Here is a 101,604-nt window from a genome sequence, read left to right as displayed (position 1 = left end):
GCATCCAAACCACGCAGGCGTCCTAAAGCCATTTCTCACTGGACTTAATCCTTACATGTTTCCAGTGTGTAATACAAAATTAGATGCTGTGTTTGTATATTTTCAGTTAGCTTTTCCTTAAATTAACTAGTTTAATATATTAATAGTTCAGATTTAAGCGTAAGTGTCTGTGGGGTTTTCCATGTTTCTTACCAAACTGATTTGTCTCCCTCTGCATCTTACAGGTCCATAGGCCACTCCTGCGTTAAATCTGGACGTCACTCTGACTGTTGTCCGCCCTATCAGTAATTGTTCACTCTAACATTTCCTGGTGACACCAGTGTTAACTGGAGCGAGCACGCCCTGCATCCGCAAGACAAACACCACTCAATCTGTTGACCATATCCACGTTTTTGAAGCTAGGTCACTCAGCCATTGGAGGGCGAATGCATTCAATTGGCTTCACACAATTAGCGCATGTCAACAATGAAGCCAGCGACTCCTTTCCATCCTTTCCATGGTAACAGTGAAAACCTCATGTGAAGAAACTTAATAACCATTCCCAAAAGCTTTCCTCCCAAAGTGCATCGGGTCCTAACCACACCATAACATTAACGTACTTCTTTTGATGTAACTGTTAATACAAAGCGCCGTATGCTGTTTAGACCCCAGGGCTACGATTGAGTTAGATGAACTGCCAACAGTTGTGTCTCCAGTCAGCCCACCACTAAGGAAAGCATTTGCTTTCCCATCAGCATGCAGGTCAGACCGGCCCCTGCAGCCGAGGTTTGGTGGGCAATTGTCCATGATATTTGGCTGCTTGGCTGGACGGACAAACTCAGAGAGAGCTTGTTGTTGTCATGCCGTCGGGTCTCGGGTCTGTGAGTTGGACAGCAATACTAGGGGCCAGCTGCCACCTTCCCACTGAGGTCTTAAGCTGGTTTGAGCTGGTTTTGGCAGAAATTCCCTCCACTGCAAACCCAACCTCAGTTGTTACTCTCAGGTTGTGTTTGATGGAAAAACTTGACATTTTTTCCCTTCCAAGAGCTGGAGCTTGTAACTAAAGTAGCTGTGAAGATGCCAGGCTTTCTGCTGGTGTGTGGTATTGATTTTATTACTTTTGCGGGTCCAATAGCTCAGGGTACATTGAGCAATACCTGCCGTCCATTAGGAGGACTCAACCCCCCAGTGCTATCCACCCTTCACTGACCAATCAGCACCCATGCTTTTAGCAGCACTCCTCTGGGCTGCGCTGGGTAAACAGAGTGTGCCTCAGTGTTTGTCAGTAAAAGTTGCCTAACCATTTATCAGTAGTCAGTTAAGTATCTGGACAGCTGGGATGTATTTAGCCTGAGTATGCATTAGAAATGACAATTTATACGAAAAAAAGGAGTCCTGCTCCGAGCTTAGGGTGCAGTGTGGCCTCCGCAGTCTTTCACTCCCCCAAACCAGAAGCATGGAGGTAGAATGCCCACCCCCCTCCAGCCCCCCGCAATAATTCCCTTGAGTCCTGTCCTCCCCCTTTGCCTCCCAGCTCTAGGGACGTCATTCCCCTGGCTGTGGCAAGAGCGGAGACTGAATCTAGGGGCAAGGCGAGTTCAGATCCTATGGAGAAACACTGGGGACAGAGGGGAGGAGCAAACTAACTGCTCTGCACAGCTTATGTGCCAGCATATTGAATTAATGCTCAGCGCACTGTTGAGCTCCGAGGCTGCAGCTCATCGGACCACTAGATGTACTCTGACTTTTACCTGTGCAGCTGATCCACCGAGGCACGCTGCAGAAACAAGCTGGGAGAAAAGCAACAAGACTTCCGGTAGCCTTTTTGTGTCTGTGTCTCAACTTGGAACTTGTCAGAGAGCGTCAGTCTAAGGTATGTGCATGTTTCCACTGGAACAGAAAAAGTGTAAGTTTGTTAATGTTCATGTGGTTGCTCATACAGTTATCATAGTTGTGAGCGTTTTTGTGAAACCAAAGTCACAGAGTGTGTGCTGCAAAAGAATCAACAGTTTTAAGATGTGTACCACATGTTGCACATGCTGTAGATGTGAAATATGTGAAATATGCATGACATTTTCAGTCTGAATCTAGAATATGCGTTACTATAATGAGCATTTGGAAGTTTTACTTGTTAAACTGTGATTTTGGTCTCTAGTATCTCCAGATTCAAGCCACTGTATCCACGCAGATGCTGTAATACAGCCCACATTGTAATGTTAATGAGCTGTCACATCTAAAACTCATCTCTCCTGGTCTCAAAATCCACACCGCAACGAAAATCAGTGCAAATTTGGACGGCCGTCAGTGTTACTTTACGGTCAGTATAATCAAAGTTTAGGCTCAAAGAATTCGGCTTGGCTTCAAAGCAAACGACTAACTATTCACTACGGCGCAGACATATTTCACGCTCATTTATCATATTGTATTCATGCATATATTTTCGGCAGCATCCCCAGCAATCCAGTAAAATGAAAAGAGACTCTTGCACAGACAATGACTACAAAGAAGATTTTTCACTTTTTCTTTCTATGTCCATTACATGTAATTAGTGCAGTGAGCAACTGGAATGTCCTTATTGTATCACATTCAAGGTCTCCTTATGAATGCAGCTCTTTGAGTGCTCAGATCTGCCCCCTAAGCCCAAACAATACATTTTAATGGGACCCTTACCGTATGGACTTTAACATGTTGGCAGCATTCCTAATATGCACGTCACAGTTTGTTGGATTTAGCTATCCTTTCAAAAGTTCTAACCCCACCTTTGTTGCATCTAGCATGTTATGCAACTGACTTTTCAGTATTTTTCAAGAGAACAAACTAATAAAGATCACAAACAGAGCTAAACCACGGGTTCACAATTCTAGCACATTCCGCTGAAAGTTAAAGAGTGCAAATATCGATGCCAAGATGTAAAGGGGAATCTATCGATGTTATCTTCAGATCTGATTATGTTTGCACTGTGACTTCTTTGGTAAATGCTTTTGCTCTTATATAGCGCTTTTCTACCTACTCAAAGGTACTCAAAGCACTTTTACAGTCAGAGACACATCCACCCATTCGCTCACACAAGCACACACATGGGTTGCACACGCAACTGGGGGTTCAGTGTCTTGCTCAAGGACACTTTGGCATATGGCACACACGGGTGATCGAACCGCTAACCCTTCAGTTCATGGACAACCCACTCTACCTACTGAGCCATGTCATGTCTTCTACCCTACGTGCATTCGGATGAATGAGGCAATGACAGATCTGATGTTTTCTATATGTTGTTCTCTGTGTCAACAGGTGTCAACATGCTGGAACAGGTTCTGTCATTCGGCCGCTCCTTGGTGCGAAGGAAAGTGGTTGACATGAACAGCCTGGAGGACTCCAAGCTCTGCCGCTGCCTGGGAACCGTCGACCTCATTGCCCTGGGGGTGGGCAGCACTCTGGGCGCCGGCGTCTACGTCCTGGCTGGAGAGGTGGCCAAGGGAGACTCTGGCCCTAGCATCGTCATCTCCTTCCTAATCGCTGCCCTCGCCTCCGTCATGGCCGGCCTGTGCTACGCCGAGTTTGGCGCCCGCGTCCCAAAGACCGGCTCTGCCTACCTTTACAGTTACGTGACAGTAGGGGAGATCTGGGCCTTCATCACCGGCTGGAACCTAATCCTCTCTTACGTTATTGGTGAGTTACAGACGGCCGTTGTAATGACGTTTCATTTCAAGAAGGTCCTGGCTCTCCATGGTGTCTACTCTTTGCTTTCTCGCAGGGACCTCCTCAGTCGCCAGAGCGTGGAGTGGCACGTTCGACGAAATGATAGGAGGACACATAGAGAGATTCTGTAAAACCTACTTCAGCATGAACGCTCCTGGTCTGGCTCAGTACCCTGACTTCTTCGCTGTCTGCCTGATTCTGCTACTTTCTGGTAAGGCAGCAAACAAACAGAAAAGAAAAAAGAAAAAAATTCAAACCAATATGTTTACAGAGAGGCTGCGGTGAATGATGGGATATTTGAACCCATGAAAGCCAAAGCTGGCATAATCTAATAACAAGATGGCAGGACATCGTGTGATAAGTGGTTAAGGGAGTAAGGAGCATGTACTCTGGTGGGTTGTGTGGGTCAAATGGGAGTCCGCCTACGTACAAACTCTTCCTTTTTTAAAATGTCCTCATTATCCTGCTGCTCTAAGGGAGCACTCTGCTTCTCTTTCCTAGAGTCACACTGATTTTCTGTAAATACACCAGCTTCTTGGCAACAAGTGCCATCAGCCCTGATAGAAAGCAACATTTGCTCAAGTATTACAATTTTATGCTACTTCATGCTTCAACTCCATTACCTTTTAGAGTGAAACCTTGCCCTTTCTGCTCCGCTACATTTATTCGACAGCTTTATTACTCTTTAGATTAGGATTGCATACAATGGATAATATAACAAGCTTTCAAAAAGCCACACATGGTTAAGGATTATACTGCTAAGCCTTGGCTGAAATCTGGGTCCTATTTCGAGATATCTACAAGTCGTTAAAACGCCACCATGCAGCGATTGTAACTCTGGAACGAAATGTGGTTTAGTTTCAACCAATGTTCGAATGATTCAATATCTCACCAAAATAAATCAAGACAAGAAGACAGATTAGTTTGTATTATTTCTCTGTATCTATATAGCTCCACCTGCAGCAGCTACAACAGTAACACACTGATGCTTGAGTTTTAATGATCTAATGATGTTACATAATATGTCACTTAAATGTTCCAAACAAGCTTTTGCTTTTTTACACTGCTGAATTGTTACTTTTGCTTGGGTAAATGACCTGAATGGTTCCTACATAAATGTAGGGAGTACCCCATATCATTTGCCTGAGGTCAAATTCATGACAGTGCAGCGATTCAAGCTGGACATGTTTTTGTTTCATTCCACTTTTACGAGCTCTCGGGCTAAAACTAAAATTCTTATCATGGGTTACGCATGTCGGCCTGCCAATGCAATGATTCCATTAGATCAGTGCAACCCAGAGACAATACACCAGTGTTTTGGTTGTTTTTGTGAGGATGTCAGATGGAGAACGTTTGTGACGTAAGCCTGTCAAAGCCAAAATTCGTGTAATATGACTTCCTGCTGTTTTTGCGAGAAGAAGCGTATCCAGTGGCAGCTCTTACGTGCAGCATGGGTCAGTCGTCAAAACATGCAATTGATGTCAGCTGGCCTCAGCTCCTCCAAGTATTAGGTTTTACTGATTAAATGTTCATTGAGGTTGCGCTTCCATTTTGGAGAAACTACAGCAAACATCACGTTGCTGCACTGCCCTGACCCGGCCTGTGTTTGTGCTCATCCAGGACTCCTGTCGTTCGGAGTGAAGGAGTCAGCCTGGGTCAATAAAATCTTCACTGCGGTCAACGTGCTCGTGCTCCTGTTCGTCATCGTCTCCGGCTTCGTCAAAGGGGACACGCAAAACTGGCAGATAAGCGAAGAGTCCCTTGTGAATGTCACTGTAGTCAGAAGGTAGGTTGTGTGCCTACGCCAACAGTTAAATCGTAAAGAACGTGCACAGCGTCACAATCTGCTGTTCGTGTTTCAGGAACTTGTCAGCGACGGCCAACGTCAGCAGTGATTACGGAGCCGGAGGATTCATGCCTTATGGTTTCAGCGGGACCTTAGCCGGTGCTGCCACCTGCTTCTACGCTTTCGTTGGTTTCGACTGCATCGCAACAACAGGTGAGTCATTCGATTCAGTGTAGCTTATTTGCATCAGAGCCCAGCGTGACGACGGACTCTATATATTTGCGCCAGGCGAGGAGGTGAGGAACCCTCAGAGGGCCATTCCCATTGGGATCGTGGTTTCGCTGACTGTGTGCTTCCTGGCGTACTTTGGTGTGTCGGCCGCCCTCACCCTGATGATGCCCTACTACCTGCTGGATGAAAAGAGCCCTCTGCCCATGGCCTTTGAATACGTGGGCTGGAGTCCTGCCAAATATGTAGTCGCTGTGGGTTCACTGTGTGCCCTCTCCACCAGGTAAACAACGCAGGATTTGTTTTGTAAAATAATAATAAAAAAAAACAATCCCAGGAGAATAACACATATCAGTATACAGTTTGTAAAATTACCATATGCATGCCTTTATTTCCCAGTTTAATTTGTTATTCGTGTTGATGCTACAAATCGGTGATAGCAGTGGATGAGATATCTCATATCTCTGTCTGTGTCTTGATTGATTGATTCCTGTTGCTTAAGAGGGGTGCGTTGGACACGTAATTCTCTCTGTTTTGAGACACCAGCATGTTCTTGTGATATAAAGTTTAAGATTAAAGGATCCAACTGCGTTATAGGAGACAGCGCATTAAGTTTGGCAGTGTCTCAAAACAATATATAGCTCTGAATTAATTCTGTCTTTCTTCCCTGAAGGTTTTTTATATAACCTCCCCGACAGTTTTCTTTAAACAACCTAATCCCAGGGTTTACATCAGTGTTAATACTGTCATATTGGACTCAAATCAACTACATTTTTTGCAAGTCAGCACCTGTAAAGTAACTGTTCGAACGACACTCCCTTTGGCAATTTTGATCACTATTATGCAAGACATGACAGCTGTGGAGAGGAGTTGATATTAAAAACCTAAAGGAGATTCCTTTCCATACGTCTGTGTTATAGTAAAAGAATATTACCTCAGGAAAGAAAGACACCCACTTGACTGTAACCTGACTCTGAAGCTTTGATGATGTGTCTGTAACTGTGTGTGCTTGTGTCTCTGGGTTTGGGGCTCTTGACTAACGTGTTGCTCTTGCATGTCTCTGCTGTTTCATGCAGTCTGCTGGGCTCCATTTTCCCTATGCCCCGTGTAATCTATGCTATGGCACAGGATGGGGTGCTTTTCAAAGCCTTAGCCCGAATCAATCCTAAGACGAAGACCCCACTTATTGCCACTATGACCTCCGGTGTAGTTGCAGGTGAGAACCGGAGAGCATCCATGTGAGAGCTAATTCTTCTCCACCAATCAACTGTGAAAGGCACAGTCGGGTTGACGTAGATTATTCTGAAATTGGCCAATCATGCTTGGATGACTGAGAACCTTCCTCGACATCACGCTTTCTGCTTTCAATTATTTAGTTTTTTCGGGAGCTTTGTTCCTCCGTATTCACCTTGTTGCTCTTTCACAGTTGTGCAGGTGTCATGTTTTCTTTCCCAGAATGCCCTCAACTTAACCATGAACCCTCTTCTCCCTAGCCTGTTGGGCTCCATGTTCCCTCTGCCGCGCATTCTCTTTGCCATGGCACGAGATGGTATTCTGTTCAAATTTATGTCCAAAGTGAGTAAGCGCCAGTCTCCTGTGGCTGCCACCATGGCAGCGGGTACCACTGCGGGTAAGCTCCCGGACAAGGAATCGCCTGTCATCGGGTTTTATCGTGGACTTGTTTGGGGGTTTTAATCTTTGTGCACATGATCAGGTGGTGGTGGTGGTGGTGGTGGTGGTGACTGCATGATCAACTTGGTGTTTTCAAAAGCATGTGACATCATTACAGGGTATTTTTTTTTTGGTTTGTCTGTGTTCACCACACACGTCCACAAGTCCAACATACCCACCCTATAACAATTCATTTAAAATTTTGATCTTGAAAATTGCTCCCATTGGCACCAGCTGCACATTTTCTCCGTGTCGGAGATGGATTTAGAAAATCAGGTGAGGGGCCATTCAGAGGAGGTCAAGGTGGACGGGTGGGTCGAACACTCAAACCAAAACCTCAATGTTGACTTATTCGATCCCATGTGCACTTTGTGTTTAGTAGCGATTAGCACACACTTCATGCTAAACTGTTGTAAAAGTCAGCGCAAAGCACAGCCGTGTCAGTGCACAACGTCACCAAGCAGATACAGTTTCAGACTCTTGCTTCTGGAAATGTTAAGAATAAGGAAAAACAAGCCACAGTTTTAAAGCTGAGTCACAGTTTTCTCCAGCAACTGCTCCAGCTTTTAGCGACGCCTGTACGCTCCGATTAATGCACTGACAGCTGAACTGAGCTTTGTGGGCTTTTGTGGTGCTCGTGCAGTTTAAATAATGTCTACGTGAAAAGCTTTCCTGCTCGGTATGCGCCTGGTGTTCACTATGCAAGGGTTAAGACTTGCAGGGTCAATGACCTGGTGAAGAGGCTGGCAGATGTGAACCCTGGGAGGCACCCAGCACTCTATCACCACCTCCTATGCGGCGCACCGAACACCTGACAGCACTGGGCAGGGGAGCTTTCTTTGTTGTTTTTGTTCTAAAACAATTTTGAAAAGGAGCGGCCGACATACCGCCGGTCTGCTTTTGAACCGCTCCGCTGAGATCCGCTCCATACCGAAGTCCAATGCTGAGTTACAAGGGAGTTGTAACTCTAATTCAAGTGACTCTCGGTGTGGAGACGGTTACAGTCAAAGACAGTTAAAGTTGTGTGCATATGATTTAATTTGTTGACGTTCATGTGTCCGTGCGCTTTTGTTGGATGAAGCATCTGAAGGAAACAAGGTTTCTGTTCTTGAATGGATCATCTTAAATGTTTGTCTACGTATGTGGGCGAATAACGTGCATTGTAATTGCTGCAGTAATCATCAATGTTGCTGTTTTGCATGTAAGATAAGGCTGTTCCTTTAGAGGTAAAATTGCTAATTGTATGTTTTTTATCCCTATAGCCATCATGGCTTTCCTGTTTGACCTGAAAGCCCTGGTGGACATGATGTCCATCGGAACTCTGCTGGCCTACTCGCTGGTTGCTGTGTGTGTACTCATTCTCAGGTGGGTGCAGTTATAAATAACATTAAACAAAAAATAGAACGTGTGAAGCGCCACCAAAAGCCTCCCCAATAGTGTTTCCAAACGCTATTGCATCACAGTGGAGACGTAGGAGCGGTGAATGTTCCCATTGTGTGAATCTTAAGTGGCCGCTTGAGTAAATGTAGGTGTTTACTTAGATTTCTAAACCTGCTGCACGCTGCGGCTGCTAGCCTCAGTACACACTGACATAGTGTTCTTTCCCTAGTTTGAACTGGATTCAGGGCTTGTTTTGTAAGATGCAACCACAATACGTTGAAATGGGCTATTTCACAACTGAAGCAGATTGGCAGGGGAGCACAACGCTACTAAATCATATTTTTATTAGTCTATAAAAAGAAACAAAAACAGAATTTACCACGGAGAATGTGATGACTCAATCCTACAGGTACCAGCCAGATATCACTCTGGCGCGGCAGGCAGGTAAAGGTGAGAGGGACTACCTGTCATCCGAACACGGTGAGTCGGACTTGACAGAGTCAGAGTCCCACCTCAACATGTTGAAAAGTGGCGGCTCCAGCCTCCAGACCGTCCTGCATCCTCCCGTCTCACCTACTGAGCAATCGTCCAGTGTCGTCAACATGTCAATCTGCGTGCTGGGTAGGCAGGCCGCCTGTGAACGTTATTCTTTAAAGTTTAATCATCCCTTCACTTGAAACAACTACAAGTGTATGCTCTCACAACACAGTGCTTGTAGTGTGCGTGGTCAGCTACCTCACCACGTACCACATTGGCTGCATCCTTGACGTGCAAGTGTGGATCCTGGCGCTGCTGTCCGCGTGTCTCCTCGTCTTCTCCGGCTGCGTCTTCATGGTCTGCAGGCAGCCTCAGACCAGCAAGAAGGTCTCCTTCATGGTACGCGGCATCTCTGGTTTCAACAACAGGCGCTCGCGTCACGCAACGGTGTTTGTCGATCACATTAACGTTCACACTTTGTGTTTCTCTCGTGTGTCACAGGTGCCCCTTCTGCCTTTCCTGCCTATTCTGAGTATATTCGTCAATATTTACCTCATGGTTCAGCTGAGTGGAGACACCTGGATACGTTTCTCTGTGTGGATGGCAGTAGGTGAGTGCCTTTCGACTCCCAAAACCTAAATGCGAAAAAAAGCTGCTACACATTTTAAATCACGTGTGACAAAATAAGGTACATATGAAGCTGAACCACAACAGGACTAGCTTAGCTTAGATTAAAGATGGGACACAGGAGGAGACAGCAGGGTGTGGTGACGTCAAGCTGTCGTCAGACTATGAAGAAATTCATAGATTAACTCTAGTACGACTGCATTATATTCCTATTCTATTCTATTCTTTCTATTTCAACTACTCTTTATTTCTAAAACTGTTTCCTCATCTACATTGATTAGTTGTCACTTTATAGAAAATTAGGACTTAAAAATCACAATATAACAAATGATATAAAAATATAATGAATTCTTATTCAGTAAATTAAGCCTCTTGTAAGTATTTATTGATACTAATGATCAGATTTGCATTTGCATTTTACAACATTTAAATACTGCTTGCATGTAGATGCATGAGTAGGTCCAATAATGTCATCTAAAAGTAGAGCCCATTTTGTATTGGAAAAAATACTTTTCCCTTTTACATAAACATTTTTCATGGTATTTTTACATACAAAAAAAGTCGTTACTTTTATGTTACTAAAAGATCCACTTTCACCTCTGCCTATATGCTAAGCTAAGCTAACTTTCTGCACGCAGGTGTAAGTTAAACATTTAATTCAACGCGCAGGTGGAACCATATAATATGCAAAAGAATAAAGGCAGCAAGCCATATCGCTACTCACGTAAAGCTTCCTCTCCTCAGGCTTTCTGATCTACTTTGGCTACGGCATGTGGCACAGCGTGGAGCGCCAGCGCCAACTCCAGGGCGCTCAGGGCTCAGGCAGCAGCGCCCAGGAAGACGGGAAGGACGGCGTAGGCGCAGAAGGAAAGGACCAGGAGCGTTTCATCTGCCCAGAGAAGACCAGCCAGTTTTAAAGTTTCATCCACAGACTCTGTGAGGCGACAGATGCATAAAAGCACACAGCAGCTATGCCTTGATGCACCTGTACACACAGCTTCACCATGTGTGCTTTGCTCACGTGCGCATTCAGTCTGCGCAGGCAGCGCCGGTATACTGTATGAGCGGCCACGTGATGAGGGCCCGCTCTATATCTGCGATGGGACCACGTCCTGTCGGCCACATTGTGCTTTACGGACAGCGTGGGGTTGAACGGACAGGTAACACACTGGAGGGTGATGTTCATTTCCTTTAACACTGAAGCAGTCAAAGCACGGCTGCAGCTTTTCTGTTTTCTTCATGGACTTGGGTTTGTACTGCATGGCACACATTTCTTCTGTTAATTTTTACATTTTAAGCAGGTTTGCACAGGCGTTTTTTTTTTAATGTGTGTTTCTTATAAGGGTGCTGGAAAAGGACCAAGGTTAAAGATGCATTGTTTATCAACTAATCTAGATATATACTGTATATTTTACATCATTTTTGAGCATTATTTCATATGCATACGTGTGAAACTCACATCTGTATACAAAATCATGAAGATATTTAGACCAACGTGCATGTCATGTAGTTTTGTATTCACTTTGACTCAGCCTAAAGTTAAACGAAGGCCACTGGAAATGTTTTTGCCTTGTGTCGTGTAACAAATCATGTAAATCTTTACTGTAGTTAGTGAAATCTTTGTGGTTTGTGCATCTTGTTTTGACTTTGACTCGTAGACTGTAAATAAAGATGGACACTGAACTGCACCACAAAAGTGAAGCCAAAGTCGGTAGAGCTCCCCCTGGTGTCTGGCTGCAGTTTAGGTCATAAGCTCCACCTCCTACATGTTAGTGGATGGGCTAAATTAAAACACTAAAATACATGTCAATTTTTTATTTTTTTTCTAGGGATGATTTCTGTCAATTTAGGTAGTTAATATAATGTCAATGCATGTTCAAGCGTTAATTTTTCTGCCAAGTTCAGTTTTAGTTAGTTATTTGACGCTAGCAACAGGGAGTAGTCCAACATTTCCTTGTAACTGGTGGAGATGGAGAACAGGATTAATTAAATATCTGGGGGAAGTGTGGGTGAGTAATCGATAACGAGGCTCCTCATGGCTCCACCCTTGCAAATACTTGGGAAAATAGCCTCAGTCTGGCCAAAGCAAGGGAGTCCATATTTATATACAGTCTATGCTCCGACCTGTTACATTCTGTACAGAAAGATTGTGATTTGATACAGGACTCAGAAACTATGTGGTTTCGTTTTTCTCTCTGTCATATTTTCCTGTTTGTTAAATATTCTGTGCTAATTGGAAACAGTTGCAGACATGTTAATATATCATTGAGGTGGGAAGAGATTCTATCAATGTTTCCATTGTCTCCCATGTGCTGGTGTTTCGCTCAATGAGCTCGGGGCTATAACAGAAAACTTGCTTGGTGGCTGATCTGCGCTACCAGTGTTTAATACCATCTGCTGTGGAGGGATGTGTTCAGCGGTCGAAATAAGTGTGGAACAAATACAGGAGCGTTTCTCAGCAGGAGTCTATTCTACTACACTGAACCTCGACACTGACAAGCGTCGAGTCTCCCATCGTGGTTACAGGATATGTAGTGTAGAAATAGAAATAGAAACATAGTGCCACTCGCTGCCTTTCACAAACACAACAAAATAAAATGTGTTTTCCAGTAATGGAGAGTTGTTGATGTTGTTTGATCTGTTGTTACTTCCTCAGATTTTAATTCTTTGATTGTGTTGGTTAATTAGAAGGACATTTAAAAAAAAAACACAAAAAACAAAAATAGGTTTAGTGGAACTCCCTTGTGATACATAATTTATTTAAAATGTTTCTCTCTGGACTACTTCAGTCCAGAGAGAATGCAGTTTCAAAGAAACTGCATTTGTAGTAAATTATTTATTGGCACTGGCGCTGTTCTGGGGCCTTCCTGTCCGTCCATGCAGCAGCAGCAAAGACATTAAAACAGAGCAGCCACAAATGACACAGAATTGACACTGATAGACAGACACAGCAGAAAAAGAGGAGCGGTTTATGAAAGAATAGCAAGACAATGTAAGCCGATCTGACAAGTACTATTGCAGATGACGAAATAAAACAAAATTGAAAATTCAAAGGATTGAAATTCAAGGATTCAAGGATTTTTATTTTTCTTTCACAACGTACTAAAGCATGAGATGGAACGAAATTATGCACCCAGGTCCCGGATTATTCCCCAAAAGTAACAGTATATAGTATACAGGTACTAAATAAAAATAGTATAGACAAAAATAAACAAATAAAAATGGCAACATAGCAGCATGAATTTGTGCAAGTTTGTGCAAAAAAGCATGAGTTTGTGCAATTTACCAGCAGACAGAGGGAAAAGATATTCTGCTCTTGGTAAAGAGACACAATTACTCAGGCTGAAAACTGTTTCAGTATGCACGTAGTCAACTGTTTCAAGATGGATTTGAGGGAGAGAGAAAAAAACATTCCTTTAAAAGAAGAGTAGTTTACTCTCAGGTCCAGCAGAGGGCTCCAGATCACACCTATCTGCTCTTTATATCTGAGGAGAGGGAGTAAACAGAGGAACTCTTGAGTTTTTTCCCTCCTCCTTTCAGTCTGTGAGGAGGATGAAGCTGGGAATCTAAACAGGGCGTCTGGAGCCTGCAGAGTTCCCTCTGAGCCATTCACCAGATCGTCCCCATCAGCACCGTCTTTCGTCCCTCTGACCATGAAGCTCTGGGTTGTTCTTAGCCTGGCACTGCTCTGGACAGAGCTCCAGGATGGTGAGTAAAGTCTACATCTGTCTATTTGTGAGTGACGCAGAAGTAGTGTGAGTATCGTCCCGACGATGTGACCTGCAAGAGGGAGGATTAGGTAACGCGAGGCTGTTTAAATACTGGCTGTGGGCACCACTCACTGAGATGGGCGTACTGTGGGAGGTGCATTTACATTTTAGTATGTCTCATCCACAAACATTCAGTATATCAGAACACTGTGTCACTTTATCGTCTCTCCGAGAGCCAGTGGTCCGCTGTATTTTAAGTGTACGCGTGCAAAGGCGTGCAAAAGATGTGTAAGATTTTCCGAAGGGCTTCTGCAGACCAACTCAAACCAGCTGGGTCTGAGGCATGCAACAGGCGTTTCTAATTATCTGCCCTTTACTGCTGACCTTTCCTCGTCATTAATCCTGCACTGAAGAATAAAACAACACATTATGAAAGTCTACACTCCACGCTGATAAACTCTACTGTGGCTTTGCTGGATTGTGCGGTTCCTGGCTTGGACATTATGTGCCAGTAACAAGGATTTCGCACTTCCTGTTCAAATGTTATCACAGCTGGGAGAAAGAGAAGCAAACCCTGTGCTGTGTCTGTCAGGAGTGGACCAGGTTCAGGGCAGAAACAGAAGTTGGGACTTTGTTATCGTTGTTACTCGCGTCTCTCCTTTCCCTCCTCTGTATCTACGTGCATGCAGGTGTCTGCCAGCAGCTCAAGAGGAGAAAAGACGTAGGTGAGAACCGCATCCGGCCGGGTGGGAAGCGGGTGAAGATGCGCAACCCTAAAGTAAAGGACGTAGGAGTCAAAGGCCAGTCCCTGCTGACCCAGGTGCTGGACAAAGGCCGCTTCCTGCGCCTGGGCCCGACCACGACCCAGAACCCGGGGAGGAGCATGGAGCTGCGCTGCAAAGGCACCAACATCGGATGGTCCTACCCGACCTACCTGGACACCTACAACGACTCCCGCCTCAGGTGATGCAAGGAGGGCACGTCAGCTGTTCCCACGCCCGCAGACGTCGTCGTGAATCTCACACTTTGTGTCTCGCCCGCAGCATCAAGCAAAGTGACAAGTACAGCCAGCTGATCCTGACGTCGCCCTCTGCTGCTGACACTGGGTCCTACAGCTGCTGGGTGATCGTGTGCGATGGGACCGAGTGTGAGAGGGACCACGATCGCACTTACTCCTCATACATCTATTTCACAGGTGATTTGTACAAAAAGCACATTTTGGCAGATGATACAAGTGAATAATGAATAAAGTATAAGTTAATAAACAATTTAAGATAGGAGATCAGAAATATCCACTTAAGTTTTGGGTTGTGCTCTGATCATTTTACGTTAACAATAAATCTAAAGTATGACTAAGTATACTGCAACCATGCAATTAGTTTACTGTCTTTCAGCCCTTTGTTTTAGTTTAGCTTCGCTATTTTGATTGAACAACACTGCATACACTAACTACTTATAGGGGGCGAGCTGACAAACATAGCATGAGCCAAAACGGACCAAAACAAAGCTAAAAGGAGGATGCACATTAAACATGTGGCCAGACACATGGCTTTAAAGTGATCTGTGAACAGTGGAAAACCAGCAGCATGTATTCTGACTTGTCACTGCAGGAACATAACTAAAAAGTTCATTAATGAGTCATGTGAGCATGCTCAATACCAGGACGCTGGAAGCTGCTGACCTAAATGGAAAACATTCCCTTTTACGGTTCTGTTGCCGTCAATGGCCTGAGTAGGTGATGACTCCTTCCTCAGCAAGTGTTGAATTAAATATGGAATCAAAATGTTTTTCCGTAGCATATACTGTGGTACCCCTTTCCACGATGATTCACAGAGTAATTTCTCCAGAACATAACACCTCAGATACTATTAATGGTCAAGACTTTTAGTTTCAACCAAGTCACCAGTGAAAACGTAAACAGACAGAGATGTATTATAATATTTGATATGATTATATTTTAGAATTTCTTGCTATTTAATACCGTTGTGTTTTTGTTAGCTTTGAATGAATCCTTCATAGCTACATCACCATTTGTTCTTACAACAGCTCACAAACCAAACACTGGATCCAGGGACATTTCTAGAATCTACTGGGCCCCTAATGACAAATATAAAAATATTTGCATATCTTCTAGACTTAGTAACAGACAACAGAGCTGGAGACACTGGTCTGCTGGATAAGTTGACTCAGAACTACTGAAAAAAATGTGATGCTAATAGACGTTATTTTATATAACAACGTAGTTAAGGCTAGATTAGCAGCATTCAGTTAAAATATTATTATTATTATTAATATTATTAACTGTTCATCATCAGCTTCATTTGCTTTCTCCTCTTTCACCTTTTCCTTTTTCTTTCTTTCTTTCTTTCTTTCTTTCTTTCTTTCTTTCTTTCTTTCTTTCTTTACGCCAAGAGGAATCATTCTGAATTGTGCACTATTAACTTGCTTGCCAGTACCACTATACACGACATGTGATGGTACTGAATGTGCTGAGTTGTCAGGCAAAAAATTACCTTTGGTGTGTTTTCTTCAGACTGGCAAAGAGAAAATATACAGTAATGACTTCTGCTGCCTCTCTCATCCTGGTAAAAAACAAAACAAAAAAAAAATAAATAAACACCTGTCCCTTGCTTGAGAAAGGGAGAAACTTGCTTGAGAAACAAATAAAAGAAATAATTCATATTTAAACAAGATTACGGAAGAATAACAACCTTTTAGGAAGGTTTCCTGTTAAAATACTGTTAAAGTCGTCATCGCTTTTAAAGATTAAAGTTTGTTAGTCCTCTATTGACCTGGTTGTCCTAAGAAGTTGCCTCCCTACCTGTTGACAACCCGCGCCTCTGGTTGGATCTAGAGAGGGCATTTTGCATTTTTAGCAGTTTATTTGTCAACAAGCTGGGAAAGGGAGGGACATTCATTCATTCCAATCTGCAACTCACCACTAGATGCCACTAAATCCTTGACGCTAGATCTTATTGATATGAGACCATGGTTTAAACCAGGGGTCTTCAGTGTTTTTTTTCAGGCCGAGGACCCCCAAACTGATGAGAGATTAAGTATATATCTACTATATGTGTTATGTATTAAACTCGGCCTGGTGCTATTTAGAAATATACATCATCATTATCATTTTGCATTCAATATTGAGCTATTCAAATAATACACAGGTTCAAATTTTTTTATTATTATTATTTCAGACATGTGCAACAGTAGGGTGGCCAACTGCTGTAAACATATCTGACATAAACAAAGCAGCGTGCGTCTGCGATTCCACCTGGGGGCTGGATAGGCTCTGGGACAATCGCAGGGAACCTGAACAGAGTCGGTGTGTAATATGCGGCCTCGTGATTGGCTCAGCAGCAATAGGGGTGGGGCCTACCGTGTACAGGAGGCTTAGATTGACAGGTCTCATAATAATGTGTGTTTAAAGAAATTTAAGTTTGTGGGGGAAAATAATAATAATAATAATAATGATCAAAAAACATATTAAAATGTCTAATCAACCAAAGATTTTGCCCCTGTTGAAGACCCATGTTTTAGCTCAAAACTGACTACATTTGCACCTTTAAAAAAAACATCTCGTTAAAAATAACACCTCTCGTCCACCCAGACAAAGACAACCTCTTCGTCCCGTCGGCCATCCACGTCGAGATCGTGTACCTGCGCCCGGACAGCCCCGCGGTGGTGCCCTGCCGCGTGACCAATCCGCAGGCCAAGACGTCTCTGCACAGGGAGGTCCCTCCGGAGGAGATCCCGGCGAACAGGACTCTGATGACCTACGACCCCACCAAGGGCTTCGTTCTGCTGAGTCCCCGTTCAGATCTCCAGGGAGTCTTCTACTGCAAGGCCGTGACCAAGGGCAACCCCCAGATCTCCACCAAGTACCAGCTGCTTTACGTGGAGGGTGAGGGAGACATCCTTCACACGACACCTCGGTGCAGGCAGTGAATCAGCATCATTCTTTGCCTTCAGCTGTCAAACATGACCATTTACTTCATTGGTTTTATAGCCGAAAGCGCCAAGAACCACTAAGAGAGGCGTTTCACTGAGTCATCAATCTAGGGGCTGCTCACTGCGCTTCATCAGCTTCCAGGAAAATGGTTGCATTTCAAAAAATGTCAGAAGCCTCCCTCTCCCACTCCCCACTGCGCGGCCTGGTTTGTGTGGACGCTCGCCAGTTAAAACGGAAACTCAGTCTGGATTTTGGAACCGGGAGGAGAGATGAATATATGAAAGGGAAATTGAGTGTGGTTTCGGTGAATTTAAGCAGCTGTGGCATGTTTGAATGGTAGACGGAGAGAAACGTCTGTTTTAAAAGCATCAGGTTTTATCCACTTTTATGCATAAACTGTTTAAAGTATAGTGACTCCTAACGAAGTGAACGTGAATGCCAAGACTTGACTCCGTGTAATTCTGCCTTTCTCTCGTTGGCAGTTCCCAGTGGACCACCGTTCGTGAGCCTCGAGGCCGTTCCAAACTCTGCAAGTGGGGGGGACAACGTCAACGTGACATGCACCGTGCTGGGAGAACCAGAGGTGGACGTGAGCTTCACCTGGTCTTATCCTGGTCAGGTAATACTGGACCGAAACCCAGTTCACTCCAGTTCAATCATATTACGCCAGCAGAGGAATTCACTGTATTTTATTTTAGGTATTTTAACCTGGGAGCTAAGAAGAAAACTAAACTATTCAGTGCAGAACAATGATTGACAGCTGGAATCTAATGCACACAGATATAAATAAATAGAAATATAATGTTGGCCAGCTGCATAGAGTCTAAAGAGTGCCACTTGTCAATAAACTGATCCTTTATTGATCTATTTAAGTATGTTCAGTGCAGAATTGTACAAAAAAAGTGAGTAAGCCTAATACTAATACCTAATAAGTAAAAATAATGAATAAAACATAATAAAGTTAAAAGTATCAAACAAAGAAAATAAAAAAGTAAAATGTAGCCAATTGATAATAAATGTCTTTTATACATGAAACAACAAATAAAATATACAAATAATGTCTAAATTATCCAGTCTTGAAATTTCTTATATCAATTTATGGGGTATTTTAGTATTTGTGAGGTTTATAAAGATCCAATAGTATAGTATGAGTTTTGCTTCCTTTTTAGTAAATCTTTTATAACTCTATGAGTCAGAATGAGACAGAATAAGGAAATAATTCACTGAATCTATTTAATTTTCTAAGATAATTCAAGGATGTTTTGAAAGAATCATTCAAATGCAAATACGGTTAATTCATTCATTCAGTGTAATTACTGAAAAACGTAAATAAATGTATAGTGACAGTGGCGCACTCTGTAAAAGCTGATTATATACTACATGTCATTTAACCTGCATCTGTACATAAACACTTTTAAGATTCAGTCTATTTGAGCATATTTGTCAATTTAATCTTACATACTATTTTTTTTTCCTTATTCTGAACAACGATGTCACAGAATAACGCTCACATTAAGATCTGAGAAAAGAGAAAGGACATTTTTAACTGGAGGGCGACTTCGCTTTGAATAATAAATCGGTTTACTTCCCTGCTGATCGTGACCAGCGTGTTTGTTCTGAGCGCAGGGCCACCACCGCCCGGTTCACATCCAAACCTCCTGGAGGCTGGTTAACAGAGGCATGGGTCACACCACGCGGGTCACACAGAGCGTCATGACCGTGGAGGACATGGAGACCATCGACTTTGGAAACTATGTGTGCAAAGTGAAGAACCCGCAGGGTGAGACCATCGTGACGACACGCGTCGTCTCCAAATAGCCAGTGGAGGTCTGTGCTATGACATAATGGTGATGTGAGACAGACCAGCATGTGTATATATACATAAATGTTTTTTTTAGACTGACTACAATAAAAGATTTGCCAAGTGCTTTGTTGAAATGTTCATTTTGACCTTTGAGTGGAGTTGGAGGGGTTTCAACAATGTAATAAAATTATTTTGGATGACATTTTTAATCAGATCTGAAAGGAGTGCGGCGCGGCAGTCCCCCCGGGACCTTAAAAAGATGTCAGAAGAAGATTGGATTTGAAGCAGGACAATGAGATTAAACACGAATCACAACTATCTCAAGTCCAAAAGAGTGAGCAGAGCTGTTCACTCCCCCAGAGTCACCAGATCTCAAACCTACCAAACATCTCTTAGAAGATTTGATAACACAAAGAAAAAAAAAAGGAAAAAGAAGCCAAAACTGTCTCATAATTTGCTTCATGTGATGCTCCACAAGAGTCAGGGTTTAATATAGACTGCCAAAGTGTGCAAATATAAGACCCAACACCTACATTTATCAAAAACAAAGCTTCACTGTAACTTTCTAATTGTGAAATTATGATTTAAATTACAAGCGCTTTACATGTTCCCGACACCTGATTTTAACAGTTGGGACTAATCAGATTTTTAAATTTTTTTTTTTTTACGATATTCAAAGTGAATCATGCTAGAAAAAAAAAAAAAAAAGCTGCAGCTGTATCAGACTTGCTCTGATTTTACGGGATGTCTTAAGAGGTGAATCTGGTTTAAAACTGAACCGCGTGCCAGGCTGGTGTCCTAATGTTCTCCGTATGTGGAATGTCATCTGCAGGCCCAGAGCTTACTGCGATCCAATGCAACACTTGCTGCAATTTCCATTTTGCTGACTAGTTTCTGGCGGCTGTGATTTTGAAATATACTTTGGATTAGGACGTGAACGCTTGTGGTTTCTAAAACAGCAAACAGATAATGGACAAGAGGGCAGATCCCACTCTAGTCATGAATAAAGTATTTGAAGATGGAGATCACTTTTCCGATTTTGTTTTGGACAATTTCACAGATGAACAGCTTCAGGTTTAATACAAGACTTTATTAAATGCATATTTCAAACACACTTATAATATAATGTACTGATTCCACACGAAATACTTGAAGATGCAGTGTCTCTGACGTTAACAATCAAAGCTGTTTCTGGTCACCTCCGCAAAAGACCCTGACTTTAAAGCTGCATTAGGAGGCTTCGGTGAGGGGAGACGGACTCAAACACATGCTCAAAGACGTGTGTTGATTGGTCCCTTGGTCAAACGAACGAACAAACATGAAAACGACATGAAACGTGTGTTAGAAGCCACAGGTGACCCTTGAACTGTCGATCCAGACCCTTTAAAAGTAACATAACCTTAAGGAAACGCTGAAGTTCCATGAGTGCATATGGAAATCGGCATTTCTCTTTCAGCCAGAAGCATCTGCCGTCCCGATGTACCGACTAGCAGAGGGATGTTAGTGTGAAACGTCTGATGGTTGTGAGAAATGGTGCAGGAATCCAACAGAAGCACTTCCAGATTCCTTAGATATTTGTGTCAAAAATACATATAGTGTCTTCCGTATTCTGATTTCAGACTTTAAAATGTCTCCAAAGTGGTCTCTGGAGACACAAAAAAGCCGCAGACCTGCATGCGTGATTTGTAGCCTGTACTTAACGTCTGTGTCTGTGCTGAGCTTCAGGAAAGACAAGCCTCCGACAACATGTACAAATAACAAAAATAGTGTTTCATCACATAGAAGTCCTGAGATTTCATTTCCCCATCATTTCCCCATTTCATTTCCGACGTGAAAGGCAAACAACAAGCTGGCCTTGCTTAATAAGTGCTTCTGTGCATCATTTTCTTTTCTTTTTTTTTGTTTTTGTTTTTGCAGTCTGTAGCATCTCTACACAGAAAGTGTCAAAGTTCGTCTGATCCTGAAGGAGTTTAATGTCAGACTGTTGTTTTGGTAAATAACCAGGAAACAAACATGGCTCTTAATTCCAGAGGAGAACTCAAACACGGGCGTCTGCTTCCTGGAAGCAGTGGCCCATCGTTATCTGGGCGAGACGGGAGGGCTGGAGAAGACCCCAGAGCTGCGAGGCGACTGCAAGCTGAAGGAGTGGGAGGGGGAGGTGGAGGAGGGGGACGCCTTGCGGGGGCTGCTCAGGTCTCCGTTATGAAGCTTCCACAGCAGCTCCTCGTTCTCCATGGACAAGCGCTTGTTTACCTTGGACTCCTTGTGAAGGGACTCCTGCAGCACGGCCTGCTCTGTGGACAGCTGTCTGTGGTGCGTCAACAACAACACACAAGTTAGACGAGAGCAGGAGAACGGACCTTTATACACATGAAGACCACAACAGTATTGTACTACATGAAAACAATCCACAGTGAAAACAGAACCAAACATCTACAATAAAATATGCAGTTTATACGGCAGTTTTCATTTCAAGAATGCAGAGTTATTTCCTGAACAGCTTTGATCAAACTATACAAAAACAGGAGGAAATTGTGTATTTGTTATTGTTTTATTTCCCTTTCCAGCTGCTGAAGCCTGGTATTCTAGTGAGTTTTCTGGTCTGCAGCTCCAGGGTGACGTGTTATGTCAAAATAAACAGTGACCGTGTTTGTTATAAGAAAGGAGAATGTGACCTAGTTTAAGACTTTGGCTTCAGAGATGAATAGTTTGTAGAAAATAATGGTGGTTTATGGTGCACAGGAAAAGGTTTGACGGTATAATGAAGACAGTAATTTGAAAGCTTAGTCACTATGAGCTCTCTCGGACTCTTACCTTGACAGAGCAGCATGTCTTTCCATGCGGGCTTTGAGGTCTTCATTTTCCTGCGTGACTTTCTGAAGGCTTTCATCCAACTTCAGATTTTTCTCCGTCTTTGACAAAACAATATACAGAGTGATTTATTGATTCTTTGCAGTAATATTGCTTTTTATTATTTTTATCTGTCTCACCAGTTTGTCGATCTCCATCAGCTTCTTCTCCTGCTGGTGGAGCTGTTTGGTTTTGATGTCCAGCACTACTTTGAGACTCTCTAACTCGTGCTCCAGATACTGTGTGTGAGAGTCCTTCTGTGGGGATAAATAAAGTAAAGGAAATTGTTTGTGGTCTTATATTTATATATATATATAAAAATGGGTGCATTAATACATCAAGCCTCAGAACTGTCACGTAGTTGCAAATGTAGAACACACAACAGCCGAGTCATACGTCCCAAACTAAATATTTACCTTATGCACTCACAGGGACACTCACTACAGTTGCATGGACACTAGTACTTAACTAATAACCAGAAAAACAATCCCAAAAAAACACCTCATGTAACAAACTCAGTTAAAAAAGACTGATCCGAAGGAGTTATCATTCATTACAGGATGAAATTAACGCCTAATAAACATGTCAAAATGTTGACGGTCTGTTTGTCTTTGTTTCTGTTTGTCTCACGTAGGGTAAACATCAGCTGACTTGACGAGTTTCTGGGAGCGATGACAGAGTCGCAGAAGTAACATAACAACAAGTCGTTCAAACAAGTATGTGAAACGATGAACAAAGCCAGGCAGCTCTGTTTAAAACCTGGCTCTCACTTGTCTCTGACTTCATCTTCTTCCATTTAATGAACTCAGCGCAGTTGAGGAAACATTTATTCTTCTATTATATTGGATGATCCAAAGCAGAAAGAACCAGTCCACAAATCTCCTCAAAAAAAAAATATTTTGATAATAAAACTAATGTTTTGGAGCATGTAAACAAATACTATATATAATAAAATGAAAAATGAAATTTAGGGTTTATGTAAACAGTTGTTTTAGTGCCATTTGTAATGAGAATAATTTCCATCAGTTGAAGAAATATTGTCCATTTAAATGTAGCCAATAAACCTTGAGCATTAAGGTTTTATACGCAGCAGTTTTTTTTCTGCTTGTTCTGTTATATGTTTTTATGCATTATTATTTTTGTTGTTGTTGTTATTATTGTTATTATGATGATTATTATTATTATAGTAGTAGTATTATGGTGGGAGTCTTAACTACTACCAATATTCTTTTCCACATGTGTTGCTAATACTGCTGTTCTAATTAATGTATCATTAACAAATGGGGAGTAGCAGAATAATGCTAGGTAGTTAGCCTAATTACTCTTCAGTGCCAGGGAACGATGCTGGGTACATGTGGCAACCACTTAATACTAATGAGGAGTGTCAGTCTGAGCAAAGAGCAGCACTCTGGGAAAATTAAAATCTACAGTCTGGGCACAGGAGACAGGCAGAGCTCCCAGCTAATACAGATATATGGTGTAGTAGAGTATAACTCATCATGTTTCACATTTAAGGAAAGTCAAACTGACCAAAAGGAGAACATGGGTTACTTAAGAATCAAGTGAATGTATTGATTTTTGTTCTTTTCCACCTTCAATGCTTGGGGCATCGGAGTCATGAGATGTTTACAAAGTGGAGCTCTGCTATAATAAGTCCACACAAGAGTACCTGACTCTTTTCAGCCAGCGCTTTCCTTCTGTTCTCCTCTGCAGTGAGCTTCTCAATTAGGGCCTTATTCTCTGCAGTCAGCTCTTGAATCTGTCTCTGTGGATGCACACAGCAAAAACAAAGCCACTGAGTAAAGTCTAACACAGTAGCTCATCAGATTGGTATTCTCATGACATGTTGTTGGTGGACATTAGTTAGAAAAAGGAGCTTACGGATAGAGCATCTTCAGCATCTTTTAAGGTTTTGCCCAAACACTGCAGCTCCTCATTGTGAACGTTCCTGAGCTCTGAAACGTTTACATGTTATGTGGCATTAAAACATTTCTGAAAATTGCACCTCAAAAGGTTAAAGCTATTCACAATTTCATACCCATGATGCAAAAAACTACAATGGAACGGGCATTATTAAACTAGGAAATCATCAACTTCAGCTGCAAAGTACAGTTCGCTCACCTTCCAGTGACATCTCATACTGCTGCTTGACACACTGCAGCTGTTCTTCATGGCTGTTTTCTAGTTCCAGCTTCATGGCTTCATGACTGGCTTTAAGCTCAACCATCTAATCAACAGAGCACACGATAAAGTTATTCTTTATTACAAAACATTGCAACATTAGATTAAATAACATCTAAGGGCGTGTACATGTTATCCTTCAAGACTGTCCTTTAAATAAATGTAATAAATATAAAAGCAGATGCTGTGAATCTCCCTGAACAACTCTCAAATAAATTAAATTACATTAAATACAAAGGAATTAAAATGGGGACAAACCTGCTGTTGCATGAGAGTCTTGCATTTGTCAGCTTCCTCCTGGTAGGTGAGGTGAACCTTGTCCCACTCGGCCTGATAAAAAGCCTGCAGCCTCTGCTCCAGCTCAGACAGGTCATTCTGGTGCTGGTCCTGCAGCCTCTGCAGTGCGTCCTCCAGAGACACACGCAGCTCTTCCTTCTCCTTCTCCAGGCGCTCGGATGAGTGGACCGAGCAGACTGGAAATAAAACCAGCAGACAGTAATGTATTTACTATGGTGAAAGTGTGACAGCTGCACGGACTGTAATATTCGTTAAACAAGGACAGGGGAAAAACTTTATTATTAAATGCTTGCATAAGAAACCTGATACGTCCACTAAGGAACCTCCATTTAAATCCTCCCTAAATGTGTGACACCAAACGCTCTCAGAAAAAGGAATGGAAAAACTGACTTTAAAGGGGAGGTGCCTTTTGCACTTGACTGCTGAGGCCAACTACACTGCAGTTATTTATAGGGCAAGTAAGATACAGAAACAACTGAGTTCTTTCATAATAAACTGAAATTGAAAATGGCAACATATGCAACAGATTTCTTCCCGAGCCGATATTGTGTCATTTTTTGTTTCTGCAATTCGTGCCTTTGTTTTGTCAATCCCGCTCACTATTTCTCAACTGCCTCCACTGCAAAGTGTTTGTATCTGGCCAGAAGTGGGTGACAGCTCCACAACCTGTCCCCAGTTCTAGTGGCTGCGCACAAACACTGCTCATATCTATTGTTTGAATAGGGCCAAAGTAACTGTGATAGTGTAGAGGGTAAAAAAAAAAAAACCACACTGTGCAGAACTCGAAAGGTTGCTGCAATGTTAACCAGATTTTCCTCCCAAGGTTTGGTCTCAAATACACAGCATGACAATAAACCACAACTATTTAGAATGTGAATCTATGTTTAACCTCAGCAGTGGATGTAAAATAATCCTGAATCCAGCTGTTGCTCCGTTATGGCTCTTCTCGTTCAGTGCTCTCGTGGAACACTCGAGGTACATGATCTGTTTTCTAATTACAACTCTCTTCAAATTAACAAAAAAGAAGTAAAAGGCCAATGAAGGACTACACTGCATTGCCTTTGCATGAGGATTCACCTTACCCAGAGCGGAATAATGGCAGCCAATTCAGGAACAGGCACCAAGCCAACATAGGGACTATCTATCAGGCTTTGGTATGTACAGCCTGAAAATGAACCCCCGGCTTCTGCAGTCATGTGACTTTCGACTCCAAATCCCCTCACACATACACCTCAGTGTTCGGAAAAAGGAGGGTTCGCGTAATCTAAACTTAGCTGCATTTTGGCTCAATGCGAGGTGATGTTTGGAAGCATCACATCCCCAGCTGGTATCCCACTTTATTTAATAAACGTATGACAAACGGTGTGGCTGTGCTATAATTCTGAAGAGAGACGTACTATTTTCTTTCTGTGTGAGGAGGGAAATCACCGGGGAAGCAAGCATGGCCAAAGAGGAGGAAATAAGTAATAATAATGTCAAATCTGTTTTCCTACATGATTCAAAATGTCCATCTGAGGTCAGTGTGGATCTCACAGCCTCCCTGAAGTCAAGTCAAACACAACAGCGCTCAGCGTATAAGAGCAGTCATGTGGAAGTCCCGAGGCTGTGAGGGAGGGGAGGAGCCGCGGCACTACTGCTACTGAAAGCTGTTGTGAGAGCATGTTTGAACGAGCGTGCACATGCAAGGCTATTTGGTGTGACAGCACTTAGGCTGAACATAAAACATGGGTCATTGTCCACGAGCTTTAACAAGGCCTCAGGTGGTGTGGGAATTCCACCAGTGGAAGCTCCTCCTGTGTGTGGGGTCAGGGGTCAGATTGCCACTCCCTGGGGAATGGACTGACACTGTCCCACTCAGCACTGCTAAACACGCACACACCAACTTGTCAAAAGGGTATCGCATTTTCAGTGTCGTGGCAATTAGCAAGTGGAATAGGAACGATCTAACCATCTCTATGTAGATAATATCTATATAGGCGAAGGTAAGACATCCCCCCCAGACTACAGACATGATATTTAATTCATGAAACAATTTGATACCACTTCTATTAACTAAGAGAAGGTAACCCTGCAGCTACTTTAAGGCACACTTTCTAAACAAACATGCAACACAAGATTAAATTAAAGGATAAAAAAAAAAAGGGTGCTAAATGGTAAAGCATGTAAAAGCAGTGTGTACTTTAGTGATAAGCACTGTAATCACTGCTAGAGTCAGAGCAAGGTGACCGGACTTACCCAGCTCTCCTCTAAGATTGACCAGCTCCTGGGACAGCTCTCTGCACTGCTTCGTGGCTTCATCGCGCTGCAGAAGGAAAAAGTAAACAGTCATGCACATGCCCCGAACAGCACTGCAATATTTTAACACAGCAACAAGCTGAAATCGTCACAGTCAAGATCACAAATGAGCAATGAATGCAATGCCACGATGTCACATAACCGTTTGATGAATCCTGCTTTTCTACGAAGCTATTGTGTTTGAACTAAACAGAAGATAATAATCAGCGAAACGGATTAAAGGGGAACTGACTCATGTTTTCAGTTTCACACAAGCCTTGTGCCAGTCTGTTTCCCTTATTTCTCCCTTTCTGAGTCAGTTTTGCAGTGGAGAGGGCTGCGTTCTAGCTGCAGTGCTCCAGCTAGACCTCACATTGACGCAGAGATGATCCAGAAAACAGTTAATCTGTGAGCTACCTCTCTCTTATCATGCCAAATGACAACAGCTGGACACTACACACCGTAGATCACACAGCCTGCATAATTCAATTTTGCGCGTGAGGAAAAACAGACAAGTAAGACAAGCCAGGCATCACCTCACTGATCAGTTTACATTAGCAAATAGTATTCCACCCTGTCCTGCTGCTCCCCAGACCTGCATCTATTCCTCACTGCAGAATAGAACAATGTAGAAGCCAGTTACCCTCTCTGCAGCACAAGGAGCACTAAGGCATGATTTGCTGCCAGAACAGCCCATGGTCCAGCCTCAGTCTGAGGCTTGGGTTGTCGGAGTCCCCCCAGTAGCAATGGAGACCCAGTGCTCCAGGACAAACAGTGGTCCAGGTGGACACACCACCTCCGCACGCACTTCCTCCCAGACTGCTCTGGCTACATCTAAGGCAGGACTGAAAAAGCCGCTTCACTGGCTGTGGTGAGTGACTGCAGAGTGCATTACCGTAATCCACCTAAAAAAAAAAAACAAAAGGGGCAGGCTACAGTGTGCATGAGAACAGCCTCCTCATCGGGGAGGTGAGGTCACTTTAAGACAGCACTAAAGGCAGCCAGAGTGGAGCAAACAGATAAATTGCACAGAGCTGCTTGACATCAGGCTGATGGAGAAGGACTTGTGCTGTGCAGTGACCTACCCAGGGGATACATGAAGAGGCTTCATTACCACCATCCCCCCACTGCTCATCCAAACCTACATTAAATCATCCCTTCAGCCCCTCTGCACCATTACCTTACAGTCTGCTGTACAGCTACGGGGTGCGTGGGTACAGTCTCTCCATTAGAGGATGATATAATGCAGTGACCGATCACATTTCCAGCTTCTGTGTAAGCAAGTCTTTTTATAATCAATATATGGTAAATGGATACTATTAAAAAAATAGAAACGATAAAAATTTAAATAACCTCTGACTACTGCACTGCAAACAGCACACTACATCGTAACTGAAAACTGGCCGTATGGCAAACTGTTTTGATTTCTACAGTTTCACTTGCTCCAGTTAAATACCGACATGCTTTACTTGTCATGTTTTGTTTTTGAAGACAATCATATTTTTTTTCCTTTGAAAGAAGGCTGATTTTCGTAAAGGATCTTCATCATTAAGTCTGCTCTAAGTTTTGATTAAAAAAAAATATTTAGTAATCTCACTTTTTTTTAATTTTTAAAAGTAGTCACCAAATTTTTCCTCCACCCAACCCTAAAATGAAGAAAAGAACCATTTCATAGTCAGAATACTTTTATTCTAAAAATACTTGAACACAGACTGCCCTGTTTGGCTGTGCACGCTTTAACCATTTTCATTTGATATCAGTTTCCCACCCCTAAGGTCCTACAAATGTCTCCGGTGCGTACAACGATGATGAGGTGTAGAATAACCCTTGATGGTGAACTAAGATCAGTGACTAATTGCAGCAGATCAAGTTACAGTATCCTGGAAATACAGCGTATTTCAGAAAACAAGCAGAGCAAAGCAACATGATGGGGTATTTTTTTTTTTTAGAGAGAATATGGAATGTGTGCACTTGCATTCCTTTACTGAAAAGAAACTCATTTTACAGCATCTTCTCTCTCTTTGAGAGGAGGTATGTCAAAGTAGGTCCAGTGCTTACAAACGCCATCCAAACACATGATAAGAAACAGTCCCTGCCTAGTATTTGGCTGCTGGTCATAACCATATCAAGTCAACAGCTGGGGCATTCTCACACTATGATGGTATGGTCCAACCTCCTATTCTTGGTATGATGAGTGGCCACCAGATTCCATTCCACACAGAGTGCATAACAACTCGCCCCATTAATACACCTGATACTCAGATCAACCATTTAATATTTTAATCTACTATTATCACGTACAACATAAGGGTGAAATAAGCAAGACACGCAATAGTTAAAGTTGAGTCAGTGGGAGGAGGTCTTAACAGCTGCTTTTCTGCCAGAGAGGAACAAGCATGTTTTTAATATTTCTTAGTGCATTCAGTTTCACAACCCTGGCGCCAAAACAGAGGGACGTGAGTCAAACACAAGTGACTAAAGATCACGCACTGAGCCTTAGATACCAGCTGTCACATTACATGGTCTGGAACGAGAAAAGCCTTTAAAAAAAACATCCTGCTTCATATTCGTTTTGTATGACCACATACTGCGAGGTCCAAAATTCTGGGTGGAATTTATTGGAAAGTGACCACACTATTTAAAGAGCAATAAAATGAGATGGATGGCCAAAAAAATAAAATAAAAAATGCTTATCAAAAATAGGTCATCTATCACGGTCTCAGAGCACAGACAGTCTATAAACCCAAAGAGATACCTTTCTAGGTGGGTATAAAATCCTCTTTGGCAGTATAAGGTGGGGTCATCAGGGTCTAAGAAACTCATCCATTCAGCTCGAGGGTTGAAGTCATTAAAGAAAATGGCTCCAATACTAAATATTAATATATTTACATATTTAACATATCACTCAAATTGTTACACTGATGTTTTGTTATGAAATCATCTTTGGGAGATTTCATCCAAACATATCAAAATAAAAGAACCTTCACTAATGGCTTCACACTGTTGGAATGCATGAGCTGAGGCATCTCTCAATACACTATGCATCAAAAACAAATTACTACTGACCTGAAACCTGAAATAAGGTTAAAAGGACAAAGTGTGTTCCCGAGACTTAAGCTTCTTATGGTTTATAGTGGACTGATATGAACTCAATCACAACTGCAACTATCCGGAACGCAGCCGTAAAAGATCAGTGTGGTGTCAAACTCCGGGGTAAAGGGAGTTGCTGAAATTTAGGTCAGAGGCAATAAAACACATGGGTGAGTTTCTGCATCACAGCTGAGAGAAGCAGTGGTTTAATTTTCTGAACAAAGGTCTTAGTAGTCGTGCTTTCAGAGGTACGACAACAGCTTGTGGAACAACTGTGGAGGACATTTCCTACAAAGATGTACTGTACTTTGAAATGTAAACCAGAAATCAGCTGTCTACCATCTGTACAGGTGCCTTGACCAACCAGCAGGAACAAGTATATGATCCCTCACCTCCAAATGTGTCGAGCACTGAAGCCTTGGGGGAAGATTCAACTGTGTCGCTACAGTAGTATTTTTTGTTCTGCCTAGTGGAACTAATATACCTGCAGTATAAGATAAAATGGTGAAAACCCAGTAGCATGTAACAATTCAACAGTACTGTAAATATAATTTAATATTTGGATGCTTTCAAGTATTAATACACAACAAATGGGTGTCATTTTTCCCCCACACAGCTTCACCAGGAGACACAGATTAAAATAGAAAAACTGGATTTACTTTTATAACTCAAACATATTTAGGCGGTATGCATTCTGATGTAATGACACTTGAGTCCAAGCACCACATAACCGTTTCAATTCAACGGTAATTAAATGAGGGAGTATGATGGCTGGGGTTGGCTGGAGGACAGCCGTTTAGTTTAAGTCTATTTGTAAAACACTCTGGAAAGAACAAGATCTTGAGGCATGTAGTGGAAGTCAAAAAAACAAACAGGCTTAAAGACTTAAAAAAACACTGGAGACAATGCTCGTCTTTCCCACAAAAAGAAACATGCAAATCCATGAAAAGTCAACTCAAATATATATATTTTTTTGATAATTTAGAATTTAGAATAAACCCAGGTTTTCACCAGACCTTTGTTTTAACAGGAGATCACGGTGCCTCTTTTAGGAGGCAGCTCATATTTTGACTCAACACCACAGGAATAATTGACTGATTGTCAAACAAAGACAAATCTCTCCTTCACATACACGTCACACGCAGAGTAAGTCTTTTTGTGGAGCCTCTCATACACTTGCATTCATTCCCAATCCTATTGCAGTAAACAGGAAATCAGTTTTCCTTCATTTAACATATAGAATCCAAAGGTGATAATATAAAGATAACTTGACTCTTGTGTAAACACAGATCAATAGAAGATCCATCTCTTACTCACTATTACCATACACAAAAATAAGTAAACAAAGTCCAGGTTGTTGAAATGTAAAATTAAAAATAAATAAATTCAGATTGAAAAAGTAAAATTTTCTTACCTCTGTCAAAGTTTTCTGCAAGACGATGGCAACTGCCTCAAATCCACGGTTACTGCCCGTCAGGAGTCCTTTGAGCTGCTGGATGTATTTTTTCCCACACTCTGTGAAACTCGTTGGTATCCCATCCTGAGGTCCAGTGCTCTGGTTTAGGTGGGATGCCGGCTGTTGAGGGGGCTGCTGACGGGAGCTGGGCTTGGATTTGTTCTTGTCCACTGTGAAAGAACATGAGTTGAGTGTGACAACATTGATCATCAACATACTCCCTTCCATGACCACCGCTAGTGGCCTGATGGCAGCACCACCCAACTCATACACCCCTGTCAGGTTCACAAGCCCCAGAGTCAAAGCCCTAATTTCTGTCCCGTCAGCGGGTGTGATGATCCCCGGTGCTGTTCCTCTGACAACCCAGCCACAGAAATGGATCCATATCCTAATGCACCCTGCAGACACTGGCCACCAAGGACAGCTTATTTTAGCAAGGCCATGCTATTGTAGTTTTGACTTACACAAGCTTCGTAAATATATCACAGATATCCAACAGCCGCCATAAATCCCACTAATGACCAACACATTATTTAATCTGCCACAAAGCTTGGACGCGAGAACACACTCTCACTTTCACAGCAGGGGTGAGTGGGAAAAAAAGGGACATGTGACCGACAATTGAAAAGTGTCTGTATGCATATTTACTTTGAGAAGACGGTGTAGTGCATGTTATGTAACACAGCAGCAACAATATCCTGTGACATAACAGGAATACCAACGTTAATGAGGGAATATATTGTACTACCAGCCACCAGTGGGGATCAACATTCAGCCTTGTATGTTGTTTCAGATGGTAGCTGTTACATAAATAAAGATTATTAAGCAAAAAAAATAAACATGCTTCCTCAAAGCTGAGTGAATTATTCTATTAATCCATTGTTATACTACGCAGATATATATAGTCTCCTCATTCGTTATTGACTTGTCCTTTATGAAGCACAAAAGCTGGACCATAGTCAAGTTAAATTTAGAGGTACTAAACAGAGCAACATCCGAGAACATCATAACATCCTAGAATAACAGCAGCATGTAGCTACGCAATATGTCATAATAATATAACGGATTTCCAAGCAAACTAATGACGTGTATATACTCTTTATTTTTCCCTTTATCACCCTCTGATTTGGCCAACAACAAAAATCATCGTCCCCATCTTCTGTAGACTTCTGCCAAATCTCTGAACACTGGCCTGGAAAAATAATACTGCAGATAACAAACAGTACTGCCTTGTTCGACCAAACACACCATTATGCACACATGATCGTGAAGGCAACAGATTCAAAAGACAAACCTATGAAACATAAAGCACAAATTGTGCACTTGAGAAATCGGGATAATAAAAGCCAGTCCCACCACAGGCTGACTCAAGCTCTCACAGCTCTGTATGCGGATATGCAGTTTACCTTAAAGGCAGTTTCTGTCATTCAGAGCCAAAGTAAACTGTTACAGCGTAAGAGACAGGCACAGCCTTTAAGACAAACAAAGTATTCATTCTGTACTGCTACTGGATCAATGTCAACAAAAGACACATGTGCAGGACAGAAAGATTTCAGCCATTATGTAGTCAGGACACTAAACGTTGACTGTTGCACAAAAATTTTTGCTCATAATAGGCTTCAGTGTGTCACCCAGATGGTACAAAATCAGAAAAACAACTTCAAATCTTAACGACCTCTCATATTAAATTTACTAATTTGATTTTGGCTACATAGATTACTTACAGTACCAGCCAAAAGTCTGAGTCACACACTTATTCAAGTGTTTTCTGGAATGACCCATCGAGTTATAAAGTAAACAGTTAAAAAGCGTTAGAAAATGTGTTAAACCACAATATGCGACAACCATCTGTGTTGGTAACAGCTTTACACACTCTTAGCATTTTCTGAACACATTTAGAGTCCAGATAATAGATAAAAGACAGAGGCAAAGCTTCAATGTATAGGTGTGTCCAAACCTTTGATGGTACTGTAGGATAATATTTCACACGTAAAATAAATAAGATTTTTTTTTTTTTTTAAAACAGGAAGATAGAGATATTAAAGATCCTTATTGACACAGATGGAAAGACATTGTTGAGTTGTGGAGCTTTGTTTTCAATCATTTTGATGATGGTGAACTAACTCAACAAGGTTTTATTACGCCCTCTGCTGGTTGTGCACAAAGACACACCATCTGAACACCAATATGCATCACAAACATGCCTTTATACAGGGGAAAAAAATAACAAAACAAAAAACAATAAGCTCAGCAACAGACTCAGTGAGCTGACTACTTACATTTTTCCTTCATCATATTGTGGTCTTTCCAAAACTAAATATCACATTGCGTGACATAATAAAGCATCTACTATTTTATTCCCCTGTACTGCATTTCTTATTTATAGGTCAGTTTACTTGTAGCAAATTATAGAAAAAACTGTTTGAACATGTCCATAAAAAGATATATGGTCTGATGTGCACATCAAGAAACAGCAATATTGAGAAAAATGCATACGTCTACATATTTAAGTCGCTCAAAATTATTCTGCAGAGACAGTACCTAAAATATCTGAGACATCGCAGATGATTCAGACACTCAAATTCTGAATAAAATTAAATGTCAATTCAGTCTGATTTTCAGGCTATGAAAGAAAATTCTGTGCGGTTAATTCCTTCAGTGTGATTCTAAACGATACTGAAAACAGAAAATAAATATCCACAAATTAGCAAACATATGGTCTGGGAGTTAGCATTTAGCTTAATCTCGTGAAATCTGCACTTTCCAAATTAAATCAGATTTTACAGAAGCACATCATCTCTTTCACTGACGACAGCTCCGTAACAACAAACAATCCACGGCCATTTGTTGATTTGTGATTATGAAATATGTTGCCCTAATTTCATTTCAGACATTTTTCAAGGCTCAAAAAAAAAAAAAAAAATTTTGCACCACATAAAGTCAAACACTCAACACGAGATAGTGAGTGATTTAGAGACTCCACTGCATTGTGTTCTGTTACTCTAAGGAGATATCGCATCACAGCACAAGTGACAGGACCGTTCACAATCAAGCCCTTGTTTTAGTACTTGGTTGACAGAATAACTTACAATATTTCACAACAGAACGAGACTGGGAGCACTTAAAATGAATAAATAAACAAATACTTGTTAGTCATGATAAAAAGATCTCGGATTTGGACAATATTCAAGATTCTGCATTTTTTGTTAAAACATTGCCAATTTAAACATTTAACCCTTGGCAAACGTTACCATATTTGGTCTTTTTTTATTATTATTTATTTTTTTACGTAATGTGGGAACTGCAGAAAGCTACTATTTTCCCATAATACTGTCCACCAATCACAGCTGGGTTCCCATGGTTCAACCTAGAGACCAAGAACCAAAATAACCTTGGTCCATTTGAGTGAAACAGGAGCACTGAATGTCCCACAGACCAAGATAAAGTGTATTTTGACACTTTATCATATAAACGGTAGCCTCAAAAATAATGGAAGCTACTCTGAAATGTTGATATGACAATTATGGTGGTTTTACGTTGTTCATGGATACATATCATAATCTAAAATGCTTCTGCCCAGACTCCTGTTTTAATGACCAAGGTAGGTAAAATGAAAGCTGAACCTCCTGTTTGCCGACTAGTAAATAGCTATACTAAAAATAGATTTCAGAAAGAGCCAACAGCACAGAACCACCTCAAAAGGACAACGCTGATAGTCTCGGCTTAAACGTTACAGCACAGAAACACAAACACCACTACAATGTTACAACAATGTCAACAGCAATATATTAACACTGAAATAAAAGACAGACCTGCGTGGAAAACAACTGTGTTCTTCCTGCATCCTGACAGCAGCTGAATGTTTCGGAGTAAACCCTTGGCTGTTAGACGCACGTGGATGTTTGATAGGGAGAGTTTCGGGGACCACAACATCTCAGCAACAAGCCAGTGTTTTCAGCAAACAACGATTTAAAAATCCAAAAGCAAACGCTCGACGCTGGCTACAAACTGCAAGCCACGGTGCACCTCAGTGTGTCATGCCTCAGGTGACATCAGAACTGATGAGGACTGGCAGAAAATAATTAAATAAAACAATAAAAAGCAGTAGTAACGGTTATTCCACTGAGGCAGCCTTGAAAAAAGTGAGGGCACCCAGTTCGGCATGGCAGGTCTCCCAGCTCTAAAATCTAATTCTCAGTTGCGAAGACCAGAATATGCAGAAAAGGTTAAAGGCTGGCCAGTGATCTGTGGCACAGTCTAAGAGACATGATAGAGAGAGGGACAAAAAAAAAAGTAAAAATCTCTTAATCCTCTTGGTAAAGCCAGGATTCATCTATTCACCAAACACGCGGATCTCCCACAGCAGAGCAAAGCAAGCAGCATCTCTAAGCTTGATGATGGCGGTGCTGTAGCAGAGCCAGGATGCTAGGCAGAGAGGAGAGGGGGTGGGGGAGGGTTGGAGAATAAAAAAAAAAAAAAAAAAAAAAAGGAGTGGGAGGAGCAAAGAGCATAACTGCAGCCAATGGGGATTTAATCTAGCCCTCTACCCTTTCTCTCATTCACCCTCCATCCTAGATACTGCTTGTGGTGTCCTTAACCGTGACTGGGAACCATATTTAATCTAACATTAAATAAAAAGCAGTAAAACTGACCAGACTGTAATGACGCCATAAAAGACAGAAAATATTCATCAGTCAATCCCAGAGAGCAACAATGACTCAAACTGATTATTTTCTCAACTAACCAAGAATTGCAATGATTTCTGAGCGCAATACGTGTTGTGTTCACCTGATGATATGTAACAGTCGTCTAAAGCAGGTTGAAGCAAACATGATTCTTTTTGGTAAAATATGGAAAGTCTAATTCACGCCTGACAAAGATTCACATTTTAGAGAAATGTAAAATCTATTTCCTCATAGGCTATAATTTCCCTGAATACTACAGTACTACACGAAGCACAATAACAACACATTTTTGTGCCGCCCCACAAGCATTCACCCATGTTTAGTTTAAGTCTGGCAAAACAGATAATAAAATCAATAAGATCCATGTCAAAAAAACAAACTGAAAAGAGGAAACTCTTACCAGGTCCACTTGAACTTCGGACAAATCTTGCTGAAGCGCTCCTTTTCAGAGGGCTGAATGTAGAAGCTGATGATCCTTTGTCTGAGGACGCAGCAGGCCTGCAAGCTGTGGTCAATGCTGTTACGAGCAGAAAATCCAGGTGAGAAAAGAGGCTGGAGTTAGTCTGACCCATAATGAAACAGAAATGCTGGCGACTAACTGCAGTGACACACAGACAGCTTTTAAATCAAACCGTGGGGTTTGATCAAGGTTCTACTGGCCAACAAAGATTTCAGTCATTTAATTCAATCAAGGTCAAGGATGACTCATCAAGGACTGTCACCACACAACACAAAGGAACCAGAGTTGTGACTTCTGAGAGTTTACACTTTGGGTCGTGTAGGACATTACCTTATCATAATGTGAGGATTTGATGAAAGATAAATCAATCAATGCCTTATTTATTGAGAGATCAATGGGAGTTCATGAAGGGAAACTTGCTTACTTAATCAAAAAAAGAAATATAAAAATAATGGACATATGAGGTCTGTACTGTTTGAGGATGTGTGTGTGTGTCTCACCTGGTCCAGCGTTTTTCCCAGGGGTTGAGATTAACTTTGCTTTCAGTACAACAGATTTCACTGGGGTTGGTTTATGTGCAGCTCCTCCAAAAACTGGTGGACAGATAGAAACGTTCTGATTACATAGTGCAAGTTATGCCATTAAATTCTGGTTTGTGAAAACACTTGAGATTCACCATTCATTACCACAATACAGCAACTAGCAACAGTTCTAGTGTCATTACCATTGAGCTCACATAGTATTCTATCACAAGTGATGGTAAGAAAGTCAAGCAAAAGAGGATGTAAACGGATCATTTATGGAACAATATGTGAAAACTTGCTTGCACCAAATTAAATAAATATATTTATATAAACATTCATGTAAAAGAACAATGAAAGAAATGTTAATCTGACTATTATAACAATTATCAGAGTAAGAATGCAGCAAATAATCTAACAGAAGCTTATTTATAAACAACGTATAACTGAAAACGTTCAAAAGTAAGTACTTCACCATGGAAACCCCAGCTATGAGTAAACTGACCGTCTCACTCACTTCTCCAAAGCTTTTTATCTTTTCCATTTAATGCAGCTAACAAAGGGATGATACAGAAGCGATAGGATCCAATGAGCAGGCATGTCAAGAGAGTGACATCACAGTTGGATGCTGCACTGCCTTGTGCGAATAAAGAGGTGTTGTTGAAAATATACGCAGGAAATTCAGTCCAAGTGCAGCTTCGAAGTCCAGTGTAACCAGCCATCGGTTTTCAGTTAAAAATGAATGAAACGCTCTTTTAATCCACCTCAGACGGCATCAGTTATAGTGCACGTCTGCCGTCTCTCCTTCAGGCAACACTGTGTGTGAACTAGAGTGGAATGTAACCCGTTGCCGTGACAACAGAAAGAGATGGGGGGGTCCCCCAGTTTGGAAAATAGATCCTCTCAGCCAATCACAGACCTGCATGCTGCTGAAGATTTTAAGCACAACAGGGCTCCTTCGTACAAATAGTATTAGTATGTTCTCGATTGACAATCAGCAACAAAACAGATGATTTTCTGCACCTGACCTGCATTTTAGCTAATTTAATTTTTTCTGAATTTCTATTAGAGCTGTTTAAAATGGAGAAATCTAATAAATGTTGTTTTTCTGCTACATTTTGGCAGATGTGAAGGTATTATTAAACGCAGAGAAAGATTTGCACGGAGGGAGATTTACATCCAAGCCCAGGCCTGAAGTGGGTCAGTCATTTAAACAGCAGCCCCTCCCTTACTGGTCCAGATGTGTCGTTAAAAACCAAGGGTTATGTTTGACAGCTGGCATATAAGTGATTTTAAAACTTAATATAACTACATTAACAGGTCATACACCTTGAGAACATGTAAACATCTTCTATAAGCCTCACCTTGAGTATTCCCTGTGCTGTGACTCAGTTCGCTGTGAACACTGCCTTCATTTAGGCTCCTAGCTGGCCCCAGGGTCTTCCGTGGTAGTCTAGAAGCAGGGGTAGGGGGAGGGCCCATAAGAGGAGGACGAGCAGTGGTCTGAGTAGGTCGAGATCCACACCACTGGGGCTTAGCTGTGGCCGCGCCATGTGTTGGCTCTCCTCTCTGAATACCTGAAATGGACATAGAGCTCTTTATTACAGACAAGTTCACATAGTAGTGGAATAATTCTGTTTTAGGTATGTCTGAGAAGAAGAAATATAATTTAAACAACATTTCACACGACGAAAAACAACTGTCACTGAAACAGAAGTTGGTTAAAACTCACCAATCTTGCTTACAACAGCAAACATTTCGAATGCCATCAACCACAAAGAACAAGTTCACGCTAAATAACGTATCTGTGTGTGGAGTGCCTGGTGTAGCTGGAGCATAACAATGTTACTACTTCTTTCAAAACATTGTTTTCTCACTTTAAAGCCACTGGTTAGCTAAAACCTCCCTTTCCTTCCCCTGCCTTTCCCATTCGTACAGATGGCCTCCCAAGAGAGGAAGAGTCCACCTCTTCCCAGGACTCGTCTTACTATGTAGACCACTAACACAGAGAGAGTTGTCTGCTCATGCCAAAACTCTGGTCATAGACCGGAGGTGATATCTGTATCCAACACTGTTCCTGTTAAACACGGATGAGGTCAAGACAGCGGGCCGAGCAGAGATAGTGCTAAATGTTGTTTTCTGATTGAACAAACTATGTTACAAAGATCTACATAATTATAGTTTACAATTACCTATAAGGAAGTCTAAGGCGAACAATCAAATTGAGCTTCTCCACACAGGATTAAACACTGACACACTATTTTTTTTTTCTTTTACACAACACGTGAGATAAAGGAAATCAGTCGGATTTGAACTGTCCAAGTAGCTTGTAGGACTTACCTACGAACCTATGACATTTATTGGTCAACAATTGCCTTCGTCAACACAGCATCTTTTCTGAAGTCTTCTACAGTTTCACAACATAACAATTTGGCCCAATATCACTCAAAAACATGACATGCATTTAGTCAAACAAAGATGTGTCAAACCTGTAATGCTCCTCTGTTTGGATTGAGTTGGCTCCACAGCTTTGGAGGTCCTGGATTCATCCCTTCCCAGGGTTCCCAGTCTCTGCCTGTCTGACAGAGTGGCTGGTCTGGGACTGGCACCTCGCCTAGGGGATGGTCTCCCTCGAAGTCTAGTCTTCCAGTTATCCAATTCTGCCTGAAAAGAGAGCATGGTGTCACTCACTAAATTACAACCTATACACTTCATTTTTCCACCAAATATCCCTCACAGCTCCAAACAAATATTTCTGTGTCCTGTTTTTCAGCTTTGTTGTGGTTTAAAGAAAATTTACAACCAAATATGATATTAGCAGGGGTTCAGCATATTTATTTATTTCCAGTTGTTGGACATGCATCTACTCACCACCAGGCTGATTTTCTTAACCTCTCTTGAGGAGTTTTCAGTAGATCCATTTGCTTCCTCGGACTGGACAGGCCGTTTATACCGGGAAGAGCTGTTCAGGGTCCCTGGTTTAGTGTGGCTACGGTGGCAGTCAGCTCTGGGAACAGTAAAACTGGCTGAGAATGTGAGAGATCTTTTCTCCTTGGGTGGCCTAGATGGTGAACTCTCAGATGAGCAGCGAGGTCGAGTCTTGCAGAGATGAGGCCTGTCCTGACCTACAGCCGAGTCTGACCTGACCTCAATTTTCTCTGACACACCCTTCTTTGCAGTTGGTTTGCGATCTTTTTGACCACTTCTAACAGGTGTTTTATCCAAGGATGAGAAGCAGGTTGTCTCGCTGCCAGATTGCTGTGCTGATTCTTGGTTTGAGACCACCTGCTTTGTTTCAGAGTTTGCATTACTGCATTGGATTGCTGAGGCACAGTCAGTTGCTACTGGGTATTTTTCAGGTGGGGATGCTCTGATCTTGTCCTGTCCATTCACAATGTTATGCCCACTAGCATTCCTACTCCTCGTTTTGACAGGACTAACCCTGACAGTGGCTGCTCTTTGCACGCCATTATGTTTATTGTTGACATTAACTTGTGTTGGTTTCCGCACTGCTATTTGATGTGTAGCTCGAGTGATGATTTTAGATTTCACACTACTGAAGTCCGGCTTTGGAAATTTCTTAATTTCAATTTTCTTTACTTTGCTACCAGAAGGTGGCACTCTGTTTGCCAGACGCTGTTTAGGAGTAACAGGAGACTGACGCTCTTTAACAGGGTGGAGTTTAGGGCTGCTTGCATTTCCAGTACAAGGAGACTGAGAAAAGGAAGGGGGGCCGGGTATCTGGTTCCCAGTGTTTTGTACCGGAGTGGAAGTATGAATATCTTTATCACTCTCTTGCACAGGGTTAGGGTTTAGGGTTGCAAAGTTCTTGCCTTGTTCTGGTGTAATTGTCCCCAAAAAATAAGGCACGGGATCTCCTTCAGCACTGGGAAACTCTGTCTCTTTTCTGGATTCTGTAGATGTTTCGTAGATAAAAGTCATCAAAAGACTCCCTTCATTCTCACTTGGCAGAGGTACAAGAGAGCTGGGTGTTGCTTTATCATTTTCCTCAGTGAGGAGCTCCCAGTTGTCTGGCTGAGTGAAAGTCATGCCAAGACAAGGATTGCCTGTGTTCTCCTCAGTAGCCCTCTCTGTTGATTTTTCACGAACAATTGGAAGAGCTGATGACAGCAGGTTAGAGTCAGTAGGCAATGCTGGACGACCTGCAGCTGGAGAGAGGGACGATTCATCCAGGGAAGAGACTACCAAGACAGACTGGTCCTCAAGACTGAAACTGTTGTTCCTCATTACCATTTCCCCAGAGCTCAGGAAGCAGCAATCATTCTCAGTGGATCCTCTACAAGAATTCTCATAAGAACTAAGTTGGCTGTCCCTGCCAGCAGAGTCTGGAGAGATCCCTGCACTCCCTTCTTCTTCTGTGAGTTTACTAAAGGTCTGGCACTTCTCTGATCCATGATCTTCGCCGCTCATCAGGTTCAAGTTTTCATTCCAAAAATTCATGCTCCCATTTACAGGTGTGGCAATGAAAGTCTGATTCATGTTTGTGCTCGCCCCCTGTGATAAGGTGCTGTTGCAGAGGTTATTTAAGGGGGAACATTCATTGATGCAGCACTCCAGTGTGTTTACGTCAGTGGAGCTTCTGGCTTCTCCATCACTCGGGTTGGAAATACTGCTTTCAGAGTCAGGTGACATTGACAGGTAGTGACTCTCGGGGGATATAACCAGCTGCAGGGCTCTGTGAGGCTGAGGAGCTGTCCCCTCAACTTGGTCGGTGGACATCATAAATGTTCTATTAGACATTCTGATGGGATTGCACCTACTCGGATAGAGTAAGTACTGAGTAGCCTTGACTCCGGTCAACAGCACTATAATCCATCAAATTTGGTGACCAGGCAGAAGGTCTGTAAAGAGAGGGATAGGTCACATTATATATACACACAACATGCACGCACACACGCATATATATATATAAAACAGCGTCAATTTATGCTGATATTTTCACAGAATACCACAATCCTATTCCAAAAAAAGCAGGCCTGCAAACAAGGGGGATAAAACAGGTGACAGTTCTGAAAAAGTTATGGAAGTTCAGCACCACTGTTGCTGATGCTGTCTCTGCTGAGTCATGGTTTTATGAAAGCCTTAATGCGAGGATGGACCAACAGTTAAGAGCCATGCTTCTACTTTGACATGAGCCAACTGGGATTTGGAATGAGAAGTAAACAGCTATCTTAACTGCGTTGCTGTGCACTGTTTATTTAAGCAGGCTGAACTGCAAAGCTGTCCAGCCACTACTACAACAAAGGCACCACTGTGGTACGTACCACGAGAGGGAAAGATATCAGGTCACCAACAGCTTTAAAACGCCCCATTATGCAGAACCAAGACACCTTACTGCATTGAAGAAAATAGCCAAATTTGGATGTAAATTAACACATAATTAATAATCTAAACATGACTCCAAAGCAAATGACCGATATTGTAAAGTTGTATAGCTCCCACTGTCATAGTCATAATCACCATGAAATAATGGATGAAAACATACATCAACTATTCCCTTTGTTACGTTTATCAGTTCAGTGGTATGTGAAACTCATGCTTCCTGGCAGCAAAACCTTAGCTTATATGTTTAGCTTTCCCTTACCTTCTGCATAGAGTGCTGAACAAGACCCTCCAAGAACAAATGTGTATTTGGTGCTTGGCCAAATGTCACTACATAACTGAGGTGCACAAAACTATAATTAGACTGAGTGACTGTTTTACTGTCAAAATCTGGTATGTTTAACAAAGCCAACCTAATGTATTTTGACACTGTGAGACATGAAAGTCATATCAAATTATAAATAATTAAAAATTAAACTACAACTTAAAGCTTTAAACTTAAATCTTATAACACAGTAAAAGTAAATACAATAAATAAAAAGAGCACGATTGACAGAACCATTCAGGCCTCTGCAGCACCAAGTCAGTACATTTTAAATATTACTTAGAAATACATACAATTCCGTCCCGTAAAAATCTTTCAATGGCAGAACTGATAAGATATAATAAAGCAGCCCCTCCTCTATTAACATGGGCAACAGTCTAAAGCTCAGTGACTCATGTCTGGTTAATAGGTAGAGAAACAACACACCTTACTTCAGATTACAGTCTCTACAATCAAAAATGTGATGCCTGGTTAAAGTGCTCTGCACACTGAACCTTGTAATGTGACTAAGCAAGTATTACATAAGGTTCGATTGTACTAGAAACAAACCACGATGTGACAATGTTTATGGAATAACAAAAACTCTATGATCAAAGTCACAAAACACTGAGCCAACAGACAGGAAAAAAACCCATTAACAAATAAAACCACTGTATGAAAACACAATTGGTTTAAACACTTTGAATGAAAAGGTGTTCAACTGATATATATAAACTAACTTCCAATACCTCTACTGGCGTCCCTCTCTGTCCTGTGTACTTCAGTGAAGGAAAAATAATAACAAAAAAAAATAATACAATCCTGCAATCCTCTTTGTAGCTTACCGTGTCATGGCAGAGATCATTCAGTTTTGCGGGTAGGCACTGCTCAGTTTAGCCTTTAAGAAACAATCTCACTACTGCTTTTCTTCCTAAGCGCTTAATCGAGCCAACTGAGCAGACAGTAGTGTGAGTCGGTCCCCATCCCATCACTACTCCCTCCTCGTGTTCAGAATCAGCCGTGCATCAGTAACATCGCAGCCTGAATGAGGGTGCCCCCTGTGCAGTTGTTCGCTTCTCTTTTCTCCCTCCCCTTCCTGAGGTAACGTGACTTTGCCCTACAGGCCTACTGCAGCAGTGGATCAGCAATCTCGCCAACTAGCTCTCGTGTCAGACAGCATCAGCAGCACACTGCTCTGTCTGTGCAAGCATGTCAAAGTCCAGCTAGGGACTGTGCTCAGTTTAGAGTTCCATTCCCAAGTTTACAAAAGGGAGCTAGCGAGGAAGAAAGCAACATGTTACCTTATCCTTGCCGAGCCCAGTGAAGGGGAGTGGCCAGAGACTGCCATACGGAGTTGGCATTCATTGTTGCTAAGCAGCCAAGGTCCGTCTTTTATGAAGGAATGTATCGGGCGAGATAAATGAAAAGAGCAGAGTGACAGGAGGCCTGGGTGCAGGATAAAGTTGCACCACAACCAATTCCAAGCCAAACTGTACATTAAAACTCACCTACACATTAGAGTGTCAGTATAGCTGGTGTTTTTTCTCCGGTGACGAGATGCCTCATGTTGTACATAAACAGCCTGACACCTGATCCAGACGTACAGGCGTGATGTGACACCAGAGTCTAAGACCCCTAACACCCAAGCTATTTCTGCTTAATCTATACAAGGCCCGTGACCCTTGGAACGACCATCTAATCTTAACTAGAGACAAGATGTAAATCATTGTTAAGAGCAGGTTATAATCTCCTCAGAGTTCTAACAGTTAGTATGATGTCCAAAAAAAATAAAAGTAAAAATTGGTTACTTGTTATGCAATGTAAGCATATAATCGCAGCTTCCAACTAAGACTGTTGAATAAGGATGTGACGTCCCTTTTCAGGAGAATTTAGAAAAGCAGCTTTAAGACTCTGCAGATCATAACCACGGTGATGCACTGAATGCTGCCACCTAAATATTATACACTGTACTGTACAGTCAAAACAAGTAGTGTGCCCGACTAAAACCCCTCTCATGACAGACAGCAAGTAAGCTGCCCGTTGCGTGGTCAATTGAATCCTGTATTTTGAGAGCCATTCGACCTTGTTAAACAACAGTGTAAAATTGATTTTTATAAGGGCCTCAGAGTATTAGCAATAAATGCAATCTGCCTGACATACACACAACTCAGATCATTTATCTTTAGAGGAATAAAATAAAAGTTACTGCCGTCACACTGAATTATATGTTTAAAAGTCAGAGCGAGAGCGATAGGACAATCCTTCTCTATTTGTTAAGGCCCTCGGGCACCTACTCACAAAGCTCCAAGTGGCCTTTCCCAGCCTTAGCATGGGTGACTGGACATATTAGCATCACACAGCGAGCAGTTATGAGTAGCAGAGCCAGGCATCAAAAGCCAAGACACAGTAGTGGCCCACACTACGACAGGGCAGCAGGTCAGACAAGGGGGGGGGGGGGGGGATCCAGTCAGCACAGCAGAGGGATAAGGCTGTCCTCTGTAAAGCACGGGGGCACAACCCACACTAATGAGCCCGGTCAGTACAACAGCACGGAGCTCTGTTTCAATCAGAAACGTGCTTCAAAAAGAAGACATTTCAAGACAAAGCTGTGGCCTTATGCCATCTAGTGAAAAACAGGTGCACGTGTCAGCAGTTCTGGAAATCTGTCCTCGTCGTTTCTCTTTCACACAAAGATGCTACTGATGTCACACTTGAAAAACAAGAACTGAGCGCCTCTATTTACAGAGGAAGGCCCTGGCGTATGGTTGAATGGTTATGCTTTTCGTTAGTGTAGTCCAATACACCGATTTCCTTTCTATGCCGATACTGAGTAAAATTCAGGCTGGTATCGGCAATACAGATCTGAAGTAGAATAATAAAATAGTACAACTGTTAAAATAAACTGTTTAATTATTAAGAACAATTATAAAAATGAAAACTCACATCTTAATTCTGACACTGTGCTCTCCTCTTTTGTCTGCCTCATCATAAATGCCTCACATTCTGTTTTGTGGTTTAACCTGAGCTGTTTCACAAGGTTTGTTGTGTTCCTATATCTCAATAGTTTGGCTGTTTCCTACTGTGTGCCTGTTAATGACAAACATTACCTCGAATGACTGACATGGAGTATCCGATGTTTGACTAGAGAACTGATTTTAGAGCATAAATATCTGGAATTGGAGGTATCGATATTTCAGTATCGACCCACACATCACTAGTTTTCATCCAGCTGCCTGAATTATCCCAGCAGGTCAACCTGAAACACTGTGTTTGGACTGTCAACAGTATACTATTTTGGCAGTTGTTTTATGTGAAATTGCATTAAATTTAGAACACACAAGCCACGTGTGTATATTTTAAAGATGAGGAGTAACACTAATGACTCCTGCTTGGTGTAATTGTGGTACTTCACTCCTCCCTGGCCCTCACATGAAGTCACTTGTACAACATCTTCCGATCAAAACAACTTTGCCCCTTTGCACCTGACTGCTAGATTACCCCCATGCGAGGTCTGCCCCCCTTAGCTCTAAAATTACATCAGGCGTAAACATAGTGTGTGTAGCTACAAATAGCAAGTAAATTGTATCCTTCCAAGTCCTTCTACGGTTTATAGTCTGGTTACGGAGCTCATTTATGAGGTGGTTGTCATATTTAAGCACAAACACAACGGACATACCGCCACTAAAAGCCGCTTTAATTAAATAATTAATTAATTGCCACAGTAGTCGAAAAAATACAAAATAAAGGAATAAAAATAAACAGCCGTTGTAAATATTTTGCTAGCACTGTGTTAGCTAAAAATAACTGCCTGTTATTTTCTGTTGAGAGGAGAAACGTTATACATTTTCTCATGAATTCAACTTAAAGAAACACCGAAAATTACCATTTCCCTGCCACGTAATCGGGATTTAAGTCATACTGTGGAAAACCGCCTCCATGAAACTGAGTTTAACAAAAATAAACAAATAAATAAATTAGCACAGCGCCAAGGAAAACGGCTGGTTACCTGTCACGAGAGCGAGCATCGGCGTCGGGAGCGCGGACAACGTCTTGGTGATCGTGATTAATCAACGTCACCTGCTCGCTTCACTTTTTCACTGCAACGCATGCGGCTCATAATAGTTCACCAATTGTCCAGTAGGAGTGACGAACAAGTGCTGTTTGCTTGAACTTTGACCCCAGCGCGGTGCAGTTGGAGCATGAGTTGTTGCAGGTCACTCCCAGCTGGAGGTGGGTGCAATTAGATATGATCAAATAAAGAATAAGTGAATTTAAAACGCCATCCCTAACAGTGTAGGTGTAAGACTTCCTGACTGTACGTAGAAGAAATATATTGCACTTGAGTGTCAGGTGCTCATGCCAGATACATTAGTGTTCAGGGCCCTTTTATTGACCACATTATGAGTGAGAGCATGTGACGTGGTTATACTGTCAGTGTTATGGTGGTTTGTGAGGTTTGTAATAATGTTGTAAAAAATAAAAAAAAATCTTTCCAGATTATATATATAAAAAATCATTGTTAATATAACCAAGTGCAAGATAAAAAGACATGCCATAATTATTTTCTTGTGTAAAGATGTACCACTTTATACCATCAGTTTTATTCACTTAATTCTGGATGTACAATAATTAAATAATTACATGTTCATAAGCCATGTGATGCCAGAAAGCAAATCTATGTACAATATAAAAAGTGCATCGTGTTAACAGAAAGAAAATATGAGCACGACCTAACATCCAGGGGGAGGTAAATGGAAGCCTCTCATCAAGTCCACAGGCAGGATAAAGAACAAGAATTTCTCCTAAATCAAACTTGACTTAAAATATCTATTACGTCTTAATAATATCAATGAAATGTACAATATTTATTTGTACGACCATACCTAGCACTTTACAAGTTTCTTTTAGAAGGTGTTATTGTTTTATCTGTGATAAAATTATGTGAATCGTTAAATCTGCTTCGGTCAAGGTTTAGTCAAAACGTCTTCAATTATATGGCAGCAAACCAGACAATACAGGTGAGTCCTTCATGATGGATTTTGAAATGCAACATTGATGACACCTTCACTTGCAAGTCCCACATGTCTGTGTTGACATCAAAGGTACAACAGGACAATAACAAATTAAACTTTGCTATCTCTGTGATCAGTTTGAATGGATTCATTACACAGATAGATGCAGGACAGTATCTTGAAATGATACATCAGGCCACTGAGTGTATGAGACAAGATGAATGTACCAGATTAACATATGGCAAGGTTATTGTTCCACATCAGTTTTAAGCCACGTGGCTGCTGTCCATTAGAGTGGGTATGAGGTGGGACTCCCGGTCCAAAAGGCAAATACATGTGCAGACTCTTAAAGGTGGGCTGAGGAAGGAGACAGGAGGAGGAGGAAAGCATGTCTTCCACAGACGTTGAAGCTAAAGGAGTAAGACAAAGAAACTGTATTTCCTTTTGTGTCCATTGGTAAGAGTTGAACAGGCACTTCTCCCCCTCGTCCCTTCTCCTTTATCTCCCTCTTCTCTCATTTTTTGACACAGGAGGGCCAGCTGAGGCCACCGCAAGCAGCAGACACGATGATGTAAATCACCACCTGAGAAGAGACAACAAAGAGGCAAAGTTCACTACTTTTGCAGCATTAAAGGTTCAATCGCACGCAAGAGGAATTTCTTCACTGACAATCCAATCTGAAGGAAAGGAAATAACTTAGCTGAAAAATCTGAGCACTGGTATGGCGAGTAATCTGTGTACAAGGTGATAAATTAACAATTCTCACCAGACACACCACCACGATGACAATGGTCAGCTTGAGATTCTTCATACACATGGCCCGTGCAAGATTACGACTCGTGGTCTTAAATGTGACGGACTGGAGGAAGAGAAAATAACATCGACGGGTTACTGGACTTGCCAGTAGCTCATTTACTCGTAAAAATCGAATTATCGCCTTTATAGGATTCTAGCTGGACAACGCAAGTGCATGTAAACACTTGTAAGTGCCTTATCGGCTGATAAGGAAACACCTAGTGTGGAGGAGGAGGACATGTTCCCGTCGGTTATTCGATTTTCTCCGTTGCATGTAAAGTGGGACAAGGACTGTAGTCAGAAAGCTGAATTTTGAGCATAGCTCGATTAAGTTCTGCATGTAAACGCACTGACTGATAAATATCAAGCACCAGAAAAAAAGAACTTACTGAATCGACCAGATTTTCTGCTTTGTCAATCAGCAACTCAAGCTTCTCCCCTCTCTGAGCTACCAGGTCTGGAGAAAGAACACAAAGAGAGCCAAAGTTAACTTGGAAGGCACAAAAGGTCTAGTGTGATGAGATTCATAATAAAAGGCCGTTGAAATCGGACAGTTGAGGCCGCGGTCCTCCAGTTTGAATCACTTTTTTACAAAATAAATGAACATTGCATAATTTCTTGGCAAGAACATTTGTCCTCCGGCTTCATGAGCAACAAATGCCAGCACTACATGGGCACAACATAAAAAGGAGGTCACCGATGAGTGTGACAAGAATAACCAGCTCGAGTCAAGTTGCAGTTTATGTATGCACGACTGTATCTTTCATGCAGTGAGGATTTTGAATTAATATAATAAAAGTATTTTGCAGAATGTTAGGATGCCTCAGTCAAGTTATCTTTTGACTTTACTATATCATGCTGAGACATTTGTGTGAAATATTGTCATAATTAGTGCATCAATTCCTCCGTTATGGACAAAACATGCACAATGGCAGTTACAGTTACAATTACATCTGATTCCATTATCATCTCCAAGTCCTATATTAAAAAGAATTTCATGAAGCATCACAGCACAAAGATAAAATACAAACGATGCTCACCTATGTTGCGAACCATTATGCCCTTCAGGTCATCCACTTGCATCTGAGTCTCAGTGACACGATCTGATCCCCGTGGATCTGAGTGGTGTTTCTACAGGGAGAAAAAAAAAAAAAAAAAAGATATAATGAGGTCAGCCCAAACTAAAGAACCGTTTGGTTGACTTATCCCCGGATTCACCTCTCCCAACAACAGTGTGAGAAATCTAATCATCTTTAATATTCATAGTTCCATTAGAGCCGCTGGAATTAATATCAAACATGTTTGAATAATATTTGTTTTCATTGAATTGTTATTTCACTGTTAAATCAGCAAGTTGCTGCACACTCTTTTGTTTACATCCGCTTTCCACGGATCACCTGAGGTGGTGCGTTCCGTACTTCCTGATCTGGAAAGATGATTTAAAAAAACATCCTGTAGTACGTGCTGTATTGTTTTTCTCAAACCCTCTTATTTGTGCGTATGATGCAGCCTGATTTCAAATTTAGGATTCTGAAAGGGCTGAATGTGCACTTTTGTTTTCGATGACCACACAAATAAAAATAAAACCACAATAAAACCATACAGTGCTCACATGACAGTGTTCCTGAGTACGTTCAGTATCCTGTCACACTCACCATTTGAGCTGCCAGTGTGGAGGAGAACTCACTGTTCATGGCGTAGGGTAGGGCCGTTTGTGCTCGTGACCCGTATGTTGTCTGGAAGCGCTTCTTGACTTCGCTGAGGAAGCTGAATGCACGTGACCTCTCAAAGTCCTTTAGCAGACAAGAGTTAAACACAAAAACAAACACACATATAAACACAAAAAAGAAACACGTTGAGTAAACGGCGCATTTTTGAGTGTACAATTTTACTAAACGTAGCCAAACGTACAGTATGTAAAAAACATTAACTGGCTGAACCTGTTCCTGCTTTTATCTTTAAGCGTACAGCACTGACAGCAGTAGGACCAGTTAGGGTAGAAAGACACTGCATATGTGTCCATTTATCAATTTGCTTGGAAGATTAAAAAATATACCACTCTACCGTGTAATGTGCTGTCAATGAACCAGAGGGTTAACAGTTCTATCCCAGGGAATGTGAGACGCTGAACCCCCAAAATGCTCCCATAAATGAACGTCTGTGGCTTGTGTGAGTAATTTGACTGTAAAGCGTTTTGAGCACCAATAAGTAGAAAGGCGCTACAAAAAAAACAAGGGCCTTTACCAATGTCATCTCTTTAGACTTTGAACATTTAAAGGCTGCATCCCAAGAAAAGAAAGAAAATGTATACATATCTAAGCTTACTTACATCATCAGTGATGCACAGGTATATGATTCGGTCATGGCAGATGTAATGAAACAAGTAGCTGCAAGAAAAAGCAAAAATGGGTTAGACATTAGTTGAGTCATGTTTTAATCACAACTCAGTCACACCACATATTCTGATATGATACAGGGAAAACACACAACAACATGAGGATGGGTGAGACACACTGAAGTCCAGCCCTACCTGCCGTGGCTGTAGGTCAGTTTGTTATTCTCTGAGGGGATTTTGGCTAAAATCTGCTCAGTAACTTCGAGGAAATTGCCACCACACCAGGCATGCTTGGCCAGAATAGTGGTTCCACGGGCGACCACAGCAAACAGGATTGCCATGGCAACAGCTGTTGTTTCGGCTCTATTGTATTATTCGGCGACAGCACAAGAACAAGAGCAGGGAGATGTTACTGGTAGCACCGGGAAAAAGAAGGGATTGCTTCACACACAATGATGGTGAAACGCTTTAAGGGTTGCGTTACAAATACAGAAGACGCAAATGAAAAACAGAAAACTAGGCATGCAACTGAGTAAATCAAATAATTGTGCGTTGTGACACACAAAGCCAATTACTTCGGCTGACACGAGAAATGAAAACGAAAGCCTAAAGAAAGTAGTGATTGGGAAACAACATGCTAGCTAATGTTGTTGACCAATGTACCCAGCAGCTGTAGGGGTGTAGTTATTGTTTAGCGCAATGCCGATTATGGCTTCAAGCTACCGAGTTATCCCATTCAACGGTGATAAAAAAACAACAAATGCAATACCTCGATGTGTCAGCGATGTTTAGAATGGCTCATGTAGCGCGAATTCACACATCTAAAGAGGTCTCGGTCGCTAGCAAGCTAGCTAATCCCTTTCGACTGACTTCTGCTCCGCAAATCCTCCTGACCGGATGCGAATCGCCTCGCTGCTGGATGATGTAGTTCTAACGAACGCACTGCTCGTTGTACTCAATAGTACAGTTAAGCTGATGGAACTACATTTTTTTAACTACCTACTACGTAGGGTCGTCGTCACATGTTTTCATACGTACGTGTCCTTACGTGCTTGCGTCGACCCTGCGACGGGCTGTACGACAAAAAAAAAGTGAGCTTTGCACTCGGCTTTGTCTCACAGGTATGGAAGTATTTGTGTGCCATCTTCTGTTTGAATATGAATTTCTACTAAGTACTCTAATACTGACTTTTAATAAAAAATAAAAAAAACATTTTTTACAAGAGTTTACATTTTTTTTCTTACAAGAGATCACACAAAGAATACCTACACAATATTAGAAAGGTGGTCATAATCTTACGACTAATTGGGCAACATGCAACAGAAAACCTATGTCAACAAAAATGTCTCAGGCCCTGTTTTTTCCAAATTCTCCTGTCCTTCTTTTATTTTATTATAAAAGTTTTTATTATAATATACTTTTATTAATGTTGACTGGCTGATAGCAGCGCTGTTACCGCCTCTCTCTTGCCTGTCAGGCATCGGCGAGGACTAAAAAAAGACCCCTCAGTCAATCTGTTGACGGACATGGTGGAGTGTGAAGCATGGCTGGGGAGAGCGAAAAGAAACCCGTATTAGAAATGGTAAGAGGATAAAAAATGGTTTAGTTTTGATAGTGTGCTCAGCTCAACAGCTTAGTTCACCTCCGAAAATATTAAACTGAAGAAGTCAAAGCTGCGTTTTTGACCGCATGTAATCTCACGTGGAGTAACTTAGCAGCTAGCCACGAGAAAACAGTTACTCCCCTCACATTAAAAGGGCTCTAAAATCAGTCTTTTTTAATTTTTAATGCTGCTTTCTGTCTTTGTACACGTATACTGGGTTGTATTTTGCAGAGATACTATTAGATATTTTTACCGTACTACTTCACATCCGCTGCTTTCTCAGTCCACGTTTAGCTCTATTTCTCCACTGGGCGGCAGTAGTTTAACAGCCACTGCTCTCACTCAGTGTCCCCAATAAGTGTGAATATGTACAGTGCTTGTCAATCCTTCTCTGTATGGTGTTAATGTGCAAATAATCTGAGTGATAATTAATAATAGATGTTGTTGCTGATGCACAATAGTTGCATTTGAGTATGACAGATTCTGTCATTTTCTGCCCAGTCTTGCCTGTTGATCTGCTCTATAATATATCTATAATATTTTAATAAGGGTTTTGTTTTGTGTCTCAGGTCCAGGCGGATGGGGCCGACGAAGGCTGCGTGACATTTGTGCTTCACGATGAAGACCATACACTAGGAAACTCCCTGAGATACATGATCATGAAGAAGTCAGTGTTTTGTTTTTGTCTTTAAACACAGTGTGTCACGAGTTTGACCTCTTTTCCTGTTTGTATTTAACCCTCAACCCACTACCACCACCAAAGCTACGTGACACTTTTCAAGTACAAGGAATATGACGGAAGCTTTACTAGTGTCATTTGTTTATCTGAATCCAGGTGCCAGGGACTCTCCCAATGTAACTCATAGAGATCATAGATACAGTTTATGATGATCACATCACAAAGGCTCCTCTTTGATCCCTGTGTTTAGTTTTTTTTCTGCCACGTCGTCCGACGTGAGTTCACAGTGCACTTTAACACGGTTCCACCCTTTTTAAGCAACACATTCATGATAATAATAATCACAAATCTTACCTTCCCTTTCCTGTTTTTTTTTTTTGTTTTTTTTTGTCAGTGTGGATGTGGAGTTTTGTGGCTACACCATCACCCATCCATCAGAGAGCAAGATCAACTTCCGCATTCAGACCCGAGGTCAGAGACTACACTTTAACACCCATCGTCTTATCTACTTTTTTATCCCTCTTACAGTTTGTTAATGTTTGCATGCATACAATTAAGTAGTTAACTGTCAGCCCACACGGATATTTGGAACATTTTGTAGAACATAGATTAAAGAGAACGTCCGCATCTGGTCCATTTTGTTTCTAAAAAAAATAATAATAATAAAAAAAAAAAGACGGGACACTGTGTGAAATGTACATAAAGGGAGGCCTATTGTTTTAACAACCATGTTTGAGAAGTAAGATTTAAAAGATAGTTGATGGAAGTGAAATGCTTTCCATTTTCCATGAAATACGATTTCAGCTGCTCAACAGTTGGGGGCCTTCTTTGTGTTTTTTTTAAAATTATTATTATTATTATTACTTTTTTTTTGTTTCATAATGCGCCAAATGCTTCCAGTGTTTGACAGGTCTTAACTGCGGACAGGCTGATTTTATTTTATTTGCATTTTAAATTCGATGCCAGTAATTGGTTTCAGGAGAGGGCAACAAAAAAAAAAATAGACTGGAAAAAACAAAAAAAAACATCTCATGGAAGCTCTCAATTAAATTTGGCAACGGGTCAGTGATAGAAGTGGATGTGAAAAGTAGTTTTTTAGGGAATGAATGGTTAATATGAAACAGTAGGTCGGTGGTTCACCACAATTGGAAAGTTATTTTTTCTCAATGTCAAATTGTCAATAATATGGGAATTCTTATCACCCGTCGTACATAATAAAGTCTCGTTAAAACATTCAGAGAACCTGAAGAATCTCTGTATGCAAGAGAAATGGCTGAAAAAAAAAAACTATATGGTGGAAATGATTCCACCAGTTAATTCTGTTCCATGCAAAGAAAGAATCATATATAAATAAGATCCAGAACGCCAGCTGCCTTGTGTAGCAGGAACTTTCCTGTGGTCTGACCCATCAAAATGTTCTGATATTCTTTTAAGAAACCACACACCCCCTTGACTAAATAGGAGACGGACCACCAGGCTTGTCATCAGAACTAATACCCGTGATGAAACAGAGATGCACTAGTGCAAGGCGCTGTTAACGTGGAACGATGTGCACAGGTTTTTGAAGAGCCATATGCAGCCTTCTAGACCATGGCTTGTTTATTTCATCAAGACTGCACCAAACCACATTCTGCACGCATCGCTACACCATGGCTCTGTGGTCAGAGAATCCGGGGGCATTTGGCGCTTTCTAAAGAGAAATATACAGCAACAACAGAGGCCCCCAACCATTGAGCAACTGAGATTAAGCAAGAATGGAAGACATTTCACTTTCAAAGCTACGTCTCTTCAGTTTCCAACATTTCCACAGAGTTGTTAAATACACAGCACTACACAGAGGAAAAGTTAAACATTTGATTTGTTTTCTCCAATACGTTGTCTTTGTATAGAGTTAAAATTATTATGGACACATAGTTGTAAAAAAAAAAAAATAATAATAATAATATTGAAAGGTTGAGGGTCATGATGATCAGGTCCCATGTGAGTTCCTAAAAACATGGCAAAGTAAATTTATTATCTTTCAAACCACACCTGGATCCCTTATGAGTCGGACCCCTCCCCTCAATCAGCTGCAGTGAACTCTAATATGTCAAAGAGGAACATCATGAGAACTGTCAACAAGAACCACCGGATCTCTGCAGAGATAGCTGTTACCTAACTGGCCTCTTCTGAACATGCCCCCCGGGGGGATCAGTAAAGAACTCTGATTGTTATTTTTGAACACTGTTGTGAGGGCCCTTTATTGTAGTGGTCACGGCCAAAGAGAAACTCTTGCAACACTCAAGCCTGACTTTTGATCTGACGAGACAAAACTGGAGCTGTTCAGACTCATGACGGGTGTCTCTTTTGTTTGGTACGTTAAGGGAGGCCATCAGCCCTAAAGGCGCAGCTCCCATAGTTAATCATGGTGGGAGCATATGGCCATGTGCCCGTTCTGTCCTGGTTGCTGATGTTGTAATTTCAAAGGATATTCTGAAGAAATCTGCTTCCAGTTGGATGTTAAAGCAGGACAGTGACCCCGGAGCACTGGAATCAAGGTCCTGGAGGGGCCCTTTCAAAATCCGGATCTTAGTCCTTTTGATAACGTATGTTGGGAACCCAAGTTTAAGATCCGTGCTTGAAGCCTGGACCCTGACCATGTAATTTGCATCAGATGGAACAATTTGCCAAGGAGGAATGGGTCTAAGATCCTTTCGGAAGCATCTGCCAGCCTTCTAAGAACCACCTACAGTATGAGGTCCCTGTCAGTTGTGTGTCAGATTGATTATACTTAATGGTTAATGGTCTTGGCCTTGTCATTTTTGTTTTTTTTTCTCCTTAAATTCACCCATCAGTAAATTAGCTTCAGCAAATGTACCTGGTAATATGCCTTTGATCTATTATAAGTAATTGTAGTAACACCTTTGGCTCTGGTCATTTCCTTGGAAAAGGTTGTTTCATTTTAAATAATTTCCATCATTTCCTTCTGTGTTTGTTTGGAGACTCCACTGGAATAATTTAGCATGAGTCACGGTCCCATCCTTACACCGGCCATTTATGGAGTCCCTCGTTTCTTCACCTCCCTAAAAGCCCATTACCTACGAACTCTACTCTTTTTGGAAGCCTTTACTTTTGATAGACATTCGCCAGTAAAAACGTAGAGACTAGTTGATTCCTTGCGCCCATGGGAAAGTCCTGAGAGCAAAGAGACTAACACTAACAAGAAATAAAATGATTTAAAAATGATTTTCCATCTGCACTGTCCATTAAATGGCATGCTGTTGCAACACTGTAAATTTCTCCACTGTGGGATAGATCTGGTCTGGTGTGGGTTTGTCTCCCACCGTGTCCGTGGTTGCGAAGGGCCAGTGGACTGTGTGCGAATGGATGGGTCAGACAGCGGGAACATAATTTCCCCTCTGGATCAATATAGCATAAATTGTTATTATTATTATTATTATTATTATTATTAGACCACTTCAACATCTCTTGTGTGCACTTGGTTTTAAACTGTATGCGGTTGCAACGCTGCAAATTGCAGAAATTTCCACCGGATTCTGCCAAAATTTCACCCAACATCACTCATACAAATGTCTGTATCTCCAGACCCTCCTCAGTTAGCCTCTCTGATTCGGAGATACGGACATTTGTATCACTCGTGTTTGGCGAAATTTTGTCAAAAGTTTCCATTGGTGAAAGTGAAGCAGGAAGTAGAAACAAAAAAGATGGCATTGTTGCAGAGCGAGCCAGACCGACAAGCGCACGATATAAACGTCTCACACTGGTGGAGGGTCCTTGCATAGCCCTGCGAGGTAGTATAAATTACCCATAAGACGGAGAAACATTTTTGGGGCTGTGTTGCACAAGTAAACACGCTGATTGGAGTCTGGTGCATTCACTTAGCTCAGTCAGTTACGCAAGAAAGGCCGGGACTTTGATAAACACACATGCTCATACGCACCAGCTTATTAGGTACGCATAGGTAATATGAAGTAAAACTCTCGCGTCGTAGTTAAACAGCTGTGGAATGAATCTCACGCTCAGCTTTCAGGAGATGTATTGATTCAAGTCGTTGCACCGTTGTGTCGTTAGTGATCTGCATTCTGTTATTCTGACATTCGTTTGGATTATTTTTAATGAGGGCTAGACTACTAGACTGCTAACACCTCCAAAATGACCGTACAGTTCAATTAACACCTCTCTGCCCGGCAACAGCAAGTGAAAGTTCAGTTCCCTGATGAAGGTGGGGTTTGTTTCACAACCGTTTGATGACGGCGCCTTAATTCGGCCATGTGTACCTCATAAAGTGGCGGCCCAGAGAGCTATAACTGTGCCTTGTTCCAAAAATAAGTCGCCCGCCGACAGACAACATCAACCCCCTGTCACATGAAAGGATTTTTGAAAACAACTTGTTTGTGCTGTTGAGTAAAGTCAGGATTCCTGGAGGAGCTTTCCGTGTGGCTTAATCGCAGCGAGAGACAATCATCTTAAAGGCACCGGGGAAAACCCCTGGTTGCTCCTGGGGGTTTTAAGCATCTGGCTGAGTTTCTATATTTATTCGTCTTGTTATTGATGAGGGCCGCAGTGGGCGGACGTCACCCGTGTTAATTCATTAGAGAGCGCCAGGAGGACCGAAACGAACAATTCTTTTCATTCACTTGGTGTTGATTTTGTTGGTTAATCAATTTGAGCGCCAAAACTAGATAATCCTGCACAGTGAAGCATTAAAATGTTTATTTTTAACAAAAAAAGGCAAAAAATATTCCATTTATAATGATAAAAGCTGATATAAATCTCTTTTTCTTCTTTCTTTTTTCTTGGTATGTGTCTGCAGCTGCACCACACAGGGGTCTGCATTAATTTTCAGTATCTTCTTGACCTGTTGTATCTTCAGCTGCAGCGTTTACCACATCCAGTTTATTAAAAACGTCTTTCCAGAGGAGAACATAAAAGCAGATGTTTGCTGTGCTGCTAAAGTGAAAAATTAAATTTTGGATAAACCCTCTCAGCAGGCATTGTATTGACGACCTTTAGCGGGGGAAACCAGTATCAAACATAAATAAACGTTTACGGACGTTGCAAGTGTGTTCAAACCTGACAACTCCACGTTCTCACCCACATGAGGAGACGATGCTCCAAAGAGCCTCCTCTTGTGATGTCAGGAATGTTTTAGCTTACGCACTCGTTAAGTGCCCCCATAAATCTCCAGTGGGGTAGGGGTCAGATGACTGTGGAGGAAAGTCCATGACAGTCAGCAGTCCTTTGTCTTCCTTGGCCCTGAAGTAGTCCTTTATGGCTTTTTGTTTTGTGTTTGAGCTCTTTGTCCTGCAGACGTAAGAAAGCCCTCTCCGCAAAGACGCAAACCAGATGGTGAGTTTCGAAGTCGCTGTCATGTGCTCATGCATCGACTGCAAGAATGCGCAACATATGGGCAAAGTGAGAGAAAAAAATGATCCAGTGTTGTTATTGTGGTTCCACTGGTTCTGAGCAGCATCTCCCCTTCGATGCTCTGTTAACACCACCGGTGGCCGGATGGATCACTGACAGTCCGTGCATTAAATGTGGAAGCTCTTGTAATCACTGTTGGCGGTGCTGGTTTTCACGGGAAGTATCCGCTGTGTGTTTCAGGTGGTATCCCGGCCACGGAGCCGCTGCGGAGGGGCCTGAACGAGCTCAACGATGTCTGTCAGCATGTTCTAAACACATTCCAGGTAAACCCGTTTGCCCCTTTTTCACAGCGGGAGTTTGGTTTTGATTTTCCGGTTGAGCCGTTTCTTCATTTTGTACACGCTGAACTGCCTCTCTGTTCCGGCCTGTGACACGTTTCTGTATTCCAACTCATCGACTAATAAATTATGGTGCGTCTCCTTGGAGGAATAAACCGAGGCAGGGTTTCGGATACACAGCCAAGTCTTGATCGGTGGCTTAAAACATTTCTATAAAGATCCTCAAGTTACCCTGGATGTGGTATACATCCATTATTACACAGGATTAGATGTTACAATCCCATGTGCCAAGATCCTAGGCATTTAGAAACCCAGTCCAACTGAAAAACCAAAAAGCTGGGTAGCATACAGCTACCAACTAGCAACCAACAAGGAGACACCAGCTAACTAGCCTAGCCAACAGCAGTAGGTAAGAAGTGATGGGATATGCGACTACATGTCAACCCACACATCTCTCTGTAAAACACGAGGCAAAACACACTTAGAAACCCAGTCTAACTGAGGGGGGAAAAAAACACAACCAGCAGGCTAGCCGTCAGCTACCACTAGCAACCAACAAGAAGACAGCAGCTAACTAGCCTAGCCTAGAAAACAGCAGTAGGCAGTATGCGACACATCATTGGGGTTTTCAAGTGGGCACCTCCCTTCACCGATGTTTCGTTAAGTTAGGCCCACGACACCTCAAGAAGGCTTCACAGTGAGTTACAGCATCCTGGAGATTAGCTTACTGCTAACTACTAAAACTACTCAGCTAGCCTTACCTTTAGCATGCTCCTTAGCCATAGCCACCCACTTGCTGGTCATGGTATACATAAGATAAGATAAGAAATAAAAAGAGATAACTCATCTTGAGTTTCTTAAAATGTCTTCATGAAAAAGTAAGAATCAGTTACCTTATTTTTTATCGTTGTTTAATGAAGATTATGGGATTTGTTTAGTATGAGAAAAATACGGAAAATCACCCCTCTAGCCTAAATCTGTTTACAGTTTACAGGCGGTCTTTCTGTGTCTGTGTTACCACTGAAACTAGGAAATCTCAGGCTCACGCTCTCACTGGGGAGCCTCATCAGTCTGTTTGTGCCAGCTGTCAGCACCTCCTGCCGTACTACTACTACTACCACTACTCTACTGAGTGGTCCTCGTCTGTTGTCACCTCGGGGCTTCTGTTGATGGGCTGACACACTGTGCTCTCATCTTTCTACTGAAAGCAAGAAGCAAATCCTCACATGGTCAGACATAAGAGAATAAACCAGCGAGCTGTATGGCTGACCCTGTATATTACCCCAATAGTGGATAAGGAGGGGAGTCAGCTGGCAGTGATTATATGTGACAATTTCTAAACTTCTGATGACGTTCTTTTAATTTTGTTCCAGGCAAGTGTCAATGACTTCAAAGAGAAAGAGGAGCAGCCCATGGAATGACGGCATCTCGCATGTAGGACTGCGGAGCTTCTCGCAAATGAAGTGTAAACGTTATTTCCTCTTTTATACTGACTGGAGAGAGACTTGAATTGAAAATCCTCCTGAAAATAGTTTGGTTATGTCACATTCAAACATTTGTACATTTTTTTTTTGTGTGTATTCTGTTTAAACTGATTTATGATGTATACTAAATGCGTGTCAGGCTTGTGTTTATATTTTCGGTTTTGTTGGAAGGAAGGGTTACAGCCACAAATGAGAAATATTAAATTAGGTCAACAAAGAATTTCATTTTCTACTTTTTTTAAGAGGGATCTCATGATCTCCCGATTTAAAACACCCCCAGTCGCCCCCACCTGTGCTCTTTAAGCCACGTTTGACCAGCGGGGCGAGAAATGGAAGCTGAAATGTCATTAGCAGAGGAATGTGGTCTGGAAGGGACTTCACACGTAAGGAAGGACGGAGGGAAAATGAGGACAGAGCAGTGTGAACGTTGAAGTTATTGGAGGTGAATATCATCCCTCCGTCGGTCCGGCGGATGTGGACATCGACACCCCTTAAGGTTCACAAATGAACACATTTAATCCTGTAGCTTGTCTCCATATTAACAGCATTGAGCAATTCAACTAGGACTCAACAATGACCTGATTAGAATTCAGTGGTGGTCTAAACAACCCTCCAAACATCTGGACTGTTAAAGATGTAAAATGCAACCTGACCACATGTTGGAGCCACTGCAGAAAATAGTTCTTATGTCTTCCTTCCATTTGTCTTAATGACTGATCGTATCCATCTTCTTGTCTCGTGGCCGGAGATCATTGTGTATAGTGTGAGGAGAATGCTTTTCTTAATAATCTTCTGTTTTTTAGAAGACTCAGTTCAACAATACAGCTCTGACTAGATGTGGTGAAAATTTCTATTTAACTTTCTGAAAAACAGCCACAGTTGCTACAAATCGTTGGCTTAGAACGTCCGAGGAAGTAACCATTAAGTGCGCTGAAATAAAAATATGTATTCCTACTTAATTTAAACTTCAATTACCATGTTTCCGCACATTTTTCTTTTCTTTTTTAAATAACAGGTTTAACATTTAAACGTGGTCGTCGTGCACAGAAGGGAAAATTCCCAAAACCGCGTCAAACGTTTCGACGCTGGGACCGAAACACTGCCGTGAATGTCTGATTCGCTGAGCAAACAGTGTTGCTGCCATGCTTGATGTGGTTTTGTCACTTTGAGGACGTTCCGAATTTTCCTCGCGGGTGGAAGTTTTATTAAGAACACATTGAGATGACATTTTAAAAAAAGTGTTTGGCTCAGTTGTTACAATGGGAACGGCCCTAAGCTGGAAGCTTATGAGTAAGCCTTTGTGTGCCTGCCCTTATTTTCAAATATCCATTGTCAAATTTACAGATAAACATTTGTTGCTTTAATGTGGATTTATGTGTGTTTGACAGTGGGCCTGTTTATGCAGCAGCGTAATCGTTTGCCTTCAGCTTGCTCAGTCGTGCGTGAGTCAATAAAAGCCTAGGCAAATAGTTGTTTCTTTTATTTTTATTTTGTCGCGCATTGTCACGTAGGTTTCTGTGAAACACGAATACAGAACCTCAGAAGTAAACTGAGAAGCAAAATAAGAAATTAAAGTAACCGCGTGATCCCTGTCTCGAGAAACTCCTGGCCTTTTCTGAGAAAGGATAAAACAGGTTGGAGAAAAAAAAAAAAGGAACGCCTCTGTAACATGAACATATTTTTTTTTTTATTATTTAATCAGCAGTGTGTCGCTGCAAAACCTGCTTCTTGGCATTGATGCACAGAGAGTAGGTCTGGCTGCCTGAAGCATCACTTTAACACAACCTTTGCCATGGTTGTTCCTGTGGCCTCTAGTCAGAGTTGCTCTGCTGGTTCAAATTACAAGCGAGTGAGCGAATAAAAAGCTTTGAATAACAAGGATGTTACATTTTGAACTGAATGTACATGTAAATATTGCGTAAATGTCCTCAGAAACAGCAACAACAACTCTGCATTTAACCTTGGTACTCTATTTGCTTAATCACAAAGCTCAATACACTTGAACTGACAAACCCTTCTTAGATACACCTTCAACAGGGGTCCGCAGAGGTACTGCAGAGGGGTTGCAAAATCTTTGGTTCCTTCAACATTTTTATGTGTATTTTTCAATTTCTCCCCACAAATTTAAATTTCATTAAATACACATTAACGTGAATCCAACGTATTTTAGTAAAGGGATAAGGGGTAGCTTAATATTGAATGCAAAATGATAATAATGTATATTTAGAGATAGCAGTATTAGTAGCAGCAGTAAATAGTAGCAGGTGAGTTTAATATAGAACACATACAGTAGGTAGAGGGCCCCTACTTAATCTCTCCATCAGTTTCGGGGTCCTACGCCTAAAAAGGATTCAGGCGTAGAGACTTCTGTCTTAGAGAGTTGGGATCAGCAGTCACAGATCTGGTGCATGAACCGTAAGCTTTTTGACCCTCGACTGTTGTGCGTTAACCACTGTGCCCTAGGGTGTATGCCCTTAAGCATCACCAAGGCAGAAAGCAACGATTGTTGATCCAAGGAAGGCGAAGGAGCAGCGCTGTGTTCCAAAGTGCAAGCGTGAGGCATAGAGAGGGTAAAATACTTTCAAATACCTTGGCATTCACATCAGTGAATGTCCCACCTGGTCTCGCAACAAATCGCAGCCTGTAAAGAAATCACAGCGACACCTGCACTTCATGCGATGGCTCAAGAGGTTTGGCGCGCCGATCGAGTGAGTGCTTGGGACCTCGTTCCCAAGCACTGGTTGTTAGGGTGTAAATTTGTTGTGGTCAGAACTGGAAAAGCCACCAGATGCAGCCTTTCCATCCCCAGAGGGCAATTATGACTCCACTCATCAGTAACACAGCGCACATGCTCTTCATGCTCTTAGCGTCAGGAACACGGTGCACCAGTGTGAAGTCAAGAACCACGAGAACAGTTTTTCTATCAAGAGGCCTCCAGACTTCCGAATGACTCTCCTCCTCCTGTTGATCAAAGCAACTCTGCAACTTTCTAATCATCTACCACACATAACATCTCTCTGCTCATAAATCTGCTCAGTTTTTGTACATACGTAAGAATGCAATAACACACAGTACGGTACATTGGTTCACATTTAGTTCAAGCATATTTTCACTAATGTATTGCACAAGTCTGCAAATGTCAACCATATTTATATATAAGATAAGAATAGATAAATACATATATATATATATTTAGCGTCTTTTTCTTTTATTGCTTCATCTTATAACTTTTGTAATAAATGTGTATCCAAAGACGTTTAATGTAGCAGCTGTCAAAGTTTAGATTTTTCTAAGTCTTCAGTTTATGACTGCATACACATCACGATCAGGCATAACATTATGACCATCTTCCTAATATTGTGTAGTTCTCCCTTGTGCTTCCAAAACAGTTGTAGCTCATCAGAGGATGGACGTGGACCTCCTGAGAGAGTCCTGTGGTGTCTGGATGTTATAACGTTATGCGTTATGGAGTCATTTTGGTTTCATCTTTAATTTAATACTAAAAGAAAAATATCGTGACTACAGTTGGTTGATTTAAACCGATTAACACATTTATCACGTTTAACTCTTTTGCTGGTGAGCTGAAGGAATGCAGAATAACAAAGTACAGCACAACCAAATGTTTTATTGTGCTATGACAATAACCTCTCGAATCTTGAAGGGATCAGGACTGGCCATAAATCAAAGTGCTGTTGCCGTGACCACCACACAGAAACTGGTGAGTTAAGTAAGTCAAACAACACAAATGTAATAAAATGATATTTATTACTGTTTTCTCTGGAGAGATTAGCACGCTAAAACCTGACATAAAAACCCATATTTACATTTAATCTAACCTTCAACCTCAAGTTACGGCTAAATGTAGGCTAATGACTTGGGAGTTCCTTCCAGCTCAGTTGTGTTTAGATATACTGCATAGTATTTCATGCAGGCATTTCTAATAAACCAAAGACTTTAAATCTAGGACCGTAGTCATGGAAATATGTTCTCTTCACTTTATAACCACATACATGCTAATCACACCTATCCTGTTACACAATATGGTGACTTTGGGAAAGACACAGCTGTGTTAGCTTCAAATTAGCGCATGCTATCAAGCTAACATGCTAAACTAATTTGACAGCCATGTTAGAATGCTGTTGTTAGCTTGTAGCTGAAGGCAATACTGTGTAGCTGAGAGCAGCTAGCTGGATAGCAGACTCTTATTTTCTTCATTAATGTGCATCATTTTTGTTGTGTATTAAAAACAAACTTAGTATTGAGTTATTTTGTGTGCAACTACATAGCACGCTGAAGATCTTACCCCATGATGTTTCTTGAATCTAAACCAACGAAAATGGTCAAAAAAATAACTCAAAACGACACAAATGCTATAAAATAATATTTATTACTGTTTACAATATAAATGCAATTCAAAAACCCATATTCACATTTAATTTGATCTTCAACCTCAAGTTAATGCTACATGTAATAACTTGGAGGTCCCTCTATAAAGACATTCACAAAGACTCTCAGGATTTTCGGTGTGGCTGAAAGCAGGGCGAAGATACCGTAGATAAATACCATGACTCACTCGTTGCATAATCAGCTGATCTGAGCGCTGTTGCGGACTCCAACGCTGTGGCAGATCTCGTGTCCAAACACGAATATATTAAAGATAAATCCACTCTCCAAGGTCTCCTGCCTTCAGTGTCAATGAACACATTGTCCGGTTTCTCAGCACAACAAAACACCTTTTTTTTATTATTAAGTAAATAGTGAAAACAGTGTAAATGTTATATATGCAGGGGCACATTTGTGCATTTTAAAATAAAGACTTACACCTTTGAGGCCTAACTCAGGGTCACAGTTTCCCTCTAGCTTTCCCCTTGAGGTATTAAAGCTTCAACAAGTAGTACTTATCAGTGCTTTTCCATACATGAAGCACTAAGGCTAGATATAATAATAATAATAAAATAATAATAAGGCTGCGATCTGAATGTAAATAATACTGTACATGTATTTACAAGTGGCTTGAATAAACATTCTCTATAAATGTATTTACCATATTGGTGCACTGAGAGCTTTTAAGCCCTCTACACAAGCCTCAGCGTCGGAGTATGTAGACGTTTACGTATCGTTGGATTCATCATAGCTTTTGCGTTTGGTATTACAGCCTGAACAGGTACAGTCCTGTTATTCAACTCATCGCTTTGGGTTTATCTCTGAGTCTTTCAGTATGACGCGAGTCCTGTAGAAGTGGCTTCTACCTCCCGACTCAGATCCGCTTGCAGGCATGTTGGCAGTGTACTTGCAGGTATGTTGGCAGTGGCACCCGTTTCTCCTTGATGGGGAGCTGATGGAAACACTGGTTTGGTAGAAGAGCAGTGTGTAGGTGTGTGTGTGTGTGTGTGTGTGTGTGTTTAGGAAGAGCTTGTGTATTTCTGACTGGAGCTGGAGCGGGAGCTGGAGCGGTGTAGTCCATTCCTGTGGCAGGAGCCCTTCCAGCCTCCGGAGCCTCGCTCATCCAGGGGAGACGTTCTGTAGCACCAGCAGCACAGACAGGACTACAACACAGTAACAAACACACACACTTATTAGCTTTTTGATTACTTTTTATTTATTTATTTTTTTTTATTTTATGATAGAGGTTCTACTAACCTGGAAGCAGTTTTTAAACTTCTGGCTGACAAAGTAAAGGGCAATCGGATTAATGCAGGAGTTTAGAGAGGCCATGTTGATTCCGATGTAATCCATCACTAGCAGGAAACTGGCAAGGATAAGGGGAATTTTTTTTTTTTTTTAAAGAACTTAACAGGAAATCACCGACAAAGAGAACAATGGGATCTGACGAGGTGTTCTCTGTAGCTGTGCCTACCTGAGCAGTTCACAGCGGTTGGGGTCATTTTGGTCGTAGACTGTTTTCTTCAGAATGCGGCTGAGATGAAGAGGCAGCCAGCAGAAGGCGAAAATCAACACCAGGCAGAACACCGTCTTGGCAACTTCCCTCCGCTGTAGCGAACGCACACAAAGAAATGTGTGACCGGTCTTGGCCGTGCGCAAGGGAAACTAACTGTGGTTCAAAGGGAAGCGCGGATGACGCTCGCACGTGAACTTTACCTGCTTCATGTGGTCGTTGAGAGCGATGCGCATGCCTTTTTTGCGGCTGAGCATCTCGCAGGACATGAGCGTGTAGAAGATTGCTGTGCAGGCCAGTGGGAAGCAGAAGTAGAAACCAAACAGCCACCAGTCTTTGACTTCCTGGTAGAACTGTTGAGAACAAAGAGCGCAGCCTTTTTAGGTTGGACAGAAAGATATTAGTGAGATATTAGTACTTACAAATAGAATCCTTTATTTGTCATTTAACATGTCTGTTAAAGCTCAACCGAGAGCATTAAATTATAACATCAAGCTCAATTTACAATTGACTGTTTTAACATTAATCACCTTTAATCCTCGTTTCCACTGTATCCTACTACAGTTCCTCCATTAAAAAGCCACATATTGGGAATGTCACCGTACTTCCTATTTCATCAATTGCAAGAAACAGACACAATCCGGGGATTTTCTGGCAACGAACTACATTTTGTTGCAATCAGTAATTTGGCAGAATAAAAAAGAGATACTGATTAAAGAGACACTGAAACTTTATTGTTCTGCAGAGGCGGTTTGCTTTGAAGTCAACTGTTCTGCCGGCATGTGCGCTTGAACACGGCATTAGGTGGAAGTTGAACAACAGTCAAGTTTTACTCCACCTTCCGCTCGGTGCTAACAGATCGATCTAAATCAGAGCGCAGGCTAATTTTGACCATGTGTCTGTGAAACAACATAACCACCGCTATCAAACAATTTGAACGAATACATGTACAGCCTGAGTCTGCCAAGTCAAACCGCTCCGACCATGTCGCTGCGAGAGTTGGACATACTTTAAATCCAGCTGTTTTGAGTTTATCATTCCACGGACGTCACTCATTCAGTCGTTCTACTCACGCATTTCCATGAGAAGCTATGTTCCATTTCTCATATAACATAGACTTGGATTCACTTCAAACCAAAACCAACTGTCAGGAGGGTTTTTTCACGCTGCTCCGCTGTTCCGCTGCTCCTTAATCATTTGTTTATTGTAATAATTCTCTAATCCTTATACATAGACGGTGAAGCCACACACTTTTAATGTAACGTCATCATCAGGTCAAAAGGTGATTTTTTTGTTTTTCTCCAAGTTTTAAGGTCATGATCACAGGCCTGCAAATCACAACTATTCAGCATGATAATACCCTATAGTGACCATGTGAAATACGCCTTAGATGTTTAACCCTTTATACCAAAGGTCTTGTCCTTTTTTTTTTCCCCCACAAATTTCAATTTCGTTAAATACACATTAACACGAATCTAACATATTTTAATGAAGGGATAAGGCATAGCTTAATATTTAATGACAAATTATAATAGTAATGTATTTTTATAAATAGCACAAGCCTGAGACTTAATTGTAGCAGGTAGGGGGTCGCCTACTTTATTTCTCCAAAAGTTCGGGGGTCTTTGGTCTAAAAATGTGTTGAGTGTTACCATAAGACGTCAGAAGACTGTTTTACTTTTGTGAAATTTTTTAAATTTTCATGGAGAAAAACAAGGTTAATGAATTTACCAAATTTACCAAAATTCAAAGGCTCCTTGTCCTTGAGGACCACGTTAGACCCTGATTTCAACTGAGAGTGTTTCCTTTATCTTCTCTGACCACATGCTTCTAAACCTCACTGGGAGGCGCGGGGACGAAATTTAAAATGTGTGTCGATGATACCATACCATGGTTCCTTGCCCCATGAAGGATTAAGCCTTTTTAGCATGTTAGCTTCTCGCGCCAACTTAAAGCGGTCAAATATCGTCAAGCTAACGTGCTAAACTAAGACCCTGCAGCGCTGTAGTTAGCATGCAGCTCAAGGCGCTGCTGCAGACCCGCAAACATGAGCGGCTGCTGGCGGCTTTTAGACACTTGTTTTTCAATTTGCGTGTGCAAATTAGATCTCGCATTAAAATGTTACCTGAAAAACAAACTTCGCATTCAGTTGATTTGATAAAATAGACAACTGGTTTATTTAAACGCACAATTGTTATCCTAATATTGACCTGTACACACCACATGACACCTGATGGACTGTGTGCTTTAACGTTACGAGCATGAAACATAGTTATAGCATTGCATTTATTAAAAAAATAATCACAAACCACTAAACAGTTAATTCACTTAAGCACCATATGACATACAGTATACACTGAGGTTAGAGTAATTCCATCGTATACTTAAGGTTTCTACCGCTGCATTTGTTTGACACATACAGTCACCACTTACTGTGAAGTTTAAAACTTTGTGTACAAACCGAGGATCCCGATAAGATAAACTGATTTATTTAGAAAATGATTTATTTTTAAATGATGATAAATAATGTAACTAAAGTTAGCTCTGATTTAACAAGCGACAGGAATTTTTACTTTCTATTTCCATACTTTGTACTGGTGCACATGTCTAATCGTGCCTACCTTCATGAAGTTGGTGGTCTGTTCGGGGTGCAGTAGGCAGACGCGCAGCTTGTTGCCCCTGTACGGCATTTCCAGCATGTCGAATGCCAGCGCCTCAGGGACGGCCAGCAGCACGGCGACCATCCAGATCAGTGTCACCTCCACTGCTTTCCAGAGAGGGATCCCCATTCCCTTCACCCTGCTCCACGACGTCACGGCATGGTACCTAAACGGGATACAGACGCATGCATTCAGTGCTCATCTTTGCCTGTGTCAGAATCAGAAAAAACGAGGGGCAATTAATTAATGAGTGAGTGTGTGTGTGTGTCTGAGGAGTTGCAGCACGCTCACCGGTCAATGCTGAGGGCACACAAGCTGAGGACAGTGATACCCACTGAGGCTTTCTGGATGAACGGCATCAGCTTACAAATGTACACGCCGAACGGCCAGTCCTCGGCTATTAGCTGCAGAGAAAAATAAATGGAGGGGAGATGGAAAGAAAGGGGCTTTTGTGATGACAGGAACTTAATAAGTGTCACCTGTGTAAACACACGCGGACCTCTTCAAGGTTCATTTCGAGGTCCGCTCTTCCTTTTGTCTTTCATCATTAATGCAGCTGCTGATGCCAAAACCTACAACACAGTGTTCCACCCCACTGCTAAAGTTCTTCTCTCATAAAAATCAGGTTCCTTCCAGGGTCAGGACAGCGTGGTGTGCAATAACAAATGAGGCTAAATTTGATTATCAGGAGGTATCATTTTCAACTGCTCAGACAAACGTACAGTATCGTCTCTGGTATCTTAAAACAATCAGAACTATTGTGACCTTCAAACTTTCAAATGTTCCGAATCAGGTCTCTTTATCGCCTTAAAATACATCTTGATGCTCTTAACATTACAGATTGAGCTACCACAACCATCCATAATAGGGAAATGCAGGACTTTAACGCAAAGAAAACACAGTTAAGGGCGACTCTATCACAGATTAGCTGGATAAATCAAGACTACATCCCAGCTTCATTCAATCAAAGTCAGTCCTATCAGATCTGTAGAATTAAAAAAAAAAAAAAAGGTTCATATGTTTTCTGTTTGGGTTTTGGACTGGCATAACAGTTGCAGTTAAACAATTACTGCCTGGCTACACTTATTACGTCAACCCACTGAATAGTTTCGCTTCACACAGGGCCAGTAAACAAAAGTCTAAAATCCCAGCGCGGCTCTGCCTAGCTGCTGGCTTGCATCTGCGGTTACCCGTTTGTTTGTTTTTTTTCTAATCATCCTTTATAGTCCAGGTGGAAAAACCTGCACAGACGTTTCTGAAAAAGGAAATTGACAAAACCGCACGAAAGCGACCGAACGTGGAGGCGAACCACAGCAATAACCTCATAAAGAAACCACAGCCATCCACGGGATGTTCCAAGGAGGGTGTCGCAAACTACGCTCCCACAACTGTTAACGTGCAGGGAAATGGCCCCAGATTAAAGCCTGTCTAAATTAGACACAGCCGTGCCTAATAAAATGAATTAATTTGAAGTGATGATTTTACATATTGTACAAAATGCCTTAAATGGTGAATATTATAGCAGTTGCAAACCTTCCAACTTGGACATTTTAATTTGAAGAGATTTGATTTAATGTTCAGATGCGCCAAAAGATTCTGGCCGAACAGAAGAAACACTGCAGACTAACGGGGAGACAGTGTGGTTACCTTGTACACATTGATGGGGATGGCAATGATGATATAGAGCAGGTCTCCCAGCGCCAGGCTGCCGATCAGGACATTGGGTCCGTTCCTCATGCACTTGTTCTTATATATGATCCTGAGCAGCGTCGAGTTGCCGATGATCCCCACCACGAAGATCAAGCAGGATATGATGGTGTTCACATACTTGAAGGCGCGCTTGATCTCCGTGGGCTTTAAGCACATGGGCGGGGGGATCCCCGGCCGCACAGGCTGCGGAGGCGGCCGCGGAGGCGGCAACGCAGCCGACGCGTTGCTCTTGGACGGATCAGAAGCCTCCGGCACGCCCTGGGAATCGCGGACGACCCTGGACGCCCCGACCTCCACGGCCATCAAGAACAGCAGCAGTGCAATGGCCCTCATCCTGACCTGAGGCCTCGCAGCAGTCTAAAAAGACGCACCGGAAGGCACACACATGCACCGACTGGGCCTGTCAGCGTGGGTCTGGGTCCGAGCTCGTTTCTCCTGCAGGGAAAGAAAGCACGAACCATCACGTTAAACCAAAACAGACGACTTGTCGCTTGTGTTTATGAAAATGAGCATAAGATGTGAATCTATTACAAAGATGCATTCTGAGGTTTAAAAAAAATATATATTTTGGCTCTGAGCTATGGTCTGTCACTCCTGTCTAGAAACATAAAGACATTAATCGTCCCAGGAGGAACCATTCTTATGATTTTTGATGTATCTTTAGTGCCAGCAGCAGCTCAAAATTCCCCCGCATTCTATGAAATATCTGCTTGACAAACTGGCTCCTACATGATTGATCCTTTAATTATATATCAAGAGCCTCGCATTAATAGCCTGGGAGCCAGTCTGCTCCTCCCCCACCCACACAGATTTTTGTGGGGGAATATTTGTTTGGAGCCACTCCATTGTTAACTGATTGTGCTCCAGGAAAGATCTCCCGGGCCTTTCACATCTTTTTTGGCGTAGTTTAGGTGGTGAATGATAGACTCAGTGACAGCCACTTACTCAAAAACGATATATGAGCACCGTGGAGTAGATTTTGTTTACAACAAAAGGGCTCTGATTGATGGTAGGACTATCCAGTTGCGTGCAAAGGTATTCCTTTCCTCTCTACTGGCTGAAGCATAATGAAATCCCAATGGCGCGTCACCAGACTCATATTCTGATAGAAGAGTAAAGCCTGGCTGTGACTGGCTATAGCATAGATCAGGGGTCTTTTTCAGACCAAGGACCCCCAAACTGATGGAGAGATTAAGTGGGGGGCCCCCTACCTACTGTATGTGACCATGTGTTAGACTTGGTCTACTGCTACTTATGAATACACATTATTATATTTTTGTATTCATTATAAAGATATTCAAAAAATACACAGGTTCAAACATTCATTAATTTTTTTTAAATTTCAAACAGCAGTAGGTTCCTGTGTACAGGAGACTTAGATTGACAGGTCTATTGTGGCGCTCTGTGTAAAAAGGTGCACTGTTGTATTGCTGAATGAAGTGCTGACTGAAAGATAACTTCTTCTGCCTCCATTTATCCCTTTATTAAAATATGTTGGGTTCATGTTAATGTATGTTTAAATAAGTGTAAATTTGTGGGGGAATTTAAAAAACAAATGTATACAAAAATGTCTAATCAACCAAAGATTTTACGAAAATTCGAATCGAATAACTGTTCTCCCCTTCCACGCTAGGTGGCGATATGTATCTTTTCAGCGGGTTAAAACCACATTAATACGGCCCGATTTCCGGGTTGACCTATTACGTGATATAATAAATTAGAGTCGTTCATGCGGCAGACCGGCATTTCAAACAACAACCAGACGAATATTAGTACATTTTTTAATCTTATACATAATGTTCACGCTACTTCCGTTGCAGGTAAGATCCGCGTTATCCCTCAGAGGGCTCCGTTTCTCTTCTTTTTCTTCTTCTTCTATGATTGGTTTTCTTGGATGTTTTTGTTCCGGGGTCACACCCCAGTGCAGCAGTCATGGAGCATGCGCACGCACATTATCCGATTGAAAAGTCCGATTCAATTGCATTATCTGGGTGTCTCAATCGGATAACAAGAACGCCGATTTTAATCGGAGTAACGTGTTTACATGCACTTAAGTTCTCCTGTTGTAGTCCGATTAAGGCAATAATTATTTTTTTTCACGTGCATGAAAACGCACTGAGTGTGACAGTAGAGACATTCACGTTTTTCTTTCTTCATTGGTTGAACTAAGCGTCCACCGACACATGACTCAAACATGTATCTTCGCCTCCTGCTTTTTTATCAGGAAAGTTGTAAACGTCATCATATAAATGTTCAAAGAGGATACATGCTTTATATAATGATTACACAAACTGATTTCTAGCACATTAAGCTCAATCTTTTATCGGGGAAGTGTTTTTGAATCAATATTTCACTTAAATTTGTGTAAAACAAAAATTTACCAACACTAAAATATGAATATTATGAGCATATAGATAGAAATCTTGTGGCTAAAGCAGCGAGAGCTTGTTTGTGTGTTGACAGAAAGACACAACAAAATGAACCAGAAGAGATGACAAAACAAAACAGAGCTGGAAAATGGAACAGGTCGCATAAGAAACAACGTTTTCGTTTGTCCTGCATGTGACAGAGATTCTTTCTTTCTCTTTCATGGAGGGCTGCAGTTTAACTCTCGGGAATCATGTGTACCCCCCGGAATGGCCTGCAGCTCCTCTCGGAATAAATGGCCCGATTGACAACGACGGCAGCATAGAGATGCACTATCACAAATAAAATCTCCATCTCTGAGTGGACGAGCGGACCTCTACACACCATGGGTTGGAAAGGCAAAGGCTTTTCGGACAAATGCTCAGTTTTCTCTACCAATACACTGGCATTTGCAAAAATTTCATGCTGACACACAAACACTCATGCACGCACGCATATTCTCAAAGACAGCCGGTCATAGCTGCTTTTGGCTCCAGAACACAGGCTCGTTCTGTTCACACACACACACGCACACACACACACACACACACACACACACACACACACACACACACACACACACAAAGGCAAAGAAAAAAAAATAATCACATGGATGAACTCACACACATATCACAAGAAATTACTTCTGAAAGATTTGGCCACCTTCCATCCATATCCTCTCTTATCATGTGAATGTTGCCTTTGTGTTGTACAACATGGCAGCTCATTAGGCCATGTTAGAGCAGAGCTGTGTGATTTAATTGGAAAGCTTCGTTTTAACTGGGCTGATCTCCTTAATCGAATAGATTTTACTTCTGCAACCATCTCCTCTGCTGGCCGCACATCTTAGAAAGGCGGCAGGGGGTGGAAAAAGTTGGCAGCCGGCGGAGTGAGACTGAGGGGGACACCGTGAAGATGTGTGGGGAAACAAGAGTGGAGGAAGAAGGGGTGGAAAAACCACTGGAAGAAACATGGTTAGTTGACTGAAGGGACAGGTTTATCTACTGTGCTGCTGAGAAGAACAATATAGATTAGAAGGAATGCACAGGAAAAAGGGGGGAAGAGTGAGAGCTGATGTTCAGTACCCAGAGGCCGGGAGTCATGAGAGCGACCCGAAGGCAGGACAAGCAGTAAAAGACAGAGATAACAACAAGACGTGACCAGGGTGGACCCTCACAAGCAGCTCTATAGTGAGAGTGTGATTGAAAGTTTCAGCAAATTCACATAAAAGACTGCATTTAGAGCAAATTATGAAACAAACGCCACTAGATTTGTTTTATTTTCTCCATGTTGATTGGCTGGAATAAAAATCTTCGTAGTCGTAGAGTTATCCATGCATCACGCAACAATGGTCCTTTCATTTTGATGGAAAAACAACAACAACAACAACATGTGATTTTCATCCCAGATGTTTTTTTTTTTAAGAGGAGGTAATTTCATTATAAATTTCGCAGAGCAGGCTTGATCATTTGTTGGCATTACGTTTACACCAATCAGGGAACATAATTCTAGAGAAGACCGAAATAAGTAGCAAGAGTCAGTGAATGCGTAAAATAAAATCAGAAAAAATGAATTGGATTAAACTGCGTGCAGCACACATATTAAATGAAAACTTTACAACTCTGCCACTAATCCTGATCCCTAATGTTTCTCTTAATGTGTCCCTCCTACTTGGATCTCCTTCTACAACGAATGCCATTACCACTGCATATGCATCACAATGCACGACGCGTGAGTGATGATGGCCGAAAGATGTTTAAGCTTCGCTGCGCCCGAATCCACGGATGTGACAGTTTAAGTTTACAGCCCTGTTTCTGATTCATTATCAACGTGTGAAGTTTGGTTATCCTGCCAGATGCCTGCAGTTCATTGGATTCGGCCGTGAAAAGGTCCAATAAATCCTATCCGTAATGGACAAAAAGCCCGAGGACAGAACTTACTTCCACTCTTTTGATTTAAACATGGCATTGTGTGCGCAGCAACATCTATCATGTGCCAAATGTTAAAGCGGCTTCATAGCGCTGCATGGGGCCAGTGAAAAAGCGAACTGTGTCAATGGTACAGATCCAAAATAACAGGTCGTGATGCTTCATTTTAATGTGCGTAAAGGCACGGAACTGGCGCTGTCGTGAGATGAGATCATCTCACGGGGCCCTTAGAGTCAAAGGCGTCGGCTTTAAGTAAGTTAGAAAACATCCACCGAGACAATTGTGCGAATGAGTTTCAGACGCGGTCGATATGAAATTAAACGCCGTGTGACCAAAAAACGCGAATCACATTTACCATTCAAAGTAGCCACACTGCAATCAGCGCAAACGTGACACGACCCACGGAGGCGCACGGCTCCAGTTAATAAATAACTAAACTATTATGAATTCACAGACTGTTTGTAGAAACACAAAATCATGGTGTATACATATTAGATGGGTTGAGTCAGACAAACTAAAGTCGTGGTTCTTTCAGAGCATTTTTTTTCTACAAAAAAACATGTTAAACATGTAATCAATTTAAAACCAGCTTGAATGGACTTACTGGACCGCTGAGTTGTGTTGTGGTCAAGGGCACAAGTTTTCCGGTCAATATTCCAGCAGAGCCCCTCCGCCTGGCCCGGTGCCTTTAGAGTAAGTTTACGACACTATATCGAGTCCCAGGAGTGAAAATTTACGGTGTATCCAGCTGCGCGTAAGGACCACTCGCCTCCTTGCTCCGACTGTGCTCTGCACCGCCGACTGACAACGCTGGGCTTTATAAGCACAAGCCGGGAGGCTGCAGGGGCAGCCAATCACATCACAGGCAAGAACATCCTTCCCAGGATGCAAATCAAACGCATGCACGAACTTTTCTGTAAACTTTTCCTGAAAATTCCTGGGTTGTGGCAGCAGAAATGTGGTCTAGATGGAGCTGTAATTTAAAAAAGGAGTTTGAGGCTTTCCAGGAGTAATAGCACTCGAGTCCTGGGAATTGTACCAGCGAGCTTCTCCCTGAATGAACCTCACTTCAAAACACAGCGTCCACACAGACACATCCGTTTCCTCTAGTGTAGAAATAACCAGGGGATTTATTCTGGTGGCCATACTGCTGCCTCTGACCAGTTGAGTGAGATTTTACACTGGAACACATTTGCCTTATTCAGCTTGTTTTTATTATTATTGTTACATTATTAGGTATTCTTCAGGAAATATAGAGTGGTCAATGAGCTACCTGAACCTGTAGCATCACAGTTAGAATCAACTATTTCTGAAAGGACCGGCTCTCAAAATGAACACTTTAAAATATAGAAACACACTCAGCGTCAATGAAGAAGACTTTTGCCCCTATAAAAGTTGACTACGTTGCACTTGGAGTCACGTCTGCCTTCGGGTTCAGCTTCATTTATAAACACGTGTACGTGTAAATGATCTTTTATTGTGTGTTGTTATTCTGTATCAGCTCAGTACATCAAGCAAAGTTCCCCCCCATCTGCTCGCAAACAAGGTTTTGTGTACGTGTACATGTGCACACTCTCTGCACATCCACGGTCAAACGGTCTGTTTGCAATCTCCACATTGCAAGAATACAATAGAGGAGACTTATCACAGACGCCGGGGATCCTTAAATGATTTGACATTTAAAAAAAAAATAAACGTTGTGATGATAGAATCAAATTGTCACGGTTTGTGGGTTGCACTCTTGTGCACACAGCCTCTCTCGTACGCACATTGACGGTGCATGTGTAAACAGAGACAACAGACCAGCACCAAAACAGGAACAAACATCTCTCACACCACACACACCACACACACGCACATACACACACACACTAAACAAAGGACCTCTCTGTGGAGCGTGTTTAATGACACCCATCCCCTGCTCTATTTTGGGAGGCGACTATTTCTGGCGCATCATTATTGTCATTAGCACAGTCTCACATTATTAAACCATTAACAGACATTATCACCATTATACACACTAATCAGCACTGCATTACTTTGCACCTGTGCGCGTGTGGACTTGTACTTGTGAGGACCACCGGACTGAGGACATTTTGGACGGTCTTCGCTTTGGCACATTCTTTCAAATGAGCCGTGTGAGGATTGAGACTTTATTGCTAAGATTATAATTAGGTTTGGGGTTAGGGTTTGGTTCTTATTTAAGTACTTAAGGTTGCAGTAAATGGCAAGGGAATGTCGATGAATGTCCTCACAATGAAAGCCGCGCAAATGTGTGTGTTTGTCTGAGAGACAGAGGGAAGGACACGCTGTTGTCCTTGATGCTCTTTAGTCTTGGCAGAGACACACAGTTAATGGAACTCTTTTCCTTCATCCTCCTCCACAGGAAGCAACCAGACTTCGAACTTGCAGGATAACCTGCATGTCAGCACTCACTAATGATCAAGCTAAAAAGTCCCATTGAGGACCCAAGAACAGGAGCTGAACAAAAAAAAAAAAAAAAAGAGAGAGAAAAACAGACATTAATTCCACTTCATGTCCGCAGAGCAAGGCATGGCTCCATCTTCAGGCTGATGTCCAGTGGGAGGAACCTGACAAATATTTCTTGGATGTTTCTTTTTGCGCCGCTCAAGGGGCAAGCAGATGTTGTCTTCCCTTCCAGCGTGACTCTTTGTTCCTAACGCCCTTCCTCTCCCCCAAACCCTCAGTGTTGTTCTAAGTTTTCAGAGAATTAAAAAAAAAGGAGAAAAAGAAGCCACCCCAACACACACACACACACACACACACACACACACACACTTTCCAGAACATTTTTATCTCTTAATTTCTTACTCAAAGAGTTACCCGTCAGAGCTATTTTTTGCTGCAAACCACACAGGGACACGATTCATGCTTCTCCCCAGTCATAGTGTGACAAATCTAATCTCGGCTCACTATGCTCTTTTTTTCAGACAAAGCACAAAAGCCATTCGACCAGCACCAGCCTGACCTCTTAAACTCCTTTAAGAGATCCTTAAAATCGAATTACAGCTGCACTTATACACCAATTCCACCCACAGAATCAGATTTTTGGCACCTTCCCACAATTGGGGGCCTTGGCCAGAAGGTAAAGCAAATACCTGTGGGTTTGAACAAAGCATTCGTTTTCTAAAAACTGCAGCGCCACTGGGTGCTTTCACCGCTAACCCGGAGCCTTCTCATATCACATCAAGGCCTTTGTCTTTGTGTCGGTTATAATAATATATCATTCGGAGACCCCGTAGCTCCAGTTCTGCTGACAGCAGAAATCGGCGTTTAGTTCCATGCCTTCTTTTGGCAGTAAATCTAAGACGTTTGCGTTTTTCCTGTCCCACCAAAACAGGATCTGTAAAACGAAGCTGGTTTACTCAGTGGTCCCGTGGAACGGTCTGCACACACAACAACAGATTCCGACAAGACAGAATAATGAGAACCATTTTGCACCCCTCCCCTCCTTCATCCACCATCATGCTCAGCAACACACACAACTTTGCGGCCGTCTGGTTTTTTTCTGTGTGTCTCTGACGTCCCAGCAAAGCCTTCAGCTAACGAGCCCTAAATATCCATGACTAGTGCTATCATTTCATACAGGTGCCTCTCAAAATTGGGAGAAAACAGCCGCTCCTCAAATCTCACTGAACCGAGTTGACTTCATTCCTTGATGAAACTTTGTATCCACGGTCTCTTGAGCAAATCTGACAGCAGCTCTGACGTGGAACAGTCTCATCCAGAGTGCACTCTCCCGTCTCAGCTAAGCCTCTTCCACGAATCCTCGCTGGCAGCGAGGATGCACGGCACGGCCAGCTCGAATTGGCCCGCACGAGCTCTTTCCGCAAAAGTGGGTGTCCAAGGATTTCCTCCAATGGTGATCTGCCGTAAGGCTGAGCGTAGCATCGTTGCAGCTCATCTCGGCGGACATATGGCTTGGCTTGAAGGTCCGCTCTCTTATCCATCTCACCAAGGTAAGCTCATTCGTCTGACAGAGAGCAAGATGTTTCTGGTTGGTGAGTGAGGAAATATTAAAAAATTCTTCCCTCCCGTCCAATAGACCTGCGTGAGCGGAGAGCTTGCTGCTCTGGCTGCTCGCTTCGTGACAGGGGATGAGACGCAGGAAGGAGCACCGCGGGGGGAGGCGAAGATGTACAAAAAACTATCAGATATGCATCATATTTTATGATACTTAATGTACTTCTCTCCACAACGACATGTCTGTTTTTTTTCTAAAGAAAACGTCTTTGGGAACTGTTTTAATATGATATGGATGATGGTTTGAATATCATTGCTTAGAGGTTGATCCAATCTAGAGGAATTAATGCTGTTTTACTGGAAAATGCTTGTTCCATCATATTATCCAGGTTTGCAGTGTGCTATCACTACTTACAAGAGAAAAGAAAGGAAGGAAGAAAAGGCAATAATTCTTCAGAAGAGCGCCGTGTACCTGCTTTGCAATTCTTTTTTTGCAAAATGAGCAGACAGTTTAAAAAAAAAAAAGCTGCAGGAAATGGCCGGGCTTGTCCATTTGGGTGGAGGCACTGGAAACTGGAAACTCATTTGGCCAAATAGTAGTCTGGAAACATGTAACAACGTCCAGAATGTTTTTCGAAATGTGCAGACGGGGCGCACATGCACAGCCACTTCAGCACCTCATCTCTTTTGCTACTTCGTGGCTTAAACAAAGGACCATTATTGGCGCCGCTGAGTTGACATAGCACGTGATACGTTACACACTGAGTCAGGACGGGCTACACTCGAGCTTTCAGTGGCTACACTGACCACCACCTTCGTTTAGCTTTTGATGGATGCTCGCTGAAGTCAAACAGCCGAGCGCAGATGCTGTAGCCTGCAAAGAGCTCATGTGCGTCCGTTCTCACAGGACGGCCTAAATTCCAATCCATCACAGCATGAGCTGGGCCGATGTGTCAAGTCTGCACATGTTCCGTACGTGCTCCTCTACTCTGTTAGATTTCCTCTCCGCTGGAGAGAGTTCACATAGTAAACTGCCAGCCATCCATGGTCCAACAGCACTGTGATACATACTGCCATCACCACCACGGCTTACCAGTCTCCCAATACTGGGAAACGTTGTCCTGAGAGGATGGCATGATAGACGTGTTTAGGAGCAAGGTTTAACTCCTCAGCGCATGTGGGGGAATCAGTTACTATGGAGTAAAATGTTCAAGATTTTGCTCGGATAAAGCCATCACTGTTCTGTCTCTACTATTAAGAACCGATCATTTAACTATCCAGAATCAGAGCCGCTCACAGCTGTGAATGTGTATGACTGGGAATTCAAAAGGCTTTGTTGTTGTTAAGTTAACAGAATGTGACACTGTAGCTCCTGATTTCCATCAAACCTGACGCATTTATATATATATATAAAAAAGTGATTAAAGATCCCAGTTGTGTTTCTGGTTTTTCTGGTTTTGGTACATCAAGGCAATCTCCGGTTCTCATCTGCAGTTAGCAGCTCGCGTGATAAAACCTTTCACGCGGTGGCTGGATCTGGTACCGTAAACAAAGGTCCAAACATTTTGTTTCGCTCTTGTTAATCAGTCGGATTGATGGTGCAGTTGTGAGGCTTTTATGTTGATCCAAGGAGCTGGAATGCTCCGGCTAACTGTAATCCCAATAACATCATCTATGTGAAAAATGAATGGGGTCGTCGCTTCCTGAATGACAGGCGCCCACAACAATTCGTTCTACCCTATTAGCACGGATGTAAGTGTAGCCCTGCTCTATTTAGCAGCTGCTGAGGCCGTAACATACACGCAAACCCCCAAAATCTCTGACGGCATCTTGTGGCCAAGGGAATTCTGGCATTAAAAGTAGACGGAGAATTTATGAATTTCAACTTCCTTTGCAGTCGTGTGGGTTGGTTTTTCTGCATCTAGCCTCTCACTTTGATTTATATCATGCGTGTATAATCTTGTGCTACATATACAGTGAGATCTTACATTTCCTTTTATTATTTTTTAGGATATCTAGGGGGTAAAGGGGCAGAGAAATCCTCCGTTCATCATGGGAGGTCCCACAGGAGTCGACACCCAAAGCGTAACCGCAGTAGTGTACACCCCAGTATAACAAAAGGATGGTTCATGATGAGGTCCAGCCCTTAACCCGACAACAAACTGATGAACTCAGAGACGGATGGAGCAATCAGTCGGTTGTTTAAAGCTGAGCCTCCTGAGATAACGCTGAAAATAAATGCCAAAGAAAGCCTGCGGTTTCTGCAGTGTAACAGAACTTGGCTACATGCACAAGAACAAGGGGGTTGGGGGGAGGGTTCTGAAGGAGAAAACATCTGCACCAAGCTTTTTTTTAATGTAAGCACCCAATTCTGCAAAAGAGGTAGTTTCAATCTTTGTCTCTCCCCCTTTCAATTAAGGAAAATACAGTTAAAGAATATGTAAAGCTGGAGAAAATATTTAGAGACAGAGCAATTTTCTTGACACCATGACCTAAACAGTTTGTAATGAACACCCTGGACCCTATGATGAGTGATGAGACGTCTGCAAATGTTTACTAGGAATCTACAGTGCAGGATAATTTGAGTAAGGGTGGAAATGATCTTCTAGTTGGTGTGAAGCAAAGTCACATCTGGGAGCGATCTGTCCCCCGGGCTCTGCAGTGTGTTAGCATATAGGTGGCCCAACGTATGCGCTTTAATGTGCGCGACTCCGACGGCACGACTTGGCTTCGCCGGGTGTACGTGACAGCGACCGCTCGAGGAGAGGTGTTACCCGAAGGCTGTTATGGGAAAGAGGAGCTCAAAACAAAAGAAAACGATATTTTGACATTTTCCACAGCCTCACTCAAATATGCTGAGGTTTGACTAATGCTGGTGTGAGAGGGGAGGGCTGGTACCGACGGGGCTGATGCATTGGGAAACTGACCTCACATCGCGTGAAGGATTACATTTTTGATTTTGTTTGACAGGTTTTCACCTCGATGATAAACTCTTCAAGACACACACTTTGAAAACTCACACACACACACACACACACACACACACACACACTGTATCAATCCCCACCCACCCTGGCCGCTTCTACCCTGGGAACAGGAACAGTGACTTCCAGCTGACATCAACAACTAGGAAACCTGCTGCACACATCCGGCTTATTATTGCCGGAGCAACGCTTGCACTGTTAGTGTCAGGGCAAAGGGTCCCTTTTCCTTGTGTAGCAACAATTAAACAGTAACAGAAAGCTAGCGTTAGAGTCAGGATAGGTGGTTACTTCCTCTCTGCTAAGGCCCTGCACAGGAAACCGCTCGTACGCAACGACAGCCGCAGGGATTGATGCACAGAGATAAATGCAGTGTTTTGTTTTTTTTTTTAATGTGTCTCTTATCCTAAAAGACTAAGGGTTAACTGTTGCTGACCAAGAGGATGTGAAAGTCTAAAAATGGTGAGAAAGGACTTGGGGAAAGAAGAACTGGACAGAAATATAAACTGCAAACCCTGCTGAAACATTCTCATGTGCTTTAGATATTACTCTTTAGCTTGCAACCACGGTGAACCCAAATGACGCAGTGTGCGATGAATCCATTGATGTGGTGCCGCTACGTACGGCTCCTCCGTTTTCTCTTCGCTTCCTTAGGAAAATAACAGGAGGAGGCTGAAAAGAATGCTGCACCGGGGCCTTCGCTCTGCATCCATCTTCTTCCATCAACCCTCGTCGTGTTTTCTTTTTTGTTGTTGTTGCTTTTTTTGGTAAGCGTGTGGTTTTCAAGACTCCTGGAATTTCTGACCATCTGAAATTCATAGTTATTTTTGCTATCAAACCCCGCCAGCGTGGCCCGCTTCAGCGTTCCTGAAATGCTAATGACTTTACCAAACAGGCCTACAACTATGACTTCCAAGCGCTGCCAATGATATTAGGAGCCGTGGCTTTATTTTATAGATTAAATTTGTCTCAAATTTTTGAAATAACATCCTGCATTCCTGGAAAGGAATCGTGGGTATATTTCTCAAAAACAACAACGACGAAAAAGATGCATAAAAATGCTTTTATGCACTCGCCGTCTCCTGCTGCGAGTTTTGGGAGAGTAACAAATGTCAGAATGAAGACAGGAAATTGTGATAAGCAATTGTAACCAGGAGCCTAACACAAAGGGCAGCAACTGTCTCACATAAATAAAAGTGTTTTAAAGGCATCAGAGAAATAGGTTTCTTTATCCAAGAAAGAAACGTCTAATACGTGTGTGGTAATAACAAACACGAGTTACACCTATAGTTTCTCAACAGGTTAAAACAGATACTATAAATGTGTTCATCATTATTTAAAGAACTTGACCATGGAATGTATATAAAAACAGAGGACGAGGTTTTGAAGCTAAGATGTTAGCAGTCACAGGGCTCTCAAATCGAGACACACGCATTTCAGTGAGTTCACACGCTCTCACGCCACACGTGACACTTGTCACGCCGAAAAATGAGACAACTCGCCGCACACAGACTTTAGTAACCAATCCGAAAATATCAGCGGCCAATAAGCCAATCAGGAAATAGTATATGTCGTTGCCAGGTGAAAGGATGGGAGCGTCCTGACCACGCCTTCCACAAATGCTCGAAAATGCGCACTCGTCTAAGAGTCGGAAGTGGAAGTCTGTGATCTGGTAATCACTTCATCACTTAAATTTATTATTGTTATTATTATTTAAAATAGTTGCTTATTACAATTAATCATGACATGTTATCTTTAAAAGACCAAAAATCTCACTCCAAGCTAAATTCAAAGAGCCCAGCAGTCGCCATCTTGGCATTGACGGTCAAAGACAACGTTTTTCAGGCCAAGGACTGATGGAGGGATTAAATAGGAACCCCGTACCTACTATATGTGTTCTATATTAAACTAGTGCTATTTATAAATATATATTATTATTATTATTATCATTTGGCAGTCAATAGTAAGTCATTCAAATAATACACAGGTTCAAATATTATTCTTATTTATTTCAATCTAAGCCTCCTGTACACAGTAGGCCCCGCCCCCTATTGCTACTGTGCCAATCACTGTCATTCTGTCAATTATTGTCTTCATTGGTCAATTGTGTGTACATACATGAATATATATTTATTTTCTTGACAGTTTTTACTTCAAACATCTGATCTCTAATACATCACACCATCACCTTTGTCCAACAAGGGTTTTACACTCATGAATTATTAATTAATACCGGGACATTAATTAGGTCATTCTCTGTATTTTTCCACTTGACTGTGTCTGGACACCTGTCCCCCAGGCCCGCTGGTTTTCGGTTCCTTTTTTTACCCCACTGCCTGAAAGCTGTATCCCGTTTTTTTTTTTTTTTTCCTCATTCCGCTCCTGATTTCACAATTCGTTAGTTACATTTCAACTTCAACTATTATTCATTGTGTGTATGATATTCATTCACGGAAAATCAACACAGTAATTCAAAATTACCTAAAATCACCAACGTCATTCTTCAGAAATCTATCAATTCAAGTTCCGATTGCGCACACAGTACCGCGCTTTAGGCCATCGATAAACTGAGATCTCAGCTCACTTGACAGCACGTATCATATACGTGGACGTGTGCTCTGCCCACCGGGGGATGTCACAGCACTGAAGCAGCGACCGTGGCTATGGAGAGAGGACAAACGTCTTGCTCAAGGAGATTTCCAGCAGACACTTGCAAACAAAGATACATTAAAACCTGTTGAAACGTGATGCCTCCGACTACCAGGCCACCCCGGTGTGTGTGTAAATGTGTGTCCGTGTGTGTGGCCACCGGCGAGGAATGTTGAGTATTTGTCCACCGTTTGCGTGCCTCGAGTGTGTTTGCAGTGCGTTTGTGTGGACATGCAAACCTCTAGGTCATTTACGCAACAGAAGGGCTCACCATATCTAATGAAGCTCTCATGCATCCCATTACCGTCTGGCAGACAGCGTAAGTGGGCACACAAAGATGTCGGTTGTTTATTTGGTCAGATAAGCACTGCGTAAAGTGTGCACGTGGGGCAAAGATTTCACAGTGGCTGATTTTTATTTATTTTTTTTACTATAAAAAAGTAGGTTAAAGGAAAGGATAGGAAAAAGGTCATCTGCACACATGAACTTGTTTTTTAACTTGAGTCCACACACACACACATACACACACACACACACACACACACAAAAATAGCTTGAGATTCTTTCCAGACGCCATATTTGCACAAACAGATTTTGAACATCAGGTCTTGAGAAATGTCTGGCGCTATTGCAGCATGTTATGCATCTGTATGTTGGTCTCAGAGCGTCCCGATGGGATTCCAGGTCTGCAAAGCCAGTAGAAAGGAAATGCTGCTCTGTTTTCAAAATCTGAAATCTCTTTGGCTGCCAGCCTCCACATCCCGTCAAAATTTATGTTCTCGCCTTTCAACATGGGTGTTGTGGCGGTGTTTTGGCAGGGGCTCTAAATCCAGCTGGACATCTGCTTCATATTTTACTTTCCTCCGCTCTGACTAAATGTGTCTAAAGACACCATAGAGCATCATGACTGTCATCATAGATGTAGGAGAAGATGTAAGGCTCGTTCTTTTTTCTTTTTTTTTTTTAACTCAGGCAGCATTGTCTGAAAAATATTTACTCATGTATGCACGCCTTGACGCCCCAGGAGATATTCCTGTCTAGAATATCGCAAGTATATCATCAAATTTGGTTCCCTGTCCAATACTTACGTTCCCAGATATGCCATGTGAGAACCGATTTCAGAAAGACAGCACTGCTGGACAGCTTGTCTGAAACAAGAGTAAGATTTTCTCAAACTTTCAGACTTCCTGTCTCCGCTTTTTGACGGGTTCTCATCAGCAGCGCATCTCATGCCTTGTCCTTTTGGACTGATCTGCATCTGAAGTCTGGAAAGCCTGTCAGAAAAAAAAAAAAAGAATTGTTCTGAGAAATAATGACAACAATTGACAAAAGTCAGTGGTTAAGTGGCTTGTCATGCTTTTTTTTTATGGCTTGTCATCAATTACAAGCTCTATAAAAGTTTTAGAAAGCAAGAGTCCCATGTTACAGAGCTAGCAGGTTTCAGTTAGTGACATATTAAGAACCAATTATTCATGATTTAGCACCCGAAAGGGCGGCGAAAGCAACCGATTCACTTTGTTCCGGGTTTCAGAGTGGACTCTCAGTGTTGCCTAGATTAATAACGGGAGGTGCCGCTGCCAGTTAATTGGAGGAAACGAGCGCTGTCGTCAATGGGCTGCATTGAGGAGGCTGAGGGGCACACGCGGGACCATGCCAGCATCACGGTTTGGGCCCTCAAATCTGCAGAAGATGCTTCCTGTACACGGGCTGGGGCTAACAAGAGGCCCATTGTGTGCATCTGAGTGCATGATTGTGTGTGTCTTTGTGACGGTAGAGGAGCGGAGGGTCGAGGACGGGCCTGATGAGGAGACTGTGACCAGGTGTCATGTGATGGGTAGAAGCGAATACAATGGCCACTTGCAAAAGAAAGTAAACAACATTAACCCCCGGTTGGTGTCTTCTGCTGCATCCAGAGAAGTGACCCCTCACCCACCCAGACAGACAGACAGACAGACACACACACACACACACACACACACACACACATTTAACGACCCTCTTCTTCAGGGCTGTAGTGTTTATGTTCCACTTAAATCTTTTAAATCTGTTGAACTTTAAATCTCTAAAAATCCTAAAAAATGTGGACTGCTCATTTTCTCTTGCTCAAATGATTTAATGTGATATTTATTCAACGTGACGCGACGTTTAAAATATCCAGATGTTCGATTGAAATGTCACGTAAATTAACTGTTCAGAGAATAATATTGAAACTTAAGATAATAATGTTTTTTTTATGGTTTTATCGGTATCATATCATCTAAAAGAAGTTAACATATAGACGTCATGAAAGATAAATACATATAGCTTTTTCATATGTGCATTTCTTCACTGACACACTGTTTGGCATTTCCTGCTATCATTTTTTTTATCAGACAAAAGCGGCTTAACTTGAGAAACAGGTGGAAACATTTTGTATTTATTTATTTTTTTATTTTTTTTAGGTTTCCATCCATATGGTCTTTTGAGGTTTCTGGGAATTTCACAAGCGCAGCTATACATTTGAACATTTTTTTTTTTTTTTTTGTCAAACATCCATCAGTGTATGTAATGCTCCAGAGACAGAACATGGAAAGTTTTTAGCCCACTTTTTTTTTTTTTTTTAGTGAAACTTTTTAGACCTAATTCACATAAAAATATGTTTTTTTATGTTTATTTATTTGTTCACCTTATACTACTGTTTCATTCAGTTTTCTTTCTCTCTATTAGTCGAGCAGGAAAACATGAGTGAAAAATGCTTCTGTTATTTTTCCATGTCACTGTGGTCCATCTCTCTGACGGGTTTTTACTGATACGCCTTCAGGAAAGGGGCCTTAGATGCCCCTCGTTGAAAACAAACAGAAAAAACAGCCGACTTATTCTCCAGATGCCATAAATCCTGTCAGAAATAGTAAACATGTGGTCGTTACATACCAATTTGGCTCCAGCACCAGTGTCTTCTGGCAACCAGTAACGTGGATTCTCTTAATGCAGCTTCAACATATCTCAAGTTTTTATGTGTGTGAATGACAGTGTGGTGCTTTCTTATCGCCTGGATAATTTTTGCCTTGAGCTGCTTAATTATGAACAAGTTGACCATGTTGATTTAACCTAATAGTTTATTATGGCTGTCTTCAGCCCTGCAAATTTATGCTGTCATTAACCCCTCTGCCTCCCTTCGGGATCATGAAGGACCAGACATTTGTTGCCAGACATTTAGTTTTGCTGTGATTATATTCTGCTTTTCTTTTTCAGCTACCTTAGCTTGGAGCCCGACCTAATGTATGACATTTATGCAACTATTCGTTACCCTTGGTTAATGTTTTCTTGCATGAATTAAGTTGCTGTTGATTTATAAAAGGCCACTACACAGCTTTGCACTGTGTAGCCACTCTAAATTTGATGCTAATAACATTTGCGATAAACTAGAGAATTAAATGACACTATTTCTTCACTGACTAGACATTAAACTGTAACCTCACGTAACGTTTTAGAAATGCACAGTTTCAGTGTACAGTGTTTATATTGTTGTGGCATGCTTATATTATAAAGAATGAATCAGCTGATAATTCTTCGCTAAAAACAAAGAAAAACTGTTTTCTCCCAGCATCTACGCTGACTCTTCGGCATGCAGCAGGAGAGCTCAGGGCCAAACCTCAACTTAATTTCCTCAAAAGCCAATATTTGTCTGCAGTTTCTTGTCTTTCTTGGTCTGAATAAACTATGACAGCTTGCTCTAATGTTGTGCCCATGCACAGCTCCCTACCAGTTCACCACGGGACAAAACTGGCCTTTTAAAATCACAATAAATTTCACGGAGGGTGGTGAAGAATTTGTAACAACAAAACAGAGTTAAGCCCAATTGGGGCATCACCACAATGACCCAGTTTCACCACACGCCCTTGGATGTGTTACAGTGCTTCAGTGAATGCTTCAGATACTCCTCCTCGCCTCTGTTTAATTTCCAAACTCACTGCTGAAGCTCCAAATCCTCTTTTTTTTCACCTTGTTGATCTGTAAAGGAATTTTCCCACTCATACTGAAAGACGTAAAGCGATCATTGCTTTTGAGCCTTTACAAAGAGCTTTCTGTTTGAATTATCGTTCCAAAATTCAAGTTTTGGATTCTCTTATTGCCAAATATTAATTTACAGTTTTGGCCTTAAACCCCAATCCGACGTTTGATCCAGCATCTGGTGAGGTAAACACTACAGCGGTGGAGTCTTGCAAAGATAAAACTGTCTTATATCACATAGACTTTAACGGCTAATTGATAAGGGAATTGAGAGAAAAGTGCAGAACTGCTGCAAACCAGTGAGCTCAAAAAGCGCGAGCTGGATGTGAGAGTAGTAGAGTTAGCATCAATAGCAAATTTCTTGGATGTCCATATTGAAGCCTTCAGGAAATTCTGTTAAGAGGAGAAGGAAACCTTTCATAAGTTGTGCTTCTGGCTAGACCATCGGTAGGAGGAATGACTCTGCAGTGATTATCTGCACTGTGACCGAGAGACAGTGAGTTAGCTAATTAATCTGAAATATTACCCAGGAGCACAGAAACATTAAAGAAAATATTAACATATACGGGGCAATGCAGAAGTTGCAAAATGCAAATTTAACTGCACTATAATGTAAACTATAGGCATTTTTAAAATGCTTTTTATATATATAAGGCAACATGGACTGTTTCATTCTCCTGACAGGAGGACGTTTACAGAAAAAAAGAAAACCCAAATGCAACATTAACAAAGTCCTGTATGGAGACTATGTGATTTAGAAAAAGGATTAGGTTAAAATATTTTTAAAGTCAAGTAAACTAAGGGGCCTTTCTCTTAGCGTGCGTCAGAGCTTGGACAAAAATACAATGGTGGCCCAAAATACTTTCAGAAGGGTACACAATCACTGTTGAACTGTTCACAAGTTTCCTGTTAGAGCAATGACAAGCAAAGGGATGGGCCCAGCGTAGGGTGACCAAGTTCAGGGTAAGCAACAGGACCTTGTTGTGTTTAATGGCATATGATGTGGCAGAATGGGCTGAACCTGAAAAACAAAGGCATGCACAAATTCAATCAGTTGCTACTCAACAACTTCAAAAGCTAGGATGAAATACACTTTTGCTGAACAATAGTCCAGGTGTGATGGTAAAAATACATGGGTGTTTTATATTTTTTTTCTAAAATATGCTTGACATAAAAACTTTTGCAATGTCCCTAAGTTAGAGAAAACGTGACAACATCACATTCAAAGATCACACCATACAGGAAACACTTCACACTGGAGGACAAGTTATATTTTGGGGTTCAAATAAAAGGACCTCTGTTTGAGTCAGAGAAGAGCCAGCGAAATGTAAAGTTTTGAGTCATCCACATTACAGAAACAAAAAATATACGTATATCTTATACATAGGCATATAGATAGAAAGTAAAACAGGACCCATGACTAATCCTTGGGGAACACCTCATCCTAAATTTTACTAACCTTAAGTATTTTGAACTCCAACAAATGAATGATGTTTAAGAAAGCTATACTTTGGTCATATCAGACCAGACTCCATTTTAATCATATTGGGGCATTGGACTGTCATCGTTAGCAAGCTTCCCTAAATCATGACACTCTGTCTTAATAAAAAAAAAATTACCTGTAAACCCTTTGATCTGCCTTTAACTTGTCGCCTTTGAGATGTATGACCAAGTGTATGCGATGTAATTGTAGATGTGCGCATGCAAACACAGAAATGCAGATGGTTTCTCATTAGAAACAACAGTGCTCCCTTCGCCTCGTTGATCTTTTTTGGCAAGCAGTTAACTTTGGATGTTTGAGAGGGGAGTTTTAAATAGCAAGGCGAGGCCTCTTATTGAAACATATGAGTTCTATGCATGTATACGAGTCATATGATGTGACATCAGTGCACTGCAGAACACATGGTTAAAATTATTGACCTGACCTGCATATGATGGCTTTATACAACAACAAAAGTTCTAATGTCGTCAATTGGCTACAGAGTCATCACTGATACTGGTGCACTGTTCAAACCGTCACGTCAGGGAAATGACAAATTGTGCAACCAGGGGCAGGTGGGTCTCATCTGCCGAGTGAGGAAGTTCAAGATAAAGTAACTTCTTTGTCCTAACTCTCGGAATCAGGTTCCTGGTACCAGAGGACCTCAGGGCTGCCGGGGGCCGACATAGTAAAAGCAGATCTGATAAATATGATGGACTGAGACCATTAAGACATTTATAAACCAAAAAAAAAGATTCTTAAAATCGATCCTGAAACACACGCGGAGTCAATGCAGCGATCTCAAAAGCGGTGTAATATGCTGAATTTGGAAGTAATTATAAATAATTTATGTTTTTTTTTTTTTTTTTTTTTTTGGGAAGACCAGAAAGTACAGCATTACAATAGTCAATATGACTGGAGATAAAAGCATGCATCAGCAACTCCATGTTTGCTTGAGAGAGTTTTTACTACATTTTTAATGTGTGGGATAAAACCAAGCTCAGAGTCCTAAATAACGTCTTTTTTTTTCTTTTTTTTTACCTGTTGTGATCGAGATCGATTGAGAAGACAGTGTCTTTGATTTTCTTAAAAGTTTCTCTCTCTTTGCTTCAGGATCAATAACTAAAACTTTAGTTTTTTAATGTGTAATAGTGGACTGACTATAGCTCACACACCGAACACCAAACAACAGGTTTGAACCCTCAGAAATGTGTGGGAGCCATTTCTCTGGACATTTTTCTTCATGACAACACAATTCTGCAAAACCTTGGGCCACATAAAAAGAACAAAATAACACATGTGCACACCTCACACATTCACACACGCTTGCTCACACACACACACACACACACACACTAATATGCACATTGCTGCAATGTTTTGGGAGATGAGGAGTTTCTTTTTGCAGATTAAGCAGCATCACATCATAAAATATCACTCTCAAGTCAAGGTTAAATCCACAAAAGGAACATTTAAAAAAAAAGTAAAATAAAAGCGATAAGAAAAGGACAAAAACAAGCAACAACAGATTTACTGTAAAATCCTGGAAAACAGATGTGGGTGCTTTAAAAGAAGTGAGTACAGCTGCTAGGTAAGTTCAGGTAAACAGGACCACAGGTGCAGGAGGTATTTGCCTAAGGAGTGCAAGCAGAAGCAGAAGCAGAGGCTTTTGGCTGAGTGGTGGATAAGGAGAATTTTTTTTCCAAGTTCACTTGACATTGAAAAGAGCAGATTAAGTTTGTGGGTCCAAGTAAACTGTTTTAGATTTATTTACCAGTGTTTGGTAAAATTTGTCACGACCAGTCAGCAGAATAGAAACTTGAGAGTTATTGGAGTGAGAGTAAAAATAAACATCTAAGAAATTAAACGGATCAAGCGTCGATCCCTGGGGAACACCATATGAGATTGGAGCTGAAAAAGAGTAGAAGGTTCCCCCTTATAACAAAGACATTCTTGCCAGATAGATAGGAGTGAAACTGGGCAAGAGCTGAGCCCTCAGTACTAACACATCATTCAAGGTGATTTATGAGGTGACAGAGTGGTCAGCCATATTAAACGCAGAACTCAGATCAACGAAAATTAAGATTGAGCAAGCTCAAGAATCTGCTGCAGTAAATCAAGCGTAACCTTAAGGGAACTGTTTCCGTACTGTGCCTGGAATCCTGACTGATATTGCTTAAAAATATTACTGATGTTCATTTGAGAAATTAACTGAGAGACAGTGGATGTACTAAAAGATAATGGGGACAGTAACGAGGATTTATGGGCCGAAATACCTCATTCAGAAATCTAATTGGAAAAAGGTCTCGTTGACAAGTGGGGGAATTTAACAGAGGGATTGTTGACCTGAGATCTTTTTGCAATACTTTCTCCATGTGCATGATAAGGAGCCATGCTAATCTCATGAAATGGCGGAGCAAGTGCTCACATATCTCAGTGGATGCTTCAGTGTGTTGGCTAGGTGGAGGCTAACCACAGAGTGGATTACGTGGATTGAAACCCTGGGGCCATGGAAGCTACTCGCAATCAAACTAGAGAAATAAGAATACCTTGCTTCTTATGCTGGCTGCTGACAGGCCAACCTCAGGCTTTTAGGAAGTCGAGAGATACGCTGAGATTGTCTTTCTTCCATTCATAATCAGCTGTTCTACCCTGCCAGTTTCAGGAATTACGTCACCACTTTAGCTGTCAGATGTTAACTAGTTTGTCGGGTATGAAACACAAAGTTTTTTTTTGCAAAACCACGTTTGTGAGACCAAAACCAAGCTAAAAGGAAAATGCGTACTGGTGGCTCTGTCATTAATCAGTGAATCTGGCAAGTAATTCACTGAATATATGATAATATTTGGATGTAACTGAAACAACAATGTGACAACACATTCACGTCTACTCAATAACTGAGCAACTGCGTCGTGGTGTTCCATCACTTTCCATTTCTTTAATGTTTTGTGACTTTTGTTGCAGTAGTTTAAACCACAGTACAAAAATGGGTAAAGAAATATTCAAGGGCTGCTCCTTCCAAGATGTTTTTTTTTTCTTTTAGAGTGATTTCCCAGTAAGGATCATATCAAAACCTATAATAATAATTTAGAAAAAGCTGTCAGTTCACAGTATACAGACTGGATTTAAAAAATACGACAGAAAGGATAAATTCCTCCAGAGAAAGCAGCTCTCCCAGACCGCACCTCTATGTCTGATCTCACATGGTGAGCATTACCACATGTTGCAAAACAGAGCTGGTTCTCCCTGAAGGCAAACGAGATTTGTTCTTAACCTGTCCCAAACACTTATCAGTACTGATGCCGAATCACTTTAGGAGCTATGACGCTAGAGGACTGGTGAAAAACTTTACCCCATTTCTATACCATAATGAGGAAGAATCTGTCTGGGACTTTCCTTGCTTCCTGCATGGTGAAGCTCTTTCTTATAAGATGCATTAACAGTGCTGGCAGAGAGCGGCATCTCCAAGATAGCCCAGCTCCGCACAGTGAAACAAACTTCTTTTTGTGCAAATGGGGGAGGAAGCCGATCATGTGCTCGATATTATCTCTTTATGAAGTGGTAATACAGTGGCCTTCTGTGTTCTGTGAAGAGCAGGCTCCTCGGCCATAGCAGCTTTGCCTCTCAGTGTTATTTTTGCATTTCCAATTAACCTGTAAGTTTCATGTACACATAATTCCGTTGCCAGTCGCCTGCTGCTGTACGCATGAATTAAACCTCACCTTCAGTGCTGATTCAACTTTCTGATCGTTCCTTTATCTTTTTGAGGTGAACAAATTAGTAAAAACACAGCTTCAGCAAAAAGTGAACATGTATTTGTCTTGATAATTGGATTTATAGTAAAATTTAATTAGTTTAAGCTGCGCAATATGACGTCAACTGAATGCTGAATGCGCTGTATGTCTCTGACTTTCTGCTTTAGTTAATATGTTTACAAACTATACAAATGGTCTTATGACACCAGTTCAGTTTGAAAAGATGCTCCATAGTTGCTAAGAATGACAGAAAACAGCAACATTTTGTAACAGGAGCAGACATAAATGATGACAAATGTGTAACCTGTGCTGAAGCCCTTATGGAGGAGAGCTAACTAATACGTGTGCCAGTGCGACCCTTAGTGGTGAGAGTGGATCTCTACATGCAGCCGACGTGAATTTGAACCGATACAGCACTGACACAGATCATTTATTGGTGCAATTATTATACACAAATGGACCACCTGTTCGCATACAAAAAGAATACAGCACCGCATTTTCAGGTGGTTAAATAAAAGTATAAAAACATGACGTGCATTCTTGTTAAGAGTCAGATAAAGAAAACTGATCCCATTGTCATATCTCTTTTGTAAAGATTACAAAGTGATAATATATATGTGTGTGTGTGCGTGTGGGAAACAAGAGTTGAGAAACACGTTGCATCATTAACAGTTACCACAAACTTTTAAAAATAACAGCGAGAAAAAACAGTAAATAAAAGTAAAAACCTACAGTAACATATTGTGGTATTAATTGTACAGTATTGAACAATGTTTTACTTCACATAGAAGGTGTGCGACGCTAAATTTTTGACACTTCATATAGAAATGCATAGCCTATAACATTCATTAAGACGTACAGTATAAATACAGTGACATAATGTTTGTAATTTGGATTACTCTACAGTTTTAGAACAAAATATGCCAGTTTATATTGTACCAGCATTTCTGATCACTTAAATATCCAATATATACGGACTCTATAGAATAATAAATATCAATTTAACAGTACAACATCCTCCTGAGACTTTTAACTCAAATCTTTTAATACTCTTGTGTAAATCAGTGACATGTGTCAAAACTATTTTCTGCGTTTCCTTCCTTTATTAACTGTAAATGAGGGGACAAATCATCCCTAGCTCTTATTAACATCCCAATCTGCTTGTTAGAGAACCTGATGTGATTTAACTGGCCTTCAACTGGTGGTTTTCTCCAGGATCTGAGGCAGCGACGGGCTGAAGCTTCGTTGTGTGCCGCGTGGTGCTGCCCCTCACTGACTGGCGAAAGGAGTTGATGCGGCTGCGGAAACCCTCCCCGGAGAAAAAATACAGCAGCGGGTCAAAGCATGAGTTGGCAGCGGCCAGACACAGAGTCACCACAACAGACTTCTGCATGGCGATCTTCTCCGAGCAGCTGCTGTCTGACCGGGACAGGAAGCTCAGGTGGATGGTGCGCTGCACGTGGTAAGGCATGAAGCTGACCAGAAAGGTCAGCAGGACGATAACGATCATTCGGATGGCTTTGGCTCCTGTTCCGCGCTGGCGGCGGGCTACATTGGTGCGTGAGAGCAGGGTGCGCACTATGCCGGCGTAGCAGATCAGGATGACCAGGAAAGGCAGAACAAAGCCCATCACCAGAGACAAATAGTTCAGCACAACCAATTTTTGGACACTTCCTCCTCCTGGAGGTTCAAAGCATTTGGTTTTATTTGTGGACGGATCAAAATGCTGACCAGTCATCAGGAAGGGTGAGGACAGAAGACAGATTAACACCCAGATTCCAAGGCACACAAGGCGTGCGCGGTTCTCTGTCACCAGACGCAGGTTCTGCACAGGGAAGACAATGGCCAAGAAACGGGTGACAGACATTGCAGCCATGAAGTAAATACTGCAGTAGAGGTTTACATAGAGGGCGTAGGAGCTGATGCGACACAGGAAATCCCCTTGGTTCCATTTGCCTTTGCTAGCATAGTAGATGACTCGCAGCGGCAGTGTCATAACACACAGCAAGTCAGACACTGCCAAGTTCAACATGTAGACATGAAAGGGGGACTGTTGGCGGTTCGTCTTGATCAGCACCACCAGGGCGAACCCATTCCCAACCAGGCCCAGCACGGTGATAAGGGAGTAGGAGGTGGAGTACACTTGGTTCCTGAAGTCATCAATGGAGGGGCACTCCGAAGAGTTTGTCACATTTCCAAGCTCCATTTGTGCCGCCGCCTGCAGCTGCAGAGACAGACAAACATTCTGTGACACTGTGCACAACAACACGTAGACGAGAGAAAAAAAGCTGCTGGAAGGTTTGCCTCAAAGAGGTGTGCTGCGTCGACTGTGACGGTGCAGATGGTCTCAGAGGCAGTGTATTTTCTGCTGCCGTGCAGACACTGGAGGAAACACAGGAAGCAGATAACCGTGATAGACCTTTATCCTGTCACATGACAAAAGGTTCTGAGTGTTTTTGCGGGTATGAAAAGGAAAATGAGAATTGTTTGTCTCTGTCCTGAGATGCAATTTGACTTGTATGAATAATGCTATAATGCTGGACAGAATCAATTGTGATGAAAGGACTGATGCCAAATAGTCATATCTGTCTGTAGATCAGATGATAAATAATGGGGGAACCTGCGGACAAGCTGCACCGTCTGGCAGCCTCAACTAAAAACACCAATGCCATTTATGGAAACTTATTTCTTACTGCCTTCAATGATAAAAAATGCATCAGATGAAACGGAACCTTATACATTTAGTCGAAACTTGTTAATGCATGATTGTATTTACACTGAACAACGTGTGCATCAAGTGATTAATATAAATTAAATCGTGCATTCATTCATTCATCCGTTCCTTCTCACAGACTTTTTTTTCCCCCGAGCTACGTGAATGCATGCATTAAAGAAATTAACTGACATATTTGCTTTGCTCAAACATTAAATCATACATGCATGTCATTCCTTGACTTCTTTGTGAGTCACTATCCTTAACAAGAGTAAAATAAAAATAATAAAAAAAAAAAACACCAGTAAAGTATCACTTTCACTTTTTTACAAATGTGCATTCTTTAAATTTTCCTTACCCCTGGACTTCTGCTTGATGCCAAAACAGAGCAGTCGTTGTGCCTGGTTGTCTGGTGTTTATGTGCACGAGAGCAGCGCTGCTTCAGCTTCAGAGTGAGTCTCTTCTGGCTCTCCGCCTCATTTGGCAGTTGTCGCAGCAGTAGTAGGATGGCGCTGCCTCCTCAGACCCTAAGTTGCTAGCACGCTTTCCAAAGTAGGACTGGCCAAACTCTTCAACTGAACTTCCACAGCATCAGCCTCAGTGACATCACACACCATGCAGCCCCACATTACTGGTAAATCAGAGAATGTAAAAAAAAAAAAAAAAGAGAGAGAGAGAGAAAGAGGCGCACCAATACTTAGCGTAGTAAGTGGCATCTGTTATTTGTCCGCGCTGGACGTTGTTAATTGTAGTGCATTATCCCATTTGCCTGTATTGAGTTAAGTGCTACTCATTTTCCTGCCTCAACAAGCCTTGCTATGTGCACAACATACTCCATTTGCATTTTTGTCAGACTGAGATAGGGGAAGTTATTTAAGTTAGAACTTTGAGTTGCAACACAAACACCTTCTCCTCTCTTCAACATATTAAGTTTCTGTGTCCGGTGCTGTTTCCTCATCTGACCTGTTCTGATCAAAGTCTATGTTGAACTTGCAAAATGATATCGTTTACATTACCTGCAAGTAACACGCCACCTTTTATTTACACGGAAAAACACTTAAAATAACAGTACACACAGAGAACTGCTGAGGCTGCTCTGCAGCTGTCATGTACAAACATGACAACAGCACTCTGTCAAGACCAGTCTGCGATCTGATGGCGATAATACGGACGAGCTGGCAAATAGAGGAGATAATAATTTGATCAACTAAAGCAATCACCTTTTTCCCCTTCTAGTTTCCTCAGTAAGTTGCTAATGATTGTGGTTTACAGTTAGATAATGTAGTGAGGATATTGCAGTGGAAATAGGCTCAAACTCATTTTCACAACTGAGGAGCTCGTGTGGCTTTTCAGCAGATAATTCATCTGTAACTCAGTTTGCGGTTTGGCAGCAGAAAAGATAAACATTCAACCGCATTTACACTCAGGGCGCAATGTGATCTTAGAATTGTTATACTATGAACTTGATAGTGCATTAAGGATTAAGGATGTAGTGCGAAGAATGAGAAGTGATTTGACCCTTTTGAGAGCGGCTGAAAGTGCATTTGAAGTTTCTGAGTAGGGCCATCTTGAGGTCCCTGAAGAAAACAACTGAGCCACTTTTACTTCCCCACACTCACATAGTCCATTTACCATGCAAAACTTTTCTTCGTGCGACCTAATTGTTTATTGACTACAGTGATTGTAATCATATTGCCGATAAGGCGTAATAACAATTTCCCTGATCAGGGCGCCCATGGATGAAACAACAGCAAAGAGACTCTATTTACCCGTAAGATCAATCAGTTCATTAAGCAAATTCAATTTAGACAAGGTGGATTCCAGTGAATGTACACGGATTAGCACGAATGCTACCACCTGCCTGCATCTGTACGTGGCGCACAACAGGCGGTGGTCGAGTTGACTTCGCTTTCGTGAGGTTTCTTTGTGGCTCGTAATTGCAGCGCTTTGCAAAATCCAATCATGTGGGTGGGAGGCTGAGAAGCTTAATAAACTAAGTGCATCCCTCTGGCAACTCCTTGTTTTCATTTGCATGGATCATCTATGTACCCAGGTATTTAGAGTAACTGACAAAAAATGGGTTGTTTACTTATCCTTAAAAAAAAAAAAAATTGTTTGCGAAATGCCTCAAGTATAATTTGGTCACAGGGCAGGCCAAGATGCTTGCGCACACTTAAAATAACACCTCAGTGGCTCGTAGGTGTTTTACAAGGACAGGCTGTGCTGAGAGAAAAACAAACAAACTGTTCTTACAGTGAGAATTTCCAAATGGTTGGTTTGGTTTCGATTAACATGCCATAGTGTGCGAACTGGCTGATTTGCCTTGCTCCTGGAGGACAGGATGTAGCGTCTTATGTGTACAAAAGGAGACGGCACCTCAGTAAAGACTGGAGGGACTGTGGTTTTCATGTGCTGATAGTCAACACAGATTTCTCATTAATGCCTCTTCTCTGAACGTGTAAGTTTAATAAACTCGGCTTGATTTAAATTAGCAGCTTGTGAGCGCACAGTTCTCTTTGAGTTCAATTTGCCATGTCACGTGGCAAATATTTGCTCTTATCATAGCTTGGTATTCACCGAGACTGAGTAAAAGATACAGTCTATTTAGCTTTTAAACGCTAGTGTCTTTGTCTGCTGTTTGGTAGTAAACCTTGGGTGGCATAAAGTTTCTTTTTAGAAAACAGAATAATACGACACTAAAACAGTAGAATCCAGTGATATGTGGGTATAAGCAATATGGTGTTTTGATACAAATGTTTAAAATAGATTTAGCCAGAATTTTAATAACTATGAAGGATGAGGAAATAGTTGTTTTGAGAGGTGCTGACAAACCTCTTGTGCTGCCCGGTGAAGTATGAGCACTTGTTAACTTTTGTTTACAGGCCGGTTTGCAGGCCTCTGCCCTTTCATGGAAAAGAGAGCGCAGCTGTTTCCTTTTGTCCTGACCCAATACACGTCAGTCACCAACACCTGTTCGAGGTAAGAGTTCGCATGTTTTTCGCATGGTCGGCCGGGAAGTTGTCAACCTGCACCACTGTCCGCCCCAAAATCATTTTTAAAATGCGGTGGATCCAATGTGAACAAACAGACACGTCTCTGCAGTTTATTTGAAAGCCAAACAACTCTGGGTCGGCAGACACATGTTTACAGTAAATGCATAATTTGAAGTTCAGTTGGCCCGTTATGCGACTGTGGCAGAGCACCGTGCTGACTGAGATGATTATGTAGGTCACTTATCTCTGAAATTTACCGTTTATCTCAGCAGTTTAGTGGAGAGTTTCACAAAGTTGAAACACACACACAACGTAAAGACTGTGGTTTCCACTGTGCTAAGACTATACAGGCAGGTAGTCTGCTAGCGGATGTAATAACACGTCTGTATTTCAGAGCATATTCATGCAGTATGAGTTGAAAGGAAATTTTATGCATAGAATGTCATTTCTCAGTATTGTTGCAAACGTCAAATGATAAGATCCAGTTTCTTCAAACTACCTCTTCACCTGCTGCAACGTTGCGTAATTGTATGCAGTATTTACAGTATATCGATCTCTCCGCTCCTTGTTTGGTTATTCAGCCTGGAGGAAGCTAAATAGCTGAGCATACACACACGCAAATAGTATACACACACACCAAGAGATAAAAAATATTTTCCACTTTATTAAAAATAATAGTGAGTCATACTGTCCAGAGAGGACGGAATGAGGCACGCACCAGTTTCTGCTTTTTGGTTAAAGCAGCAAAAAAAAAAAGAAGTTGTCTGCACTGACTGTGGCATGATTCTGAATCAATCCTATCTGGTAGCCATCTCCTGCATGAAGTCATTTGTCCCAGCTGTGACTTCATGATAATTTGATGCATCATGGGCGTATTCCCTGAAATCATCTGGAGCATTTATCTTGTCATCTGTAAATATACTTTATGTTTTTGTCTTCACGTGTGCACACACACACACTCACACGTGTTTGTATGGCTATCTTTGTGAGTACGATGGTTGCCATAGTGCACAGGTGTCAAACATATGGCCCGCGGGTCAAAAGTGGCCCGCCAGAGGGTCCGATCTGGCCCGCGGGATTAAAATTACACTGAAGACATTCACTGCAAAATTTCCAACTAAATGTTTTACTTCCTTTCACACAATTTTAGTAACAGGTGTGGACATAACACAACATTGAGACATAGAGAAATTGCACTTCTTTTTCGAAACATATAGTTGTTCATTGATTTTGTAATAGTCAGGGCATTAAATATAAACACTTTCATAATGTACTTCTTTGTGCTAAAACAAAGGGAAACATTTGAAGTTGTCATTATTTGAAGGTCTGGCCCCCTTGAGATCATGTTGTTCTCTACGTGGCCCCTAAAGTAACATGAGTTTGACACCCCTGCCATAGTGCAGCCTTACCCTCACCACCTTTACCCTAAAACTAAGTCTTAAAAAGCCTCATAGAGATGTGAGGACGGACCAAAATGTCTTCACATTGCATAACTGTCCTCAATTTGATGGTGTAAAACTCAAACTGGTCCTCAGAAAAATAGCTGTACGAGAAAACACACACACACACACACACACACACACACACACACACACACACACACACACTATGAGAAACGTATGCAGTGTTGATTAGATTTTTTATTGAGATCACAGGCAAGATAAGATAAGACTATTCTCACAACTGTGCAAGGCTCGAACCCAAATGCACGACTGTAAGATGTTCAAAACTGTTTTTATTTCTGAGAATAACTAAAACGCATTCAACATGGGGCAAAAAAAAAAAACAGTATAATAAAATAAATGAGTAAGAAAACACAAACTCACTCTCTACGACGAAAAGAAAATACTAGAACAAGTCACTCACAATGAGGAAAAAAGTCCTCTAAAGCCTAAAAGTCTAAAAGTAAAAATAACCAAGTATCAAATAATCGAGGGAAATAACAAAAGCTTGAGGTAAACAAAGACTTGGCAAGACAAGGCAGGGTCTTCTGGCATGAGACAGGACAAACAGGCGAAGGACTAAGGGAGACACAAACAATGACGTGGCGTCTGAAACCTTGGTGATCAAACTCA

The 101,604-nt window shown here is 41.8% G+C and overlaps 7 protein-coding genes across 12 annotated transcripts; 3 read left to right on the top strand and 4 right to left on the bottom strand.

The window, feature by feature from the left end:
- Window positions 1-1,546: 1,546 nt before the first annotated feature.
- On the top strand, window positions 1,547-12,457 carry slc7a2 (solute carrier family 7 member 2). Of its 2 annotated transcripts, none has more exons than XM_047585586.1 (12): window positions 1,547-1,852; window positions 3,268-3,645; window positions 3,731-3,886; window positions 5,296-5,461; window positions 5,538-5,674; window positions 5,750-5,972; window positions 6,766-6,905; window positions 8,623-8,725; window positions 9,150-9,361; window positions 9,450-9,616; window positions 9,719-9,827; window positions 10,589-12,457. In XM_047585586.1, the coding sequence occupies exons 2-12, from the start codon at window positions 3,276-3,278 to the stop codon at window positions 10,759-10,761; spliced, it is 1,956 nt and encodes a 651-aa protein (XP_047441542.1). In that variant the 5' UTR covers window positions 1,547-1,852; window positions 3,268-3,275; the 3' UTR covers window positions 10,762-12,457. The 2 variants fall into 2 exon arrangements, with proteins under 2 accessions (XP_047441542.1, XP_047441543.1); XM_047585587.1 differs by lacking the exon at window positions 6,766-6,905 and adding an exon at window positions 7,183-7,319 and having other exon boundaries at window positions 1,548-1,852.
- A 916-nt stretch (window positions 12,458-13,373) lies between these two features.
- pdgfrl (platelet-derived growth factor receptor-like) lies at window positions 13,374-19,433 on the top strand. Its single transcript, XM_047584839.1, has 6 exons — window positions 13,374-13,552; window positions 14,244-14,517; window positions 14,598-14,749; window positions 17,165-17,458; window positions 17,989-18,125; window positions 19,133-19,433. The coding sequence occupies exons 1-6, from the start codon at window positions 13,498-13,500 to the stop codon at window positions 19,322-19,324; spliced, it is 1,104 nt and encodes a 367-aa protein (XP_047440795.1). The 5' UTR covers window positions 13,374-13,497; the 3' UTR covers window positions 19,325-19,433.
- Window positions 19,434-20,379: 946 nt separating this feature from the next.
- On the bottom strand, window positions 20,380-46,920 carry mtus1a (microtubule associated tumor suppressor 1a). Of its 3 annotated transcripts, none has more exons than XM_047584837.1 (15): window positions 46,778-46,920; window positions 39,996-41,986; window positions 39,614-39,788; window positions 38,489-38,701; window positions 37,104-37,196; window positions 36,544-36,660; window positions 31,417-31,628; window positions 26,874-26,940; window positions 24,600-24,814; window positions 24,282-24,387; window positions 24,042-24,115; window positions 23,830-23,925; window positions 22,301-22,417; window positions 22,125-22,222; window positions 20,380-21,618 (listed from the first exon to the last, which is right to left on the bottom strand). In XM_047584837.1, the coding sequence occupies exons 2-15, from the start codon at window positions 41,883-41,885 to the stop codon at window positions 21,390-21,392; spliced, it is 3,702 nt and encodes a 1,233-aa protein (XP_047440793.1). In that variant the 5' UTR covers window positions 41,886-41,986; window positions 46,778-46,920; the 3' UTR covers window positions 20,380-21,389. The 3 variants fall into 3 exon arrangements, with proteins under 3 accessions (XP_047440793.1, XP_047440792.1, XP_047440794.1); XM_047584836.1 differs by lacking the exon at window positions 46,778-46,920 and adding an exon at window positions 43,617-43,957; XM_047584838.1 differs by lacking the exons at window positions 38,489-38,701; window positions 39,614-39,788; window positions 39,996-41,986; window positions 46,778-46,920 and adding an exon at window positions 37,642-37,936.
- A 430-nt stretch (window positions 46,921-47,350) lies between these two features.
- On the bottom strand, window positions 47,351-51,841 carry sybl1 (synaptobrevin-like 1). Its single transcript, XM_047584978.1, has 8 exons — window positions 51,683-51,841; window positions 51,109-51,276; window positions 50,908-50,965; window positions 50,234-50,371; window positions 49,619-49,709; window positions 48,968-49,035; window positions 48,550-48,642; window positions 47,351-48,366 (listed from the first exon to the last, which is right to left on the bottom strand). The coding sequence occupies exons 2-8, from the start codon at window positions 51,252-51,254 to the stop codon at window positions 48,298-48,300; spliced, it is 663 nt and encodes a 220-aa protein (XP_047440934.1). The 5' UTR covers window positions 51,255-51,276; window positions 51,683-51,841; the 3' UTR covers window positions 47,351-48,297.
- A 549-nt stretch (window positions 51,842-52,390) lies between these two features.
- polr1d (RNA polymerase I and III subunit D) lies at window positions 52,391-61,853 on the top strand. Its single transcript, XM_047584979.1, has 5 exons — window positions 52,391-52,495; window positions 53,086-53,183; window positions 53,590-53,666; window positions 58,803-58,885; window positions 60,274-61,853. The coding sequence occupies exons 1-5, from the start codon at window positions 52,457-52,459 to the stop codon at window positions 60,319-60,321; spliced, it is 345 nt and encodes a 114-aa protein (XP_047440935.1). The 5' UTR covers window positions 52,391-52,456; the 3' UTR covers window positions 60,322-61,853.
- Window positions 61,854-64,752: 2,899 nt separating this feature from the next.
- LOC125008302 (endothelin receptor type B-like) lies at window positions 64,753-75,793 on the bottom strand. Its single transcript, XM_047585484.1, has 8 exons — window positions 75,589-75,793; window positions 70,588-71,085; window positions 69,232-69,344; window positions 68,902-69,106; window positions 66,484-66,633; window positions 66,242-66,375; window positions 66,025-66,133; window positions 64,753-65,930 (listed from the first exon to the last, which is right to left on the bottom strand). Exons 2-8 carry the CDS (start codon window positions 70,981-70,983, stop codon window positions 65,787-65,789), a joined length of 1,251 nt encoding a protein of 416 aa, XP_047441440.1. The 5' UTR covers window positions 70,984-71,085; window positions 75,589-75,793; the 3' UTR covers window positions 64,753-65,786.
- Window positions 75,794-94,234: 18,441 nt separating this feature from the next.
- On the bottom strand, window positions 94,235-97,427 carry cysltr1 (cysteinyl leukotriene receptor 1). Of its 3 annotated transcripts, none has more exons than XM_047584474.1 (2): window positions 96,895-97,427; window positions 94,235-96,249 (listed from the first exon to the last, which is right to left on the bottom strand). In XM_047584474.1, exon 2 carries the CDS (start codon window positions 96,027-96,029, stop codon window positions 95,007-95,009), a length of 1,023 nt encoding a protein of 340 aa, XP_047440430.1. In that variant the 5' UTR covers window positions 96,030-96,249; window positions 96,895-97,427; the 3' UTR covers window positions 94,235-95,006. The 3 variants fall into 3 exon arrangements, with proteins under 3 accessions (XP_047440430.1, XP_047440429.1, XP_047440428.1); XM_047584473.1 differs by having other exon boundaries at window positions 94,235-96,205; XM_047584472.1 differs by having other exon boundaries at window positions 94,235-96,047; window positions 96,895-97,425.
- Between the last annotated feature and the right edge of the window lie 4,177 nt (window positions 97,428-101,604).

The sequence above is a fragment of the Mugil cephalus genome, chromosome 5, assembly GCF_022458985.1.
Source record: "Mugil cephalus isolate CIBA_MC_2020 chromosome 5, CIBA_Mcephalus_1.1, whole genome shotgun sequence".
Classification (NCBI taxonomy): domain Eukaryota; kingdom Metazoa; phylum Chordata; class Actinopteri; order Mugiliformes; family Mugilidae; genus Mugil; species Mugil cephalus.
This window is presented reverse-complemented; position numbering and strand designations above follow the sequence as displayed.

What these genes read in the sequence shown, in the direction of transcription:
- LOC125008302 (XM_047585484.1), bottom strand. Translation starts at nt 70,983, where the DNA reads ATGAGGGCCATTGCACTGCTGCTGTTCTTGATGGCCGTGGAGGTCGGG. An exon ending in TCAACGACCACATGAAGCAG is followed by an intron (nt 66,376 to 66,483) that starts GTAAAGTTCACG and finishes CGTTCGCTACAG; the next exon opens with CGGAGGGAAGTTGCCAAGAC. An exon ending in AGTTTAAAAACTGCTTCCAG is followed by an intron (nt 65,931 to 66,024) that starts GTTAGTAGAACC and finishes ACTGTGTTGTAG; the next exon opens with TCCTGTCTGTGCTGCTGGTG.
- mtus1a (XM_047584837.1), bottom strand. Translation starts at nt 41,885, where the DNA reads ATGTCTAATAGAACATTTATGATGTCCACCGACCAAGTTGAGGGGACA. An exon ending in AGACTCTCATGCAACAGCAG is followed by an intron (nt 24,388 to 24,599) that starts GTTTGTCCCCAT and finishes TCTGTTGATTAG; the next exon opens with ATGGTTGAGCTTAAAGCCAG. An exon ending in CGCTGGCTGAAAAGAGTCAG is followed by an intron (nt 22,418 to 23,829) that starts GTACTCTTGTGT and finishes TTATCCCCACAG; the next exon opens with AAGGACTCTCACACACAGTA.
- pdgfrl (XM_047584839.1), top strand. Translation starts at nt 13,498, where the DNA reads ATGAAGCTCTGGGTTGTTCTTAGCCTGGCACTGCTCTGGACAGAGCTC. An exon ending in CTGGACAGAGCTCCAGGATG is followed by an intron (nt 13,553 to 14,243) that starts GTGAGTAAAGTC and finishes ACGTGCATGCAG; the next exon opens with GTGTCTGCCAGCAGCTCAAG. An exon ending in CCTGGTCTTATCCTGGTCAG is followed by an intron (nt 18,126 to 19,132) that starts GTAATACTGGAC and finishes TTCTGAGCGCAG; the next exon opens with GGCCACCACCGCCCGGTTCA.
- cysltr1 (XM_047584474.1), bottom strand. Translation starts at nt 96,029, where the DNA reads ATGGAGCTTGGAAATGTGACAAACTCTTCGGAGTGCCCCTCCATTGAT.
- polr1d (XM_047584979.1), top strand. Translation starts at nt 52,457, where the DNA reads ATGGCTGGGGAGAGCGAAAAGAAACCCGTATTAGAAATG. An exon ending in AGATACATGATCATGAAGAA is followed by an intron (nt 53,184 to 53,589) that starts GTCAGTGTTTTG and finishes TTTTTTTGTCAG; the next exon opens with TGTGGATGTGGAGTTTTGTG. An exon ending in CTTCCGCATTCAGACCCGAG is followed by an intron (nt 53,667 to 58,802) that starts GTCAGAGACTAC and finishes TGTGTGTTTCAG; the next exon opens with GTGGTATCCCGGCCACGGAG.
- slc7a2 (XM_047585586.1), top strand. Translation starts at nt 3,276, where the DNA reads ATGCTGGAACAGGTTCTGTCATTCGGCCGCTCCTTGGTGCGAAGGAAA. An exon ending in AATCCTCTCTTACGTTATTG is followed by an intron (nt 3,646 to 3,730) that starts GTGAGTTACAGA and finishes GCTTTCTCGCAG; the next exon opens with GGACCTCCTCAGTCGCCAGA. An exon ending in GCAAGAAGGTCTCCTTCATG is followed by an intron (nt 9,617 to 9,718) that starts GTACGCGGCATC and finishes CGTGTGTCACAG; the next exon opens with GTGCCCCTTCTGCCTTTCCT.
- sybl1 (XM_047584978.1), bottom strand. Translation starts at nt 51,254, where the DNA reads ATGGCAATCCTGTTTGCTGTGGTCGCCCGTGGAACCACTATTCTGGCC. An exon ending in CTGACCTACAGCCACGGCAG is followed by an intron (nt 50,966 to 51,108) that starts GTAGGGCTGGAC and finishes TTTTTCTTGCAG; the next exon opens with CTACTTGTTTCATTACATCT. An exon ending in CATAATGGTTCGCAACATAG is followed by an intron (nt 49,036 to 49,618) that starts GTGAGCATCGTT and finishes TTCTTTCTCCAG; the next exon opens with ACCTGGTAGCTCAGAGAGGG.